Genomic DNA, 124,036 nt, shown 5'->3' with positions numbered 1-124,036 from the left:
TGATCTCCTTTAGAATGGACTGGTTGGATCTCCTTGCAGTATAAGGGACTCTCAAGAGTCTTCTCCAACACCACAGTTCAAAAGCATCGATTCTTCGGCGATCAGCTTTCTTCACAGTCCAACTCTCACATCCATACATGACCACGGGAAAAACCATTGCCTTGACTAGACGGACCTTGGTTGGCAAAGTAATGTCTCTGCTTTTTAATATACTATCAAGGTTGGTTATAACTTTCCTTCCAAGGAGCAAGCGTCTTTTAATTTCATGGCTGCAATCAGCATCTGCAGTGATTTTGGAGCCCCAAAAAATAAAGTCTGACACTGTTTCCACTGTTTTCCCATCTATTTCCCATGAAGTGATGGGACCAGGTGCCATGATCTTTGTTTTCTGAATGTTGAGCTTCAAGCCAACCTTTTCACTCTCCTCTTTCACTTTCATCAAGAGGCTTTTGAGTTCCTCTTCATTAGTGTGGGTGAAAGCAGACAGTATTTTCTGGTTGTAAATGATGAGGTAGTTTTTACATTACATAAATTAAATATCTGAAATTGGAATTTTTACCTCTGCACTTGAATTCTTTGGCCTACACAGTCAAGATTGATACAGACTATAGTTTTTGGGTTTTGAGGTGTGGTGAGGTATTTTGGTTTTTGTTTTGGTTACAAGATTTTTTACTGGTTGAATTTTAATGGGTTTGAAAATAATTTTAATCTGTAAGAAACATAACTGCTATGATTCACTTATCTTTAAAGTATCCCTTCTAGTGTTTTCCCTTTTTAAAACTTCCCTCTGATTTCTACTCACTTAGCCCAAGGTTGGTCCTTTTGTAGTTACTTCATGCTTCTTCCTGCAGTGTCTATCATAGTGTTTTATATTGACTTCAGGCTCCATCATAGTATCTGGAACACAGTGAGCACTCAGTAAGTATCTGATGAAGGAATTAATTTACAGAATGTGTGTGCATACAAAATATCTATTACTGTAATTGAGTACAGTGAATGAGAAAAGGGAGAGAAAAGTCCTTAGTATGTTTGTAACCATTATCTAGTCACTCTTTCATGTTTTTATGTTAGATTTATTTCTGCAATAAGGAAAACCTTTGAAAGTCAAAAGATTGCACTAATTTATGCAATAGTTTGACATTTAGCACTGTGAGAAAAACATGAAGAAAACAAAGTTGGAAATAGCTAGGATCAAAACTTTAACATTGTCTGATAGTAAATGCCATAAAAAGTGATTTTTTTAAAAACTCTTAATTATATTTTCCCAACCGAGAAGATGACCTGGCAATTCAATCTTTTTAAGCGTGTCTTTTTTATTATTATAATTATTGTACTAAAAAACACATAACATGAAATCTACTCAATCTTTAAGGTGTTAAACACAGTATCATTAACTATGTGCACATTGCTGTGCAGTAGATCTCCAGAACTATTCATCTTGCATGACTGAAACGCTACACCTATTGAACAGCACTAATTTCCCTCTCCCACAAAAAGTGACTTTTATAAAACAAAAATAATCATCTGGTAAAACAAACACAAAATTTGTTTTCCCCCCAAGAAAGTTTTTTAAAGCATAAGACCCCCTGCAGAAGGGAATGACTACCCACTCTGATGTTCTTGCCTGGAGAATTCCATGGACAGAGGAGCCTGTGGGCTACAGTCTGTGAGATCACAAAGAGTTGAACACGACTGGGCTACTAACACACACATACACACAATCATTTTTGAGAGTGTACTCTGCCCCATGTACATTAACTCATTTAATCCTTACAAAACCGTGTAAGGTAGTTGCTATTTTTAAACCCTTTTTTACAGTAATTTCCTGATAATAGTTGAAAAGTGCCTGAATTTGGATTGGAACTCAGTCTGGTCCCCATGTTAGAACCACCATGTTAAGACCTTCCAGTGGTAGAGAATAATTTACAGCTAGTGTAATATGTGAAGTCCGGAGAAGGCAATGGCAAGCCACTCCAGTACTCTTGCCTAGAAAATCCCATGGATGGAGGAGCCTGGTAGGCTGCAGTCCGTGGGGTCGCTAAGGGTCGGACATGACTGAGCCACTTCACTTTCACTTTTCACTTTCACACATTGGAGAAGGAAATGGCAACCCACTCTAGTGTTCTTGCCTGGAGAATCCCAGGGAAGAGGGAGCCTGGTGGGCTTCCGTCTATGGGGTCGCACAGAGTCGGACACGACTGAAGTGACTTGGCAGCAATATGTGAAGTCGCTCAGTCGTGTCCGACTCTTTGCAACCCCATGGACTGTAGCTCGCAGCTCCTCTGTCCATGGGATTCTCCAGGCAAGAATACTGGAGTGGGTTGCCATTTACACTTTTTGCTTACATAGCCAGTTAGTCTTTTGTTACTTTAAGTGAATTATTGCTGCACAGTCCCTTGGACTGCAAGGAGATCCAACCAGTCCATTCTAAAGGAGATCGATCCTGGGTGTTCATTGGAAGGACTGATGCTAAAGCTGAAACTCCAATACTTTGGCCACCTCATGCGACCAGTTGACTCACTGGAAAAGACCCTGATGCTGGGAGGGATTGGGGGCAGGAGGAGATGGGGGACGACAGAGAATGAGATGGCTGGATGGCATCACCAGCTCGATGGACATGAGTTTGAGTGAACTCCGGGAGTTGGTGATGGACAGGGAGGCCTGGCGTGCTGTGACTCCTGGGGTCGCAAACAGTCGGACACAACTGAGCGACTGAACTGAACTGAATGTTCTATTATAATCTAAATGATATATAGTTGGTTTTTAAGTTGTGCAACAATTGTAAATACTGCTGAGTTTCTCTTCTTTTCTTTATAAAAAACCGCTCAAACTTCTGTGGAGCAATTAAAAGCCTTCAGCTGTTCACCCGTGGTCCTTCAACACGCGTCTGCGCGTATCCGCCAAGCCCCGCCCCCAGGACGTGCGGGCCGCGGGGCGGAGCCTCGGGCGCGGCGCTCCCCGGGACCTAGGCCGCCGGGAGCTAGTCGGCGGCGGAGTGAGAGGCTGCGGTCTGTGTTCTCTTTTTGATATACTTTCTCCCCTCTTGTCGTTCCTCTCATCCGCTCCCAGTCTTGTTGGCTTTTCTCTGGCAGCGTACTTTTCAGCTGCTGGTTCTGGCGGCGGTTTCCTCCCACTCTCCGGGCTGACTTCCTCATTTCTCCGTTTCTCTCTTAAATGCGTGGAGGAGGTGGCAAGTAGTCATGGGGTGAGGACGCAAACTGGAAAAATCTTACTGTAGAAAACTGAAGAAAAAATTTCGTGAACAGAGGGTTTGGAAATTGTGCTTACAAAATGTTTTATTGAGGAAACACATTTTCCATAACTTCCTTCTTTTATCCTTTGTGCAATTTTTTTTTTTAAATCCTCTCTAGACTCTTAATGCTCCGGGGTTCTGTCTCCATTCTCATCGTTCATTTGCTTTTTAAGATTTTCGCGTAGTAGAAGTATGAAAAGAATTGTTTTTTACTTTCTTTTTGTTACGACTAATTTGAAGATGAAGTTAAAATGTGAGAAACTGCATATTAATAAACATTCTTTTTAAGAAAATCTACACAGCCAACATTAAAATTGTATATTAGGGTGGTGTTCTGCTTGAATGAATGCATTCTTTCAATAATATTCCTAATATTCACTCTGACCTTTTAGAAATGTTCAGCGTGTGAAACGTGAGGGAGACAAGAGGTAGTCACAAAAACGTTTGAGAGATCCAGCCTTAAATTAGACTTTTTTTTTGGTATTTTAAGTTATTTTTGAATAGTAATGCATGTCTGTTTTAGTATAAAACTCAGGTATGTTAAAAAAAAGTGATACAGTGAAACTTCCATAGCTATCTCAGGCATATAATTCCCTCCAAAAAGGCAACTACTGATACACTGGTGTCTCATATATGCTTCCTGAGATAGTATATGCATTCACAAGCATGCATGCAATTACCCTCCCTTTTTATTACGTAAATGCGTACTTTTTTGGACCTTGCTTTTTTAAGCTAATATATCTTAGCTGGTATATATAGAGCTGCCTCACTTTTTTTAACTGTTGTGGGCTATTTCATTGTATGAGATAGCATAATTTATTTACCAGTCCTCTACCTGTGGGTGTTTAAGTTGCTTAACAATATTTCGTTAATCTGAACAATGTTACAGCAAATAACTTTATAGCGTGTCATGTTGAATGGGTACCGGTGTAATAACTCCAGAACTAGAGTTGTTGAGTCAAAGGTTATTGGCAGTTTTGCTTTGATAGTTACGGGAGCTGGTGATGGACAGGGAGGCCTGGCGTGCCGTGATTCGTGGGGTCGCAAAGAGTCGGACACGACTGAGCGACTGAACTGAACTGAGCGGTGCTCTTTGCTGGGTCTGAGCCAGTTATGCCTGAATAACATCTTGATTGTTTCTCAGAGTCCTCATTATCACGGCATTTTATCATACTTTCTGATTCTTGACTGTATAAGTGAAAAATAGTAATTTATCGTTTTGGTTTGCATTTCTACCATTAATGAGATAGACCATTTTGTATTTTCTGTGTGCTGGCTATTCATACTCTTACACCATTTTTTTTCTGCTGATACGATATTTTCATTATTGATTTCTAGAAGCTCTTTAAACAAATTATTTATCTCAACTATGAGTTGCAGGTATTTTTCCCAGACTGTCTTTGATTCTGTAATGGCAGGTTTTTATTTTTGTGGTGGAGGAAGATAGACTTTTGCTTTTATTTTTTAAGTGCTTGCATAGCCAAATGTATCAGTGTATCAGTTTTTTTCAAAATGTATTCTGGGTTTGGGGTTATATTTTAAAAGGCTTCTTTTCTACTGTAAGATTATATTATAAAAACAACCTCCCGATTTTTTCTTTCTTGTTTTTATGTGATTTGATTTATGTTTAGTTGTTTGGGTTGTTTTTTTTTTCCTGCTGTGCTTCTTGTCTTGTGGGATCTTAGTTCCCTGAGTGGGGATCAAACCCAGGCCCTGTAGTGAAAGCACAGTCCTAACCACTGGACCGCCAGGAAATGCCCTAGATCTTTGATTCATTTAAAATTTAGTTTGGTGTAGGGATCCAGTTTTATTAAATTGAACTGCAAAATGAACCAGTTGATAATGGATGAGTCCTGATTGATTAGCTACATGAGAACCATTGCCATCTCCCCATAGACTCCTTCTGTACACTATTTATCCAATACCTGCTATGGTGCCTGAAACAAAATGAGTAACCAATAAACCTTTGATAAACTAATTTGAAAGGAAGTTTCTAGATATGATATATTATCTTAGTTTTTTGCCATCATATTAATATATAGTGTTGAAAAAGAAAGAAACCCTAATACAGTTGATTTCTCCTGCATAAAATCTTAGAATCATGAAATCTTAGAATCCAGAGATTAGAGCAGTTATTCACTCCACAAATAAATTAGTAAGTTATTATTATTTACAGGCATTCTAGCTTATGGGGAGAAAATAAACAAGTTGGTCACGTAGTTTTAAGTGCTGTGAACCAGAACAGAGCAGTGTATGGACCATAGAGCATGACAGGGAGTGGAATGCTTCTCGGATGCCCACTAGCCCAGGTCGTGAAAGACACTGATAAATGAATCGGCTCTACTTCATATGAGCACATATGCAAACAAAGAAAATAGAAAGGTTGTGGGGGTTAAGCCACCACAAACCTAAGCATCCCTAGGGAGTTGAAAGGAAAATCAATTGTCTCTGTCTAGGTCCAGTATTTTCTTTAGATTATAAACTAGTGGGCAGGACTATACTTTTGAGTTGATTTTGTTGTATTATGTACACTTAGATTGATGTATTCTTTAAGCAGATTAACAAGTTTGTTGTTTTGATATGAAACTAATGTCATTTTATGCAATTTAAGTCAAAATTGTATTCTGAGTTCAGTCACTGAGTGCTGTCCGACTCTTTGCAACCCCATGGATTATGCAGCATGCCAGGCTTCCCTGTCCATCACCAACTCCCAGAGCTTGCTCAAACTCATGTCCATTGAGTCGGTGATGCCATCCAACCATGTCATCCTCTGTTGTCCCCTTCTCCTGCCTTCAATCTTGCCCAGCATCAGGGTCTTTTCAAATGAGTCAGTTCTTTGCATTAGGTGACCAAAGTATTGGAGTTTTAGCTTCAGTATCATTCCTTCCAATGACCATTCATGACTGATTTTCTTTCAGATGGACTGGTTTGATATCTTTGCAGTCCAAGGGACTCTCAAGAGTCTTCTCTTCACAGCTCAAAAGGATCAGTTCTTCGGCGCTCAGCTTTCTTTATAGTCCAACTCTCACATCCATACGTGACTACTGGAAAAACCATAGCTTTGACTAGATGGACCTTTGTCAGCAGAGTAATGTCTCTGCTTTTCAATATGCTGTTTAAGTTTGTCATAGCTTTTCTTCCAAGGAGCAAGCCTCTTTTAATTTCATGGCTGCAGTCACCATCTGCATTGATTTTGCAGCCCAAGGTAATAAAATCTGTTTCTGTTTCCATTGGTTCTACCCTTGGTCATAGCAGCCATGGCGCTCTTCCCTGCTAGTGGAAGTCTAGCTGATGTTTCTTGCAATAATTTACAAATAATATTCAAAGAAACCTTAGAAGAAAAGGAGGAAGGAACCAGTGGAAAGATTTAGATTATCACTGCCTTACAGTGTCGATGAGAGTAGCTCTGCTTTTATCATTTATCTTCCAGCTAAGATAACATTTTGCAATAATTTGAAGCCACAGTCTTAGCACGAACCAGCATATGTGCTTGGAAGTGACAGGCTATTTTTAGGAGCACATCACTGCATATGGGTTAATTCCATTTATAGATAGAGATGATGGCCTACAAGAACTGGGAGTTGCAAATTCCCTGGTGGAAACCCACTGATTAGGATAGGCATCCCTTTAATTGCATGGAGAATGAGTGAATCTACCAAAACTTCCTAGTCACTGAGCTATGTTTTGCCAGGATTGTCAAAAATTGTCAAGCCCTAAGTTAGGAGTATAGCGTGTTGGTGCCAGAATCAGATTTAGTGAGCATTTCTAACATCTTGATTTATTTCTTTCTCTATGCTGCAAGAAGTTACTAGTACCAAAATTGGGAGTAGAGAGTAATATATTTAATTTTGAAGAATGTGCCTTCATATTTCAACAGAAGAAAATAAATTTATTATTGAGGTATATTATCCCATGCAAATCAGGACTAAATTCCACATATATTAGTTTATACAGTCTTATCACTCATGAGCTTATTTCAATGATGAATATAAATTGCTCAACATATCCTCTTCTAAAGTGCTATTAGCTGCAAATGACTCACGATACCGTAACTATTTTTTAATATTAAAAGTTATTAAAATTTGTTAGCATATAGTGAAGATTGAGAAAACTACATACTTTACAAAAAGGTTTTTGAAGCTCTTGGATTCGTTATCTGACACACAGCTTATATATTTGGATCTCCCAATGCTGGGCGCATAGTAGGTACTTAATATATATTTGTTGGAATAAATTTATTCAAGTATAGTTTTTATGAAGCCATCACATTGTATACCTTAAATATATACATTTTACTTTTGTCAATTATACCTTAGTAAACCTGAAAAAAATGTCTTGAAGCAAGTTTATTCAAAATGTAGAACTTTATTATTTGCAATAAAAATAACAGGAAGCAAGGAAATGCATTCAAAGACTTCAGATAAGTCTAGAAATATCATCATTTACTAATCAAGATTATCTTTTGGGCAAGACATAAGGACCTAGTATAATTTGGGGGAATCTGTCACTCCTAAATAAGGTTTCCCTCTATTTGCAGATTTCTGAAATATCTTCTTCTGGGAAAGCATGACTGACATTGGTTCAGTTTCTTGATTTACTAGCTATTTGATCTCGGACATGTCTGTGTCTTCATTTGTAATATATATTAATAGTTTCTCTACAAGTTTTTGTGAAATTAAATTTTTATAAAGTGCTTGATCCATAGTGTTCAACAAAACATAATTTTATTAATTTAACACTGTGTCCTTCTGCTTAATGCTTAGAGTAACAATTTGAAATGAAAATACTGTTTGTGTCAGATGTACTTTGTTTGAAAGTTTAATGATTGCAGATTTTGTTACCATATTTCAGTTGGAGAGAAGGGATTAACCAAGCATGTGGTCATTTAACACTTGAAATATCAAAGATTGAAAAGGCTAAGAAAAACCTTACTCTGAGACTAAGGACGACAATGTTAAACTTTGCCAATCTTGAAATGCTTGAAGCCCCTCCCTCCATTTTCACTCCAAAAAGGAAAAGAATTTTAGCCGAAAGAACAGTGTTAACAACAATGCTTGTGTTCATTTATACAGATTTCAAAAAATCAAATTGAATTTTACTTAAAGATCTTAATTCTCAGGCAATCCAGTAATTCATCTGCACACTTTACAATAAGACAAAGAGTGGCAATATAAACTTATAGTGCTTATAGTTTTAAGTAAATGAACAGTTTGCAATGGATTAATTACAGTTGTTAAAAATTATCTTGATACACTCTTTACAAGGTAACTCGAGGCAGATCTAGTCTTAACAATTTCACATCCAGTCACCCATTATAATAGAATTCCATATCCATGATTTACCACAACATGAATGGCCTTTTGACTGTCAGAACCGTGTTCTTGTCACTCTGCTGCGTTCCTGCCTGCTATTTGGCTTGGAAATTTTCATTTCATTTCTTTCTAAAGGAAACATTTGTAAATTGTTAGTTTTTCTTCTTTTTTTTCCCCCTTAGAGTCTTTAGATGGATTTTAAAATTGAACACACTTGGGATGGTTTTCCAGTGAAGCATGAGCCAGTGTTTGTCAGGCTGAATCCAGGTGACAGAGGAGTGATGATGGAAGTCAGTGCTCCATTTTTCAATGATCCTCCAGCCCCACTAGGAGAACCAGGAAAACCTTTCAATCAATTGTGGGATTATGAAGGTAAGTAGAAGTGCTGTATTTTATTGCAAACATAAATCTTTTTATAATAACCTCTCATAGAACTATTATTTTATCTTGCTCTAAGGAAGTGAGTGCTTCTGAGCCCCTGACGTGCAGTTTTCTGATATTTCCTACCAATCTCTCTTTCTGACTTTTTCACCATTACCTCTGGACTTCAGCTATATAATGAGAACAGTGAAAAATGGCAATTACGAATCCAGATTTTTAAATTGCTGCTATATTTCCTTCCTTTACGTCCGTTACCTATTCTAAGAAGAGTTCAGCATCCCTGTTTTGTTTTTAAGTATCTTCAAATGGCTACTTTAACCTTATAAACCTTCTTTATGGAAGCTTTGGGGTATTTTACTTATTATAAAAACATCATCAACTTCAACATGAAGTATAGTTTTTATTTTGTACTGGCAAATCATGTTATACATCAAAGGAAGAAGGCTAAGAGACTTGCAGTGAAGTTGCAGTTTCAGGTTTGCTGTATGATCACCTTCTAATGAATCCTAATTAAGCTACCAAACTTATCTTTCTGAAATAATCTTTATGATGCCATTTCCTAGATTACAGATCTTTACTATCCCTAAGATAAGGTTCAAATCCTTCCCCTCAGCTTTCACGTACTCATGAATTGAGCTATCATATTAAACCAAAAGCTCTTAGCTTCCTAAAGGCTGATAGCCTAACCTTTCAGTCATATTCTCACTCATGTACCTTTTCTCGTTCTAGCCCCCACCCTTGATACATATTGTTCACAGTCTAATTCAGGTTCCATTTCTTCAAAGAAACCTTTGATGACTCTTCTAGTCCATGCTAACATCTGCTTTATCTATACCATTTGTATAGCATGCATTTTGTTGGTGTTAATTTATCACATCTTAAACATATATTGTTTTTTATTGATATAGAACTTGTATATACCAACTTCCTGATCATGTTAGTCACTCACACTAATGTGAGTTATATACTGGAGGTACTATAGACACTAAACTCAACAAATCCTAAACTCAACTAGTCCACTTCTCTTATAAACCTACTTCTTTCCCTAATTGCCCAATCTAAGTCAATGGCACCATAATACATCAAATCACCAAAATAGATATGTGATATCTTTTTAAGATATCCATCTCTGTCTCTATATTTGGATTAAGTCTTGTCAGTTTCACCTCCTAAGTGTTTCTCTGATTCAATATCTCTTCTTCATCCTATTATCCTTGCCATAGGTAAAAGACTTTAAAAGGAATAATAAGACTCACTGAATTGTTAATGGGACCATATCTTAGATATTTTATTATTATAAAAATAACACATGGAAAACTAGGAACAACCTAAATGTCTATCAATAAAGGATTGTGTTAATAAATCATAACATTCTATAGAAGAATACTATGCAGCAATTAAGTAGAATTAGTTATCTATATGCTGTGAACTAGCATGTGTGTGTATATGTGAAGAAAGCAAATTGTAAGCAGAAAATGATTCTATAGATACATTTTTTTTATTCTGTGCAAGTAAAATAGATTGTGGAAAGGCAGAAGTCTGACTGATTTTAGAGCAAAGTGGGAAGAAAAAGACTTTGACTTTTTACTTACATATATTGTTTGATAATAAGCATGTATCACTTTCATAATTCTCTTAATTTTTAAAATAAGCATGCTCAGGAAATTGTAAAGAAAAATCACCCCCCTGTATTCCACTTGTCAGAGATAAGCAGCCGGAATGTTTTTGTGCACGTTTTGCAGGCCTTCAAGCACAGGCATGTGTGCATATTTCTGTTTCATGTACACTAGCTTATTGCTCTGCAGCTTCCTTAGCAAGTATCATTCCTTGTATCTTTCCTACATCAAAAATACTTAACTGTATATTTTATTTCAATGACTGAATTATATTCTATTACATGGAGTACACAGATTTTATTATTTTTAACAGCTCTCCTATATAATGTGTGCTTAGTTGCTTAGTCATGTCTGAATATGTGACCCCATGGAATGCAGCGGGCCAGGCTTCTCTGTCCATGAGGATTCTCCAGGCAAGAATACTGGAGTGGGTTGCCATTCCCTTCTCCGGGGGATCTTCCCAACCCAGGGATCGAACCCAAGTCTCCCACTTTGCAGGCAGATTCTTTATCATCTGAGCCACCAGGGAAGCCTCTCCTATATAATAGGTTTATTTATGTATAACAGGAGGTAACCATTCAGACCCTTTCTTTTGAGTAATACTTTGATAAATAGCATGTTACTTCTTTTCTCAGTTGTGTGATTATTTCCTTAGGATAAATTCCTTGAAAAAGATAACTAGCTCAGAGTCTGTGTGATAATGCTCATTTCTTTTCAACCTCACCAGCTCTAGGCTTTATTAATATTTTTATTTAATGGCTATCTGATATGGTTTTTCCAGTAGTCATGTATGGATGTGAGAGTTGGGCTATAAAGAAACTTGAGTGCCAAAGAATTGATGCTTTTAAACTGTGGTGTTGGAGAAGACTCTTGAGAGTCCCTTGGACTGCAAGGAGATCCAACCAGTCCATCCAAAAGGAAATCAATCCTGACTATTCATTGGAAGGACTGATGCTGAAGCTAAAACTCCAATACTTTGGCCACCTGATGCAAAGAACTGACTCATTTGAAAAGACCCTGATGCTGGGAAAGATTGAAGGCGGAAGGAGAAGGGGACGACAGAGGATGAGGTGGTTGCTTGGCATCACCAACTCAATGGACATGAATTTGAGTAAACTCCAGGAGTTGGTGATGGACAGGGAGGCATGGCGTGCTGCAGTCCATGGGGTCACAAAGAGTTGGACACGACTGAGCAACTGAACTGACTGACTGATATGGGGAAAAAAGATGATTTATTTTTTATGTATTTTTCTTACAGGCAGTGTCTAGTTTTTATTTTCCTCTTTTCCTCATGGTGATATAGCTCTAATTAAAGATAATGTATTAATTCATTTATATTCTAGAGATATAAACAGATTATCTATTGTTGAAGCAAAATTAAATTTCTCTATATGTTCTATCTCTGTTTTCGAAAGTTGTGGAAGCGTTTTTCTTGAATGACATAACTGAACAGTATTTAGAAGTTGAACTTTGTCCGTAAGTATAAAATATTTTTTCTAACTCCTTACTATATATTTTGAACACATTATTTTCTAATTATAAATCATATAGATTAATAAAAGCTCAATAATTCTGTCTAACTAGTGGGAATGTTAGTCTGAATTTATCTGAATTATATATAATTCTTTGTTTTCAGGTAGATATGTAATGTAGAATATGTTTTAGAAAATATTACATTGATACTATTTTCAATTCACTGATGTAGTTGTTTTCTAATAAATTTGAAGGTTGTTTTGCAAAATGAAAAATTCTTATAAAACAAACTCATTATTTACACTGTAAATTTGCATTCAGTTCAGTTCAGTCGCTTAGTTGTGTCCAACTCTTTGTGACCCCATGAATCACAGCATGCCAGGCCTCCCTGTCCATCACCAACTCCCGGAGTTCACTCAAACTCATGTCCATCCAGTCGGTGATGCCATCCATCCATCTCATTCTCTGTCGTCCCCTTCTCCTTCCCCGAATTCCTCCCAGCATCAGAGTCTTTTCTAGTGAGTCAACTCGTCGCATGAGGTGGCCAAAGTATTGGAGTTTCAGCTTTAGCATCAGTCCTTCCAATGAATACACAGGACTGATCTCCTTTAGAATGGACCTTATTATATATTAACTATTTAGAAATAAAGAGGCATATAGATATAATGAATTGAACTGCTTTATGAAAATGATGATTACTTTATGAAAATGATGATTAATTTATGAAAATGACTTTTTAGGGGATTCTTTTAACAACTAGGTTAAATTTTAATCTTATATATTACGTAACTATGTGTTCATGTATTCCTCCCTTTATACATTATTCATTTACTGAGTATATACTATGTCACAGATTAAAACTAAATCACACATGGCTTTTCCTAGACTCAAGAAAAGTATTAACCATGGACACTCTCTGTACAAATTTAACTGGTCCTTGGCAACTGTCTACCTGGTTGTCAGTTTTCTTTCCTCTAGATGTCAAAAAGTAAATTTATGCCTCCTGTTATCTAAATTGTAAGAAAAGTTAATATTTATAAATGAAATATTTATTTATATACAATTACTATTTTAAAATGACATTTCAGTACTCCTCAGCATCGGTTATCTTGCAGTCTTTGTCCTTTTGTAGACCAAGCAGAGTCCCAAACAATTGATCTAAATGAGATTTTGGATACAATTTTCTTTTACTTTGATTTCTTGCCAATACTAGATTTCTTGCTAATGTAACTGTTTGCGATTATAGTTTTTCAGAAGTTACTATATATCTTTGTTACCCTTCAAATAGCATGTCCAATTTTTTTTTGAGAAATATGATTAACTATAAACTATAATGTGAAGTAAGTAAGTTTCTCAATCCTGGATGTTCATTGGAGGGACTGATGCTAAAGCTGAAACTCCAATACTTTGGCCACCTCATGCGATGAGTTGACTCACTGGAAAAGACTCTGATGCTGGGAAAGGTTGGGGGCGGGAGGAGAAGGGGACGACGGCGAATGAGATGGCTGGATGGCATCACCGACTCTGTGGACATGAGTTTGAGTGAACTCCGGGAGTTGGTGATGGACAGGGAGGCCTGGCGTGCTGTGATTCATGGGGTCGCGGAGAGTCGGACACGACTGAGCGACTGAACTGAACTGAACTGAAGTAAGTTTCTAATAGCATCAGAAAGCTAAGGCAAATAGGTTTATAACTTGCATGGAAGGTTAGTCAAGAACTTGGATCTGATAGAATTCTTAAGCTACATCCTTAGCTTAAATTTGTCAGATAGTATCAGTTTCGGAGAAGGCAATGGCAAGCCACTCCAGTACTCTTGCCTAGAAAATCGCATGGACAGAGGAGCCTGGTAGGTTGCAGTCCATGGGGTCGCTACTAGTCGGACACGACTGAGCGACTTCACTTTCACTTTTCACTTTCACACATTGGAGAAGGAAATGGCAACCCACTCCAGTGTTCTTGCCTGGAGAATCCCAGGGACGGCGGAGCCTGGTGGGCTGCCGTCTATGGGGTCGCACAGAGTCGGACACGACTGAAGCGACTTAGCAGTAGCAGCAGTATCAGTTTATTTTCATAAAGTGATGACTTAGCACAAAATACATTGAATAGAGTTACCTTTTGTTAGAAAATTATCCAATAACCATGTGTATGAAATTCTAAAAGTTCAATTTTAGATATATTAGGACAGTTAATAATCAATAATCTTGGTTTTGCTTCAGGCAAGCAACTATGACAGTTAACCTCTAGGAAAGCAATTTGAATATGTTTGACTTTGTAAGACCTTTCATTGCTCTTAACATATTCGTATGGTTGCATAATAACAATAAAAATAAGCAGAGAACTTTTAAATGGAAAAGAATACTTGTTTCTCTTAGACTCATTTCTTGAAGAAAATCCTTCCGGAAAACTCTCAATAGACCATCTGTGCCAAATGTTTAGATACAGTCTTTTACAAAGACAGTAAATTTGCTTCATGTAGCTATTTGAAATCCTTTGATTCTTACTGACAGGGATAATCCCAATTATGTTCTATTAGAATTTTCTTGTGGGGATATGTTGTGCTTCTTTTTTAAAATAGACATTAGTGTCAGAACTAATGGTAAAAAGCAGGAAAACCCAACAGGCAGATGGGATAAGGACAATTGTACTAGGAAATAGTTATAAATTAAAGTCTTCAGCCTGTTAAGTAGTTTTAGAAAACCTGTATTTTTATTTTCTATCTCCTTAATGAGCTTCAGGACAGTTTTCTTATAGAAATAACATTTAAAAAAGTTGTGAGATTTTGACCTGGAAATTGGCGCCAGCTTCTCTTAGGATACTTTAATTTTCAAACTAAGTTTTCTGATGAACTCCAAATATCCCACCCATTTTTCATACTCTATATCATCTAACCAATTGAAATATTTCATATTTCTTATTTAAATAATAGAAGGAAGAATCTGAACATGTGTAACTTTATGCATTTGATGGCACTTGCCTGGGAAATACGGAGAAGGCAATGGCACCCCTCTCCAGTACTCTTCCTGGACAGAGGAGCCTGGTGGGCTGCAGTCCATGGGGTCACTAAGAGTCAGACACGACTGAGAGACTTCCCTTTCACTTTTCACTTTCATGCACTGGAGAAGGAAATGGCAACCCACTCCAGTGTTCTTGCCTGGAGAATCCCAGGGAGGGGGGCCCTAGTGGGCTGCCATTTATGGGGTTGCACAGAGTCGGACACGACTGAAGCGACTTAGCAGCAGCAGCAGCCTGGGAAATAAGTCATTTCTAAGTAACTGAACATGCTGGCTCTCCCTGTAATTATCTAGTATGCATATTGCGTCCTTTAATTATTTGGAAATTTAGTCACAAGCATGCACATGGAGGAGGTCATGGCAACCGACTCCAGTATTCTTGCCTGGAGAATCCCACAGACAGAGGAGCCTGGCAGGCTACAGTCCATGGGTCACATAGAGTCGGACGTGACTGAAGCAACTTAGCATGTGCACACACACGTGGAGACGGGAAAGACAGTGAAGAAAATAATGATCGTTTCAAACACTCATGACGAATTTTAAATTTTACAGCCACGGACAGCATTTGGTGCTTTTACTCTCTGGAAGAAGAAATGTGTGGAAAGTAAGTAAATGAAAATATGAGACAAAATCCTTAAGTGTACAGGGTATTGCTTGTACATATTACTGTTGTTGTTCAGTTGCTCAGTTGTGTCTGACTCGTGTTCATGGGTTGTTCACGTGACCCCCGTGAACTACAACCCATCAGGCTTCTTTGTCTATGGGACTTCCCAGGCAAGAAAACTGAAGTGGGTTGCCATTTTCTTCTCCAGTTTAAAGTATAAATGTGAATATACCTTTTTGTGTTTCACATGTTGTTTCTGTAGCAAGGAATTGATCTGTCATTCAAAGTGTCCAGAGGAGAAACAAAATGGGAAGGCAGTGCTTCTATTCCTTGGAGTTATTTTCCACCAAATGTGACAAAATTCAATTCATTTGCAATTCATGGATCAAAAGATGAAAGAAGCTATGAAGCTCTTTACCCTGTACCTCAACATGAGCTGCAGCAAGGACAAAAACCTGATTTGTAAGTAGAAAATAAATGAAAATATGTCCCAACTGTAAGAGTTTTTTTTTTCAATTAATTCGTGGTAGGGTAGCAGTAACATTTTTTGATCAAAGAAGACACATATAAGCAGTCTTATACGTGTTTCTCCACTGCTGTCAGTAGAGCACTTAGATTTCCACAGTAGTGTGAGAAGAATCTTCTTAGTGAGTACTATAGCAATTAATATTGAAGTATAGTTGCAAATTTATTTATGATCCCCTTCAGAGGTATCTGTATTTCCTGGTGTGAGCGGTGGGTTAATAAATCTTTTCTTCTGCTGCTGGAGAATCTGACCTTTCTTTAACTCTCTAGTTCTCTTCTCCTGGTCACCTCATGAGGATACAAATGTCAGCTGTATTTCTAGGCAGGATAGATGGGGACAGCAGGGCTTAGGGATTTCCCTTTAACAGTACCGTCTAGTCAAGGCAATGGTTTTTCCCGTGGTCATGTATGGATGTGAGAGTTGGACTGTGAAGAAGGCTGACCGCCGAAGAATCGATGCTTTTGAACTGTGGTGTTGGAGAAGACTCTTGAGAGTCCCTTATACTGCAAGGAGATCCAACCAGTCCATTCTGGAGGAGATCAATCCTGGATGTTCATTGGAGGGACTGATGCTAAAGCTGAAACTGCAATACTTTGGCCACCTCATGCGACGAGTTGACTCACTGGAAAAGACTCTGATGCTGGGAAAGGTTGGGGGCGGGAGGAGAAGGGGACGACGGAGAATGAGATGGCTGGATGGCATCACCGACTCTGTGGACATGAGTTTGAGTGTACTCCGGGAGTTGGTGATGGACAGGGAGGCCTGGCGTGCTGTGATTCATGGGGTCGCGGAGAGTCGGACACGACTGAGCGACTGAACTGAACTGAACTGAACCCTGAGGGGACCCTGGAAGCTACTCCTAGAGAGTTACTACAAGGAATACTATCTCCTGTGGGGCAGCAGGCATACAAGCCAAGGAGTCACCTGCAAATTTTCCATTTCAGTCTGATCTCTTTGCACCTGAAGCTGTCACTTAAGGAGAATGTAGCCCCGGGCCAGTCTTATGAATGCTTCATGGACTGCTGCAAACACTACCCGCTGAGAGGGAGGAAAGCCAGACACTGTCCTGGGGCAACCTAAGAGTACTCAAGTGGCCCCTGAGAGTCCCGCTCTACTGAGTGTACTCAAGTGGCCAAGGTAGTCTGGTGAGTCTGCATGTTTAGAAAAGCCTGATAGAGACATCCTAGTGGGCTGTGCACCATGGGAGACTGATTTCCCTACCTTTTTACCCTTGGCAAGTGCTGCACTGTCTTTCCCTCTTGCTCTTCCTGTCATGCTCTTACTCTGCTCTGCTTGGATTTTTATCTCTTCATGCCTATTCCTTTATTCTGCCTGACATATTTTCTGCTTTCCCCCTTGCTTTTCTCCCAGGTCCTGACCTTTTCTAACCAACCTCTTTCTCCCTTCCTTTCTCTTATCCTTCGATGTTGTTTCCTTAGCTGCTTAATCTGGATTGACAGTTGTGACTAAAACTGGTTCAACTTGATCAGGTGGGCAGAGTGGGACAGGAATCTAGATGCCACTCATTCAGGGCTTTCTTATCAAGATGGCTTGTTTCTCTGGCTTCTCACAAGCTAATGCACTCCTGTATTTGGGCTTCTTGTTTATAGGTTATTGGATGCTTACTCTAGGTAAAAGTGTGATTATGCTGTCAGCTAGCGCAGAGGGATTTCCTTCAGAGCTGAGTTCCACTGCAGCCTGTGAGCTAACCCTCTCTCCTCTTTGCATGCTCAGTCGCTTCAGTCATGTCCGACTCTCTGTGACCCTGTGGACTGTAACCCACCAGGTTCCTCTGTCCGTGGGGATTCTCCAGGCAAGAATACTGGAGTGGGTTGCTATGCCCTCCTCCAAGGGATTTTCCTGATCCAGGGATCGAACCTCATCTCTTACATCTCCTGCATTGGCAGGTGGATTCTTTACCACCAGTGCCACCTGGGAAGCCCCTCTCTCCTCATTAGGCCACAGTAAAAAGCTAATAGTTAAATGATAGTAAATCCTAATAGTTAAATAATTTTCTTAGAGAAAAAAAGAATTAGATTTAACTCTTTTACATAAATCTGCCTTGCTTTGGCAAAGGAGTATATCCTTTAATCTGTTGAGCTGAAACTTTTTTAAAACAATTGTTTGTATAACTGATATAAATCCTATCAGAGCTTGAATATGAAAATATCTGTGAGAATATAACGTGATTTGTTTAAGACTAGATGAAATGAGTCAGGTTTTGACGGTTGATTTTTGTTTCTCCCTTCAGCTGTGAGGGAGCTATTTGCAGAATTGAAAGGAGAGTGCTTTGAGATATGGGTGAATATTTTCAGAGCTGAATGTTTGATGACTAGAGTAAAAAAACTATACATGTGAATACATCTTACCTTTGAGATTCTTAAAACAGAATGTTGTCTTATAATAGATATGACAAAATAAATAGCCTCTCAGGACAAATTTTTCACAAGTATATAATTCATTTAAATTCCGACTATCTTTTTCTTTGCATGTAGCCATCGTCTGGAATACTTCAAGCCTTTCAGTTTTAACACACTGCTTGGAGAAAAGTGGAACCAACCAGAATCAGACCTGTGGCTAATAGAGAAACCTGATGTGTAGGAGTATAGTCGATGACTGTATCAATCATTTCTTCTCTATACCCTTTAATGTAAACCAATAATAATCTCTTTCAAGATATCATGAACACATTTTAGTGAAAATAGAGTATTTCTGTGGTAGATTGTGTATGAATTAACAGGAAAGTAGAAAGTTCAGATATGATTTTAACTATAAAGTGAAAATGTTTCTTAGTCACTTTGTCCAGGAGCCATCATGTCAAGGTTCTACCATCTGCCTTGCATCACCATCACCCCCAAATATCCCTGACTCTGTCAGCCAAAATCATCATTTCTCTTCCCACTTCCCTAAATCTCAGCCAGCTTGTAACCGAACATCTTATTTGTACATTTTTGAACTCCATTGTAATATAAATTCTCGGACTTCCCTGGTGGTGTAATGGTTAAGAATTCGCTTGTCGTGGGTTCAGTCCCTGGTTGGGGAAGATCCCACATGCTGTGGGGCAGCTAAGCCTCTGCACCACAACTACTGAAGCCTGTGCCCCCTGGAACCAGTGCTCCACAACCAGAGAAGCCACCACAGTGAAAAGCACTCACCACTAGAGGAAACCTGTGTCAGCACCGAAGACCCAGCACAGCTCAAAGTAAACCCATAAATTTTTTAAAATTGGCATTTCCTTCTGAAAAATATTTATATAATAATTCTTTACTCAGACTCCTCTGTTCATACTTGAATAGAAAACAATGGTATATTTCATTTGAACAGGAGGTACACATCTGTTAAGGCATTATTAAAATACATGTGCTATTTAATCAGTGGTTTTTTCCTGTCTTATGGTTACTTTTCTTTTGTAGAAGAAAATAGAATGAAGTTGTCTTGAATTCCGGCAACAGATTCTGCTTTTATTTGCAAATAAATGACATTTTCTTCATGCTGTTAAACAAGATGTCAAAATGTCTTCATTTTATTTTGTAAACATCAAACAATTCTGGTCCATAATTTTCAAATTTTGTTACAGTTCATTGCTTGAAGCCATCTAGTAGATTATCTATGAATTTCTCCACCAAATCTGGTCCTTCACCATTGTTGTTAACACGAGATTAGCAGTCTTACAGGGGAACTTTATTGCTTGTACAGACATCTATTTGCCTACCCAACAAATACTTTTACTTCTTCTCCTTTCAGTTTAGTTCAGTTCAGTTCAGTCGCTCAGTCGTGTCCGACTCTTTGCAACCCCATGAATCACAGTACGCCAGGCCTCCCTGTCCATCACCAACTCCTGGAGTTCACTCAAACTCATGTCCATCGAGTCGGTGATGCCATCCAGCCATCTCATTCTCTGTCGTCCCCTTCTCCTCCCGCCCCCAATCCTTCCCAGCATCAGAGTCTTTTCCAGTGAGTCAACTCGTCGCATGAGGTGGCCAAAGTATTGGAGTTTCAGCTTTAGCATCAGTCCTTCCAGTGAACACCCAGGATTGATCTTTAGAATGGACTGGTTGGATCTCCTTGCAGTACAAGGGACTCTCAAGAGTCTTCTCCAGCACCACAGTTCAAAAGCATCAATTCTTTGGCACTCAGATTTCTTCACAGTCCAACTCTCACATCCATACATGACCACTGGAAAAACCATAGCTTTGACTAGACGGACCTTTGTTCTCCTTTACTAACTCTTTTATATAGCTTCAATTGTTATTTTTTATTTCTGTTTATAAGCTTCAATTTTTAGAGGGTTGTCTCAAAAGCTACATTTTCCCATATTCCTTTGCAGATAGAAAGGACATTATATAACAGTTCAATGAGATTAAGTATACAGTGTTAGAAGGGGCTTCAAGAAAAGATGCCTTACAGATGAAAGACTCAGCTGCCATGTATCTTTTGTCCTTTGCATTCTCTCTTCCTTTTTCCTGAATTGCAGAATTGATACATGAGGTAACACACTAGCTCCTTGTTTTAATTAGGAGACAACCTACAGATAGGTCAGTAGCAAGACAAAAGAAACCTGGGTTGCAAACAGCACAATAAGGTAACATATCAGAACTGCTACCTACAGACTTCTTTATAAAAAAAAAATTAGCTGCCCAATTTGTTTCCACAAGTTGATCGATAGGTTCAGTGAACTCCCATTAAAAAACCCAGAAGGCTTTTTTTGGTAGAAATTGACACAGTGATTCAAATTTTACGTAGAAATATAAAGGGCCTGAAATAACCAAAAAAAATTTTGAGGTAGTACAAAGTTGGAGGACTTATCTACCAAATAAGTCAAAGTTCTAGACTTATTAAGCTTCAGTATTGAAGAAACTTTGACCTTGGCATAGATTTAGATAGATATATCAATGGAACAGAGTAGAGAAACCAGAAAAAAACTCCATATAGTCGATTTTTGACAAAGGGAAAGGATCATCTTTTCAACAAATAGTTTTCCAGTTGGGATTACTGAAAAAACGTGAAAAAGAAAAATCAGTTTACCTAACAACCTACAGAAAAAATGTGAATGGTGAAATAAAAAAAGTTCTAGAAAAAAATTCTTCATATCCTGGGGTAGAAAAAGATTTTTTTCAAACAGGACATACAAAGCATTAACTGAAAAGGAAAAATAATGAGAAATTGAACTTCATCAAAACTTAAAATTTCTGTTCATCCAAAGTTTCCATTAAAGAGGCAGTCCAGCAAGTCCACTCCTGAGTATATATCTGGAAAAAAAAAATGGAGGCGCTAATTCAAAAGGGTACATGCACCTCAAAGTTCATAGCATTTTTTACAGTTGCTGAGATCAGAGGCACCCTAAGTGTCCATCCATGAATGGATAAAGAAGACATGTATAAATGAGTACTACTCAGCTTTTAGAAAGGAAGGAAATGTTGCCATTTACAACAACATGAATGGACTTACAAGGCATTATGCTTAGTGAAATAAGTCAGAGGAAAACATATACTGTGTGATATCACTTATATGTGGAATCTAAAAAATAAACTAATGAATATAACAAACATCTGGAGAACAAACTAGTGGTACCATTGAAGAGAGGGAAGGGGAAGGATCAAGATGGGGTAGGAGATTAAGGGGTAAAACTATTATGTATTAAATAAGGCAAAAGGACATATTATTCAACACAGAGAATGTAGCCTATATTTTAGAATAACAGTAATTGGAATATAATCTTAAAATTATGAATTACTATATTATACACTTAAAACTTATATAATATTGCACATCAACTATACCTTAATTTAAAAAAATAGAATTAGGAAAAATGAAGATGCAAGCCACTGATTGGGTTAAAGTATTTAACATAGGCATATCTGATAAAGGACTCTCCCCAGAATACATAAAGGACTCACAAATTGGTAATAAAAGGACAGGCTAATCAACAAAGTTCTGTCTATTCAAAAGCTATGGTTTTTCCAGTGGTCATGTATGGACGAGAGAGTTGGACTAGAAAGAAAGCTGAGCACCGAAGAATTGGTGCATTTGAACTGTGGTGTTGGAGAAGACTCTTGAGAGTCCCTTGGACTGGAAGGAAATCCAACCAGTCCATCCTAAAGGAAATCAGCCCTGAATATTCACTGAAAGGACTGATGCTGAAGCTGAAACTCCAATACTTTGGCCACCTGACGCAAAGAACTGACTCATTGGAAAAGACCCTGATGCTGGGAAAGGTTGAAGGTAGGCGAAGGGGATGACAGAGGATGAGACGGTTGGATGGCATCACTGATGCATGGACATGAGTTTGAGTAGGCTCCAGGAGTTGGTGATGGACAGGGAAGCCTGGCATGCTGCAGTCCATGGGGTTGCAAAGAGTCGGACATGACTGACTGACTGAACTGAACTGAATTAAAGAGCAAAACACTTGATCAAACACTTCACAGAGGAAAATATACTAAAGGCCGATAAGTAGATAGAAAGGCTTTCAACCTCACTTATCACTAAGGAAGACAAGGTAAAATCACAGCAAAGAAAGTGAAAGTGAAGTCGGTCAGTCGTGTCCGACTCTTTGCGACCCCGTGGACTGTAACCCACCAGGCTTCTCCGTTCATGGGATTCTCCAGGCAAGTATACTAGAGTGGGTTGCCATTTCCTTCTCCAGGGGGTCTTCGGACCCAGGGATCCCACCCAGGTCTCCCGCATTGCAGGGAGGCGCTTTAACCTCTGAGCCACCAGGGCAAGATACCACTAAATAATCAAAATTAAAAATTCACATGGTGGCTAAAGTTGGAAACAACTGATAATACCAAGTGCTAATGGGAATGTGGAGAACCTGGATCAACAGTTCAGATATTAACAAAAACTTTATTTATATGGTGGCAAAGCAAAGCACAGACATCCTAGATACAATCAAAATCTCATAAAATATTCAATTTGGATATTTCTAAACCTAAAACCTAAAATGTTTCTTCCTAAAACCTAATTTGCATCTTCCTTTGATCTGTTTAGATGTTTTCAAAACATCTCAACATTCTTTTATCTAGATGAGAAATAGTTTCCTTCTTCCAATACCAAGCAAGCAATAAAACATGTTACATAAACATTTTCTTTTGAAAGGAATATACAGTTCCACCACAAAATTTTGGAAAGTTTGGTATCATTAGTAAGATACCAGTGCACCTATAGAAACTTAGTATTTGAGAGTGGGTTAGGGCTTCCCTGGTGGCTCAGAGGTTAACGCGTCTGCCTCCAATGCAGGAGACCCAGGTTTGATCCCTAGGTCGGGAAGATCCCCTGGAGAAGGAAACGGTAACCCACTCCGGTATTCTTGCCTGGAGAATCCCATGGACGGAGAAGCCTGATAGGCTACAGTCCACGGGGTCTCAAAGAGTCGGACACGACTGAGCGATGGAACAGAACATGGTAAAAAAAAAATTGTTTTGCAACTTTAGGCCATGTAAGAATATTGCTTAGTTCAGTTCAGTCGCTCAGTCGTGTCTGACTCTTTGTGACCGCATGAACCGCAGCATGCCAGGCTTCCCTGTCCATCACCACCTCCTGGAATCCACCCAAACCCATGTCCATCGAATCGGTGATGCCCTCCAACCATCTCATCCTCTGTCGTCCCCTTCTCCTCCTGCCCTCAATCTTTCCCAGCATCAGGGTCTTTTCCAATGAATCAGCTCTTCGCCTCAGGTGGCCAAAGTACTGGAGTTTCAGTTTCAACATCAGTCCTTCCAATGAACACCCAGGACTGATTTCCTTTAGGATGAACTGGTTGGATCTCATTGCATTCCAAGGGACTCTTAAGAGTCTTCTCTAAGACCACAGTTCAAAAGCATCATTTCTTCAGCACTCAGTTTTCTTTATAGTCCAACTCTCACATCCATACATGACCACGGGAAAATCCATAGCCTTGACTAGACAGACCTTTATTGGCAAAGTAATGTCTCTGCTTTTCAGTGTGCTGTCTAGGTTGGTCATAACTTTCCTTCCAAGGAGTAAGTGTCTTTTAATTTCAAGGCTGCAATCACCATCTGAAGTGATTTTGGAGCCCAGAAAAATAAAGTCAGCCACTGTTTCCCCATCTATTTGCCATGAAATGATGGGACCAGATGCCATGATCTTAGTTTTCTAAATGTTGAGCTTTAAGCCAACTTTTTCACTCTCGTCTTTCACTTTTTTTTTTAATTGGAGGCTAATTACTTTACATTATTGTATTGGTTTTACCATACATTGACATGAATCTGCCCCAGGTGTACATGTGTTTCCCATCTTGAGCCCCCCTCCCACCTCCCTCCCCATCCCATCCCTCTAGTTCATCCCAGTACACCAGCCCCAAACATCCTGTCTCATGCATTGAACCTGGACTGGCAATTCATTTCACATATGATAATATATATGTTTCAGTGCCATTCTCCCAAATCATCACACCCTTGCCCTCTCCCACAGAGTCCAAAAAAGACTGTTCTATACATCTGTGTCTCTTTTGCTGTCTTGTATACAGGGTTATCATTATCATCTTTCTAAATTCCATATATATGCATTCAGTTCAGTTCAGTTCAGGTGCTCAGTTGTGTCCAACTCCTTGCGACCCCATGAATCACAGCATGCCAGGCCTCCCTGTCCATCACCAACTCCCGGAGTTCACTCAAACTCATGTCCATCGAGTCGGTGATGCCATCCAGCCATCTCATTCTCTGTCGTCCCCTTCTCCTCCCGCCCCCAATCCTTCCCAGCATCAGAGTCTTTTCCAGTGAGTCAACTTGTCGCGTGAGGTGGCCAAAGTATAGTGTATTGGTGTTTTTCTTTCTGGTTTACTTCACCCTGTATAATAGGCTTCAGTTTCATCCACCTCATTAGAACTGATTCAAATGTATTCTTTTTAATTGCTAAGTAATACTCCATTGTGTATATGTACCACAGCTTTCTTATACAGTCGTCTGCAGATGGACATCTAGGTTGCTTCCATGTCCTGGCTATTATAAACTGTGATGAACACTGGAGTTCATCTTTCACTTTCATCAAGAGGCTCTTTAGTTCTTCACTTTCTGCCATAAGGGTGATATCATCTGCATGTCTCAGGCTACTGATATTTCTCCCAGCAATCTTGATTCCAGCTTGTGCTTCCTCCAACCCAGCGTTTCTCATGATGTACTCTGCATAGAAGTTAAATAAACAGGGTGACAATATACAGCCTTGACGTAATCCTTTTCCTATTTGGAACCAATCTGTTGTTCCATGTCCAGTTCTAACTGTTGCTTCCTGACCTGCATATAGGTTTCTCAAGAGGCAGGTCAGGTGGTCTGGTCTTCCCATCTCTTTCAGAATTTTCCACAGTTTATTGTGATCCACACAGTCGAAGGCTTTGGCATAGTCAATGAAGCAGAAATAGATGTTTTTCTGGAACTCTCTTGCTTTTTTGATGATCCAGCGGATGTTGGCAATTTGATCCCTGGTTCCTCTGCCTTTTCTAAAATCAGCTTGAACACATGGAAGTTCATGGTTCACATATTGCTAAGCCTGGCTTGGAGAATTTTAAGCATTACTTTACTTGCCTCTGATATGTGTGCAATTGTGCGATAGTCTGCGCATTCTTTGGCATTGCCTTTCTTTGGGATTGGAATGAAACTGACCTTTTCCAGTCCTGTGGCCACTGCTGAGTTTTCCAAATTTGCTGGCATATTGAGTGCAGCACTTTCACAGCATCGTCTTTCTGGATTTGAAATAGCTCAACTGGAATTCCATTACCTCCATTTGCTTTGTTCACAGTGATTCTTCCCAAGGCCCACTTGACTTCACATTCCAGGATGTCTGGCTCTAGGTGAGTAGCGCGGCTGAGAGGAGCTACCCTGCACCCAGGTCGGGGCGGCGACTGAGAGGAAATACCCTGTGCCCGAGGTCAGGAGCGGCGGCCCAGAGGAGCTACCCCATGTCCAAGGAAAGGAGCGGCAGCTGTGCTTTGCTAGAGCAACTATGAAGAGATACCCCATGTCCAAGGTAAGAGAAACCCAAGTAAGGCGGTAGGCACTGAGAGAGGGGATCAGAGGGAAGACAGACTGAAACCACAATCACAGACAACAGGCCAATCTCATCACATGGACCACAGCCCTGTCTAACTCAGTGAAACTAAGCCATGCCATGTGGGGCCACCCAAGATGGATGGGTCATGGTGGAGAGTTCTGACAGAATGTGGTCCACTGGAGAAGGGAATGGCAAACCAGTTCAGTATTCTTGCCTTGAGAACCCCATGAACAGTATGAAAAGGCAAAAAGATAGGACACTGAAAGATGAACTCCCCAGGTCGGTAGGTGCCAAATATGCTACTGGAGATCAGTGGAGAAATAACTCCAGAAAGAATGAAGGGATGAAGCCAAAGCAAAAACAACACCCAGTTGTGAATGGGACTGGTGATAAAAGCAAGGTTCGATGCTGTAAAGAGCAATATTGCATAGGAACTGGGAATGTTAGGTCCATGAATCAAGGCAAATTGGAAGTGGTCAAACAGGAGATGACAAGAGTGAACATAGACATCCTAGGAATCAGTGAACTAAGATGGACTGGAATGGGTGAATTTAACTCAGATGACCGTTATATCTACTACTGTGGGCAGGAATCCCTTAGAAGAAATGGAGTAGCCATCATGGTCAACAAAAGAGTCCGAAATGCAGTACTTGGATGCAATCTCAAAAACGACAGAATGATCTCTGTTCCTTTCCAAGGCAAACCATTCAATATCACGGTAATCCAAGTCTATGCCCCGACCAATAATGCTGAAGAAGCTGAACAGTTCTATGAAGACCTACAAGACCTTCTAGAACTAACACCCCAAAAAGATGTCCTTTTCATTATGGGGGACTGGAATGCAAAAGTAGGAAGTCAAGAAACACCTGGAGTAACAGGCAAATTGGCCTTGGAGTACAGAATGAAGCAGGGCAAAGGCTAATAGGATTTTGCCAAGAGAACGCACTGATCATAGCAAACACCCTCTTCCCACAACACAAGAGAAGACTCTACACATGGACATCACCAGATGGTCAACACCGAAATCAGATTGATTATATTCTTTGCAGCCAAAGACGGAGAAGCTTTATACCGTCAACAAAAACAAGACTGGAAGCTGACTGTGGCTCAGATCATGAACTCCTTATTGCGAAGTTCAGACTGAAATTGAAGAAAGTGGAGAAAACTACTAGACCTTTCAGGTATGACCTAAATCAAATCCCTTATGACTATACAGTGGAAGTGAGAAATAGATTTAAGGGACTAGATTTGATCGATAGAGTGCCTGATGAACTCTGGACGGAGGTTCGTGACATTGTACAGGAGACAGGGACCAAGACCATCCCCAAGAAAAAGAAATGCAAAAAAGCAAAATGGCTGTGTGAGAAGGCCTTACAAATAGCTGTGAAAAGAAGAGAAGGAAAAAGCAAAGGAGAAAAGGAAAGATATAAGCATCTGAATGCAGAGTTCCAAAGAATAGCAAGGAGAGATAAGAAAGCCTTCTTCAGTGATCAATGCAAAGAAATAGAGGAAAGCAACAGAATAGGAAAGACAAGAGATCTCTTCAAGAAAATTACGGATACCAAGGGCACATTTCATGCAAGGATGGGCTCAATAAAGGACAGAAATAGTAGGGACCTAATATAAGCAGAAGATATTAAGAAGAGATGGCAAGAATACACAGAACTGTACAAAAAAATCTTCACGACCCAGATAATCATGATGGTGTGATCACTCACCTAGAGCAGACATCCTGGAATGTGAAGTCAAATGGGCCTTAGGAAGCATCACTATGAACAAAGCTGGTGGAAGTGATCGAATTCCAGTTGAGCTATTTCAAATCCTGAAGAATGTTGCTTAAGATATGTGTAAATGCATTTCCTTGCTGTGTTGTGAATTGTTCAGTACAGTACCACTCAGATTCTCTCTTCTTGCCACTTAAATAGATTACACAATGCATGTATTTATTCAGGTGCTTTCTCATGCTTTTGCTGAGCTCCAGCAAAGTGTAAGTCACACTCCACAGGGAAATATGCTTTTTATTTTTAGCCCCTAATTACTTTCTTTTTACATTAAATTATTATTATTATTATTATTTTTGCTACAGAAAAAAATACTTAAGTGTTTCACCTCATTTCTTCCTTCTTTTAAAAATAATAGGCTTTGGGGGCAGAAGATGGTGAGTATAATTAATTAATCTGATATTTGTAGAGAAAAAGGGTGCAAGTGGTGAAGCAATTACAGTAAACCCTCAACACTTCTCTTTATGTCTCAAAGCCCATGTAGCATCTCTACTTTCCATTTAAGTTTCCGTAATATATTAACATTGCTGTATTGTGGCACTTTCCAATTTAAGTTTTCATAGTATATTAATGTTGCTATATTATAGCACTTACCCACTGTGCATTAGGAAACTTTCCACACTTATCTCCCATCTTGTCAGTCTAACATTTTCCTCCAGCAACCAGTTGGACTCAGCACACTGACAACATCGTGCATCATGGTTTCGCTGCTGCCCTAGCTCATGCAAACACCTGCAGGAACCAACTTAGCCAATTTCATGCATAGACTACTCCAGATGTGAGAGAGAGCTCACACCCTATGGGACACCTCTTGACCAAGAAGGATGGGAGTAGGTGGATAAATCCCTCAGATTGACAGTTCTGAGGTCCCTTCCACATCACTCTGTAGAAGACGCCTATAGGGATTGAACTCCAGTTGCTCACAGCAGTGACCAAATAAAAGCACAAATTGCCTCATTTCCTATTTTGCTCTCCCTTGTTCCTTGGTCCAGTTTGAGATTACTTTACCAAAATCAACCCACTTGCAAGCTCTTGTCCGAGATCTGTTTTAAGGGGAAGGCAGGCTAAATCAGTTGTTACCTGAAGACCCTCAAAAATGGTCCGTCGGGATGGGAATCAGGAACTATTATCATTCATGGGGCATACAATGATAGGGACCCCATTGGTATTAGTGATGACACCAGAGTAACATCACAGTTACTAAGACTTTTTTTTTTTCTGGTGGTAGACTGGCTTGAGGAGCAGGTGAAGGTCAGTGTAAGTGATAGCACTTGGCATAGAAGTAGTGGTAATAGTACTTTTTGTTTTGTTTTTTAAAATTTGGACATTGAAATAACTTTATTTGCTATTTCTCCATTAATAAAAAGTAACAATTTGGAGGAGATTCTAAGAAGATGGTGGAGTAGGAAGAACCAGGAATCTGTCTCCCCACCTAGACAACAATAGCACCAGCAGAATTGTGTGGTATAATGGTTTTGAAACTCTGGAGTCTATAACAGGTGAAGTTGACTGCTGTCTGATAAAGGCTTTCAGTTCAGTTCAGTTCAGTTGCTCAGTTGTGTCTGACTCTTTGCGACCATGGACTGCAGCACGCCAGGCTTCCCTGTCCATCACCAACTCCCAGAGCTTGCTCAAACTCATATCCATCGAGTTGGTGATGCCATCCAACCATCATCCTCTGTCGTCCCCTTCTCCTCCTGTCTTCAATCTTTCCCAGCATCAGGGTCTTTTCCAATGAGTCAGCTCGTCCCATCAGGTGGCCAAAGTATTGGAGCTTCAACTTCAGCATCAGTCCTTCCAATGAATATTTAGGACTGATTTCCTTTACGATTGACTGTTTTGATCTCTTTGCAGTCCAAGGGACTCTCAAGTCTTCTCCAACACCACAGTTCGAAAACATCAATTCTTCGACACTCAACTTTCTTTATAGTCCAACTCTCAGATCCATATGTGACTACTGGAAAAACCATAGCTTTGACTATATGGACCTTTGTCGGCAAAGTAATGTCTCTGCTTTTTAATATGCTGTCTGGATTTGTCATAACTTTTCTTCCAAGGAGCAAGCATCTTTTAATTTCAGTCACCATCTGCAGTGATTCTGGAGCCCAGGAAAATAAAGTCTGTCACTGTTTCCATTGTTTCCCCATCTATTTGCCATGAAGTGATGGGACCAGATGCCATGATCTTGGTTTTTTGAATGTTGAGTTTCAAGCCAGCCTTTTCACTATCCTCTTCCACTCTCATCAAGAGGCTCTTTAGTTCCTCTTCACTTTCTGCCATAAGCGTGGTGTCATTCTGCATATCTGAAGTTACTGATATTTCTCCCGGCAATCTTGTTTCCAGCTTGTGCTTCAACCAGCCTGGCATTTCACGTGATGTACTCTGCATATAAGTTAAATAAACAGGGTGACAATATATAGCCATTACATACTCCTTTCCCAGTTTGGAACAAGTCCACTGTTCCATGTCCAGTTCTAACTGTTGCTTCTTGACCTGCATACAGATTTCTTTGGAGGCAGGTAAAATAGTCTGGTATTCCCATCTCTTTAAGAATTTTCTACAGTTTGTTGTGATTCACACAGTGAAAGGCTTTGGTGTAGATAAAGGCTTTAGAAGCCTTGAAAGTAGAAAATAGCCAACTACAAATTCAAGGCACACCGTGAGCATCAGAAAAATGCACATCAACATTTGAATAAGCCCTGTTTCCAACAACTGAAAATAATGTAGAAAGTCAAGTTCCAGATTTAGTGGTAAGGGTAGCTTATACTGCAAAGGAGACTGAATTCTCAGCTTTGACAGATTAGCTGTGTCAAAACCAGGGGCCTCATAAGTAAAGTGTGTGACCCTGAAACCTAGAATGAGGATATTTGTGTGGATAAGCCAGTTCTGTCGTATCTTGAACCCCAGGTTTTCCTTCACCCTTTGGGCTGGCAGAAGCAGATCCTTTACCCTCATTAGAGGGAATCATTCTCAAGTTGCCTAGACATCCCCCGTAAAACCTCACCTGAGGTAGATGCCTCGGAAGCAATACTTGCCAAAATATACCATCTCCTCACCAGACTGAGAATAAGGGTCAGATTGCAGCACAGCTGAAGGGCCAACAGGATAATAAGTACATGTCATGGGAAGAATTACTGTGCATACCGAAAAGTTACAGGACTTGGAACCAGGGAAGCAAATGTTGGACTGGATCTAATTATTTTATTAGAGAAGGCAATATATAAGGACAAGATTTATTGGCATGGGATGTTAAACTTGGGGCTTAACATCTTGACAAGACTAGTTTGGGGAAATTATAAGGTAAATCTAGAACATCATTCTAGGGCCAGAAAGTAAAGAAGCACTAAATAGGAAAAGGAATTGGTGAGCTCTACCCATTTCACTTCTTGTCCTAATTTTTATCTATAAGAAAAAAATTATAAAATTGACTATTATACCCATTTATTATCACCAGCTGTTGTTTTTCATGTAAGGAATAGTGAGAAGATTATCACTAGATCTAAAGTGATATGTGTGAGGAATATAAGAAACTAGAAGTTATTAACCTATAAACACGAGGAATATACAAATTTCACCTTATGATTTCATGATAAGTGGTACATAAAATATTATTTTCCATACAGTGTAATCCATAGGTAAATTTTATGCCTGATATTTATGACATATGTAATTTAAAGGAGAAATAGTAGAAAATATTGTCAAATGGTATTTCAATTTACCATTTGTATGAATTGCAATAATATATAATCACACCATTTGCTGTTGAGCGAGCTTTAGTGTTTTTCTGTTCATTTTTTACTTTATTCTAAAAAACAGGGACTGCAGAGTTAATTTTCTTGTGACAGCTATCACTGAAATATCTGTTAAATAGTGTATCTAATTCAGTAGTACACTGAAAACCCATGTTTCTAATAATGCCCTAAGGCACTGGAGTGCCTAAAGTATATCTTTTGAAGAGATAGCTTTGCAGATATAGGAAACCAAACTATAAATGGAACAGTTCTGAGTGGAAAAAAAAGAAAGTACAAATTCAAATATATGTTTTTGAACGCTCTTTGAAAAAATATCCTGAAGAAAAAAAGATAATACCACAAGTAGTAACCTTTAGTATATATTGTAGAAACCCAAGTGTCCTATATTCTTAAAATAGTCCTGGTTTTTCTCCTAACTGCCTGACTTTGTGCTAGTCTTTTCATTAAAATTTCTAATGTTTATTTTTCAGGAACCACATATTTAGTTTTGACAGCAGTCTCAAAGAGAGTCATATTTTTAAAGTTAAGAAAACTGAGAGCTTCAGAGATTAAACATCTTGCCCAAGATCATATAGCTAAGGAACAGTGGATTTGAACTCAGAAAGTTTGATTCTGGAAACCAAGCACTTGTCAACTATTCTACAGCCTCCGTAGTCTTACCTACACATCTATAATGTAAGGCTATAGAACTAATTTCCTCCCTGATTCTATAAATAAAAATAACACAGGAGGGAGAAAGATGTTCATAAGCCCTTCGCTTTTTTGTGGTACACTCACAGAGAAGATGGGTATTCAAGTTACTCTTTTTTAATAAGCCCCTTGCTAAGAGAAACACATTTTTCACCCTGGGTTCCCCTAGGGTAACATTTATTGTAACATTGGAGTGTCACAGCAGGTATACTTTGGTGGCTCATCTGAATGCAAATCTCTTAAGATTTATCCCAAATAAATAGGGGATGCCTCAAAGGGTAGTAGAATATCAGAGAGGAGGAAAACCCAGGCCGCATGTATACTAAATGCTTTTACTAACTTGGTTTTTGTCAAAGATCAAAAGACAAACTTCAGAACATATAAAAACCTTGGCAATAAAACCACACCCTCGAGTAACATGCAGTAACCATAATAGTCTTTTATCTTTATGTATCAGAAACTGAAGAAATTTAGCAGTAATTCATTCTATCAACAAATGATCTTATAGTCTACTTGTGCAGAAAACCTAAAAGTTGTGAGTATCTGCTTTCCTGTCCTTAATATTTTACTGTTTGATGATGCATCTGTTTTCCTTTCTGAGGAGATGATTATCTTGTCAATAATTTTGAAGTAAATTAATTTATATCAATGATTTTTCAAATTGCCAGTTGCAAACCCTTCAGGAGTACATTGTGTGTGCGTGTGTGTTCGCACGTGCACACACACACGCTTAGTCATGTCTGACTCTTTGCAACCCCAAGGACTGTAGCCTGCCAGGCTCCTCTATCCATGGGATTTCCCAGGCAAGAATACTGGAGCAGGTTGCAATTTCCTATTCCAGGCTATCTTCCTGACCCAGAGATCAAACCCACATCTCTTGTGCCTCCTGCATTGGCAGGTGGATTCTTTACCACTGCGCTACTGGGGAAGCCCTTTTTTGGAATCTATATAGTGAGTTGTAACCCATAAATAATTAAATATAATTTAAAATAGAAGAATAAATCATATTTATCAAGTACATATATTGTTTCAAGAGTTTTGTTCTTATTTTGGATCTAGTCACAAAAGTTCAAAATTCATCAGTTTAGAGCATTTGTATAACATAGGCTTTTCTTTCCACTATGGTTTATGAAAGAACTTTTTAATTTATTTTTAATTGGAGGATGATTATAATATTTTTATGGTTTTTGCCATGTATTGTCATGAATCGGCCATAGGTATAGGTATATCCCTTCCCTCTTGAACCACCCCCCACCTCCCTCCCCACCCCATTCCTGTAGATTATCACAGAGCACTGGCTTTGGGTTCCCTGTGTCATACATCAGACTCCCACTAGCTATCTGTTTTATATATGGTAATGTGCATGTTTCAGTGCTATTTTCTCAAATCATCCCACCCTCTCCTTTTCCCACTGTATCCAAAAGTCTGTTCTTCATGTCTGTGTCTCCTTTGCTGCCCTGCACGTGGGATCATCAGTACCATCTTTCTAGATCCCATATATATGTGTTAATATATGATATTTGTCTTTATCTTTCTGACTTCCTTCACTCTGTATAATAGGCTCTAGGTTCATCCACCTCATTAGAACTGATGCAAATGCATTCCTTTTATGTCTGAGTAATACTCCCTTGTGTATATGTACCACAACTTCCTTATCCATTTATCTGTCGATGGACATCTAGATTTCTTCCATGGCCTGGCTGTTGTAAATAGTGCTGCAGTGAACATTGGGGTACATGTGTCTTTTTCAAAAATGGTTTCCTCAGGGTATATGCCCAGTAGTGGGATTGCTGGGTCATATGGCGGTTTTATTTTTAGTTTTTTAAGGAATTTCCATACCATCTTCCATAGTGGCTGTATCAAGTTACATTTCCACCAATGGTGTAAGAGCATTCCCTTTTCTCCATACCCTCTCCAGTATTTATTGTTTACAGACTTTCATGATGGCCATTCTGACCAGTGTGAGGTGATGTCTCATTGTAGTTTTGATTTGCATTTCTCTAATAATGAACGATGTTGAGTATCTCTTCATATGTTTATTAGCCATCTGTATGTCTTCTTTGGAGAAATTCCTGTTTAAGTCTTCTGCCCACTTTTTGATTGGCTTGTTTTTCTGGTTTTGAGCTGCATGAGTTACTATATATTTTGGAGATTAATTCTTTGTCAGTTATTTCATTTGCTATTATTTTCTCCCATTCTGAGGGTTGTCTTTTTACCTTGGTTATTGTTTCTTTTGTTGTGCAAAAATTTTTAAGTTTAATTAGGCCCCATTTGTTTATTTTTGTTTTTATTTCCATTACTCTAGGAGGTGAGCTGTACAAGATCTTGCTGTGATTTATGTCAGAGAGTAGAACTTATATTTTAATATTATCACAATATTACCCTCGGGATAACTAGTAAATATCTAAAAGATGTTCAGTGATTAGTGACTGAAGAAGATACAGAGAAGAAACTCAAACTCAGATGTGTCTCTAATGCAACTTAAAAACTAAGGAAAGGACTATGACCTACTTTACTCTTCAATTCTATTTATAAATTTAAAAAGATGGCTAGGACTTGCAGAGATATAGAGCCTCATATATTAAGTATATTCGTTAAAAGTGATCCTTTCCACAGTATGTAGCTCTTTTTCTAATCTCTAAATTAAGATGCTTTGGATTGTAAGTAAAAGTAAGCTCAACCCAGGTACCTTGAATATAAAAGAGGACATGGCAGACTTCTACAGTTTTGATGTAGAAGCTGACAATCTCATGGTGTCATCAGGTTTTCTAGGTCTGTTTGTATGTGGTTTTCTTGCTCTGCCATTTTTTAGGTTATTTTCACTCAGAGACCATCTTTCCGTTTTGTATATGAAATGACTGTGGGTTTTATAAGTCTCACAATGACAAACCACAAAATCCAACACATGAGAAAATACCCAATGATTTATGACACTGTTCTAGATATTTTCATCACTTTATGACCATTATAGAGGTTTTTTTTTTTAATTAATTATTTTTTACTGGAGGCAAATTATTTTACAATATTATATTGGTTGCCATACATTGACATGAATTCGCCCCAGGTGTACATAAGTTCCCCCTCCTGAGCCCCCCTCCCACCTCCCTCCTCCCTTTATCCTCCCTCTGGGTGATCCCCGCACTCCAGCTCCGAGCATCCTATAACATGCATCGACCTTGAACTGGTGATTCGTTTCACATATGACAACATACATGTTTCAATGCCATTCTCCCAAATCATCTCACCCTCACCCTCTCCCACAGAGTCCCAAAGACTGTTCTATACATCTGTGTCTCTTTTGCTGTCTCGTATACAGGGTTATCATTTGCATCTTTCTAAATTCCATATATATGCGTTAGTATACTGTATTGGTGTTTTTCTTTCTGGCTTACTTCACTCTGTATAATAGGCTCCAGTTTCATCCACCTCATTAGAACTGATTCAAATGCATTCTTTTTAATGGCTGAATAATACTCCATTGTGTATATGTACCAAAGCTTTCTTATCCATTCGTCTGCAGATGGACATCTAGGTTGCTTCCATGTCCTGGCTATTATAAACAGTGCTGCAATGAACATTGGAGTACATGTTTGAATTTTGATAATTGCATTCCCATGCTTGCATCTAAATCCCGTATTATCTGTGAGTTACATCTAGAAGCTTGATTATGTCCAGGTTCAATTTTTGATAAGAAGATTTCATAGACAGTATTACAATATTCTTCTATCAGCAGATGCATAATGTCTGGTTGTCTCCATTTTGAGGAGTTAGAAGCCATGGATGAACATTGTTTAAATCCATGAATGATAATCCAGTTTTGCCATTACTTACTTATTTTAATAGCTTTTGAATTGTCTCAGTTCAGCTATCTGGATATTAAGAACCACTGTTTTCACAAGATAAATGGTTGCTTTTCTTTGATTTAGCTGTTTTCTGAATACTTGGTCCTCTAGCAATACTAAAGATGACCAATGAGATTTTTAAAAGTATCTTTCTGAACTCATGGATTAAAAATTCATTATACATGTTCATTCACTGCAGTTTTCTCATTGATGTTCAATGTGTTTCATCTTTGGTCAGTGGAGTCTCTTCAAGTCTCTAAGTCTTTGTCATCAATAGCTTGTCTGCTTTCTGGTGTGACAAGATGGTCTAGGTTCATCTTAGACATTGCCTGCTATAGACATAGAGCTAGCCATTTCTCCAGTAAGTCTTGGTTCCTGTTAGTGGCAAATAATATTTAGAGACCACTATTTGGAAACTAGGAGTGCTCATTGCTGATGAGTTGGGTACGTTTTTCTAGTCCTTTTAGAAAATACATCATGGTTTCGTATTGATACTTCCTACTTGATCTCATACATTTTATATCTGTTTTCCTTCTGCTGCTGCTGCTAAGTCGCGTCAGTCGTGTTCAACTCTGCGACCCCATAGATGGCAGCCTGTCTTTCTAACATGACCCAAATTTGTTTTCAGTGATTTCAACATAATTTCTCATTAGTTTTTTCCCACAATAACAGACTCTGAATAAATTAACACTATCAACAACAATATGATTACTAGAAAGAGTTTAAAGAGCATTTTTGTTTTTACTCTTCTTTTTGACCTTAGAGTATATCCCCAAAGGATATACAGCCAAATTCCTGTGTTTAAAACCAGTTGAAAGTAGTTTCTATTTTATGTTTTATGCCCCCAAATTCAATCCAATTGAGTTCATTGGTTTCATTCCCCTTTCACTTTGAGGGTTTTTTTTTTTAATTTAAAATACTTCTGAGATTTTAGCTTCAAATTTATGGATCAAGATATACTCAGAGAAGTCTGGCCTCTATTCTGGTTCCCTCCAACTCATCACCTCTGTCCCCTTAGAGCTATATAGTTCACACTTCCATTTTTTATATAAGCAAGAAAGAAAACACCAAGATAACTACACATGACAAGTCAAATTTCTCTTTCATTTGCCTGAGCAAATAGACTTGTAACTATGGGGTCTTACCCAGTTTTACTAGTAAATAAGAGATTCTTATCCAGACTTACTAATGATTTCAAGGATATAAAGCCAAAAGGCTCAGGCAAATGAAAGGGAAATTTGATTTGTCATGTGTGGCTATCTTGGTGCTTCCTTTCTGCATTGGATACATTCTCTGGCTAGTATTAGATGAGGTCTTTAAATGAGATTTGTGTCTGACCTCACAGAGCAAGAAAGGAATTCTTTGATGAAGCCTACCTATTTTGTATTTAGATTGGTAAAGGGCTTATATGACATTTTCTCTGCCTTATAATTCTATAGATTTCCAGGGATAATCTTGCTAAGAGAATTTCACAGATAAGGGCACTCCTACTAATAGATACCTTTAGCCTGAAGATATTTAGGCTATGTTTACCAAAAATTAGACTAGGACACCTGTGTTTTTTTCTTTCCTAGAGAATGTCCCTTGGTAATCAGAAACAGATCATGGGCCAGCAGCTTTAACAAGGAGCAAGAATTCCCTCTATGGAATACTTTAACAATGACCGCACTGCTTCATAGTTCTTTAAAATTTCTTTTAGCAATTCAATTACTCCTTTTCCTTCTTTATTCACAGTTATTTGAACCTTTTTTTCAATGTGTTGATGGAAACATTTAACTTGAGTGTATAATTTTTCTAAGGTCAAATTCACTGCCTTCTCTGGCCAGTTAGTTTCCATAGGTGTTAGATCTATTGAGAGACTTAATTCACCTTCCTCTAAATATCTTTTCATCGTGGAAATCATTGTTTACATAAATCTTGACTTTTTAATTTAATGATATAAACTTAAAAATTCTCTGTTACACCATATAGCTGTAGAAGAGAGATTAATATTTGATATACCGTGTATTATTTAATATTATAGGATAATTCTATTCCTCCTCAATAGAAATGGCTTCCCCTCATCCACATTCCACATCATACAAATGGCAACTAGAGTATACTGTTAAATAAATTCTGGATCGCATTTGGTTTGTTCCATATATTATGGTACAGGTTTTTACAGATGTCATCATGTAACATTTATTCATGCTAGGGAAAACCAGCAAATTTGGAAAACTCAGCAATGGCCACAGGACTGGAAAAGGTCAGTCTTCATTCCAATCCCAAAGAAAGGGAATGCCAAAGAATGCTCAAACTACCGCACAATTGCACTCATCTCACACGCTAGTAAAGTCATGCTCAAAATTCTCCAAGCTAGGCTTCAGCAATATGTGACTCGTGAACTTCCAGATGTTCAAGCAGGTTTTAGAAAAGGCAGAGGCACCAGAGATCAAATTGCCAACATCCGCTGGATCATGGAGAAAGCAAGAGAGTTCCAGAGAAACATCTATTTCTGCTTCATTGACTATGCCAAGGCCTTTGACTGTGTGGATCACAATAATCTGTGGAACATTCTGACCTGCCTCTTGAGAAACCTGTAGTCAGGTCAGGAAGCAACAGTTAGAACTGGACATGGAACAACAGACTGGTTCCAAATAGGAAAAGGAGTATGTCAAGGTTGTATATTGTCACCTTGCTTATTTAACTTATATGCAGAGTACATCATGAGGAACGCTGGGCTGGAAGAAGCACAAGCTGGAATCAAGATTGCTGGGAGAAATATCAATAACCTCAGATATGCAGATGACACCACCCTTATGGCAGAAAGTGAAGAGGAACTCAAAAGCCTCTTGATGAAAGTGAAAGAGGAGAGTGAAAAAGTTGGCTTGAAGCTCAACATTCAGAAAACGAAGATCATGGCATCTGGTCCCATCACTTTATGGGAAATAGATGGGGAAACAGTGGAAACCATGTCAGACTTTATTTTTTTGGGCTCCAAAATCACTGCAGATGCAGCCATGAAATTAAAAGATGCTTACTCCTTGGAAGGAAAGTTATGACCAGCCTAGATAGCATATTAAAAAGCAGAGACATTAGTTTGCCAACCAAGGTCCGTCTAGTCAAGGCTATGGTTTTTCCCGTGGTCATGTATGGATGTGAGAGTTGGACTGTGAAGAAAGCTGATCGCTGAAGAATCAATGCTTTTGAACTGTGGTGCTGGAGAAGACTCTTGAGAGTCCCTTGGACTGCAAGGAGATCCAACCAGTCCATTCTAAAGGAGATCAATCCTGGGTGTTCATTGGAAGGACTGATGCTAAAGCTGAAACTGCAATACTTTGGCCACCTCATGCGACGAGTTGACTCACTGGAAAAGACTCTGATGCTGGGAGCGATTGGGGGTAGGAGGAGACGGGGACGGCAGAGAATGAGGTGGCTGGATGGCATCACCGACTCAATGGACATGAGTTTGAGTGAACTCCGGGGGTTGGTGATGGACAGGGAGGCCTTTCGTGTTGTGGTTCATGGGTCGCTAAGAGTCGGACATGACTGAGCAACTGAACTGAACTGAACTGAGGGAAAACACAGATTGCTTCTATATCTAAACCTCCATTCTTGTTGGTTTTAAGAACCCAGGTAGCTAAACCAGGAATCCGATGAAGGCATATACCTTAGCATTCCAGTCTCTTTCTAGAGATGGACAATGAATTTTTTTGTTGAATATCCACATGACACACTTTGTTGTTGTTCAGTCACTAAGTCAGGCCCGACTGTTTGCAACTTCGTTGTCTATGGCATGCCAGATATGTCTTCCACTATCTCCTGGAGTTTGCTCCAATTCATGTCCATTGACTCTGTGATGGTACTTAACCATCTCATCTTCTCTCTCCCCCTTCTCCTTTTGCCTTCAATCTTTCCCAGCATCAGGGTCTTTTCCAGTGAGTCAGCTTTTTGCATCAGGTGGCCAAAGTAGTAGAGCTTTAGCTTCAACAACAGTTATTCCAGTAAGTATTCCAAGGTTGATTTCCTTTAGTTTGACTGGTTTGATCTCCTTGCTGTCCAACGGACTCTCAAGAGTCTTCTCTAGCACTGCAGTTTGAAAGCATCAATTCTGTGGTGCTTAGCCTTCTTTATGGTCCAACTCTTGTATCAGTATGACTACTGGAAAAACCATACCTTTGATTCTACAGACATCTGTCAGCAAAGTGATGTCTCTGCTTTTGAATACACTGTTAAGGTTTGTCAGAGCTTTCCTTCCAAGAAGCAAGTGTCTTTTAATTTCATGACTGCAGTCATCATCTACAGTGATTTTGGAGCCCAAGAATAGAAAATCTGTCACTGCTTCCACTTTTTCCCCTTCTGTTTGCCATGAAGTGATGGGACTGGATGCCATGATCTTAGTTTTTTGAATATTGTTTCACACCAGCTTTCTCACTCTCACCAAGAGGCTTTTAGTTCCTCTTCACTTTCTGCCATTAGAGTGGTGTCACATGCATATCTGAGGTTGTTGATATTTCTCCCAGCAATCTTTGTGTGTGTGTGTGTGTTTGTTTCTTTTGCTTTTTTTTTACAATAGTAAAAGATGTTTATCAGTTTTCACAATAATAGCCAGACAGAAAATAAAAGATAATTACAATTGCAAGCCATAATGGGAACATGATTAACTTAATGATATAAAATAATTACATACAATTTGAGGGGTCAAGCAGAATGATGTGGTAAGTGGAAGTGCATCCATGCACATGTTTTCATCTGCTCAGCCAGTCTGTGTCTTTTGATTGGTTCATTTAATCCATTTACATTTAAGGTAATTTTCAATATGTATGCTCCTGTTCAGTTCAGTTCAGTCACTCAGTCGTGTCCGACTCTCCGCGACCCCATGAATCACAGCACGCCAGGTCTCCCTGTCCATCACCAACTCCTGGAGTTCACTCAAACTCATGTCCACAGAGTCGGTGATGCCATCCAGCCATCTCATTCTCTGTCATCCTCTTCTCCTCCTGCCCCCAATCCTTCCCAGCATCAGAGTCTTTTCCAGTGAGTCAACTCGTCGCATGAGGTGGCCAAAGTATTGGAGCTTCCCAGGTCTAATTCCTTGAATCTATTTGTCACCTCCACTGTATAATCTTCAGGGATTTTATTTAAGACATACCTAAATGGCCTAGTGGTTTTCCATACCTTCTTCTATTTAAGACTGAATTTTGCAAAATTTTGTGGCTCATGATCTGAGCCACAGTCAGCTCCAGGTCTTTTTTTTACTGACTGTGTGGAACTTCTCCATCTTTGGCTGCAAAGGACATAGTCAGCCTGATTTTGGTGTTAACCATCTAGTGATGTCCATATGTAGAGCCATCTCTTGTGTTGTTGGAAAAGGGTATTTGCTATGACCAGCGTGTTCTCTTGACAAAACTGTTAGCCTTTAACCTGCTTCATTTTGTAGTCCAAGGTCAAATTTGCCTGTTATTCCAGGCATCTCTTGACTTCCTACTTTTGAATTCCAGTCTCCTATGATGAAAATGACATCTTTTTTTAAATGTTAATTCCAAAAGATCTTGTAGGTCTTCATAACTGGTCAATTTCAGCTTCTTGACATCACTGGTTGGAGCTTAGACTTGGATTACTGTGATACTGAATGGTTTGCCTTGAGAACAAACCAAGATCATTCTGTCATTTTTGAGGTTGCTTCCAAGTACTGCATTTTGGATTATTTTTTTGACTATGAGAGCTACTCCATTTCTTCTAAGGGATTCTTGCCCACAGTAGTAAATATAGTGGTCATCTGAATTAAATTCACCCATTCCTGTCCAATTTAGTTTGTGAATTCCTAAGATGTTGGTGTTCAATCTTGCCATCTCCTTGACTTGACTATGTCTAATTTACCTTGATTCATGGACCTAATATTCCAGCTTCCTATACAGTATTGTTTTTACAGCATCAAACTTTACTTTCACCATCAGACATATCCACGGCTGAGCATCATGCTTGCTTTGGCCCAGCCATTTCATTCTTATTGGTGTGCTTTGTGCTCAGTTGTGTCAGACTCTGTGACACTATGGAGTGTAGACTGCCATGGTTATTCTGTCCATGGAATATTCCAAGCAAAAATACTGGAGCAGGTTGCCATTTCCTGTTCCAGGTGATCTTCCCAACCTAGGGATTGAACCCAAATCTTTTGCATTGCCAGGCAGATTCTTTACCAGTGATCCACCTGGGAAAGTAATTGCCCTCTGCTCTTCTCTAGTAGTATATTTGACACCTTATGACCGGGAGGGCTTATCTTCTGGCATCATATATTTTGTCTTTTCATACTGTCCATGGGGTTCTCTAGGCAAGAATACCAAAGTGGATTGCTGTTTCCTTCTCCAGCTCTCGTTTTGTCAGAGCTCTTCACTATGACCTGTCTTGGATTGCCTTGCATGGAGTGGCCCATAGCTTCATTGAGTTATAGAAGCCCTTTTGCCACGACAAGGTTTTGAACCATGAAGGGGTTCATGGACTGTAGCTCACCAAACTCTCCTGTCCACGGAATTTCCCAGGCATGAATACTGGAATGAGTTGCTATTTCCTTCTCCAGGAGATCTTCTTGACCCAGCGACTGAACCCATGTCTTCTGCATTGTCAGGCAGATTCTTTACTACTGAGCCAGCAGGAAAGCCTGTGACCCACTTTAATTCTTCCTAGTTCCCACAGAGCTTTCCTTGAGTGCCACATAAGGATTTTTTCTGTTGTCTAATGATCTAGGACCCATTTGCAGTTGTCTACAACCCAGAGTCTGCAAATATATAAATGATCCTCTGAGATTAGGAGCCTAATTCCTCTCCCAACTGCTAACCTAACATCTCTCAACTCTGCCAAATAATCAGATTTGCCTTTCCTTCTTCCCTCAAGGTTTTTCCTATCAGCAAGGCAGATGGCTGCCAATTTCGGAACAGCAACATGGCCCTCAAGGCAGGAACTCCCATTAGAGAACCAGGCAGCTGCTTGTCTTGACTAGGGAGAGAATCATAGGGCTTGGGCCACTGAGCAGTATAGGGAAGGGAGATCCTCAGAGGGCTTTCTCATTGACTGTATGAGCAATTTTCTCTCATATTCAGTGCACTCACCCAGAACTTCCCACCTACTACCCTCTTCCATGTAGCATTGCCTGCTGGTCTGCTTTGCTGTGATGCCTTTTCTCTATTCAATATCTCTCTGGCATCATCCAAGGCAGGATTGATATCTAGCCTCAGAATTATTTGATGTCCTTCTTTGATGGAGAGCAGTTTGACCAAAACCAAGTAACAAGACAGCAGCTCTATTTCAGGTGGGTTTTAATGAGGAGCTGCCTCTTAGTTTTCAAATACAAATCCAAGAGGTCTTTGCTGAGTAGCCCTATTTGATTTCTCCCGAAGACTTCACATCTATATATATTCTGGGAGGCGAATATTCTTATATAATCTGAGCAGTCGCATTATGAGGTGTTAGTTGGGCTCCCCACACCATTATCTTCTGCAAATCTTTTTTTTTTTTTTCCTTAGGACCCAGCTTAAAGTAAGATTTATTTTCGATGACTTTGTGATAGGGGCTAGCAATAGTCTTACAGGAGCAGTGTGATTTTACCAAAACTCAAATAACCCTCCTAGCTGTGAGTTTCTTGCTTGCTAGAGATAATAACTTGTTTCTCACAGTTTAAAGAATGCATTCGGTTGCTCCTGGAATTTCTGATTGGGCTCGATTTAAATTTTAGCTGGATTTATCAGCTATTCTCTTTGTCATAAAAGTGACTGTGGTTCTTAACTCCTCTTGACCTTTTTCCTCTGAGGAGTCAATTAACATAATAGCATCTATGTAGTACATTAACTTGTTCTTAATGGTGGTTTAGTACACATCCTGACTCACTAAATTTTGGCAATATGCCAGGAAATGTAATTTGCAGTACAGTAAATTTACCCTGGTTTCCATTCCATGAAAATGCAAACTATGTCTGGTTGGATTCTGAATTTGGAATTGATAAAAAGACATTGTGTTAGATGTTAAATTATATCTAATTTAATAGATAAATGGCATAATATGCTGCCTTGACTTGTCACACTTCTTATATAGTTTTTACATATTAGATGTAACTGAAGCAACCAGAGGAACCACCTTGTTTGATCCTTGATGATCTGTTATTTACCTTCAGGAACCTTCTGCTTGTATAGTAGCTGCTGCTGCTGCTGCTGCTAAGTCACTTCAGTCATGTCTGACTGTGCGACCCCAGAGACGGCAGCCCACCAGGCTCCCCCCTCCCTGGGATTCTCCAGGCAAGAACACTGGAGTGGGTTGCCATTTCCTTCTCCAATGCATGAAAGTGAAAAGTGAAAGTGAAGTCACTCAGTCGTGTCCCACTCTTTGAGACCCCATGGACTGCAGCCCACCAGGCTCCTCTGCCCATGGGATTCTCCAGGCAAGAGTACTGGAGTGGGGTGACATTGCCTTCTCCGAAAAGGGGGTTCAGTTCAGTTCAGTTCAGTCACTCAGTCGTGTCTGACTCTCTGCGAAAAGGGGGTTAGTGGGAATCAAAACTCCTTAATCAAAACACCTTAACCCTTTCCTTAATTGGAACAATGGTCTATTGTTGCCCTCCTAGAATTCTGTACTGCTAGTGTTAGTACAATTCTAAAGGTTCTCATTTAGCATGACTAATTAAAACTGGGTGAGACGTGAATTTAGGCAACATTCCCTGTAAAAGAACAAAGGCAACAGGCTCCATGTTTTCAGCTACAGGAAAGGGGGGCTATATTTTAGTCAATAAACATCTTTCTTTTATATTCAGATTATTACCTTGATAATGTGACATTTTCCAAGGACCCTTATCCCACAAATCCAAATCTATGATATTTCATCGTAAGCGGTCTTGAACTAACCAAATACATCCTGCTAAAAGCATTCTGCTGACAAGGAAATTCCTGCTAGCAAGTATAATTTTACCAGATTTTTTGTGATTTGATTTATAAGGAGATTTGACTGTTGTGGCTCAGATGGTAAAGAATCTATCTGAGTTCGATCCCTGGGTCAAGAAGATCCCCTGGAGAAAGGCATTACAACCCACTCCAGTATTCTTGCCTGGAGAATCCCATGGACAGAGGAGCCTGGCAGGCTGCTGTCCAGGGGTTACACAGAGTTGGACATGACTGAAGCAACCTAGCACACACGCACTTTCTTTTTACTTAGGACATCTTTCACCATATAAAAGAAGAAAGTGGATTGCTGTTTTGCTACTTAACTATTTATTTCATAAAGACTTTTGAATTTTTGCCAGTATATTTTTGAATATGATCCTAAGAATAGTATTTTATGAATCAAAGGGCAAATACATATACACTTTTGCTGGAAAATACAAAATTATGTGCCATAGGGAAATTTGCATTTCTACCGTTAAAGTATGATAGTTCCTGTCATCCCACAGCTTCTCCAGCAGAGTATGCTATGCTTTGAAGATTTTGCTATTCTGATAGGTGAGAAATGGTATCTCAGATAATTTGCTCTTATGTTATTATAATCTTTTTGGACATCATCTTGCTTGTGTCAGAATTTGACAGTGTTGATTGTTCCCTCTTAGATGTCTCTCACTTGTCTTGGAGATATCACTTTCTCAGTTCTTCTAATTCTTCTTGGCTAGTTCCTTCCCTTTGCAAACTTTAAAAATGGACTTTGCCAAGCATCAATCTTTAGACCTCTTCTTTCTATCTATTTTCTCCCTTGGTCACCTCAATCAGTATTGTGGTTTAAAATATGTATATTTACTAATGATTCCCAAGTGTATGTTTTCCTCCTTCTAATGTGTGCATGAACACATACATCTCTTTATATTGCCACTAAGTTATCTAAATAAGCATCTCATATTTGCATGTCCAAAACTAACTCTTTTTAGCCACCATACCTGATGCTCCCTGAGTTATCTTAAATGGCAAGTCTTCCTGTAGTTCAGAACAAAATCTCTTTCTTATTTGACCAAAATCCAATTCATTGACAGATCTCATCATCTCCACTTTTGAAATATGTCCAGACTCTCACTACATCTTAACACTTCATTACTACCACCGTAGCCCAAACCACTATCATCTAGCCTGGATTATTATAACCTTGAGTTATTACTGTAGTCTTTGAATTGGTTTCCCTGCTTCTCCCCTTGCACGACTCCCCTGCATCTGCACCACCAAGCTTGTTTTTTAAAAAGAAGCCAGAGTCTTACTTTTTAAGAGCAACATTATTCAGGTAAGATTTACATAAAACGAAATGTACTCATTTTAAATGTACAATTTGATTCCTTTAAAATATACCCTGTGCCTATCTGTGATCAATCCCTGCTCCCATACTCAAGCAGCAACTACTCTATTTTCTGTTCCTACTGTTTTGCCTTTTCTAGAAATTTCATTTGATTAATTACTATGACTTCAGTCTTTTGGGTCTATGGTCTGTCACTGGCATCATGTTTTTGAAACTTATTCATGTTGTTGCCCTCATATATAGTTTGTTCCTTTTTATTGTTCAGAAGTATTCCATTATATGGATAGACTACAATTTATTGATTTAGCTGTTGATGGACATTTGGGTTGCTTCCAGTTTCTACCTATTTTGATTAAAGGTGGTATGAACATTTGCATACACATATTTTTGCAACCATAAGCTGTTAATTCTTTTCAGTAAATATCTAAGAGTAAAATTATTGGATCACATGGTAACTGTAATGTTTAGCTTTTAAGAATATGATAAATTATTTGCAAAGTGGCTTTACCATTTTATACTAACAAAGAGTTCAAGTTGTTCCACATTTTCACCAATCTTGATATTGTCAGTTTTTTAAATTTTAGACTTTCAAGTGTGGGTGTGCAGGTTACTCAGTGTGGATGACCAGTGACTATGAGTATCTTTTCATGTGCCTCTTGGCCATTCATATATTTTTTTAATGAAGTGTCTGTTTAAATAGTTTGCCTATTTTTGTTTGTCTTTTTATAATTGAACTGTTTTAAAAATATATTCTGGATACAAATCCTTAGACAAATATATGTATTGCAAATACTTCCTCCTAGTCTTTGACTTGACTTTTTAATTTTCTTAAATGTGTCTTTCAAAGATTGAATTCACAATATGCTACTAGAATACATTATTTTATTCTTCTACCCACAGTATGTTGATTTTATTTTTTATTCTTTTAATCAGTTATATTAAAAACACTTTTAAATAGAAAAAAGTATTTGTTTCATATCTCAAAAGTATTTGTTTTATATCTCCCCCCATATTTATCATTTCTAGCACTTTCATTCTTTTGAAATCAAAGATTTGGTTTTTCATTCTGGCGTTATTTTCTTCTGCCTCAAGAACTTCCTTTAGTATTTTCTAGAGTTTAAATATGCTGGGAGAAATTATCTACAAATTTTCTTGTCATAAAAATCTTTAATTTTTGAAAGATAGTTTCATTGAGCATGGAGCTCTAGGCTGACTTTGTCTTTCAGTATGATAAAGACATAATTTCATTGCCTTCTGTTTTGCATAGTTGCTGATGACATATGATGTATTCTTATTTTTTTCTCTTTGTTTAATCACATGTCTTTATTTGGTCACTCACTTTTGTGATTTTCCTTTTATCACTGAGTTTTGACAGCTTGTTTATAGTGTGCCATAGGATAGATTTCTTGACAGTTATCTTAACTGGGGTTTTGTTGAACTTCTTGGGTCTCTGAATTTGGAGTTTTAATAAAAATTGGGAAGACTTTAGTCATTAAGTTTTTTAAGTTATAGAATTTATTTTTTAATTTAAATTTATTTATATCTAATTGGAGGATAATCACTTTAGAATATTGTGTTGGTTCCTGCCATGTATCAACATGAATCAGCTGTAGTTATACATATGTCCCCTCCCTGATTTATTTGTAATTGGAAGATAATTGCTTTACAGTTTAGTGTTGGTTTCTGCTGTACACCAATGTGAATCAGCTATAAGTATACATATATTCTATCCCTCTAGAGCCTCCCTCCCACCACCACCCTATTCAGCCCTCTAGGTCATCACAGAGTACCGAACTGAACAGTTATAGAGCTGTTTCCTGCCAGCTGTTTTACATGTGGCAGTGTATATGTCAGTGCTACTCTCTCAATTTGTCCCACTCTCTCCTTCCTCCACTGTCTCCACAAGTCCATTCTCTACATTTGTGTCTCTTTCCCAGCCCTGCAAATAGGTTCATCAGTACCATTTTTTTCTAGATTCCACATATATATATTAGTATACAACACTTGTGTCCTTCTTTCTGACTTAGTTCCCTCTGTATAACAGGCTCTAAATTCATCCATCTTACTACAGCTGACTCAAATTCATTCCTTTCTATGGCTGAGTAATATTAGTTGTATATAGGTACCACAATTTCTCTACCTATTCATCTGTTGATGGACATTTAGGTTGCTTCCATGGCCTGGCTATTATAAATAGTGCTACTATGAACTTACCTAGAGCCTGGAATGTGAAGTTAAGTGGGTCTTAGGAAGAATCACTATGAACAAAGCTAGTGGAGGTGATGGAGTTCCAGTTGAGCTATTTCAAATCCTGAAAGTTGATGCTGTGAAAGTGCTGCAATCAATATGCCAGCAAATTTGGAAAACTCAGCAGTGGCCACAGGACTGGAAAAGGTCAGTTTCATTCCAATCCCAAACAAAGGCAATGCCAAAGAATGCTCAAACTACCACACAATTGCACTCATCTCACATGCTAGTAAAGTCATGCTCAAAATTCTCCAAGCCAGGCTTCAGCAATATGTGAACTGTGAACTTCCAGACGTTCAAGCTGGTTTTAGAAAAGGCAGAGGCACCAGAGGTCAAATTGCCAACATCTGCTGGATCATTGAAAAAGCAAAAGAGTTCCAGAAAAAGATCTATTTCTTCTTTATTGACTATGCCAAATCCTTTGACTGTGTGGATCACAATAAACTGTGGAACATTCTGAAAGAGATGGGAATACCAGACCACCTGCCCTGCCTCTTGAGAAACCTATATGCAGGTCAGGAAGCAACAGTTAGTACTGGACATGGGACAAAAGACTGGTTCCAAACGGGAAAAGGAGTACGTCAAGGCTGTATATTGTCACCCTGCTTATTTAACTTATATGCAGATTACATCATGAGGAACGCTGGGCTGGAAGAAGCACAAGCTGGAATCAAGATTGTGGGAGAAATATCAATAACCTCAGATATGCAGATGACACCACCCTTATGGCAGAAAGTGAAGAGGAACTCAAAAGCCTCTTGATGAAAGTGAAAGAGGAGAGTGAAAAAGTTGGCTTAAAGTTCAACATTCAGAAAACGAAGATCATGGCATCTAGTCCCATCACTTCATGGGAAATAGATGGGGAAACAGTGGAAACAGTGTCAGACTTTATTTTTTGGGTCTTCAAAATCACTGCAGATGCTGTCTGCAGCCATGAAATTAAAAGACGCTTACTCCTTGGAAGGAAAGTTATGGCCAACCTAGATAGCATATTAAAAAGCAGAGACATTACTTTGCCAACAAAGGTCCATCTAGTCAAGGCTATGGTTTTTCCAGTGGTCATGTGAGAGTTGGACTGTGAAGCAAGCTGAGCGCTGAAGAATTGATGCTTATGAACTGTGGTGCAGGAGAAGACTCTTGAGAGTCCCTTGGATTGCAAGGAGATACAACCAGTCCATCCTAAAGGAGATCAGTCCTGGGTATTCTTTGGAAGGACTGATACTGAGGCTGACACTACAATACTTTGGCCACCTCATGCAAAAAGTTGACTCACTGGAAAAGACTTTGATGCTGTGAGGGATTGGGGACAGGAGGAGAAGGGGATGACAGAGGATGAGATGGCTGGATGGCATCACTGACTTGATGCGCGTGAGTTTGAGTGAACTCCGGGAGTTGGTGATGGACAGGGAGGCCTGGCGTGCTGTGATTCATGGGGTCGCAAAGAGTCGGACACAACTGAGCGACTGAACTGAACTGAGCTATGAGCATTGGGGTTCATATGTCTTTCTCAGGGTATATGCCTCGTGTAGGATTGCTGGGTCATATGATAATTTTATTCCTAGTTTATTTTTAAAGGAATCTCCATACTGTTTTTCATAGTGGTTGTATAAATTTACCTTCCTACCAACAGTGAAAGAGTGTTCCATTTTCCTCACTTCCTCTCCAGCATTTATTGTTTGTAGATTTTTTGATGATGGTCATTCTAACCGGTGTGAGGTGTTACTGTAGGACAGTTTTGATTTGCATTTCTCTAATAAAGAGCTATGCTGATAGCCATTAATTTTAAAAAATACCTTTTTTTAGTATTCCTTTCTCTCCTCAATGAAGCCTGCTTGATTTAGTTATGAGTGCTTGAAATTCTTTTCATTTCTTTTCCTCTCTATTCTTTGTTTTAGAGAGTTATTATGGCTATGTCTTCACATTCATTAACCCTTTCTTTGCAGTGTCTAAGCTGCTCTCAGTTCCACTAGGTTTAATTTTCATTCCAGATATTGTAATAATTACCCATCAGTCCATCTAAAAATTACTCCCCCAAATTAGCATCTTAAAATAACATTTATTATCTCACAATTCCTATGGGTTAGGAATTTGAGAATGGCTTAACTGGGTGCTTCTGATTCAAGGTCTGTCACGAGATTGTAGTCAGGCAGTTAATAGGGGCTGCAGTCTCATCAGAAGCCTTGACCAGAGGATGATCTGCTTCCAGCCTCACTCAACTGGCTGCTGACACTCATTTCCAGACCACATGTGCCTCTCCACAGAGCTGTCTCATGACGTGGCTGCTGACTTCCCTGAGAGCAAGCTGTCTAGGATCATAAGGGAGAATTGTGTACACAAGACAGAAGCTGAAGTCCTTTTATAACCTATTATAGGAAGTGACATCCCGTTTCTCTACCATATCGATCCTTTTGAAACTTTTAAAACCTCTCCCTGTGCTGAGTTCTGTAAATGCTTCTGGGCCAACACCCAGAGTAATTATGGGCTCAATTTGTTTCCCTTTTCTTATACTGGTTGTTGTCTATTTTCTGACAGTGGTGGTTTCATATAATTTATTCAGTTTTTCTACTTGTTCATGGCAGGACCCATAGCAAATCCCACATACAAGTCCCATAGCAATTACCTCTTCATAGATAGAAGCAGAACTACCATCAGAGACTGTTTCATAACGTGAGGTCGTGCCATCCCTCTGCTCAGCAACAGCAGCAGTTTGCCATTTCAGTTATTGGTCTCTATCATTTATCTCTCAGATCTCCTATGTGACTAGTGTTCTCATATTCTCCATTTAAGCTTCATTAGTTCCACTGTTCCCCAAATATAGTTAGCACTGTCTTGATGTACAGACTTTGTTTTTGTTGTTAACACTGTCTAGAACACACATTCTGTAGATATATGTGGGACTGATTTCCTCATTTGAATTTAAATCTTTGCTTAAATGTTACTTGGGCTTACACATAGGCTTTTTCTTATTATGTCATATAATGTAGCAAGTCCCCTCTTGTTTATTCTTTGTTTTACTTACTCTGATGTATTTTTGGTATTGCCTTTCTTTGGGATTTCAATGAAGGCTGACCTCTTCCAGTCCTGTAGCCACTGCTGAGTTTTCCAAATCTGCTGGCATATTGAGTGCAGCACTTTCACAGCATCATCTTTCAAGACTTGAAATAGCTCAACTGGAATTCCATCACCACCACTAGCTTTGTTAGTAGTGATGCTTTCTAAGGCCCACTTGACTTCACATTCCAAGATGTCTGGCTCTAGGTCAGTGATCACGTTATCGTGACTATCTTGGTCGTGAAGATCTTTTCTGTACAGTTCTTCTGTGTATTCTTGCCACCTCTTCTTAATATCTTCTGCTTCTGTTAAGTCCATACCATTTCTGTCCTTTATTGAGCCCATCTTTGCATTAGGTGTTCCCTTGGTATCTCTGATTTTCTTGAAGAGATCTCTAGTCTTTCCCATTCTATTGTTTTCCTCTGTATGCGTTGATCACTGAGGAAGGCTTTCTTATCTCTCCTTGCTATTCTTTGAACTCTGCATTCAGATGGGTTTATCTTTCCTTTTCTCCTTTGCCTTTAGCTTCTCTTCTTTTCTCAGCTATTTGAAAGCCTCCTCAGACAACCATTTTGCCTTTTTTCATTTGTTTTTCTTGGGGATGGTCTTGATCCCTGCCTCCTGTACAATGTCATGAACCTCCATCCATAGTTCTTCAGGTAGTTTGTCTATCAGATCTAATCCCTTGAATCTATTTGTCACTTCCACTGTGTAATCTAAGCGATTTGATTTAGGTCATACCTGAATGGTCTAGTGGTTTTCCCTACTTTCTTCAATTTCAGTCTGAATTTGGCAATAAGGAGTTCATGATCTGAGCCACAGTCAGCTCGCGATCTTGTTTTTGCTGACTGTATAGAGCTTCTCCATCTTTGGCTGGGAAGAATATAATCAATCTGATTTCAGTATTGACCATTTGGTGATGTCCATGTGTAGACTCTTCTCCTGTATTGTATTGTTTGCTACGACCAGTGCATTTTCTTGGCAAAACTCTGTTAGCCTTTGCCCATATTTAAAAGCAGAGACATTACTTTGCTGACAAAGGTCTGTCTAGTCAAAGTAATAGTTTTTCTAGTAGTCATGTATGGATGTGAGAGTTGGACTATAAAGAAAGCTGAGCACTAAAGAATTGATGTTTTTGAACTATGGTGTTGGAGAAGATTCTTGAGAGTCTCTTGGAGGGGAGATCAAACCAGTCAATCCTAAATGAAATCAGTCCTGAATATTCATTGGAACGACTGATGCTGAAACTGAAAGTCCAATACTTTGGCCTCCTGATGTGAAGAACTGACTCACTGGAAAAGACCCTAATGCTGGGTAAGATTGAAGGCAGGAGGAGAAGGGGATGACAGAGGATGAGATGGTTGAATGGCATCACTGACTCAATGGACATGAGTTTGAGCAAGCTCTGGGAGTTGGTGATGGGCAGGTATGCCTGGCGTGCCTCAGTCCATGGGGTCACAAAGAGTTGGACATGACTGAGCAACTGAACTGAACTGATCCTTGCATGGCATATTAAATATTTTTTATTGTATATTTATCCTCCTTATGCTAATATAAGCTCCAAGTGAGATGTTCCCCAGAATCACGCCTGATACAGTAGAAACTAGACACATTTTTGTTATTTGAATATGTAGCAGATAGGAATTTTGCTTTTACAATATGGGTAAAGAAGTGTTGCATTTCTTTATTCAGTTAAAACAAATATCTATTCCCAGACCATACCTACCTGGCTGACAGAATATTATCATGTTTCAATGGTTTTCTCGTCTTTCCTAGGTGTTTCAAGAGTTCTAGGAGTCTTGCTTAGTGTAAAATATTTATGGAAGTTTCTTCTATTCTTTCATCTACATAGGCTACCATTAGTATTTTGATAGTACAAACCACAGTGTTCCCTTAAACTCATGACTCAGCTGCTTCCTATCCAAGCTTGGACACAGAAGTCTTTTTTTTCTCTGTGGTCAGCCTCCTCAAGTTCTGTCCCACCCAGTCAAAGGCTCTGTCACATCCCAGGAGCTCTGCAAAGTAGTGGCATGGGTTTCCACCTCCATAGAAGATCCTCCAATTTCTAAACCTTTGTCTATAGTTCTCATTCAGAAAACTTTCTGATCACTCCCTCTTTCCACAAATAGGCCACTTAAGTGTTTCAGAGCCTAGTCTTATCTATCTTTACACATGCTCACACACGTATGCACACACCACAATGCAAGTGGTTCTTGGGAACTTCTACTTTAGGCCCTACAATGCAAGAATAAATAAGTTCAGAACTATACCACATAGCCTGGCTATATTCTGGTTGATGAGGAAGGAAACTACCACATTAAAAAAAATTTTCTCTCACAGAGTGGACAAATCTAAATTAATACACCAATAGAGTAATTGTCCCAGACATGAGTGAAGGAATGATTGAAAGAGTTCCTCTTAGAACATGCCCACATCCATCCAACTTTCATTGTTCTGTGGCTAGTAAACGCCTTTCCAAAATTTTACAAAACTTTGTTTCTGCATGCCTTTCTTATTGCACTTTGTCATTTTTGCATTTTGTGTTACATGTGCAAATATATATATATGTCTTATATATGTCAGTTGTTGTGCTTAGTCGCTCAGTCTTGTCCAACTCTTTGCCACCCCATGAACTGTAGCCTGCCAGGCTCCTCTGTCCATGGGAATTCTCCAGGCAAAAATAACTGGAGTGGGTTGCCATGTCCCAACCGAGGGATCTTCCCAAGCCGGGGATTGAACCCAGGTCTCCCATATTGCAGTCGGATTCTTTACCGCCTGAGCCATCAGGGAAGCCCATATATTCAGTTACCTGCCAACAAAACTGTGAGCTTCTTTGGGACATAATTTACGCTTAATTTGCATTTTCCTCACTACGGCATAAATATTTTGTTTCAGTAGGCCCTAGAAGTAATTTTGAATAAATGAAAATAATTTAATTAATGAAAATATAGTCCCAGTTTTAGTGCAGGAGATATAGTAAAGGTCATATTAAGGCTTAAGTATGATTGTAAATTAATTGTTGCTGAAAATGCTTCCTTTAAACTTATGCAAATATTGAAAAGATGAACAGGGTTTCCTTTTCTTTCCAGTAACAACATTCTCATAATATTTCAAAAGAGTACACCACCTTAAAAAAGTGAGCGTTGTTTGTATTGACTATATGCGGCCCTCTCCAAGTTAGGCTATATGATATTGGTCTTGTCACCTTGTTCTGACCATATATTTGCTGCACTGATCTGTCCCCAATAAACAAACACAACCAAGGACAGTAAACATTACTCATAAATTTTCTAGTAAATAATGAAACTTAATGCCTGAACCTTGATAAGATATATTAACTTATAAATAATCAAAATATATTTCTCTTTTAAAGTTTTTAAAAGTGAAGTTCATCCTGTTCCTAACTTTTATTGTAGCCTGCTGTGGAGGCCCTGCATGCTGCCTTTTACCAAAGGTGTTTGACTCCTTTTTTTCACTTTCTAATCCTGCAGGGATGTGACTCTTCGATGTGTGTGTTCTCAGTGACTCTGTCATCTCCGACTCTTTGAGGCCCCTTAGGCTAGAGCCCGCTAGGCTCCTCTGTCCTTGGAATTTTCCAGGCAAGAATACTGGAGAAGGTTGCCATTTCCTTCTTGAGGGCATCTTCCTGACCCAGGGATTGAACCCGTGTTGCTTTCATCTCCTACATTGGCAGTTGGATTCTTTACCATTAGTGCCATCTGGCTATTTGTTAGGGAGGGTCATAGTTCTTGCTGTCCAATGAAAACTTTGCTTGAGTAGTTTTTTTTTTTCTTTTTTCTTGCTGTGTGTTTATAATAAAAATCAGTGCAGTAAAATTTCAAATAGATTTTACAGAGAAATGGAATCTATTGGTTATACTGGTAAATATTTCTAATGATTAAAGTTTGAAATAAAGTTTTATTGTGAAAGGATTACATTTAAATGGTTGCGAGACCCGGGTTCGATCCCTGGGTCGGGAAGATCCCCTGGAGAAAGAAATGGTAACCCACTCCAGTATCCTTGCCTGGAGAATCCCATGGACAGAGAAGCCTGGTAGGCTACAGTCCACGGGGTCGCAAAGAGTCGGACACGACTGAGCGACGGAACGGAAGCTAAGATAAATTTTTTTCAGGAGCTCCTGTAGGAAATTCTAAAAGAATTTTATTTCAAAAAATAAGAAAGAAAGCTGGATGCCAGAGATCCTTTTGTTAGTGAATAGTTGTCACAACAATTTAGAACTGTTAAAGAATGTTCAACATCAGACCTTGTGTACGTGATACATAGAGATTTATATGGGTAAATCAGAGAGATTTGATGTTCTGTTAAAAAAAAACAAACTACATTAAAGTCCAGTAATTTGGGACTTCCCTGGTGGCATAGTGGATAAGAATCTGCCTGCCAGTGCAGGGGACACAGGTTTGATCCCTGGTTCAGGAGGATTCTACATGCTGCACACAGAGCAACTAAGCCCATGCGCCACATCTACTGGGCCTGCGCTCTAGGGCCCAAGAACTGCAACTGCTGAGCCCACATGCTGCAGCTGTTGAAGCCTGCATGCCTAGAGCCTGTGTTCTGCAACAAGAGAAGCCCACCTCAATGAAGCCCTCCTCATACATGGCAACAAAGAGCAGCTCCCGTCCACTGCAACTAGAGAAAGCCCACACAAAGCAACGAAGACCCAATGCAGCCAAAAAAAAAAAAAAAGAAAAAGTCCAGTAGTTTGAGTCAAAACTGGAGCATATCTATTAATTTTGATTTTATTTAAGACCAAGTGTAGACTCAGAAAGAAAAAGCAAGTATATGACAGGCAAAAAAAGAACTTTCACCTAAAAGCCTGAAGTATTTTAGTTATCTCATATTTTTGTTGTGATCTTGGAGTCTTTCAGAAATATTTTACATGTTAAAGGTAATTACAGGTTGGCTTCAGAAGAGTAAATAAGAGTGAATGGACATCATTTGCATTTGCATGCAAATTATGACAATTCCATCTTTTTTCTTCCTTCTTAATTACAAAGAATCAAGTTTCAGTCTTGAATAGGCATTCAGTATTGAGTGTATTCTGTCCAAATATGAAAACATGTCTCTGTTCTCTAAATATATTTTCATAAAAATTTTTTTGCCATATCACAGCCTCACTCCAACTCATATTCACATAGGACAGAAAATTTAATGGGGTGCTTTGGAGTGATTTTTTTTCATTCTCTGGGCTCCTGGCTTTATATAAACATAGGATGCAAGACTTCTAGAAATTCATGAGTTTCTATTATTCAAAGATTAAAAGTTTTTAAATGATCATTTTATCTTCTACTTTTTTTTCTGTAACAGATTTTTTAAATTATTCATCTGCCTTTTCTTTGTTTAAAGTTTTGTGTTTTTAAATTTCCTTGCATTAATCTCAAGCTTTTCTTCTAAGATTTTCTAAGCAACATCAGAATGTAAGACACAAATATTGACATAATTTTAATTGTAATTGTTTATTGGCTACCCAAAGACTTGGAGACAGCCTTGAAAATTGTTTAAAAAAATCCCCATGCCTATTTACAAAGATGAGGTATGATAAGGAACCTTGGAGAAAGAAATGGCAACCCACTTCAGTATTCTTGCCTGGAGCATCCCATGGACAGAGGAGGCTGGCAGGCTTCAGTCAATGGGGTCACAAAGAGTCGGACACGACTGAGCAACTAACACATGAGATAAGGAAATATTTGCACCAAAGGGAGCACTGTCAATTTTATTTTACAAATACATATAAATAGTGTTAGATGCTTTATCTGTTATTGGATAATGTACAAAAATTCTTAGTATATGTTAAGCATCCTGTAAGTAATAATCTATTCATATCTATTGAATAACTACTATTTGCCAAGTACTTTATAAGTGTGCTCTTACTTAGTTCCTCATAAAAATCTTATCAGAGGGATATTATCATTATCCCTATTTTGTGGATGAGGAAACTGAAGCTCAAAGAAGTTATATAATTTGAGCAAGGTCAAATAACTGATTGACAAACATATTAAATAAAATATTAATGCCAGTGACTATGTATATAGTTTTCTGAAATTCACTTCTCAAAAGCTGAACTTGTTCATTGTGAATGAAAATTTTAAATACCAAGGTCTCTAGTTTTAGCTGAACTATATTATAACACCATCAGAGAGACTGACACATTTCAATTGCTTATAATGTGGGAGCTCATGATTATGAAGTAAATGAATTGACAAGTACCAGACTAGGTTCCACCACCAGTGCCAGCAGTCCTGCTGGGCCACTGAATTCCATCCCCATACTGTGTCACCAGATAGCAACGCTGTTTGTATTAATTTAATTATTGGGGGTGAGGCTTTGTGTCTTGTGGCTTTGACGATATCTAAACAATGGCAATGGCTCCAGTAATCTGCCAGTTAATTGGCACCCTTTCCTTGGTCCAGTCCAGAGAGACTGGTCACAGGAATTTTGGGGAAATGGGAACCATCTTCTGCCTTGTTTGCCCACATGACTTTCACTATGATCCCATCTTCTTTACTTTACCCTGTCTGTTACGTCATTGCTCTATTTCTCCTTCTTCTCTCCCATATGTAGCAGAACAGAAAACCTTAACCTGCTTTCCTTTGAGCAGGGAGGATGGCTAGGGAGAGGAGAAAAAACCAACAGCCAATCCTTCTATACTAAAATTTGCTTTAGGGGTTGAGAGGGTTATGGCAGGGTTTTTCAGTTCTTGAAAATTAGGAAACAAAAAGTCTTCTTTTAATACAAAATACTGAATTTCAGGTTATCATGGCATTCACTAATACATTTATTTTCCTTTATGTAGTTTTAATATATTTTCAGCTTAATATATTGACAACCCTTAATTTATATTACTATTAAACATTGCTAACTGACTCACTTGAACAAGGGAATGGGAGAAACTTGCTGTCTTGGAGAACGTTTTATCCATTTCTGCATAACCCACATTTAACTTCTAATACATCTAGAACATTAATTACATTTGCAGTGAGGCAAACAGAAAGTGGTAGAAGGGCAGGCAAACCTCATATATTAGGTATTAGCTGGTGGCCTTTGAGAGTGCAGAGAGTACACAATTATGCTGTACATTGCATGTTACTTTTTCATTATTGCCTTTGAATGCTAATGAAGAGCAGCTGATTGTAACTCCTTTAAACTTTACCTCTTTTCCTCCTTCAGTTTGACCTCATACCTCAAGTCATAATGTATTTCACTGACTGTTATTGCAAAAGTATTTTAACTGGTAATTCCAATGGGATAGGTCACTTTCAGTGGCTCTCAATTATACCGCTTGAAACTAATAGTAATAGCACAGTATCACTATGCCAATAGCTGAGGAAATAATGGAATTCTAAATAGTTATCCAACAGGTTGGTCTAGACATAAAACTGTTTATCCAAAATCAAATCCATTCCAATTTAATGCAGGGTGATATCTACTTTTATATATGTATCAGAAGTCTTTGTTAAAATTTGCAAATACACTTATAAACTTACATAACTTTGGCAGTTATCTGAGCTGAACCCTACCAATTTGCTAGAATTATTTTAAAATAATTATTGTATACTCATAACTTAAGCCTTGGATGTTGGACTCTCACCATCAGGTAATTCCTGAAACAGCATTTAGAACCATTTTATCACAGTGTTTTCTAGAACATTGTTTCTTACTGCTTTTTACCACTAGATGGAAGAAGCAGGTTAACAAAATGATATTTTTGGTGTTTTATTCAACTCTACCCAGAAACAACCACAACACTGTGTTTAAAATAATGACAGTCTTAGCACTCTTTTTTATTTTTACTGAAGCATTTCTTTTCATGTACATACGAGATCTAAAAACTGTATTTCTTTTGTATTTTTATAGAGATTAATTTTCTTTTTATTATTTTAAAGGACTGAAATTTTCAAAAGCAACCAAGAAGGAAAGTAACTGCTACTGGAAGAGGAGAGGTAAGAATTATATAAAGATATTGGTATATAAAAAATAGATATGTGGCAAAGTAATTCTTCATGTGCATTACTGTCCAATAAATAACAACCCTCGTTCATATAAGTATTCTTTTGTGCCACAAATGCTTACTGAGCAGTTGGCACATTGAAGACACTAAACAAAGTGCTGAGAAACACACAAGGGATGACTTAAGTTCAGCAACTGCTTATAAAATTTTCACATTCTACAGGGGAGTTGAGCAAGATTCATTTATGCATCATTTAAAATAAGGTAAAAATGGATAAATACTAGAAATACAGGTGCAATATTTTGGACATAGAGGGAGTGTAGGTTTGGAGTGTCACTTTAATCTGAGGAGAACAGGAATAATCACTTCAAGAAGAAGCTGGAATTAAGAGGGACAGTTGACGTGGGAGGGGCAGAGAATGGCTTTCCTATGATAGAGGCGGAAGGAGCAAAGGCACAGAGCAGGAAACAGTTTAAAAGCACGTATAATGTATAATGATGAAAGGACAGTGCATTTTAAAAAGCAACTTAAATGTTTATACAGATAAGACATTGTAAAATGTAGTTTTGGAGCAAATGATAGATACAGGAAGGTGCTAAAGCACTGTGTAGCAGAGTAGGCATTCCAGGAAAGTGAAGCTTCAGCCCAGAAATATTGCTCAAGATGAAGTAGCCTGGTAATGAGAACACTAGCATCCATCTGATGCCCATGTTTTATCAAATGTAGGGTTACTGTGCATGTGGGTCTGTAAATTGGTAGGAAGACTCCATAAGAGAAGGATGAATTCTGACGTATGAGGGCAACTTCCTGCAGCTGATATTGTTCTTCACCACTCTACACATGTTAGAAAGGAGACCAAGGTGGTAAACAGTGTCATTTGACTCCAAAAAATAGTATTTAATTTTGGAATAAATCATAGTAGTCCCTACCTTTATACCTAGTGTCTACCAATGTGAATGATCAAAGATTTCTATTCCAGCGGTTGAAGGCAATGAGCTTGAACCCTGATGTTATGAGTGGCTATAAAATTATCTAGCTTTTAAATCCAACCACAGAATTTGATTTTATGACCTCCTGTGGAACTATAGCCATAGGTTAACTAAAGGTTATGAAGTAATATTTCCTTTTTATGGTTTTGAATTCACTGCCTTGTAATTTCAGAGATCACCTTGTTCTACTGTAGGACAAGCTTCATAGTGTTATAATTTTGTACAGCTCAATGAGGATCTTGTAACTGTTTTCTTTTCCAAATTCAGATTCTATATTATTCTTATAATATTTGTATCTACTTCATCATTATTTTAATTGCTAGAAATGTAAGTAGGAGACCTTAATATAGTTTTTAGCTTATAGTTCCTATTTTTTCTATTTCTTATTTATAAGTAAGGTATAATTAAAACTTAAAATTAAATACTGTTTTTTATCTTGATGGGAGTAAAAATGCTATGCATTAAGTCTTATTTAAATTTGGTAAGTATGTGATAGTACACAGGATTACTAAATTACCTGGTATGTAATATACATATATACTTTTATACATTTATATTTCAGATGAATAAATTCAGATTATAAACAGCCTCACCATTTTATTCTACAAAGCAACATTTTGGTAATAGCTAAATATTCATATTTCCCCAAATTAAAAATAGTAGCCTTGGTTATTTTAGCACACATATAAAATATTAGCTTTGTTTATATCTTATTAAATAAAGCTGATAATTTTATTTTATTGATACTTAATGTGCTTTATAAAATATAAACTGATTCCTCTGCAAAGAGAATGATGTCAGTTTGATTTTTTGACTTTTTTGCCCTTCTACAATTAAATCTTAAAAAGATGATAACTCAGTAGTAGTATTGGATCTGAATAAATAGAACTTCAAAAGTACTTATCAGAGGGATAGAAAATGGCTGTAGAAGCCTACATAAATTATTGGCTTTCTTTTAGGACTGTGTCTACATAGGCAAGATAGAGAATAGAGGTACTTATCTGAAAAGAGCTGGGCAAAAATTTTAAGCCCTATAATTGAAGCAATGATACAGTAAGGAGTTTGCAGCCTGCTTATCCAGACTGTGTATTTATATTGATTCCATTGGCTCAGCATAATTGCATTTAATTCTCTATAACTCTTTACCCTTATAGATATCAGTAGAAAATATAAAAATAAAATTTTCTAATTTGATACAGCCTCACCCTACCTTTAATGTAGCTTGGTTTCCTATTACTTGTCACATGAAAATCATTGGTGATTTTCCTATAGAGACTTTTCTTTTTTAAAATCTGACAAGAGAAGTTTATATGGCTCAATAAAACACGCCTGTTAAAAGTGTTATTTGCTCTTTATTAACTTTTAGAAGTTTATTTCTTCCAGTTTAGAATGATGTAGTTGTGCCTTTCAGGAGTCATAGCATTTTTGGCCAAATTACATCTCCTTGTTACTTCAGGTAATATAATATTCCTTTGTGGAAATCTGATTAAAACAAAACTCATCAGTCCAAATTCTGTTCTTTGTAGTGCTGGCATCAAATGGGAATTTCATAAATTCAATAGAAAGAAGACTTTAAACAGTTGAGAATTTGGTAAACATCAAGCTATTTTAGGAAGGGAGTTACATCATAATTACATCAGCAGTTGAGCATAAGGGTACCTCAAACTGTAGTATATGGTGTTGTGTTGTTGTTTTCGCATTTAAGTTTTTCTGTATATACAAAGTGGGTTTAACAAAATAGATATCTCACTTCAAAAGTTTCATACTGGAGAATATTTGAATCCTAGAATAAAAAATATGTGCTTCTTGTTCACAAAAATATTCATTTTATTTTGTTCCATAAATTTTCTTGTTGGCATTTGATATTTGTAAACCATGTAACAAAACAACTAAAATTTCCTAAAAAATTATGATTATTTTGAAATTTTGAATTTTTACTAAAGATGTATTTTACTGAAATTTCCAAGTTGCCAGAATGCCTTTGACCATTTTGGGATATTACAAAGAACATTGTTTATAAGAAAAGAAAAAAAGAAACTTCAACATAGTACATTTAAATTTTTTTTCTCTTTTTTTTTAAGCAAAAGTAGCACAGAGATAGACATAGCTTGAGAGTATTTAGGAGCAGAAGAACAATACTATCACTGAATATATGGAGTTTTAAACTTTTGTGCAGTTAAATTCCTTTTTCTTTTATGACGGGATAGTTTTCTAAATGGTTATTTAAACCTATAGCATTCAATGCTTACATTAATTTATGCCTGGCTCAAAATTTTGCTTTCTTTCCTTCCATCAGAATCACTGTGGCTAATTTTCTTTACATAATGAGGACTGAATAATTGAGAAGGCGTGAGGACATGAGTTTGCGTGAACTCCAGGAGTTGGTGATGGACAGGGAGGCCTGGCGTGCTGTGATTCATGGGGTCGAAGAGAGTTGGACAGGACTGAGCGACTGAACTGAACTGAACTGAACTGAGTGTATCTAACACTAGGAGATTCAGGAAGTATTATGTTGTGGAGAGGGAATAAAGAGTCCCGTTACTGAATTGAGTTCAATTCTATTCTTTAAGATCCTTTTCTCTTACAGACATTTCACAAAATCATTTGAAATAAAGACTGTAACTTTGAAAACAGACTTACCAGTGTAGTTAGGGGAAACTGGAATAGAAAAATGAATTCTGAATAAGGCTTCAGATTTCTTAAAAGTATTTTTGTTCTTCTATATATTCTTCAGAGTGATTCTTCTAAAACAAAAACCTTGTCAGTAAATTCTCTGCTTAGAACGTACCACTGGTTTCTGATGGCTTCAGCATAAGCTCTAATGTTAGCCCCCAGGACCTGCACCCACTTCTATCAGCATCATTTCTCTCCCTGTATCCCCCTACCACCCACCATGCACCTTACATTCCTCTCACATCTCATCTCTCATCTCCTTTCAGCTTTCACACTGCTCTGTGCTCTCATTCAGGCAGTTTTCTCCATTCATAATCACCCTTGTAGCCTCTCCTTTTCTGCTCCTACATGTCTTTCAATTGTATTGATAATGTCTGTGAACTTTGCTGGCACTCTCAACTCTTTCAGTTCCCACTGTCAGAACTCGAGGCTCCCTACTCTGTGCTCCTATGTTTCTGTTATAGCACTTTCACAGTTTTCTTGCATGCTGTTCACAGTTCTCTTTCCCACTAGATAGTGAGTTACCTGTGGGCAAGGAAAGTGTCTAATTTTTGTAGTTCTAAAATCAGCACAGAAAAGCAAATGGTGGTTACACAAGAAATGTTTGTATTATTAATTGATTAATACTTAATAAACATTTAATGTATACCCAGGTAAGAGGAACACTCTAAGATATTTTGGAGGGGATACATATATTATTGGAGAAGGAAATGACAACTCACTCCAGAATTCTTGCTTGAAGAATCCCATAGACAGAGGAGCCTGGCAGGCTACAGTCCATAGGGTTGCAAGAGTCAGATATGACTTAGTGACTAAACCACCACCACATATATTATACATATAGTATACATTTATTATAGTATAATAAATGTTGACTAATTAATGTGATTATTTTCTGTTCTCAAAAATCTTGAAATTAAAGTAGACAAAACAAACATCCAGAATAAACTATCCAAGGTAGTTATATTCAACATATATATTTTCCTTTCTTGTGCAGCTCAAGTCTTAGGAGGCATTTTCTGACTACTACAACCTATATTTGTCTCCGTGTTTCTATTACTTTTCTCTTATCCAGTCAGGTTCTAAATGTATGCTTCATTGAACTGTTCATTGGGTTGCAGATGTGCATTTTGTCTTTCTTTGTGATTATAAAGATTATATGTTCTTTTAGGTCAGGGGTTACATCTACTACTTTGAAATTAGAATCTAGTGAGAAGCTACACACACAATATGTTCTCAAAAATAATTTTTGGAATGTGTAGGGGTTCAGAATGAGTCTCCTCAGAAGGTGTCACTTTTGTTTGGAGATTGTTTTGAGCTGGTGGCAGTTGAGTCTCTGTAGGTTCAAGAGAAACTACTGCCTTTCCTTTAACTACCTATAAGAATTTGAATTAGGAATTTTTCCTAGAAAAGAGTTTTTGCCAGAGGTAAATTTTATCTAAGTGGCTTTAACTATATGGAAGGGCAAAGATCTAATTATCAGACTTCTGCTTATCCTCTTATTGTCTTGTAAATAACCCTCCTATCCTTGGAAGCCCCAAGCTCCTATCCCAGTCCTTAGGTGAGGATGGCATCTGTACCTCATTTTACCTTTCAGTCTTTACCCTCTCATGTATGGGGGGTTCCCATATGTACAAAATTAAATTTGTTTTTCTCCTATTAATCTGTCTCATGGCAATTTAATTCTTAGACCAATAAGAAGAACCTAGAAGGGTAAAGGAAAGTTTTCTTCTTCCCCAACAAATGAATAAAGGCAAATTCACATGTTTAAACACTGTAAATGCTACATAAATAAAGGTACCTGTGTGTTGAGTCACAAAAAGCAATTCCTCAAAGTATTTTTTGTATAAATTTTGCTGTGGGTGAATACCACACAAAAATATTTTACTACAATTGGTATAATTCCTTAAAATGTGATGGGCGTGTTGATTGCCTTGAGGTTATTAGTAAAAATAATGTTATTTCAGTTTAATTTGATAAAGACCAAGGAGGCTAGAAAGACATTGCTTTACTTATATCACGGGATTTGGTCTTCTGTCTTGTTTTGACAGTTGGAATATGGAATTACCACAAAGCGGCACAGTTTACCCAGTGCTGCAAGTTTACCTGTGACTCTCAAGTTTAAGTCCAAGACTTACTGAGGGACCTGAATGTTCCTGTCTTTGATGATTCCCCCCAGCACCACCAGGTGAAGCTGGACAACATTTTGATGGACTCTGGGAATCTGAAGGTGAAAATTTTTCTATTTTGAGTGCCAAAGCTGAGAGAAATAGAGAGCACGTGCTGTGGTGTATGGCAGTGCTCTCTTACAGTATATGTTCATCCTCTCAGAGTTTCCGAAGACCTGATGCTATTCATCCTGAGTATCTGAAAATTCAGTGACATGGAAAGCTGGAGTCAAAAATTGTGTGACCTAGAATTGAAATTTTTTGAATAAACAGTCTGTATCTGTTAGGCGCTTAAAAGTATTTCTGAAACAGTACTAACAATTCACGTGAAAATATTAGTTTAAGAAGTAAATATAGATAATTGATTTGTTTAGCTGTTGACTGGCATTTGTAAAGCGTGCATCCTTAAATTTAGTTGACAGTGTTTAAGTTTTGTTGTTGCTGGTGTTGTTTAGTTGCTAAGTTGTGTCCCACTCTTTGCAACCCTATGGATTGTAACCTGCCAGGCTCCTCTGGCCAGGGGATTATCCTGGCAAGAATGCTGGAGTGGGTTGCCATTTCACCCTCCAGAGGATCTTCCCGACCCAGGGATTGATCCCGTGTCCCCTGCTTGGCAGGCTAATTATTTACCACTGAGCCACCTGGGAATCTTTAAGTTCTAAGAACTATGAAATTATACCTTTAAAAATTTTGGTAGTATTGTTACTCTTATTTCTAAAAAACATAGCTGTATATTTTGAGAAAGATTTTTCATCCAGATATTTTATGTTTTTTTAATTTATAAATTTCATTGAATAAGTTATGGAAAACAAAGTGATTTTTCATTGAATCATAGTGTATTGGAACTCTGCCTGTAGGAGTCTAAAAGTCTGACTACCCTTGAATATATCTGTGTCTACATCCAAGGTCTCTTGACTCCAAGTCTGGAACCTTCTGAGATATGCTATTGTCCTGTTTAAAAAATTCATTTCTTCAACTATTTAGAATTTAAAAGAGTAGAAATTCTTTCTCTGAAATCTGTCTTGAAATCATATTTACAACTTTGTTGTGAACATGGAAACCTGTCCTTTCTTTACCCCAGACTTCCCATGCCTAAATCTGAACTTGTCCAGATTTGATCATCCTCCTACACAATCACTTTTATTTCTGACTTTCCAGTTTGTGTTACTCTCCAAGTTACCAGCCTTGAGATCCTGATGTTATCATTGACCTCTTCATTTTTTCACCCCACAAACAGTTATCAAATCCTATAATCATTTTTTGGGGGTGTCCCTAGAATATGTTCCTTCATTCCTGTCCTCAGCATGACTTCTTGAGGACTGTCTGCTTTCCGTGGTGTTTCTGCTCCCAGGGTCTCTCTGATCCTGCTTACCCCACATACAATGACCCGGCTGGTGATCCTAAAACACCACTTTGATTATGTTACTCTATTTTTCTTTTTTTCAAAAAAGATTAGTAGCTCCATTTTGCTTGCAAAGTTAAGCCCAAAATTGTTAGACTGCTGCTCAAGGCCTTTGATTGGCTATTCCGCAAACTGTTCAGTTACTATTCTTCCAGAAACCTATGCCTCAACCAAGCAGGTCTGCTCATTTTAACTTAAATGAGTTGAACCTTTGACAACATAGGATTTTCCTTTCTTTCTGCTTACCTAAATCTTTCCTTTTCAACCCTACTAAAATATCACCTCCTCTGTGAAGCCTTCTAAGATAATCCCGTTCATGGTGATTACTCTACCTTTTGAACTCCCATAATGTATTTTGCTGTGCCATTCATTTAGAAATTTATTATATACTGCTTCGTGGCATTTACATAACCCCAAAATGAATTTTAAATTTTCTCTGTTTTTTACTGCTGTTTAAATTCTTAGATAATGTCTTGTTTCCCTTGTCATATTTAAAACAAATAAAATTTAAAACAAACAAATAAAAAAATATAAAGGCAAGAACGTGCATTTTCTGTTCCCTGAGTGGATTTACTATACAGCTAATGAAATTTTAGCACCTTACTTGCATGGATCTCTTCTAAGATTCCATGTCTAATTTTGTTTTCATAATTTTGAATTTTTTTCAGACAGGGTCCTGTCAAATTGTATAAATTTCTAGCTCCATAAACCTTGGATCTAACTCTGAATGGGAATGATGTTGTTGTTGTTCAGTTGCTAAGTCATATCTGACTCTTTGCGACCCCATGGACTGCAGCATGCCAGGCTCCTCTGTCCTCTACTCTCTTCCAGAGTTTGCTCAAATTCATGTCCATTGAGTTAGTGATGCCATCCAACCATCTCATCCTCTGTCTCCTTCTTCTCCTTTTGCCTTCAATCTCCAGCATCAGGGTCTTTTCTAATGAGTCAGCTCTGCGCATTAGGTTTCCAATCAGAATGGCAGCTAACAGTTAATATTCATTTTGGGCTCCCCTGGTGACTTAGTTGGTGAAGAACCTACCAGCCAATGCAAGAGACATGAGTTCGATCCTTGGGTAGGTAAGGTCCCCTGAGAAGGGCATGGCAACCTACTCTAGTATTCTTGCCTGGAGAATCCCATAAACAGAGGAGCCTGGCAGGCTCCAGTTCATGGGGTCACAAAAGAGTCAGACATGACTTAGCCAGTAACCAAAAATCAACAAACAATATTCATTTTGTGCTAACGTTGAGGCACTGTTTTGCTATCATATTTCTATTTAGCTACAAATAGAAAGAACTCCCCTCCTCTGTTCCATTCAAACTGCATTATAATAAATTATGTTAATTTCCAAATTTGTAAGAACAAAGAATAGAGAAATTCAGCAGAAGCAAGTGCACACAAAGTAGGAGATGATACAGATCTCTCCAAGCAATTTCCTTTGGCCCCTGAAGTCTTGGCAGTGACACAGTCCCAGCAAGGGGTAAGTCATGAAGGCCCTGAGAAGATGCATGAATTTCTTATGCTGTGGCCTTTTATGATTAGGATTTCTGTTAGCCCTCAAGAGCTGATACTAGCAATGTCACTCAGTCATGTTGTGACCCTATGGACTATAGCCCCCCCAGGCTCCTCTGTTCATGGGATTCTCCAGTCAAGAGTACTAGAGTGGGTTGCCATTCCCTTCTCCAGGGGATCTTCCTGACCCAGGGATTGAATCCTTGTCTCTTGTGTTGCAGGAAGATTCTTTACTGTCTGAGCCACAAGGGAAGCATATACTAGCAATGATGTGTCTTTAACTAGAAATATTTGGAGACATCTGAATTCTCCTGCTTCTCAAGTCTTATGTGGCATCAGAAGTTTGCAGCATTATTGGGGTGGCAGTGGAAGATTGGAGATGCTCCAGTGTACAGGATGCCCTGAGCAGAATTTCTTTCCCCCGCTTGACAGCATTCTGGCAAGCACTTTGCAAGTATCGATCCATTTAATCCTCACTGCAGTCCTGTGAGACAGCTATGATTACTATCACTATCTTACAAGTGAGGAAAGTAGAGGCTAAGAGAAGTTCATTATCTTGCCTGTGATCACTCTGGGCATAAGTAATGGATCTGGTACTCAAAAGGCCAGGTCATCTGATTTTAGAACTAGACATTTTAGCATTCCTTACTAGATTGATTATAGTAGATGAATTAGTTTGTATTTATAAAAATTCTTTTTGAAATTCTTTTTTATTTACTTATATCCCTCAAGTCTGTTCACTGATATTAATTTTGAAAAATAACTGAGGGGCAAAAAAAGGTTCCAGTGAGATAAGTTTGAAAAACACTGCAAACTCTATTGGTCCCTTGGAGAGTCACTATGAATATTAGCATTTTAGTAATTCCCAAATCCTTCAGAAGATGAATCTGTTTCATATTATTAACCTGACATACTCAAACATATTTTCTACTCATATATATATAGATATATGTATATACATAAATATATATGACATATATATACTAATAACAACAATGGCAACTACTATTTATTGAGTACCTTCTATGTCCCCGACACTATTCTAGAAACTTCACGTATTAGTCCTCTGACATAAACACCGTCTTTACCTTTGCTTGACAAATTAGGAAACTGAAGCATAAGGCATTTGACAGATTTGTCCAAGGTTGCAAAAGTGGTTTAGGTGCAATTTGAAGTCAAATACTGTTCCGAACTTGTGCTTAGTCACTCAGTCGTGTCCAACTCTTTGCAACCCTGTAGACTGTAGTCCATCAAGCTCCTCTGTCCGTGGGGTTTTTCAGGCAGGAATGCTGAAGTGGGTTGCCATTTATAGCTCTAGGGGATCTTCCTCACCCAGGGATCAAACCCACATCTCCTGTGTATCCTGCATTGCAGGCAGGTTCTTTACCTGCTGAGCCATCCAGAGCCCACATGTAATACCTACCATCTGAGGTCGCAAAGAGTTGGACACAACTGAGTGACTAATACTTTCACTTTCATCTGTAGAAATGCTATGGAATGAGTTTTTCAGTGAAATCACCTTGGGAAACAATTGAAACAGAATATTTTGTATGGACAAAAGGTAAATTGCTTTAGCATTTATGTTCACAGGTCTTGAGAATGTTACATTGAATTTTCTAAAATAGTTTACAGTAATGTTGAATATAAACTTTAATTTTATAAGGTACTAGATGTCCATTCTTCAGGATGTGATTCTTTATAAATGTTTACTTTCTTGACTCTTTCTGAATTAAATTTCTCACTATGATGATTGTTTTTTATTTGCAGTTGTTGAATTGTTTTTTTGAACAGCAAAGTTAAACAGTACCTAGAGGTGGAACTCTGCCTATAAGTTCTCTTTTAATACACACAGGCTGATTGCTGCTTTAGGTTAGCTTTCCAAATAGTTTTAAAAAATCATTAACGTCTCAAACATTCTATTTGGTTTGCAAACTGTGTATGAGTCCCAGCCATATTTATTATTGTAGACACCATACCAACTTAGAAGCACTAAAGTAGATAGACTAAGCACTTTGTGAAACTAGTCTCACAGGTCTCAAAATTTATAGAGAGCTTCTGGTATACTTATGATACCCAATTTTTTAGGGTATTTATGACCCTATTTCAACTCTGCTAAGTAAGTTCTGTATACACACACACCCCTTACACTTTATAGACTTCATCTTTAAGTTAACAAGCAAAAGTTTAGAAGATAATTTCCTAGTGAGATGAGTTCTGAATTCCAAAGTATTTGTTTTAAACTTTTAAAATTTAAAGCCATCTATTTAACTCCATCCAGGGCATTACCATTTCTACACAAAGTCTATACAAAAGTATAGAAATTCTTCTGGCCCTTACTATACTGGACAAACAATGTTGATATCTGTAAAGATGCTCAGTCAAGCAGTATGGTTTAAGAGATGCATTACATGGAGGTAACTTTAAAGAAAGAAAGAATTCTTTAGATAATCATTTTGGATTGTAAAATATAATTTTACTACACTTAAAAAACACTTAACCACAGTCAGTCTATTTGAATAACTTCACATTCTGCCTGGTAAAAAGGCTATACTGGACTTTTCTTTATGACAGCCAGTCATCTAAGGATGTACTTCACCTCTTCAGAGTAACCTCATCCACAGATTTTTCTCTCTTGGTAAAAGTTGTTCCTTAAAGTGCTTATTCATTTCTGTCCTCTTATATGAAGTCTTGTTTTTATGATTTTCTTAGTTGTAACAAGTTAGCAAATTCAGTTAGGGTTGACTGAGTCACTGAACCTGTAATTTTTTTTTTTTTAAATCACATTTTGTGTGTCTTTCTCGTTTGATAATAAAAAGAAATCATATACATTGTAAAACACTTAGGAAATAATATAAAGCACATATACAAATAAAAATCAACTGTAATACTGCTACCCAGATGAAGTCGCTGTTCACCTTTGGATATATATAACCAGATATATAAGTAGCTGAATATTACCAGCAGGTTTGTTTTTTTGTTTGTTTTTGCTTTGTTTGGAGGATTTTTGCTTATAGTGTGTTTTTGCAATTTTAAATTTAACTGTTTATATTCAGAATGCTTCTCATAGTTACAGTGTATGCCTGGCCTTCTAAATATTTGAGCATGATTTCTCTAAAGTCATAGTGCAGAATTTTTTTGAGCATATTATCATATTGTCATAGAAAATCAGCAGAAGCAATCAGCATTAGGTTCTTTCTGTCTCAAGTCCCGTACTCCCAGTCAGGTAATTTGCTCTCCATTGCTTTCTTTTCCTTAGAAGAAAATGGGCGAGCTGTAGAGGGAACCTCCTCTACTAGAGGGAACCCGCCACACTACTCTTGGCTTTAGCATCACTAACAGTGCTAAAATGCTTCATCAGTTTGGATGTGTGCACCTTAACTTTTGTGCATCTGACGGGCAGTTCTGATCCTTATTTTTTTCATTGAAGCAAAGTGTGAGATGGTGAAATAAGCCAATCAATGAGGCATTTTAAAGCACTGTATTGTTGTTTCCAAGTCATGCTGGTGAAACCTAAGATCTGTCAATTGCCACATCAGTTGTTATAGACAATAATAGTAACAATATAGACAATAATAGTCACAATAATAGTCACAATAATAGTAATAATAGTACAATAGTGACAATAACAAAACTATAATGCTTAACTTGTGTCAGATGCTATCCTGAGCACTTTTCACATGCTAAATCCTTTAGCCATACCATAATCCATTTTACAGGTGAGGAAAGTGAAAGTGAAAGTCGCTCAGTCATGTCCAACTCTTTGTGACCCCATGGACTATGCAGTCCGTGGAATTCTCCAGGCCAGAATACTGGCGTGGTTAGCCTTTCCTTCCCCAGAGGATCTTCCCAACCCAGGGATCGAACCCAGGTCTCCCGCATTTCAGGCGGATTCTTTACCAACTGAGCCACAAAGGAAGCCATGTATCTATTGAATAACTCACAGCTAGTAAGTAACAGAGGCTAAACTTGAATCTGAGTAGTCTGGTTTTAAAGTCCATGCTCTTTAATCCCGATGCTGCTTCTGTTGATAACTTAAAAATTATATTAACTTGAGTTGCTAAGATAATTTCTTCAAAATGAATCACTTATTTTCTTCACTTATTGTGTGGATATTTGCATCTTAGTGAGAATAGTTTCAATGAGTAAAACCGATATGTTTTGCAGTTTTAATCATATAAATGCATAAAACATTAAAAACAGTAAACAAAAAAATTATGCCCAAGGTTGAAAATCTTGAGTATTTATAAGACTTTATATATTTTGATTCATAATTTATACTGTGCCTGTAGATACTCTATGACTAAGTAAATTGAAAGTCTCCTGTTCAGCAAAATTCTTTTATGTATAAGTGAAAGAAATACAACTCAAGGAAATTTGAGCAGAAAGAAAGAATTGTTGACTCAGATACTTCAGAAGATCAGAGATGAACTAGCTGGCCTGCTTCAGTTTGCCTCAATCCAAAGATTAGAGTGATGTCAAGGAGTATTTCTCTCTTGCTGTTTTCTCTTCTTACACCTTCATGTCCTAGCCACCACCATCCCTTTCCATTCATGTCTAAATCCCTTCCACATCTATGTGTATCTGTCTCACTCTTTCATCCTGTAGAGAGGGGCTTCCTTTATGAGATGGTGGTGAGGGAGGTGACTTAGGTAGTTGAAAATTTGCAGCAGTCCTAACTTGGCCAACTTAAAGGAAATAGATTTCTTCCTCTCGCTAAGGAGGCTGTGATACTGTCATTGCCAGCCCTGCCGGAACCACATAATTCAAGGTGTAAGGAATAGTTCTTCAAAAGCAAAAAACGTTCTGGGGGAAATGGAGAAGGAAAATCTGGCAGAGTTGATTGATGACCATTTTATCTACATATCTCCAGCACAATCATTATACAGTCCTCAAATATAAATCCTTAAGGGTTATTCAAATTATTCATGTTTTCTTTTTTTTTTTCCTCACCTGAAATACTACATTTTGGCAAGTTTTCTGGAGTGCTGAATGGAGAAACAAATATACATAAGCTATTTTGCCATATATCATGAACTACTAAAGTATGTTGTTGGGAGATAAGATTGAAATTATTAGCATTTTCTTCTGTTGAAAGAATATGTCTTATGTAGTCCCAAGATTAATTTAAAAAAAATCAAGAATCACTTTGGATTTTCAAGTTTTTATGTGTTAAGACTTCTCTGAACTTTTTTAACAGGTATGCTTCATTAACTTACCACACTTATTGCCACTTTAAAGATTTTATTATTCAGATTATATAAAGGTAGACATTTTACTCTAAGTAGTTATTGCCTGTGTTGTCTTTGTAGGGCGGCATCTTGGAAGGAGCTAGATTGCCTTGAGATACTAGAAGTCCTGCTTCATTTAATCTTAATAAAGCATTTGTTCACGTAGTTTATAATTCTTGAAGTGAAAGTCTATAATAAAGAAAATGAATTTTTTTACTATAAAGTCTGCCTTTATTGCTGAGTAATTTAAAATACACTTTTTTCTTAATACCTACTGTGTTTCAGGCATTGTTTTCAGGCATCCTAGATACCGTAGTGAAAAAATAGGCAAATCTTTCCTCATAGAATGTTTATTCAGTGAATTATAGTACATAGGTTATAATATGAATGGTTGTATTATTGACATCATTTTATAGGTACTGGGGAGAAGGTAATGGCAACTCACTCCAGTACTCTTGCCTGGAAAATCCCATGAGCGGAGGAGCCCTGTGGGCTGCAGTCCATGGGGTTGCTAAGAGTTGGACACGACTGAGCGACTTCATTTTCATGCATTAGAGAAGGAAACGGCAATCCACTCCAGTGTTCTTGCCTGGAGAATCCCAGAGACGGGGAGCCTGGTGGGCTGCCGTCTCTATGGGGTTGCACAGAGTCAGACACAACTGAAGCGACTTAGCAGCAGCAGCATAGGTACTGTGAACAGTAGCCACAGGACTGGAAAAAGTCAGTTTTCATTCCAGTCTCAAATATGGGCAATGCCAAAGAAGGTTCAAACTACCATACAATTGAACTCATTTCACATGCTAGTAAGGTTAACTCAAAATCTTTCAAGATAGGCTTTAGCAATACATGATCCAAGAACTTCCAGATGTACAAGCTGGGTTTCAAAGAGGCACAGGAATCAAAGATCAAATTGCAAGCATTCTTTAGATCATGGAGAAAGCAAGAGAGTTCCAGAAAAACACCTGCTTCATTGACTATGCTAAAGCCTTTGACTATGTGGATCACAACAAACTGTGGAAGATTCTTAAAGAGATGGGAGTACCAGACCACCTTACGTGTCTCTTGAGAAACCGGTATGTGGGTCAAGAAGCAACAGTTATAAATGGACATGGAACAACTCACTGGTTTAAAATAGGGTAAGGCGTATGACAAAGCTGTATATTGTTACCCTGCTTATTTAACTTCTATGCAGAGAACATCATGGGAAATGCTAGACTGAATGAATCAGAAGCTGGAATCAAGATTGCCAGCAGAAGTATCAATAACTTCAGATATGCAGATGATACCAGTCTAATGGCAGAAAGCGAAGAGGAACTAAAGAACTCTTGATGAGGGTGAAAGAAGAGACTGAAAAGCTGTCTTGAAAGCGAACATTCAAAAAACTAAGATCATGGCATCTGGTCCCATCACTTCATGACAAATAGAAGGGGGAAAGTGGAAGCAGTGACAGATTTTCTTTTCCTGAGCTCCAAAATCACTGCAGATGGTGACTGCAACCATGAAATTAAGAGACACTTGCTCCTTGGAAGAAAAGCTATGACAAACTTAGATAGCATATTAAAAAGCAGAGACATCATTTTGCTAACCAAGTTCCATATAGTCAAAGCTATGTTTTTTTCCAGTAGTCATGTATAGATATGAGAGTTGGACCATAAAGAAGGCTGAGGGCCAAAGAATTGATGCTTTCAAACTGTGGTGCTGGAGAAGACTCTTGAGAGTCCTTTGGACTGCAAGGAGTTCAAACCAGTCAATCTTAAAGGAAATAAATTTCAAATATTCATTGGAAGGACTGATGCTGAAGCTGAAGCTCTAATACTTTGGCCATCTGATGAAAAGAGCTGACTCATTGGAAAAAACCCTGATGCTGGGAAAGACTGAAGACAAAAGGAGAATGGGGTGGCAGAGGATGAAATGGTTACACAGCATCACCAACTCGATGGACATGAATTTGAGCAATCTTCAGGAGGCAGTGGAGGACAAAGGAGCCTGGCATGCTGCAGTCCATGGGGTCTCAAAGAGTCAGACACAACTTAGTGACTGAACAACAATAAATTTGATCAACTTATAAATTACATTTGTTGAGAACTTCTCATATGCTAGGCTTTGTTGATCATGTACATATTACCTTATTGTCTTCACCTGGGCAGGAAGTATTATTATCAACGAGAACTGACTCATTGGAAAAGACCCTGATGCTGGGAAAGATTGAAGGCAGGAGGATAAATGGGTGACAGAGGATGAGATCATTGGGTGGCATCACGAACTAGATGGACATGAATTTGAGCAAGCTCTGGGAGTTGGTGATGGACAGGGAAGCATGGTGTGCTGCAGTCCATGGGGTCGCAAAGAGTTGGACACGACTGAGCAACTGAACTGATGCGAAACTTGGTATTGCATAAAAATGATAACTAAAGGAAATATTTTCTAGTTACTCAGATGGATTTCCCAGTAATCTTCATTGGTTCTGAAAGTTGCCTTTTTCTTACCTCTTCCTTTTCTTTTCCTCATTCTCTCTGACCATTTTGTCCTGCCTCCTTCTTTCTCTTCCATGTCCCAACTTTTCTTTTCCTGTCTTGCATAGAATTGTAGAATATTAGGGCTGGAAGAAACTTTGAGGGACATCTATTTAAAAGTTTTATTCAAGACGGCGGAGAAATAGGACGGCGAGACCACTTTCTCCCCAACAAATTCATCGAAAGTTTTATTCAGTTTTGAAATCTCTTTCACCTTGTTGTTGGAGCAAAGATTTTTGTCTAGGCTTTGATAGAAAAGATATAGTATTGGAAGGACAGTAGCCTCTAAAGACTGCCATAGTTAGAAAGTAATTTTCCATATTTAATTGAAACTCATTCTATACACTTGCTAGATGCTGTTCCCATTTTTGCCTTTTAGATGAACAAAAGCAAGTTTTATTTCTCATCTATGTGATAAGTTGGGCAAAAATCTAATCACAGGGCCACATCTAACTGCAAAGGAGGCTGGAAAATGTCACCTCTAGCCAGGCAGTCACAGGCCAGCTAAACTCTATTGTATCTATTTTTAAAATATAGCAAGAGAGAATGGATATTGATGGATAATTAGCAGTCATGCTGCATGTATGAAACAGACATCATGTTCTGTGTTCTTTGATGTGATGGTCATTAGATATGGCCACTAGAGGAGACCCAGGAGAAGTTCAGAAAAATAAAGTTTCTTATACTCATTGGTCCTAGAAACAGAAGACATGGCATACCATGAAGAGCAACATGGGAAAACACTGGCATGGGTCAGTAGCCAGAAGGGGTGGGGGTGGGTGGGTGTTGTAGATTGGGATTTCCTGGGAAAAAGTCAAGGCAGGGTAGTGCAAACAGGTCAGGTTTGGCTTGTTTGAAAAACTTTTGCAGGCTGTAAGCTATAAGGGTGGTCCCTAATTACCTGATACCTGGTCCTTGGATGATTAAAGCAGAGGAATACTGCCTCCTGGGTGGTGTGGCTAGACAGAGAGAGCTAAGTCTCTGGATTGATTACGTTACATATCAAAGGCAAGCTGGGAGCAAAATGAGGTATTATTACCTCATACCTGTTAGAATGGCTGTTATCAAAAAGAATAGAAATAACAAGTGTTGGCAAGGATGTGGAGAAAAAGGAACCCTTGTGTACTTGTGGTGAGAATGTAAATTGGTACAGCTACTTTAAAAAACAGTATGGAAATTTCTCAAAAAGTTAAAAATAGAACTACTATATGACTTAACAATTCCACTTCCACTTCTGGGTATTTATCTGAAGGAAATGAAAAAAAAACTGATTTGAAAAAATTATGCACATGGATGTATGTGTATGTCCCCATGTTCATTGCCACATTATGATAGCCAAGACATGGGAGCAATCTAAATGTCCATTGATGGATGAAAGAAGATGTGGTATATATCTACAATGAAATATTATCTAGTCATAAAAAGAATGAAATCTTACCATTTGTGAAAAGATGAATGAATCTTGAGGACATTATACTAAGTGTAATAAGTCAGGCAGTGAAAGGCAAACACCTGATGATAAAATATTGACCTATCTATCTATCTAGATAGAAAGATGGAGAGAGAGATAGATAATCTAAGCTCACAGATACAGAAAACAGATTGGTGGTCTCCAGAGATGGAGAGTAGGTGAGATAGAAGAAATGAATGAACTGTTTTTTAGTTTTTGCTTTTAGTTTAAATAAATTGAATGGTTTTTTAATGAAGAAAAATAACAAAATTATATTAAGATGCACTTTTGTATTTATTTTCTAAAAAGTGTGAATTCATATGCCTTAGATTATTTGTAGAGTGTCAGTGAAGTGGTGGAGAAATGTATAAAGCATATACAGTTTTAAACAAAACGTTATTTTTACCAGTCATTATAAATGATTTCTGCTGGGCTTCCGGAGAAGGTGATGGCACCCCACTCCAGTAATCCTGCCTCGAATTCACTTTCACGTTTCACTTTCATGCATTGGAGAAGGAAATGGTAACCCCCTCCAGTATTCTTGTCTGGAGAATCCCATGGATGGGGGAGCCTGGTGGGCTGCTGTCTATGGGGTCGCACAGAGTTGGACACGACTGAAGTGACTTAGCAGCAGCAGCAGCAGCAGCAGCAACAGCAGCAGCAGCAGTTGGGCTTCCAGGTAGCTCAGTGGTAAAGAATCTACCTTCAATGCAGGAGACGTGTGTTTGATCTCTGGGTTAGGAAGATCCCCTGGAGAAAGCAGCTCACTCCAGTATTCCTGTCTGGGAAATCCCATGGACAGAGAAGCCTGGCAAACTACAGTCAATGGGGTAGCAAAAGAATCAGACATTACTTAGCAACTAAGCAGCAACAACAAATAAATGATTTCTTAAAAATATAAATAGTGCACATCACTATAAGAACTTAAACATGTAGGCCAAATAGTGCTAAATTGAGTGTCTTTCCTTTTTGTCCATTATTACAAGTGAGCAAGTATGATAAATAATAAAATTTAAAGAAATTAAGTATTAAAATTCTTCAATTTAATTTATGTTACACCGTTGAATACAAATAATCTAGTTTTAGTTTCTATTTGTAAAGACATCATTATCAGGAATCTGAATTCTTAAGACATATTTCTAAGATATTCATTCCTTAACATTGTTGATGAGGCAGTCTCTCTTTTGACCTTGTAAATATGACATTTGGCAAGTATGTACTTAATTCATACTTTGGTTGAACTGCACATACCTCTTGTATGAAAGGCAGTAACAGGCCAAACTGATCCTGATACTTTGCCGTATCTGACTGTTTTGTGAGCAGAACACTTTAGCATATTTTGAACAGTGTATTAAACATTATTAACATGAACCTATAGTCAAGGTTATGGTTTTTCCAGTGGTCATGTATGGATGTGAAAGTTGGACTGTGAAGGAGGCTGATCGCCGAAGAATTGATGCTTTTGAACTGTGGTGCTGGAGAAGACTCTTGAGAGTCCCTTGGACTGCAGGGAGATCCAACCAGTCCATTCTGGGGGAAATCAATCCTGGGTGTTCATTGGAAGGACTGATGCTAAAGCTGAAACTGCAATACTTTGGTCACCTCATGCGACGAGTTGACTCCCTGGAAAAGACTCTGATGCTGGGAAGGATTGGGGGCGGGAGGAGAAGGGGACGACAGAGAATGAGATGTCTGGATAGCATCACCGACTCGATGGACATGAGTTTGAGTGAACTGTGGGAGTTGGTGATGGACAGGGAGGCCTGGCTTGCTGTGATTCATGGGGTCGCAAAGAGTTGGACACGACTGAGCGACTGAACTGATACAGTGTTAGTCGGTCAGTCATGTCCGACTCTGCGACCCCACTGACTGTAGCCCATCAGGCTCCCATATCTGTGGAATTCTCCAGGCAAGAATACTGGAGTGGGTAGTCATTCCCTTCTCCAAGGGATCTTCCTGATTCAGTGATCAAACCTGGGTCTCTTGCATTGCAGGCAGATTCTTTACCATCTGAGCCACCAGGGAAGCCCTGAATCTATATAACTGGTCCTGAAATTAATATTCTTTTATCTGACCATTTCTCAATTAATAGAAACAGTTGAAAATTTAGGTGAAGTTTAGAGTTATGGGCAATATTTAGCATACTTTTAATAGTAGGTTGAAGAAATTTATAAAGCCTCCACAAATGGAGAAAGACAAACCTCTTTAAATTGTGTGAATGTTAAGAGTTCTGGTTCCCACTGTCACTCATTTTTAACTTTAGTCTATTAAGTAGCCTGCAGTTTTCTGAGAATGAGATACTGGAAAATAACAAATAAGATGAGAAAAAAATTAAAATTGGATGACATTTTAATTTCAAAATGCCTGAACTATCAGCCTAATTTCAACTCTATCATTGTGATTCTCTTTTTGTTTGCTTAGGCAAAGACAGCACCTGGTCCTACTGCTCTCCAAAGAGGATGCATTTGCAGTGAGTACTACAAATCTTTGCTCAATCAAATCAGCCTTTGTTTTTACAGTGACTATATTTTAAAATGTAGGATTAAATGAATTTGGAGATTAGAATATTTATATATTTCATGTTTAACTTTTATTTTCTTCTCAAAGTTAGGAGAAGAGGAAGCAAATAAGAGAGTTCAAAGGTTTGAGTAGGGCTGAAGTGTATGAGGCTAATGTTTGTATCTGTATATATGTGTATATATGTATATGTGTGTGTATGTATATGTATGTATATATTATGTCATATCACTGGTGTGGCTGGTTTATGGGTGGATAATTAATATAGAAAGTGCTGCACTCAATATGCCAGCAGATTTGGAAAACTCAGCAGTGGCCACAGGACTGGAAGAGGTCAGTCTTCATTCCAATCCCAAAGAAAGGCAATGCCAAAGAATGCTCAAACTACCGGACAATTGCCCTCATCTCACACGCTAGCAAAGTCATGCTCAAAATTCTCCAAGCCAGGCTTCAGCAGTATGTAAACCGTGAACTCCCAGATGTTCAAGCAGGTTTTAGAAAAGGCAGAGGGACCAGAGATCAAATTGCCAACATCCGCTGGATCATGGAGAAAGCAAGAGAGTTTCAGAAAAACATCTATTTCTGCTTCATTGACTATGCCAAAGCCTTTGACTGTGTGGATCACAATAAACTGTGGAACATTCTGAAAGAGATGGGAATCCCAGACCACCTGACCTGCCTCTTGAGAAACCTGTATGCAGGTCAGGAAGCAACAGTTAGAACTGGACATGGAACAACAGACTGGTTCCAAATAGGAAAAGGTGTACGTCAAGGTTGTATATTGTCACCTTGCTTATTTAACTTATATGCAGAGTACATCATGAGGAATGCTGGGCTGGAAGAAGCACAAGCTGGAATCAAGATTGCTGGGAGAAATATCAATAACCTCAGATATGCAGATGACACTACCCTTATGGCAGAAAGTGAAGAGGAACTCAAAAGCCTCTTGATGAAGGTGAAAGAGGAGAGTGAAAAAGTTGGTTTGAAGCTCAACATTCAGAAAACAAAGATCATGGCATCTGGTCCCATCACTTCATGGGAAATAGATGGAAAAACAGTGGAAACAGTGTCAGACTTTGTTTTTTTGGGCTCCAAAATCACTGCAGATGCTGATTGCAGCCATGAAATTAAAAGACGCTTGCTCCTTGGAAGGAAAGTTATGACCAACCTTGATAGTATATTAAAAAGCAGAGACATTACTTTGCCAACCAAGGTCCGTCTAGTCAAGGCTATGGTTTTTCCCGTGGTCATGTATGGATGTGAGAGTTGGACTGTGAAGAAGGCTGATCGCCGAAGAATCGATGCTTTTGAACTGTGGTGTTGGAGAAGACTCTTGAGAGTCCCTTATACTGCAAGGAGATCCAACCAGTCCATTCTAAAGGAGATCAATCCTGGATGTTCATTGGAGGGACTGATGCTAAAGCTGAAACTGCAATACTTTGGCCACCTCATGCGACGAGTTGACTCACTGGAAAAGACTCTGATGCTGGGAAAGGTTGGGGGCGGGAGGAGAAGGGGACGACGGAGAATGAGATGGCTGGATGGCATCACCGACTCTGTGGACATGAGTTTGAGTGTACTCCGGGAGTTGGTGATGGACAGGGAGGCCTGGCGTGCTGTGATTCATGGGGTCGCGGAGAGTCGGACACGACTGAGCGACTGAACTGAACTGAACTGAATTAATATAGATCAGTAATTGTTGTTTTACGTGTGCTCTTGTATATTGGATTTAATAATGATCACTACTCTTCTAGGATTAAAGTTTCTACTCAGTTCTCCAAAAAGGAGCAGCAGAGAATACTGTGTATTTAATTAGAAAATTTTCTGTAAACTGAGGACACGTTCGAATGAAGAAGGAGAAATTTTTTTAAGTGAATAAATTTCAAAATAACTGAAAACTACAGAAAATGATAACATCTGCCACTGAGATTTAACATTTCCCACGTAGATTTGACACATATTAAAAATAAATCCTTATGGACACAGCTGATATCCATCTCTTATCCCTTACCCTTCTTTCCCTCCTTCTTCCCATCTTTTTCAGTTTTTTTGACTTTCACTATTCTAAAGTTGGTCTATGTAATTTCCATAGCATTTTCTTGCCTTTTTAAAAGTCTGAATCCATAGGAAATCTTTTAAAAATATTTTTAAAAGTTTAAAAAATGGTATATTCTTCTTACTAAATTGTGAAGAGGTGCTAATATGTTTTTGTAAATACAGTCTAGGGCAAAAGTCAAATATTTTCCAAATTCATATATTTTGCAATTTTTCACAGTTTTCTTCTAATAGATAAAATCAGTATGTTCCTCAATTGATGGACAATCAAGTGGTTTCTCTTCATTTTTTAAAAGCAATTATGTCAATAAAATAATTATTTGTAAAATGCACATGATTTAAAAATCTACTGAAAGGCTTATAGGACTGAAGACAATATACTTTTGACCCATTATTTCTCACTTCAGTCTTATTCCATTGGCAACTGCTTTCGGGAATTTTAGCTCCTTTTCTTGTTTTCATATTTAAAATACTTGGTGTGTGTTTTGGTAATTTTTTTGAATCATTAAGAAAAGACACGATAGATGATGTATCTCTTTTTTTTTCTAATAGAAATACATTCAGACATAAGTTTTGTTGTCAAAAATATCTCAGTCCAAGAGTGTGTGTTAAAAAGACCAGAATTAGAGGTTTGATGTGTATGTTGGCCAGTTATCCTGTGTGGTCCATGACTATAGATTACAACCCTAATTCTTGTAAGCTTTTCACCTGTGTATTCTATCAGTTTGAAACTTCAGAAAATGGGGAGGCAAGGGAAAAACCAGAAGTCTGTTGTAAAATTGCTAACGGGGTAGAAATATGGGACTTAGGAGCTGAGATAATGACCCATCTATAACAAGTATAACACGCTGCTGACGAATTCTTTTCCAACTCTAGAAACAAAATTATTAGCAAAGGACTGAATCAATCCACTGTAGAGACAGTGGTCTTATCACTGGATTTTAGAAAAAATTGCTTACTCTATTGGGTTTTCCTGGTGACTCAGATGGTAAAGAATCTTCCTGCAATGCAGGAGACCCTGGTTCGATCCCTGGATCAGGAAGATCCCCTGGAGAAGGGAATGGCTACCCACTCCAGTTTCTTACCTGGAGAATCCCATGGACAAGGAGTCTGGTGGGCTGCAGACCATGGGGTCACAAAAAGTCAGACAGAACCAAATGACTAACACTATTGGGAAGGCTTGTTTTACTTTGTTATTTATATTTTGGAGCAAGTGGAAATAAAAAATGATTCAAGATCTATAGTTTAAGAAAAAGTCATTGGAGACTTTTTGAATTAGAGGACATTTGCATTATTGATCTTACATTGTAAAATATTTCCAAGATTGTTATTTAAAACTGGTAGTGAGTAGCAAAATTTATAAAGACTAATGGTTAGCAATTTTTAAAAAGAGTTAAGAAGGAAGTAATAATCTTTTTTTAATGGTAAAAGAATAATTTATTATCTGTCATTTGTCATTTGTTTCCCTCAGAACCATGCCCATATATAGCTCTACGTTATTTAAGCAATCATTTTTTTCCCCCGTGGTAAGACAAAGAACATAGGGTCTACTCTCTTAAATTTTTAAGTGTATAATATGTTATTGTTGACTGTAGGTACGGTGTGGTACAGCAGACCCCTGGAGCTTATTCATCTTGCTAAACTGAAACCTTATGCTTATTGCTTAGTAGTTCCCCATTTCTAAATCCCCCAGCACCTGGGTTTTACTCTTTGATCCTATGAAGTTGACTATGTTAGATACCTCACGTAAATGGAACCATATCACATTTATCTTTCTGTGACTGACTTAGCATTATTTCACTTAGCATAATGTCCTCAAGATTCATCCATGTTGTCACATATAGCAGACTTTCCTTCTTTTTAAAAGTCTGAGTATTATTTTCCTGTATGTGTATATACCACATTTTCTTTATTCATTCATGGAGGAGAATTATCTTAAGAGAAACAGCAAGACATACAAAAGATTGACTTACCTTTTGAATCTTCTTAGATCACCTCTGTCCAGTAGAAATTTATGTGATGTTGGAAAATGTTCTGCATATGCTCTGCTCTAAATGGTAGCTACTAGCCACATGACATGTGCCTAGTGCAACTGAGAAACTAAAGTTTAACTTTAATTTTAATTAATTCAGATTTAAGGTTAAATTGCTAGGTATGGCTGATCTCTACCATAATGAACAGTAAAGTTCTAGGAAAAGTATCACATAGATAGAAGTATGGCATATTCTCTTTTCTTTTAAATGTAATTGTGCTTTATGATCTTTAATGTGCCTGGAAAGATATGAATATCGCTAGCATTCCAGTTGTAAAAGTGGAAAGGAGAGATAAGTTCTAAATGAAGTGTTTTAAAAAAATAATCCATGTGTTGTTTGAGAAATACTTAATACAAAATATGCTGCTGGTTTAATACCCTTAAATTACATATACATGTGCATATAAATGTACAATATGGTAAAAAAATTGAAATTTTGTATTCATACTGTTAAATAATATAAAGATATACTAACTTAATACCATTAAATTGTGTATATCTATACTCATAGGCACATGATGTGTATTATACCTGATAAAGAAAATAAAAACTAAAATCTAAAAGATGAGGGTATCATTAATGAAAATTAAGGAGTAATTTGAAATTTTGGTGATCTTATGTACATTTATATTCTCTATCAATAAAGAAGAATTCAGAGTAATTAGGGTAGAGGTAAAAACAAGGAGGAGTGACAGAGGGAAAGACCCATGAAACAATTTGGGTTTTCAAAACAGGATGCTGGTTGATAAAGTGTGAAGAAAGGATAAAAGGAACAAAACAATTTTGAAATCTATCCTTTTGAGTATTCTGAGTTAGGATGAACCAGGATTGACAGAGGCTTGTTTCACTAATGAGAACTTAATTTTTTTTTTTTTGCTGTGTTCCAAAAATGAAAATGCATTAATTGACCATTGATATTTTTATAAAGACCTGAAGGATTGAGGTGGAATTTTCTACAAGGTAAATGATGAACATTGGAGTCAAATGGACAAGGGTACGAACTCCAGTCAACTCTGTTGCTTTCTTGCTGTGTGACTTTAGATTAGTGACCTAACCTTTCTGACACTCAGTTTCCTAATCTGTGGATTGGAGAGAATAAAACAATCACTTCAAAGGCTTTTAGAGATGATGAAGTGAAACAGTGAATGTCAGGCACTACATTAGATGTTTACTAATGTAAGCCTTCAAATGGTATTAACTACTGATGAAAATATTAAAAGGAATATAAATTAGAAGAAACAGCCTTGCATGTTCCATGTGTTGCATTTCAAGTATGGTGATGAAAATGTGACTTAGAAAATACTTACGGAAAAGAGATACTATCCAAATACAGATGAATGGAGGTATGGGAAACTCCTGAAGGAAAAGTGTGAAATTTATGAAATTCAAAGTAAGGAGGTTATTAAAGAAAATGTGAAATTTTTATTATAATTTAAAATCTCAGGAGAAAAGTTACTGAAATGGAGAAAATGATGCTTTAAAAAAAAGAAGATTTATGGAGTGGGAAGGAAGCCTGAGTTGATGGGAAGTAGAAATGGAGAAAATTTTTGGTTGTAGAATGCCCAAATGCTTTTAGGCTTTCTGGGAACAAGGCAAAGATAAAATAATCCATCATGATCACTGAAGTCCTACTACATAAGGGATTAACTCCATAAAAGACCTGTTTGAAGGGTTTTTTCATACACTATAGTATCCCAGTGATAAAAGAAGAATTTTTTAAGAAGTGGCAGGAAATAAAAAATTCATAAGACACATATATGCTTTATTATCTACTGTATAAAGAACTTTTTCCTAATTCTCTCCATAATGTGTGGAGAGAGCTCCTTTTTCTTAAATGTGTTTCTCAGCATCTTGTATTTTGGTTTTTATCTGTTGAAGCTATCTTGGTCAACAGATTTAATGGAATTTTCTCATTCTTCCTGATTTCCGTGCAGCATGTGACACTAATGATCCTTTCTTTCTTCTTGAGATTCATTTCAGAGTTCTTCTAGTTCTTGGATTAGTCCTTTGTGATCTCATTGTTTTCTTTTTTCCTGGTCCTCCAAGTATGTCATTACTTTGTTTCTGCTGTTAGATCTCTTGTTTTACATTCCCCACTATGGCCATCTGATCCTCTTCCATGCCTTCAACCTTAATTTCTATTCATATTTCTCTAATATATGTCTATTTGTGCCTAACTTTTCTCCAGAGCGCTAGCCCTACATTCCTAGTAAAGTTCACTGTGTATCTGCATGTGGATATCCTGACAGCATCTCAAACTTAACTTTCCTGAAACTGACTTATCAATTTCCAGGTTTTGGTTGAGCATCTCTATCTAAAGTTGCCCCATTATCTTCTAAATCAAGCAGACAGGAAACTTCTGCCGTCTTTGTTGCATCTCTCTTGCTTATTATGTACCATTAGTTGCCACGTCTTGTAACCTTGCAGAGTTTTGCTATTTAGCAACTGTTAAGTAGTGAGAATGACCACTGAATGGAATTGCTATATACTGAACCAAACAGCAAATAGTGACTAGAAGGTCCATTAGAAACCTAAGCATTCCCTAATAGTAGGTCAGTCATGTGAGGGGATGAGTATTGGAAATAAAACTTGGCTGGACCATTAAAGTAGAAAGTTATGGAAGACAGAGAGAGGACAGGGCCATGGTCCAGGAAACTAGGCATCTACATAACCTCCAGCTTCTAGACGACTGCAATGCTTGATCATGCCTCTCAGAATAGGATACTTTGTGTAGCTTTGTTAGAGTTCTGTCGATAGCAGTGTCTCTGTAAACATTTTTGAATAACTTAACAGACTCTCAGTGCTATTTGGCTATGAATAGGATAAGAGGAAAAAATTCAATTAAAAAGTTACAGATATGATTTCTTTAATTTTATCCACCCCCACTATAAAACATTTGAAGAGAAGTGATTTAAAGAGCAAGCTGGGCCTCATGAGTGGCCCAAATAACATATCAGTTCAGTTCAGTCACTCAGTCGTGTCCAACTCTTTGTGACCCCATGAACCTCAGCACTCCAGGCCTCACTGTCCATCACCAACTCCCGGAGTCTACCCAAACCCATGTCCATTGAGTCAGTGATGCCATCCAACCATCTGATCCTCTATTGTTCCCTTCTCCTCCTGCCCTCAATCTTTCCAAGCATCAGCGTCTTTTCAAATGAGTCAACTCGTCGCATGAGGTGGCCAAAGTATTGGAGTTTCAGCTTCAACATCAGTCCTTCCAATGAACACCCAGGACTGATCTTTAGGATGGACTGGTTGGATCTCCTTTAGGATGGACTGGTTGGATCTCCTTGCAGTCCAAGGGACTCTCAAGAGTCTTCTCCAGCACCACAGTTCAAAAGCATCATTTCTTCAGCACTCAGTTTTCTTTATAGTTCAACTCTCATATCCATACATGACCACGGGAAAAACCATAGCCTTGACTAGACAGACCTTGGTTGGCAAGTAATGTCTCTGCTTTTTAATATGCTGTCTAGGCTGGTCATAACTTTCCTTCCAAGGAGTAAGCGTCTTTTAATTTCATGGCTGCAATCACCATCTGCAGCAATCTTGGAGCCCAGAAAAATAAAGTCAGCCACTGAATCCACTGTTTCCCCATCTATTTGCCATGAAGTGATGGGACCGGATGCCATGATCTTAGTTTTCTGAATGTTGAGCTTTAAGCCAACGTTTTCACTCTTCTCTTTCACTTTCATCAAGAGGCTCTTTAGTTCTTCATTTTCTGCCGTAACGGTGGTGTCATCTCCATATCTGAGGTTATTGATATTTCTACCAGCAATCTTGATTCCAATTTGTGCTTCCCCCAGCCCAGCATTTCTCATGATGTACTCTGCATATAAGTTAAATAAGCAGGGTGACAATATGCAGCCTTGACGTACTCCTTTTCCTATTTGGAACCAGTCTGTTGTTCCATGTCCAGTTCTAACTGTTGCTTCCTGACCTGCATACAGGTTTCTCAAGAGGCAGGTCAGGTGGTCTGGTATTCCCATCTCTTTCAGAATGTTCCACAGTTTATTGTGATCCTCACAGTCAGTTCTGGAACTCTCTTGTTTTTTTGATGATCCAGCAGATGTTGGCAACTTGATCTCTGGTTCCTCTGCCTTTTCTAAAACCAGCTTGAACAACTGGAAGTTCACGGTTCACGTATTGCTGAAGACTGGCTTGGAGAATTTTAAGCATGATTTTGCTAGCGTGTGAGAGGAGTGCAATTGTGTGGTAGTTTGAGCATTCTTTGGCATTGTCTTTCTTTGGGATTGGAATGAAAACGGACCTTTTCCAGTCCTGTGGCCACTGCTGAGTTTTCCAAATTTTCTGGCATATTGAGTGTAGCACCTTCACAGCATCATCTTTCAGGATTTGAAAAGGCTCAACTGGAATCCCATCACCTCCACTCGCTTTGTTCGTAGTGATGCTTCCTAAGGCCCACTTGACTTCACATTCCAGGATGTCTGGCTCTAGGTGAGTGATTACACCATCGTGATTATCTTGGTCGTGAAGATCTTTTTTGCACAGTTCTTCTGTGTATTCTTGCCACCTCTTCTTAACATCTTCTGCTTCTGTTAGGCCCCTACCATTTCTGTCCTTTATCGAGCCCATCTTTGCATGACATTTTCCCTTGGAATCTCTAATTTTCTTGAAGAGATCTCTAGTCTTTCCCATTCTATTGTTTTCCTCTATTTCTTTGTATTGATTACTGAGGAAGGCTTTCTTATCTCTCCTTGCTACTGTTTGGAACTCTGCATTCAAATGGGTATATCTTTCCTTTTCTCCTTTGTTTTTCGCTTCCCTTCTTTTCACAGCTGTTTGTAAGGCCTCCTCAGAGAGCCATTTTGCTTTTTTGCATTTCTTTCTCTTGGGGATGATCTTGATTCCTGTCTCCTGTACAGTGTAATGTACCTCCATCCATAGTTCATCAGGCACTCTGTCTATCAGATCTAGTCCCTTAAATCTATTTCTCACTTTCACTGTTTTGTCACCTCCTTACTTTTTATAACTAGTGACTGTATTTTGTCAGCTGTTTTCCTAAACCATACTTCCTGGCATCTCAAGGTTACATTTTGGTCATTTGTTTTTTTGAACTGCCTGTCCTTCCCCAGTGGATTGATAACAATATAGAAAGGCCCATTTGTTGAGTGTCTTTTTTTTTTTAAGTAAAGCAAATGAATTTTTTCATGTTGCCTTACTGACAAGTTTGCAAATTGCCAATCTTTGCTCTTTTTTCTCCCTCCCAATTTTTCATGGTAGTAATTAAGGACTGTAAATTTCACTTTATCACTTGTGTTGGGAATAGTAGCATAAATCACAGTAATAGCACCGTTTATTTCAGTAATGCCAGTCTGCCTGCAAATCACTTGTAAATTGGTCCATGGATGTACCTCTATCAAATTAATCAAAAACCACCTACTTGCATTTCCTGAGCTTATTTCAAAGGCCTAATAACAGTGAAGGAGAAAGACCATTGCTGACCTTTCCATTTTTATTTGTTTGTGAATTCTGAATGGCTCGTGCATGTGTTTTCATTTTGAATCTTGGCGAACATCTAGCTGAGCTTTTTATATAGTGCTGTTTTTTTTTTTTCTTAAATCGCAGGTTAGGATTTGTGCTCCAAGTAATTTACTTGCCAGATGGTCCTACTGTGGTTTATACATAGTCATAATAATGTTTGATTGGACATAAAATTGTTAACCATTTAAGAATTTGTGCAAAGTAATAGTTTTCTGTTGGAAAAAGATTTTTCAATTGAGCATAATTGTTTTCAACTTTGGGAGGCTAGGCAGCAGTCACTTATTTTTGTCCCCTAGTACTAAAGAAAGTGGTATCAGTGTGTTATTCTGAATTTGGAGGGAAAAAAAGAATCTTTCCTTATGTGTTTTCCTTATATTCCTGCTTATGCTTTTTGGACAATAGCTAAGACAAGTCCAGTTCGCATGAGGCTGCCTCCAGTGTACTATTTACATAACATGCTGAGTTCTATCCTGGATATAGTGTCTTCTTTGGGAACTTCCTGATGTACATTATTCAAGTCCAGCTTACTTCTTATTTATTGATCCTGCCCTAAGAGGAGAAAGGGAAGTTTAAATTTAGTAATAGCTTATTCTTATCCTAAGTGAAACATTCTTAGTGAAAAAAATACAGGTTATTTATTTTAATTTTACATTTGGAATTACAAGGATGAGAAAAAATCAAGTTCTAGGGCTCAGATAATAAAAATATAATAATAAACATGATATATAACTTTATATTTATATGCATACTTTCCTTCTATTTCTGTTTCTGATATATAACTTGGTTTTGAGAAACTATTATCTGTATGTAGATTCAATATTTCAGTGAGTTTTTTAATTGTAGAGTCTTTAAGGTTAGCATAAGAAATCAAAAATAAGTATAGGGATCTTAACTTTCATAAACAGTTTGCTTTTACATCTAATTTAAAAGATAATGACAAATTTCCTATAAATTCTTATAGTTTTAGTATCTAGTTTTAATCTCTGTATATTTTCCACTCTAGTTTTTACTGTTAAATAGTCTATATTGATGATTTCACACTTGGGAAGTTGGAATAATCTTTAAAGCAAATCCACTTGCTATTTTTTTCTCTTCTTGGATGAACATGTAATTGGCAATACTTTACTTCAAAGAATTTCTTTTATTAGAAAAAGAAGAGAGAGATGCAACAGAAGGCCTTGAATCTTGCTATTCTCTAAAAGAAATTAAATAAATAAAGAAATAAATATTTTATTTCTATGTTGCAAAACCAGAAAGCCCAGAGTGAGTTTGATACATTTTGAAATACTGTTAAATAATTCTCTCAGTAACTATTTTATCATTTAGTCCTATGTATGTACATATGCAGTAATTCTCATGGAGAAAAAAATCTTTGCAGAGCAGTGGATTAAAATATCAGAATATTAAGTAGAGATTTTAAAGAGTGACAATTATAATTATTATGATTCTTTCATGTGTGTGGAAGAAGCTAGTATTGAAAGCATCTGAAAGCATACCCACGAAATAAATATTTGCTATCTGTAGATCTATATATTAAAACTATATTTGTACATTTATTTATAAATATATAGATTAAAGCATATTTTCATTGTCTAGTGTTTCAGTAACCCCCTTTGTCATATAAGTGTGAGAGAGAATAAATTAAAATAATTTAGCCACAGGAAATTTTTTTAGCCTGTTGGATTTACTTTATTTATGTGACTTTAAGATATTTCAGTGTTGCTTCTTAAAGATAAACCCAATAAAATTAAATCTTGAAAACCATCACATTTAACAAAAAACCAGTGATTAACTGATAAGTTCTCAAAGATGGTGAAATAATGACCTTTCCTTCTATTCCTTTCACCTCTATTCTCTTCTAAAATAAATCATTTCCAGACTGTCAACAAACATGAGAAATTTCTAACTAAAGACCTTTCTCTCTCGAAGACACTGAAAAGAGAGGCTTAAAGTGAGAAGTGCCATAACTACAATAGTAAGTGCATTCTACCAAGAATAAATAAAAATCGCAAAGCTTGACAGTGAAGAGAATAGAGAGGAATGCAAGTGACTAAACCTCAAATAAAGGATTATCTTTGTTTGTGAGAAATCTGTTCCAGTAAGAAATCGATCTAGAAACCTCTGCATACAAAAGGAGTTGGGCAGTTTTCTGAGCTGTAGGGAAACTGCCACTGAGACCAGTCATCCTAACTGGACAGTGATCTGCCCACAAGTCTTCAGGTCTCAGCAATAGACATCTGCCTTGGCCTTGACAGTTATTAGGCCTTAGGTCTATTTATTTAGACAACAGCTGTCCTAAATCAATGACACTCACACAGTGATTAAAATAAATTTGGTACTATATTTTTACAGCTCTATTAACTTTACCATTTGACTTTCTGTTTTGTAAAAGGGGGAAAATGAAAATTGAGAACTGTGCGTATACTGTTTAAGTGCATGCCAACCAGATTAAAATCCCATCAGCAGATGTAGAGATAACTGAACCAAAGTGACAGATTTAACACTGCTGTCTGTTTATGTGTCAGATAGAGTTAAATGTTTTGCTGAATTCTTAAAATGGTTTGGCTCTGTGGTATCTAGCATAATCAACACTGAAAACTGGAGCACGATTTTGTCTTACTATGTGGAAAAGGCTATGTGCACTTGAGGATCAAGAAAATTGCTATTGAAAGTGGTATGTTAAAAAAATGGGTTTGAGTAATGAAAACAAAGTTAGCTATTTGAATATATTTGTTAGGTGGAAATGAAATCATTCATTCATTTATTTACCAGACTTTCGCTGAGTACTTTTTATGGGTCAGATTCTGTTGGGGGCAGAGAGACACAAAGTCAGATGTAGTCTCTGCTCTTTTGGAGCTTTTGCTACAGTGACATGTATCCACTTTTTCATAATGTTTTGTTAATTTAGTTAATATTGATTGGATTTCTTAAAAACAAGTTTTCTCTGAATTTTTTTTTTTTGTGGTATATGTTTTCTTTATATTTACTTTAAATATCTCTTCTGTTTTGGAATAAAAAATAAAAATAGAGTGACACAACAGAACAGAAAATAAAACGACAAACAACACCAAGCCATGCTACTACACTGAGAGTCTACAAAGGAAAGAATCCCGCTAGCTCCGAAAGGAAGAAAAACTTTTTTCTTCTATATTAAAGACTGTACCTTTTCTTTGAGGATAGTTCTTTATGTTAGAAGTTCATTGATAAATGAGTGTCACCTGCAAAATCTGCTATATTGTTTAATGTGTTTCACATTTAGCTGTATGTGTATACAGTTTTTACAGGCTTCCCAGGTACTCAGTGGTAAAGTGTCTACCTACCAATGCAGGAGATGTGGGTTTGATCCTTGAGTTGGAGAAGATCTCCTGGAGGAAGAAATGGCAACCCACTTCAGTATCCATGCCTGGGAAATCCCATGGATAGAGGTGCCCGGCAGTCTACAGTTCAGAGGAGTGAGATATGACTCAGTGTTTAAACAACAACAATACAGTTTTGTAGGACACTATTATGCAGGTGAGAGTTGGACTGTGAAGAAAGCTGATCGCCGAAGAATCGATGCTTTTGAACTGTGGTGTTGGAGAAGACTCTTGAGAGTCCCTTATACTGCAAGGAGATCCAACCAGTCCATTCTAAAGGAGATCAATCCTGGGTGTTCATTGGAGGGACTGATGCTAAAGCTGAAACTGCAATACTATGGCCACCTCATGCGACGAGTTGACTCACTGGAAAAGACTCTGATGCTGGGAAAGGTTGGGGGCGGGAGGAGAAGGGGACGACGGAGAATGAGATGGCTGGATGGCATCACCGACTCTGTGGACATGAGTTTGAGTGTACTCCGGGAGTTGGTGATGGACAGGGAGGCCTGGCGTGCTGTGATTCATGGTGTCGCGGAGAGTCGGACACGACTGAGCGACTGAACTGAACTGAACTGAACTGAACTGAAACAAGAAGAATTTGATGTCTTTATGAGTGCCATTACAATTCTTCCCAAATTATAAACTACTTTTTGAGGAAAGAAAATAGGCTATCAAACTGCACTGAAGACATCAATGTCAACTTTCACTTTGCTGGCTTGGGTTTACCTGTATTTAGGATTATGAGTTCTACTCTGATTGAACACCCCTGACATCATATATGGAGTTTGACAAATATGAGGATTCACAGGCTAATTCAGTTATTCAACAAATATTTTGTGAGTATTTACCATGTACAGGGTGTTATATGTGTCAACAGGAGTCTAAGCTCTTTTCTTCAATGAGCTCATATTCCAGGGAAAGTCCTGACTAGCAAAGAGTTCAGGTGGAGAAATTCCTAATGATTCTGTCCCACAGAATGAGTTATCTGTCTTCAGGAAATAAAACACTTCAGTGTAGGACTTAGTAGCTCATGCATTTACTCTTTTAACTTATACTTAGGGTGCACCTACTGTGTCCAGGGCTATATTCTAGGCATTGGATCCTCTCTTAATATTCAGATTTAGGAGATCTTGAATGTCTCCTATGAACTTGTATTTCTATAATTACCTTACAATCATAGTTTTTTTAATGACCACTTTAATCAGTTCATTTTGAATGTAAATAATCTTAGCTAGGATTGTAGTAAGAGCTATGTGGCAGAAAATTCTTAGTGGGAAGCAACAGCTAGTACACTATGATGATGCCTTCTATTATATGTTGCTAACTGATAAAAAAAAAAAAACTGTTGTATGTATGTTTCTTTTTTAACCATGCCACTTGACTTGCAGGATCTTAGTTCCCCAACCAGGGATTGAACCCTGGGCTCCTGGCAGTAGAAGCATGGAGTCCAAACCACTGGGCTGCCAGGGAATTCCTTGTTGTTCTTAATCAAGCAAAGTTGATGGCCAAGATGGTGTTTCAGGGGGAATACGGGAGATCTTTACTGATTTTCTTGCTGAAATGGTGATTTCCTCCTTAGAAAGAAACTGCAGGAATGCCTCAGTTTGCATCTCTGGTTCTACTCAGATGCTTAAACAAGGACTTCCTTGAAATTGTAGAAACAGTCACCATAAACCCTGAAGAGATTGGCCTGAACTAGTTTTGAGGACCAGATTTTAATGTGGTTTCTGAATCAAGTTTAAATTTTTACAATTAAAAAAAAATCAAATCATGAGCAGTTCAGTAGGAAAAACTAGGGTTTGAAAGGGTAGGTGGCACTCTGATGATGTTGAGGTTTTGGATATCAAAGGAATGCCTTTGTGATAGCATATGAATATTACATCGGTTCCCTCTTCCAGCTAGTACATGGAATCTTTTGCTTCACCACTCAGAGAAAAATTTAAAGAATTTAGCAGCAGAATATCTAAATATTGGGAGGTAGCACAAGGGACAAGGGGGGAAGAGCACAGAAATGCAACCTCAATCTATAAGTGTCTTCACAATTTTTCTTAGAATCTTGCCTTCTGCCTAATATAACAGGAACTTTGAAAGAGTCATTTTGGGAAACAAGAAAGATGATACTGTGAACAATTAAGGATGTTAAATCAACCACAGTCATGTGATTTTCCCTGTGAATAGATGCTTCAGTTCAGTTGCTCAGTCATGTCCAACTTTTTGCGACCCCATGGACTGCAGTGTGCCAGTCTTCTTCCCTGTCCACCACTAACTCCTGGAGACTGCTCAAACTCATGCCCATCGAGTTGGTGATGCCATCCAACCATCTCATCCTCTGTTGTTCCCTTCTCTTCCTGCCTTCAATCTTTCCCAGCATCAGGGTTTTTTTCCAATGAGTCAGTTCTTCACATCAGGTGGCCAAAGTATTAGAGCTTCAGCTTTAGCATCAGTCCTTCCAATGAATATTCAGGACTGATATTTGCATGAAATCTTTCCCAGCATCAGGGTCTTTTCCAATGAGCTACTTCATTGCATCAGGTGGCCAAAGTATTGGAATTTCAGCTTCAGTATCAGTCCTTCCAATGAACACCCAGGATTGATCTCCTTTAGAATGGACTGGTTGGATCTCCTTGCAGTCCAAGGGACTCTCAAGAGTCTTCTCCAACACCACAGTTCAAAAGCATCAATTCTTTGGTACTCAGCTTTATGGTCCAACTCTCACTTCCATACATGACTACTGGAAAAACCATAGTTTTGACTAGATGGACCTTTGTTGGCAAAGTAATGTTTCTGCTTTTAGTATGCTGTCTAGGTTGGTCATAACTTTTCTTCCAAGGAGCAAGCATCTTTCAATTTCATGGCTGCAGTCACCATCTGCAGTGATTTTGGAGCTCAAAAACATGAAGTCTCTCAGTGTTTCCATTGTTTCCCCATCTATTTGCCATGAAGTGATGGGACCAGATCCCATGATCTTAGTTTTCTGAATGTTGACTTTTAAGCCAGTTTTTTTCTCTCTGTTCTCTCACGTTCATCAAGAGGCTCTTTAGTTCTTCTCTTTTGCCATAAGGGTGGTGTTATTTGCATACCTGAGGTTATTGATATTTCTCCCAGGAATCTTAATTCTAGCTTGTGCTTCATCCAGCCTGGCATTTTGCATGATGTACTCTGCACAGAAGTTAAATAAGCAGGGTGACAACATACAGCCTTGACATACTCCTTTCCCGATTTGGAGCCATGTTATTCTAAATGATGTTTGGAACAACATTGTTCCAAACAATGTTCTGTTGTTCCATGTCCAGTTCTAACTGTTGCTTCTTGATCTGCATACAGATTTCTCAGAAGGCAGGTAAGGTGGGCTGATATTCCCATCTCCTGAAGAATTTTCCACACTTGTTGTGATCCATACAGTCAAAGACTTTGGTGTAGTCAATAAAGCAGAAGTGGATTTTTTTCAGGAAAATCTCTTGCTTTTTTGATGATCCAGTAGATGTTGGCAATTTGACCTCTGGTTCCTCTGCCTTTTCTAAATCTAGCTTGAACATCTGGAAGTTCACAGTTCACATACCATTGAAGCCTGGCTTGGAGAATTTTGAGCATTACTTTGCTAGTGTGTAAGATGAGTGCAATTGTGCGGTACTTTGAACATTCTCTGGCATTGCTTTTCTTTGGAATTGGAATGAAAACTGACCTTTTCCAGTCCTGTGGCCTGTGCTGAGTTTTCCAAATTCGCTGGCATATTGAGTGTAGCACTCTAAGAGCATCATCTTTTAGGATTTGAGATAGCTCGACTGGAATTCCATTACCTCCACTAGCTTTGTTTGTAGTGATGGTATGATCTTAGGCACAGTCAGCTCCCAGTCATGTTTTTGCTGACTGTATAGTGCTTCTCCATCTTCAACTGCCAAGAATATAATCAGTCTGATTTCAGTATTGACCATCTGATGATGTCCATTTGTAAAGTCGTCTCTTGTGTTGTTGGAAGACGGTGTTTGCTATGACCAGTGTGTTCTATTGGCTAAACTCTGTTAGCCTTTGCCCTGATTCATTTTGTATTACAAGGCCAATCTTGCCTGTTATTCCAGGTATCTCTTGACTTCCTGCTTTTGCATTCCAGTCCTCTATGATGAAAAGGACATCTTTTTTTGGTGCTAGTTCTAGAAGGTTTGGTAGGTCATCATAGAACCGTTCAATTTCAGCTCCTGGCATTTGTGGTTAGGCCATAGGCTTGAATTACTGTGGTATTGAATGGTTTCCCTTGGAAATGAATGGAAATCTTTCTGTTGTTTTTGAGATTGTACCCAAGTACTGCATTTTGGATTCTTTCGTTGACTATGAGAGCTACTCCATTTCTTCTAAGGGATTCTTGCCCACATTAATAGATATAATGGTCATCTGAATTAAATTCACCCATTCCAGCCCATTTTAGTTCACCAATTCCTAAAATGTCGATGTTCACTGTTGCCAGTCTCTTGTTTGACCACTTCAGCTTCTAAGATACTTCAGTATATTCATTTATTATTTGGCCTAATGCTCATTAGTCATTCTGCAAGTGTTAAGTATTGTTAAGTGTTAAATGTGCTAGACAATGGAACATGCTGGTGTACAGGGTAGACTTCCTCTTTGACCTCTTAGAATTATATTTTTCTCATACAGAAGGGAATAACAGATGATAAATAAAAAGTTGACTCAGCTGAACACTGGTTTACTGGTGTAGTCTGAGTTCAAAACATTAATTTTTTTTCTGTAATACTTTCAGAAAATAAAAAATGGCATCCTGTTCTTCTCTTAGTAAAGAGTCTCTTCTATGAATGTAGCTAAAATGTCAGCTCTATGAGGGCAGGGACTTTGTTTTGTTGACACCATATGCCCAGTTCCTTGAAAAGATCTGTTGCATGGCAGGCACTTATTAAATACCCACTGTATGACAATCGGGAGCTTGATAAAGTCAGGAATTAATTTAAGCTTCTTGATACCGAAGCAGGTGGAATGAGAAGAATAATGGTATTCTACTTAGATCCTAGGGGTTCCCCAGTGTCTCAGTGATAAAAATCCACTGGCAGTGCAAGAGATGTGGGTTTGATCCTTGGGTCAGGAAAATATCCTGGAGAAGGAAATGGCCACCCATTCCAGCCTTCTTGCCTCGGAAATCCTATGGACAGATGAGCCTAGCAGTCTACAGTCCCTGGAGTTGCAGAGTCAGTCAAAACTGAATAACGCAACGACAGTTTAGATTCTGACATTTGTTGGTGTTCGGTGGGCTCAGATCTTTATAAAAAATATATATTTTTAGATGACTTTTGGAAAAATGACATCCCAAACAGGTAATGCTTGGTTTTTATGGTATACTTCTCATCTTCAAATGAATCAAGAAATTACAGTCATAAAGGAGAACTTACAGTAATTTCTGTTTTGAAAGGAAGTCAGACAAGTTACTTGAGATTGTCCTAGCAGAATAGTATATTGAATTCCAATAATTTCACAGTGGACCCTTTATCTTAAACATTCTCCTTAAAAAAAATTCTGAAAGGGAAACAACTATTGGCAGCTCTATGGAGTTACAATAGAGCCAATTCCAGAGGGGTAAAACTCCTCACATACTTTCTTCCCTAGATGCAAAATAGACTGTCAAGGGAAATCACTACGACCAGCGGATTGTGTTTATCAGATACCGTAGATGTTGGTTTATGGATCTCTTCATAGACATTGTCAGTTGTCCTGTGGACAACATTCTTACAGCAGTTTCCTGAAGAGTTTTTTTTTTTAATTGAATTGTCTTGATCTCTGAGGGAATGGAGTTGGAAAGCAGAGAAGATAATTTGGCTCTCGACTATCACTGTTTTCCAAATGGGTAATTTTTAAAATAGGATTGTCAGTGATTCTGGCTGACTTGAGTTAATATTAGATTCTTCATTAGGGTTAACAAGAACTGTCTGGGAACAAAGGAAGGAAGTCTACGGAGAGATAATCTGTGTTAAAAAGGAATCCAATATTCTCTATGTGGGGCATGGATTGTTTCCAAAGCCTATCTCTGTTTTGCCTTATCCCTGTTAAAAGATAACATTAATATGCATTAATGAGAGGAACCATTTAAAAAGGTAAAAATTGATGTCAGTAGAAAATTACTAAAAATCACAAAACTGATAAAATAGTTGTTGATGAATGCGTGAATATAGCAAATATAATAAATATAATCAGTTTCTGAAATGGTGACAAAGAATGAAATGACTAACTCAGACAGGTAGGGGCATATAAAATCCATTAGAGGTTATCTCTGTGATTCAGGTCAGGTTCATTTGGGTATGGTGACTGCTACAGATCTCCAGATCTCTAGGTTTGCCTGTCAGGGATCTGCATAGATATTAGCAACTAATGTAAAGATGGGGCTAATGAGCAAACAAAGTAGTTTCCCTTACTTTTCCTTAGAACTCCAAGCAGGAAGTACCAATACCTAGGTCTTCAGTATCATCCTGGGTGTTCATTGGAGGGACTGATGCTAAAGCTGAAACTGCAATACTTTGGCCACCTCATGCGAAGAGTTGACTCACTGGAAAAGACTCTGATGCTGGGAAAGGTTGGGGGCGGGAGGAGAAGGGGACGATGGAGAATGAGATGGCTGGATGGCATCACCGACTCTGTGGACATGAGTTTGAGTGTACTCCGGGAGTTGGTGATGGACAGGGAGGCCTGGCGTGCTGTGATTCATGGGGTCGCGGAGAGTCGGACACGACTGAGCGACTGAACTGAACTGAACTGAACTGAACGATATGATCTGACATTTTATATATTAGTGAAAGTGAAAGTGTTAGTTGCTCAGTGGTTCCCTGACTCTTCGTGACCCCATGGACTATAGCCCACCAGGCTCCTCTGTCCATGGAATTTTCCAGGCATGAATATTGGAGTGGGTTGCCATTCCCTTTGCCAGAAGATTTTCCCAACCCAGGGATCAAACCCGGGTCTCCTACACTGCAGGCAGATTCTTTATCATTTGAGTCACCAGGGAAGCCAATAAAAGACAATAAATATTTTCAACTTTTTATAAATAATGAAACTATGAATGGGGTGAATACTCAATGGCATTACTAATGGGTTTTCAACCTAGGAGCCATGAGTTACAAGCCTGCCTTATAAAAAGCATGTCATTTTTGTCTAACTTAAACTTAGTTTCTATTAGTTTAATACATTAAATCTGCCAATTGAAAATTATTGCTTTTTTGATTATTAACTCCAAACTATGAAAAAAAGAGCTGAGCTTACAATTTAAAATCAGCACTACCTGGAAGCAGTGGAATGGGATTCTATTTCTTCCTTGGGAATATTTTCCACCTGGTATGGATAAAATGAATTCATATGCAATTCATGGGACATGGATTAGAAGATTCAATACCACATGAAGAAATTGAGGATGGACAAGGCCTAACTTGTGAGTATGCAAATAATTTGATTATATATTTACTTTCAGATTTCATCTTTAATTAATTGTGAGAGGGAGATACGAACTTTAACTACAACTCCTTAAGTTTTTTTTAATATGTCAGGATTTTCATTGCATTTCTGGTGATTAAAATAAGTAGCTCTATTCACATATACTGAGATTTTTTCAAAATTTATTTAAAAACATTTTCTGATTTACACTATGAGAGCTAATTGGAACTAACAATGCCAAGGAACAATTATAAATTATTTAAGCTTTCTAAATTATAGAATTAAATCTAACAAGTAACCTTTATGTTTTATATTATTTTATGTTTTATAATATATTTATAAACATATTTTATATAATATGTTTATATTATTTTCTCAACCCTCCACAAGGGAAACCCAACCCTCCATAACTCCAACCCAATTCCAAATATGGTTTACTTTTTGCAAATATTCCCTGTGTATTATATTTTATAGATATTTGAAATTTTTGGTTTGATACCTGCCCATTTCAGATGCTACACATTTTAGGGGAAAGATACTTTAAACATTCATAATTTTTTCACAGTTCCTAAAATTTAAAAACTATACATACATGTAAAATTATAAATATTCAAGTATGTGTAATATAATATATATATATATCTTTTTGTATTCTTTATGGCTGGATGGCATCACCGACTCTGTGGACATGAGTTTGAGTGAACTCCGGGAGTTGGTGATGGACAGGGAGGCCTGGCGTGCTGTGATTCATGGGGTCGCGGAGAGTCGGACACGACTGAGCGACTGAACTGAACTGAACTGGATATATAACACAGGTGAATATTTTTAACATTTTTGCTTAACCTGCTTGCTTTTTATACTCTTTAACAATTCCATCATTTGCTTCAACTCCCACCTAATTGGAAATGAATCTACACAGCAGTCAACTTGAATCAACTTCCTTCAGGCACTCTACAGGACTATATGATTTTGTTTGCTTTTATGAATGATAACAGTAACATTGCCACTGGCATTAAAAGCTTGCATACTTTGATAATACATAGGTAAAGCTCATTCTATAGGAGTGTTGTATGAATGAAAGTATTGGATTGGCCAAAAATCCATTCGGGTTTCCATACACTATAAAAAACCTGAACAAAGTTTTTGGCAAATCCAATGCTTAATTATTATACAGTATGTCTGTGTGAGTTGAGTGAATGTGTTTTGTAGTAATCAAGGATTCACAGAAACTGCCAATAAAACATGAGAGGATACCTTTGTTGTTGCATGGTAAACCTCAAATTCAGACCATCCTGACATATCTTAAAATGTGAATTCAACAAACTGATCATATAAAATTTTTTAGGTGAGATTTGAATTTTAAAAAAAGTATGTATATAATCCTTAATTAACATAGAAATAATGATTTCTTAATCCTCAATGAATACTGTAGCAAGTTCTGTACATGTATACGTGAGAAAAATATTAAAAAATATCTAATTCATTATTATATCATTTAAAAATTATATAACCAATATGTTAATGAACAATTTTTAAATTAATTTATTTATTTTAATTGGAGGCTAATTACAATATTTTAGTTGTTTTTGCCATACACTGACATGAATCAGCCATGGGTGCACATGTGTCCCCCATCCTGAACCCCTCCCACTTCCCTCTCCATCCCATCCCTCAGGGTTGTCCCAGTGTACCGACTTTGAGTGCCCTGTTTCATGAATTGAAATTGGACCGGTGGTCTTGTGTACATTTTTCTTTAAATTTTATTTAATGAATAATAAAACATGGTGGTGTCTTTAATACTTAAAATTTGACTTTTTCTTTTCTATGTGATCTGAAGCCATCACCTTGAGTATTTTAAAACTTTCAACCTGAAGTGGATTACGGGAGATGACTGGGGAGCAGCCAGACTTGGAGCTGTGGAAAGAGCTTTTCTGTGATCCTTTACCTTCTGACAACACAGGTTATAACTCATGAAGAAAGACACTTAACACTCCATGTACCACCACCTTTTGGCCTCAGCTGGACAGCTGAAGTAAAATCATTCTCTGCTACCACTGTAAATGTTCCAACAACATGCCAGAAATAAATCATTTAATTGAACATGGCTTTTATGCTTTATCTTTTACTAATAATGATTTTTTAAAAAATAAATGATAAGAAAATTGTTTGGATGTTTCTTTCCCATCAACCCATCCTTCCTGGCAAGTTTTCTGTTCCCTGAAATAGAGCTTTTGAAAATCAAGACAGATTATGATATGTTTCTGTTAAAATGCCAGTCATACATTTCATAGTGCTGAGACCTAAAGTAGAAAAATGAACTGCTGCAAATTTTGCCCTTAAGGAAAATAGTGCTTTACTCAGTGCTTTGAAAATACTTCTCAGTGTTACACTTTAAAATATTATTTATTTTCTAAATATGGCAATTTTCTTATAGGAATGGCATTGCAGGTCATCTGTCAGAATAAATGCTAATCTAGCCTAAAATACTCTGAGAAATATTGGTTTAGTGGACTAGAGTAAGTCTACTAGTCATTACATTATTAAATTATTGGGCACTTGTTGGATTCAGAAATGTTTTGTATGTTAAAAGTATATCTAATCTTTCTCCAGCCTCCAGCACTTTCACTGAGTCTCTGAGGAATCAGTTTATTTATGGTGGCAACAATAGTTGATTTTGAGACCTTAAGCTTAAAGATAAACTATTTCTTTTCTGCATCAGCCTTGGAATATGGGTGTCATGGAAAAGTAGAACAAGATAATTGTACCATGCAGTTGCCCATGTAACTAGTGGGCAGAGATTCTTTGTTGCCTTGGAGAGAAGTGGAATCTGATCCTAAGAAATTTGCGTATTCTCTCGTTTGCATCCCTAAAAACAGTTTAGAGTTATTTATAAATTAAATCCTTGTTTAGTTAAAACTTGGTCTAAATAATGCAGTGTAGTTCTAATCTTGTGGCAACTTCATAATCAGTTCTGGGGATTACAAAAGGGAATATTCTTAACAATATTTAGGACAATTCTTAACAAAAATGGGGACAATAACAAACAAAAAAACTTGAGGAAATTTAATGAATAACAACTTCACTTGGAAACTTAAATGTAGTAACTCACATCCTGAAAGAATGAATGAAAAAATAAACTGCATTATTTCTGAGCTCTTAATTATGGTAAACCTGTTCAGATTATAAATTCAAAATTCCCAGCACTTCATACTTAAGTTTGAAAATGTACTATAGTTTAAATATATGGTGCAGTGAAATTTAAGTGTGAATCCACCTCTCCAGAACTCCAGTCATAGCTGGAGGGAAAATAGCATATTCTCATGTCCCGATTCATCAAAGTCCAGTTTTCAGGTGTTTTGATGGTTAAATCTGTCTAGTGAGTGTCCATCAATTTTATACAAAGATTTCTCTGTAGGCTGCCTTGCTTCTGGAAATGGGAGTTTGCGAACTTTAAATGAAAGAGTGTATAAAGTTTTCTTTGCTGAGTGTTATTAACTGAGGGACTCTGGATTAATTTAGCAGCCAGGTCTGTTCTTTCAGCCATAAGCCATGCTGTCAGAGAAACTTAATTACACTTTAAGTGGGATGCAAATGAGTTGTGACACTACATCATTTCACATGAAAGGTTCATTACTTACATTAACCTGCACAATGCCTGCTCCTAAACCTAGACTCATTACAATATTCCTGGGATTATTTTTTTAACATAGCTAAATACAAATAGGGTTTTAATTTTTAATAGCTTATTTCTTTTTTAATATTTAAGACTACAAGTGTTCACTTTATTAAATGATAATGAATTGAACTTCTAGATACATAAATATATTAAGGCTGGCAGAAAAAAAATGTTCTATCACTTTGCTGCTCAATAGCACATTCTCAGGACCCGATTATTCTTTAAAGTAACTTTATATCAGTAACTTCTTTAGCACTGATATCCATGACTTGAAACAGGAAATTTAGAAAGCTTTAAAATCAGAAGTCTGAGGATTTTTATCCTTAGGGCTTAAGAGGTTTTTCTGAGTTGGGTGATTTGGGGTGAGGAAACATAAACATAAACTTAACCCAAAAATATGTTTTATATTGATAATTGAAAGCTTGAGTAGTGGGGTTAAATCAGTCATGACTATCTGAAAATGTATTAGGACAAGTAAAACAATATATTTGATCCTATTCTAAAGAAATGGTTCTGGAATTCTAAGGGGAGAGAGAGTTCATTTTAGATTCATACCTCTGTTCTTTGATGTGGTAATAAGAGTTTTAGAGAAAATTAGTTGTTTTCTTCCTAACATAATCAGTTACTATAATCAATCTTTGGTGCTTGACAAATTTGTTCTCAAGGATGGATAGTAGGAAAAAAAAGTAGCAAATTTTTGTCACTTACACTCTTGGCAAAGTCCTAAGCACTTTACTTGTATTAGCTCATTTAATACACACCCATAAAAGCCCTGTGAGGCAGGTACTCTGTCCCCATTTTACAAATGACAAAACAGAAAAAGAGAGGGATTAAGCAAGTTGCCCAGAGTCTCACAGGTGTGAGTCAGGGCTCAAACCTACTCATTCTATTTGTAAAGCTCCTGCTTTTAACCACTATGGCATACCACCTATGTTGTACAAGGGATTTTTATATTTATTAAATATAATAAAAATATTTTAAAATAAGTAGATGATAAAGTCCACAGAAATCATAGAGGATAACATATCTTCATTCTGTTAAGTGAAGAATGTGATTTTTTAAAAAATTGAAGTACAGTTGATTTACAGTGTCGTAGAGGAACATGATATAATTCATACTGTGTCTATTTATTCAAGTAAATCCCTAGGGTTTACAGTCAAAGTTTTATTATAGTTTTTTAAGATTTTTTTTATGTAAACCATTTTTAAAGTCTTTATTGAATTTGTTACAATGTTGTTTCTGTTTTAAGTTTTGATTTTTTAGCTGCAAGGCATGTGGGGTCTTAGCTCCCCGATCAGGGATCAAACTTGTACCTCATGCATGGGAAGGCAGTCTTAACTACTGGACTTCCAGAGAAGTCACCAAATTTTATTATAATCTAATATACCAACCATTAGATGCTGCTTAATTTTAAGGCACAAGTCTGTCTTTTTACTAATGAATACCTCATGGTATTTATTACAAATAGACTTTGATATCAAACTGGAACAGATATGGAAAGGTGAATTATATTCTTCATTGCAAATTTATAGAATAAAGTAAAACCATGTAATGCACTGAGCTGCTTCCCTATAATTTAATATACTGAAATTGTAATTAGTTTACTAGTAGTTTGGTGTTTGAGGGAATTATACAATTTTTAAATCCAAATTTACCTTCTTATGACTATTCCATCTTTTAAGTGATAGGAAACATGCTCCTAAATTGAGGATAATATGTATGCATTGAAATTTATATTCCTTATTGTGCTAGTCATCACTTTACTGCCTCTCAGCTTCAAATTCATCCTGTATTGCCTGCTCTGCAGTAAAGAAACTGGATCCTGTAATCATTTCTCACTTTCAACAGGCGCAGCCGTTCAGCTGTGACAATAGAGGGCAGTGGAGAGACACTGTAAGAGAAAGGAGTTTCTGTTCCTCTTTCTGGTGCTGTCTGTCTTTTTATTTGCTTTCTCCTGCATGGCTTTCAACAACGCATGAAGGGAGTAAGCATCCAGGTGTAACCATCACACCTCCTCTCCCCCCACTAGCTACAGTCCTCGAGCACCACTGTTTCTTGGGGAAAGTGCATTCCTGGTTCTCATCAGGTGACTGGCTCACTGCCAGTATGAACACTATGCCCATTGACCAAAATGTTCATGAAAACCCATCTGAAGTTGGAGAAGAATATGAGCATTTAGAAGTAGGAGAAACCTTAGAAATAATCTAGTCTAACCCTTCCTTTTTGTAGGAATCCAGAGAGGTTTATTCCATGTGTTGTCACACCTTTTATGTAGCTTGTAACACTTTTAAGTCTTCCCCTTCAGGATTTATATTTTAAATAATGACACTACTTATAATTATTTAAAACATTCAATTTGAATTGCAAAGGAGATTTTATCTTGAATTTCAATGAGTATTTATCGACTTCCTACAGATTCTCCAAGTGTTTTATGGACTACAAGAATAAAAAAGAGACACTTATTTTCTAAGCTAAAACAAAATATAAAAAACCCCAATGAATCAGTATACCAAGGTAGAATATGGTAAAACCCACAAGAGTTATCCTCCAATTAAAAATTACTTTACAAAACCTCAAGAGTTACACAGAAAGAGACTGGAAATCATATTTGGGGCAATAAAGGAGTACTTTCATGAAGACTGCTGCTCCTGCTGCTGCTGCTGCAGACTATAGACATATAAACAGGATGGGTAGTGTCTAAGAGTTAGACTTGAGGAGTTGGGAATAAGAGTATATGGATAATTTAAAGCATAAACAAAGTTTCAGAGGCAGAAAAATATTTCACATTGGGATGTGAAATGCCCTCTAGCTTGTTTTATTGTGGGCATAGGCTAGTTACAGGAGAATAATGGAAAAACTTGGCAAAATTAAAAATTTTTGAATTTTCGTAGATCATGACAGATGGTATTTCAATAAAAATCAAGAAAATGTAAGATGAGATGAATAAATGAGTTAATCATAATTATATTCATATAAATTCAAATTGCATGAATTAAACAATAGAACTTTGAAAGAAACCAAATTCTTCATCTTTGACCTCTGAAAAAAACCTTAAAAAGAGTTAAGAAAGAGCTGAATTGTTTGAATGACAATATAAAGATTTTTCACTGAATTATATATGAAAAATTTGGTTTCATTTTTAACAGTCCTAAAATTATCTTCTCCATCATTGAATGTTAAACATGATATCCGGTATTGACTTACATGAAAGAAAGTTAAAGGGCTTCATTTTCTGGATGGGGGTGATTACATAACCTAAACAGCTTTCAGTTATTGTAAATCTAGAAGATTTTTTGGAGAAGGAAATGGCAGCCCACTATAGTATTCTTGTTTAGAGAATCCCATGGACAGAAGAGCCTGGAGGGCTACAGTCCACGGCGTCACAAAGAGTCAGACATGACTGAGCTACTAACACACAGATTTTTAATACATATAATAGAACATAAAAACTGTTCATTTAAATGCCCAAAAGGTAACTTGAAAAATTCCAAAGGAGATAAATGATGAGGAAACAAAGCCCCAGAACAAAAACTAACGTGGAAGCTGCCTTGGGAGGTGGGGATGGGGTTTGGGGCTTGTTCCATTTCTCAATTCTCAGGAGCTGGAATTTAATGGCCCTGCGAGAACAGAAAATGACACTGTGGATACATGAATCAGGGAGTTGAAAATGAAATAGAAAATAAAATGAAAAACTATTGAAGATTTGCAACACCAGTGAAAAAGTCAGGGGTGAACTTGAAAAATATCTACTCACTGGTACAGACTGTCAGATAAGCAACTTACCAGTTTCAGCCTGAGCTGGGAGTTGCGGTAGCAGAATTTTCCTGAGTTTACAGATGCAGGCCTACCTTCACATTCATTAAAATTGAGTTACAGTCAAATAATGTAGATAATCTCAAAAGTATAACTTTGCATATATACATACAGAGCATAATTATAGTATACTGATGCTGCTGTTTAGTTGCTCAGTCATGTCTGACTCTTTGCAACTGTATGGACTGTAGCCTAGCAGGCTCCCCTGTCCATGGGATTCTCCAGGCAAGAATACTGGAGTAGGTTGCCATTTCCTTCTATAGGGGATCTTCCCAACCCAGGGACTGAACCTGGGTCTCCTGCATTGCAGGTGGATTTTCTACCGACTGAGCCACCAGGGAAGCCCATGGTATACTACTATTTTATAAAGAATAGACATATGCAAGATGGTACTTATTGTATACACATATAGAGTTTATAGGTAAAATTATAAGACCATGATTAGAAGTAATAAACATCAAACATGGGAGAGAAAGGGAGATTAATAAATTTTTCCTAAACTGAGTGTATTAAAAAATACTTTAAGGAGCAATTTAGGTGCTAGAAACAAAATTTCTTAACACTTGAGGAAGCAAACAGTCTCTATTCAGAGAACTGCAAAATGGGGTGGAAGGCAGGAAGTTGTGATAGGATAAAAAATAAAAGACAAGGAAGCGAAAAATAGAAAATATCTAACTGGCTATGGCCACATAGTCAACCTTGTTTGAGATGAGAAGGGAAAGGAAAATAACTATAGATCCCAGAGCTGGCTTCATTTTGGGGATTGGCTGACTGACAATCCTGCTTTTCTAGTCAAGCGGAACATTTATAGGAACAGGAAAGTTCACCTTAGTTTCAGTTTGCTGACTTGGTACCCCAGGCAGGAGTACTCCGTCTTTGGCCTAGAAAGTTATACAATAGGTGGTAGATATTTATTATATCTGTACTTTAAAATATAGCTGAAATATTTATAATGTTAATTAAAACAACTGATGGAATTTTTTAAATTTATATTTTTATTGAAGGATAATTGCTTTACAGAATTTTGTTGTGTTCTGTCAAACCTCAAAATGAATCAGGTATACATATATGCCCTCTCTTTTGAACCTCCCTCCCATCTCCCACCCCTCTAGATTGATACAGAGCCCCTGTTTGAGTTTCCTGAGCCATACAGCAAATTCCCGTTGGCTATCTATTTTACATATGGTAATATAAGTTTCCATGTTACTTTTTCCATATATCTCACCCTCTCCTCTCCTCTCCCCATGTCCATAAGCCTTTTTGCTATGTCTATTTCTCCATTGCTGTCCTGTAAATAAATTCTTCAGTACCATTTTTCTAGATTCCATATGTATACATTAAAATATGATATTTATCTTTCTCTTTCTCACTTCACTCTGTATAATAGGTTCCAGTTCATCCACCTCATCAGAACTGACTAAAATGTGTTCCTTTTTTATGGCTGAGTAATATTCCATTCTGTATACATACCGCAACTTCTTTATCCATTCATCTGTCAATGGACATCTAGGTTGCTTTCATGTTCTAGCTATTGTAAATAGTGCTGCAATGAACAATGGGATACATGTGTCTTTTTCAATTTTGGTTTCCTCAGGGTATAGGCCTAGGAGTGGGATTGCTGGGTCATATGGTGGTTTTATTCCTAGCTCTTTAAGGAATCTCCATACCGTCTTCCATAGTGGCTGTATCAATTTACATTCCCACCAACAGTGCAAGAGCATTCCCTTTTCTCCACTTCCTCTCCAGCATTTATTGTTTGTAGACTTTTTGATAGCGGCCATTCTGACCTGTGTGAGGTGATATCTCATTGTAATTTTGATTTGCATTTCTCTAAAATGAGCGATGTTAAGCATCTTTTCATGTGTTTGTTAGCCATCTGTATGTCTTTTTTGGAGACATGTCTATTTAAGTCTATTTCTCACTTTTTGATTGGGTTGTTTGCTTTTCTGGCATTGAGTTGTATGAGCTGCTTGTATATTTTGGAAATTAATCCTTTGTCAGTTGCTTCATTTGTTATCATTTTCTCCCATTCTGAGGATTGTCTTTTCACCTTCCTTATAGTTTCCTTTGCTGTTCCAAAGCTTTTAAGTTTAACCAGGTCCCACTTGTTTACTTTTGTTTTTATTTCCATTACTCGAGGGGGTGGGTCATAGAGGATCTTGCTTTGATTTATGTCATCAAGTGTTCTGCCTATGTTTTCCTCTATGAGGTTTATAGTTTCTGGTCTTACATTTAGGTATTTAATCCATGTTGAATTTATCTTTGTGTATGGTGTTAGGAACTGTTCTAATTTCATTCTTTTACACATAGCTGTCCAGTTTTCCCAGCACCATTTATTGAAAAGGCTGTTTTTGTCCTATTGTATATTCTTCCCTCCTTTGTGAAAAACAAGGTACCCATAGGTGCATGGGTTTATTTTGAGGCTTTCATCTTGTTCCATTGGTCTATATTTCTGTTTTTGTACCAATACCATACTGTCTTGATGACTGTAGCTTTGTAGTATAATCTGAAGTTAGGAAGGTTGATTCCTCCAGCTCCATTCTTCCTCCTCAGGACTGCTGTGGCTATCTTGAGTCTTTTGTGTTTCCATTTGAATTGTGAAATTTTTTGTTCTAGTTCTGTGAAAAATGTCATTGATTATTTGACAGGGATTGTATTGAATCTGTAGATTGTGTTAGGTAGTATAGTCATTTTCACAGTATTGATTCTTCCTACCCAGCAACATGGAATATCTCTCCATCTATTTATGTCATCTTTGATTTCTTTCATTAGTATCTTATAATTTTCCACGTACTGTTCTTTTGTCTCCTTAGGTAAGTTTATTTCTAGATATTTAATTCTTTTTGTTGCAATGGTGAATGGGATTGATTCCTTAATTTCTCTTTCTGACTTTTCATTGTTATTATAAAAAAATGCAAGTGATTTCTGTGTATTGATTTTGTATCCTGAAACTTTGCTAAATTCACTGATTAACTCTAGTAATTTTCTGATACTATCTTTAGGGTTTTCTATGTACAGTATCATGTCATCTGCAAACAGAGAGCTTTACCTCCTCTTTTCCAATCTGGATTCCTTTTTTTTTTTGAATGGAAAGACATTCTTTAATCATGGCCTGGAAGACTTAGTATTGTTGAGATGTTAGTATTACATAAAATGATACATAGATTCAATGTAATTTCCACTAAAACCCCAATGACATTTTTTGCAGAAATAAAAAACCCATTGCAAAATTCATATGGAATGTTAATGGGCCCCAAATAGCTTAAATAATTTTTAAAAGACAAAGGTGCTAGAGCCATTGAGTGGTAGAAAGGACTCTTTTCAATACAAACAGTCCTGGAAAAAGTGGACGTCTACATGCAAAAGAATGAAATTGGTCCTTTTTCTTATACCACATTTAAAAATTAATGCAGAATGAATCAAAAACCTATATGTAAACTATAAAATTACTGAGGAAAAGCATACGGCAATACTTTTTTGTATATGACAGAGAAAGCATAGGCAACAAAAGAAACAAACATATCAATTGGACATTACCAAAATTTAAGCTTTTGTGTAAAATTCAAAACTGTCAAGAGAGTGAAAAGGCAGTCCGCAGAATGGGATAAAGTATTTGCAAATCCTTTAAGAGATTAATATCCAGAATACACAAAGAACTCCTAAAACTCAGCAACCACCACTGCAACTATACCGGACACAGCCAATGAGACCCATTTACTTATCTTATCCAGAGTACTGGGTCATAAGCTACATCACTGTAGAGGCTGGGGAAGTAGCAGATAAGACTCCTGGATAGTATTGCTGCTGCTGCTGCTGCTAAGTCACTTCAGTCGTGTCCGACTCTGTGTGACCCCATAGACGGCAGCGGGTTGCCATTTCCTTCTCCACCTGGATAGTATTAAAGAGACACAAATCCTAACCACATCGGGACTGCATCAAAAAGCCCACCCATGTGTCACTGGTGATACCTTGCCCACTGATCCCCCCAACTCCAGCACTCTGCTTGCTTTACTCATATACTACCATGCCCTGTGTCTGGCTCCTGGTGCACACTCCTGATGGTGACTGGAGTGAGCTCTGGCAGAGGACTAGTGGGGACTCACAGAAAATCAGACTGACTCTGCAGGTCAAGGAGAGACCAGAAACTTTGTCTTTTTTTTAAGTTTTAAGTCTGTCCTTGGTTAAGCGAAAAGGTGGCTGTCAGCACCTGTGTGTATATTGAAGCAATGAGAGAAGGCATATGAGTTTAAGAATTCAGCCAAAACAGGGAGCAGGAAGCTTGGGACAGATGTAGCCAAAGAATCTGATAAACCCTGAGAATTCCTAGCAGGATGATGGAAGGTATTCCTCTCCAAAAAGTGAAAGTGAAAGTCTCTCAGTCGAGTCTGACTCTTTGTGACCCCATGGACTATACAGTCCACGAAATTCTTTTTTTAAAAATTAATTAATTAATTTTAACTGGGGGCTAATTACTTTACAATATTGTGGTGTTTTTGGCCATACATAGACATGAATCAGCCATGGGTATATATGTGTCCCCCATCCTGAACCCCGCTCTCACCTCCCTCCCTATCGCATCTCTCAGGGTGGTCCTGTTTTTGGCTTCAAGAGCCCTGTTTCATGCATCGAACTTGGACTGGTGGTGTATTTCACATACGGTAATATACATGTTTCAATGCTATTCTCTCAAATCATCCCACCCTTGCCTTCTCCCACGGAGTCCAAAAGTCCATTTTTTGCATCTGTGTCTCTTTTGCTGTCTCGCATATAGGGTCATCATTACCATCTTTCTAAATTCCATATATACGCCTTAATATACTGTATTGGTGTTTTTCTTTCTGACTTACTTCACTCTGTATAATAGGCTCCAGTTTCATTCAACTCATTAGAACTGATTCAAATGCATTCTTTTTAATAGCTGAGTAAAATTCCATTGTGTATATGAACCATATATACAATTTTCTTAAATTTCTTAAATATTTCAATTTTCTTAAATTTACTGAGGTTTGATTTGTGACCCAAGATATAGTCTATCCTGGAGAATGTTCTATGTGCACTTGAGAAGAAGGTGTGTCCTTCTGCATTTGGATGGAATGTCCTGAAGATATCAATGAGATCCATTTCATCTAATGTATCATTTAAGGTTGTGTTTCCTTATTAATTTTCTGTTTTGATGATCTGTCCATTGGTGTGAGTGGGGTGTTAAAGTCTCCTACTGTTATTGTGTTACTGTCAGTTTCTCCTTTTATGTTTGTTAGTGTTTGTCTTATGTATTGAGCTGCTATGCAAAGAGCCGTCTCATTGGAAAAGACCTTGATGCTGGGAAAGACTGAGGGCAGGAGGAGAAGTTTGGATGGCATCACTGACTCAATGGACATGAGTTTGAACAGACTCCGGGAGATAGTAAAGGATAGGAAAGCCTGGCGTGCTGCAGTCCTTGGGGTTGCAAAGAGTCGGTCGGACACAACTTAGTGACTGAACAACAACAATTCAGTACACAGCAGTATTTGATCAAGAACGAAGTAGATACGAGGCTCGCCTGGTAGTTCAGTGGTTGAAAATCCACCTGCCAGTGCAGGGGTCAGGGGTTTGATCCCTGACCTGGGAAGATCATACATGCTCTGGAGCAGTTAAACCTGCAGGCCACAACTACTGAGCCTGAGCCTCCTAGAGCCTGTGCTCCGCACTGAGAGAAGCCACTGCAGGGAGAAGCCCACGCGCAGCACTGAAGACCTGCTGCTGCTGCCGCTAAGTCGCTTCAGTCGTGTCCAACTCTGTGCGATCCCATAGACGGCAGCCCACCAGGCTCCGCTATCCCTGGGATTCTCCAGGCAAGAACACTGGAGTGGGTTGCCGTTGCCTTCTCCTAGTGCAGCCAAAAATAATTAAGCTAAAAGAGTTTAGTAGATTAGATTAACAAAGCATCCTTTGCCCTCTGAACTTGCTATCTAAATGCTTCAATTCCAAACTAAGAAATTAAATAGGTTCAAGAGAGATAATTGTCAATAATAAGCATCTTAGCAGATGTTCACTGTCATTAGTGATCGAATAAATGAAATTTAAAAAATAATAAGATACTATTTTTCCTAGGTGAGATGGTAAAAAGAATGTAAATAGTGTGTTGACGTAAAATGAGAATGCAAATATGTGAATATGACATTTGAAAGGCAGTTTGACAGTATCAATGTGATTTTAGATATTCATCTTAAGAAAGTAATTAAAGGGGAATTTCCCTGTTGGTCCAGTGGTTAAGACTCTGAGCTTCCACTGTAGGAGGCATGGGTTCATCCCTGCTTGGAGGAGCTCCACATGTTGTGGGGTGCAGAGGAGGTAGTAATTAAAAAATATTCCTTATCAGTTGTTTATTGTAGCATATAATTTGAAAATGCACAAATGTTGAATAATATGGAATTAATTATGTGATGGTAGCTCCATGGTACTAGACAGCCTAAAAAAATTTAATGGCATGGAAAGAAGTTCATGATATAAAACTGTTAGAATATTCTATTTATTAAGCAAAAATCTGTTGTATTATCAAAATAATATATTTCTATTTAAGTAGGTTTATTTATATGTCTGGAAAAAGATTAGGCAAAATATACACCAATAAGACTAATAATAGTAGTGACTACTCTGGCTATGTGGGTCAAGAAGCCATAGTTAGAACAAGACATGAAACAACTGACTGGTTCAGAATTGGGAAAGGGTACATCAAGACTGTCACCCTGCTTGTTTAACTTCTATGCATACTACATCATGCAAGATGATAGGCTGGATGAAATTACAAGCTGGGATCAAGATTGCTGAGAGAAATATCAGCAACCTCAGATGTGCAGATGATACCACTCTAATGCCTGAAAACAAAGAGGAACTAAAAAACCTCTTGATAAGAGTGAAGAGGAGAGTGGAAAAGCTGGCTTAAAGCTCAACATTCAAAAATCTAAGGGACTTCCCTGGTGGTCAGTGGCTAAAACTCCCTGCTCCCAACGCATGGGACCTGGGTTCAATCCCTGGTCAGGGAACTAGGTCCCACCTGCCATAGCCGAAGATCAAAGATCCTGCATGCCACAACTAAGACCCAGCACAGCCAAAAAAAAAAGTCTGAGATCATGTCATCCAGTCCCATCACTTCATGTTAAGTAGAAGGAGAAAAAGTGGAAGCAGTGACAGATTTTATTTTTTGGGGTTACAAAATCACCAAGGACTGTGACTATAGCCATGAAATTAAAAGATGCTTGCTACTGGAAGGAAAGCTATGACAAACCTAGACAGTGTATTAAAAAGCAGACACGTCACTTTGCTGACAAAGATCCACATAGTCAAAGTTAGGGATTTTCCATTAGTCATGTATGGATATAAGAGTTGGACTGTAAAGAAGACTGAGCGCCAAAAAATTGATGCTTCCGAACTGTGCTGAAGAAGACTCTTGGGCTGCGAGGAGATCAGACCTCAAGAAAAATCAAAGGACTTCAACCCTGAATATTCATTGGAAGGACTGTTGCTGAAGCTACAGTTCCAGTATTTTGGTCACCTGATGTGAAGAGCTGACTCACTGGAAAAGACTGTAAAGCTGGAAAAGATTGAAGGCAAAAGGAGAAGGGAGGAGCAGAGGATGAGATAGTTGGATAGCATCATCGACCTAATGGACATGAATTTGAGCAAACTCTGGGAGATCATGGAGGACAGAGGAGCCTGGTGTGCTGCAGTCCGTGGGGTGGCAAAGAGTTGGACACAACTCAGGGACTGAACAACAACTCTGGTTAGTAGAATATAGATGAGTTTTAAAAAGTCTGTTAGCTATCTTTTTTCAAACTTTTCTACAATAAATGTTTATTGTAACTGGAATGGAAAAAATATGCAGTTCCTATAAAGTGACAAAGTTCTAAATTTCATGGAACAATCAGAAAAAATAATGTTTAGTAAAGAGCTAATTTTATGTTCCTAACAGTAAATCCCCGCTTTGTAGCTTACTCGGTAAAGAATCTGCCTGCAGTGCAGGAGACCCGGGTTCAATCCCTGGGTTGGGAAGATCCCCTGGAGAAGGAAATGGCAACCCATTCCAGTATCCTTGCCTGGAGAATCTCATGGACAGAGGAGCCTGGTGGGCTGCAGTTCATGGGGTCACAAAGAGTCGGTCATGACTGAGTAACTAACATTAACACATTATGTTGGGTGCATAGATATTTACAATTGTTATGGTTTCCTCTTGGATTGATCCCTTGATCATTATGTAGTGTCCTTCCTTATCTCTTGTAACCTTCTTTATTTTAAGATCTATTTTGTCTGATATGAGGATTGCTACTCTAGGTTTCTTTTGCTTCCCATTTGCATAGAATATATTTTTCCATCCTCTCACTGTCAGTCTATATGTGTCTTTAGGTCTGAAGTGGGTTTCTGGTAAACAGTGTATATATGGGTCATGTTTTTGTATCCATTCAGCAATCTGTGTCTTACATTTGGAGCATTTAATCCATTTACATTTAAGGTAATTATTGATATATACATTCCTATTGCCATTTTCTTAATTGTTTGGGGTTGATTCTGTAGATCTTTTTTCTTCTCTTGTATTTATTGACTGTATAAATCCCTTTAACATTTGTTGTAAAGTTGGTTTGGCGGTACTGAATTCACCTAACTTCTCCTTGTCTGAAAAGCTTTTTATTTCTCCATCAATTTTGAATGAGATCCTTGCCGGGTACAGTAATCTTGGTTGTAGATTTTTCCCTTTCAGTACTTTAAATATATCCTGCCATTCCCCTCTGGCCTGCAGAGTTTCTGCTGAAAGATCAGCTGTTGAGTGTATGGAGTTTCCCTTGTATGTTACTTGTTGCTTTTCCCTTGCTGCTTTTAATATTCTTCCTTTGTGTTTAGTCTTTGTTAGCTGGATTGGTATGTGTCTTGGTGTGTTTCTCCTTGGGTTTATCCTGTATGGGACTCTTTGTGCCTCTTGGACTGTATTGACTATTTTCTTTCCCATGTTGGGGAAATTTTCAACTCTAATCTCTTTAAAAAATTTCTCATACCCTTTCTTTATCTCTTCTTCTAGGTCCCCTATAATTCAAATATTGGTGTGTTTGATATTGTCCCAGAGGTCTCTGAGACTATCCTTAGTTCTTTTCATTCTTTTACTTTATTCTGCTCTTCAGAAGTTATTTCCACCATTTTATCTTCCAGATCACTGATTTGTTCTTCTGCTTCAGGTATTCTGCTATAGATTCCTTCTAGAGTATTTTTAATTTCAGTAATTGTGTTGTTTGTCTCTGTATGTTTATTCTTTAATTCTTCTAGGTATTTGTTAATTGATTTGTGCGTTTTCTGCATTCTGTTTTCAAGGTTTTTGATCATCTTTACTATCATTATTTTGAATTTTTTTTCAGGTAGTTTGCCTATTTCCTCTTCATTTATTTGCCCTTTGGTGTTTCTAGTTTGTTTCTTCACTTGTGTAGTATTTCTCTGCCTTTTCATTATCTTTTTTTAAACTTAATGTGTTTGAGGTCTCCTTTTCCCAGGCTTCAAGGTTGAATTCTTTCTTCCTTTTGGTTTCTTCTCTCCTAAGGTTGGTCCAGTGGTTTGTGTGAGGTTTGTATAGGGTGGTATTTGTGCTGAGTTTTTGTTTGTTTGTTTTTCCTCTGATGGGCAAGGCTGAGTGAGGTGGTAATCCTGTCTGCTGTTGATTGGGTTTGTATTTTTGTTTTGTTTGTTGTTTAGATGAGACATCCTGCACAGGGTGCTATCATGGTTGGGTGATGCTGGGTCTTGTATTCAAGTGGTTATCTTTATGTAAGTTCTCACTATTTGATACTCGCTGAACTCCAGAAGTTGGTGATAGACAGGGAGGCCTGGCGTGCTGTGATTCATGGGGTCGCAGAGAGTTGGACACGACTGAGCAACTGAACTGAACTGAACTGAACTGAAGGGTTAGTTCTCTGGTAGTCTTGGGTCTTGGAGTCAGTGCTTCTGCACCAAAGGCTGAGGGCTTGATCTGTGGTCAGGAACAAAGATTCCACAAGTGGTTTATTATGGCATTGCTGCTGTTGATGCTGCTAAATCGCTTCAGTCTTGTCCGACTCTGTGCGACCCCATAGACGGCAGCCCACCAGGCTCCCCTGTCCCTGGGATTCTCCAGGCAAGAACACTGGAGTGGGTTGCCATTTCCTTCTCCATTATTATGGCATCAAGTGAAATTAAAACAAGTTTCCAAAAATGGGAAGCCAAAGATGAACCCCAGAGCAATGGCAGTTATAAAATCAGGCAAATAATAATTAAAATGATAGAATATACACATATACACCCATGAGCAAAGGGAAAACAGTCCAACAAAAATAAAGTACAGTAGATTGACCCAGTGAACAAAGTAAATAAAAAACTATATTTACTAGTTAAGAACAAAACTAACTAAAGCACAAACTGGAAAGCAAAAGTAGAGCAAGGTGCCAGTTGGGGAATAATGAAATGAAAATAAAACTAACAAATATATTGAGAGAAAAGGAAAGGAAGAAAATAAAGAATAGATATGCAAAGTTAAATAGACGTAGATGAAGAAGATTTATATCCATTAAAGATTAACTGCACAGGGAAAAGAACAGTAGGAAAAACAAACAAAGGAATAAATATAGAAAAAATAATAACAGGTTTAAAAAATTGAAATTAAAAAAAGAGAAAAAATAAAAGGAAAGCTCCACAGAACTACAAAAGCCCAACGTAGTGACAGAGGTTTATAATAGCAATAAAAAATGTGACTGAGGAAAAAAAACCCTCAAAAGCTTAAATAGATTTCGTAGTGCCAATAAAATCAACAACTACAACAGAGGGGGGAAAAATGGGGAAAAAAAGAAAAAAACTCCAAAAGAATCTACAGAGCAAGTCAAAACATAAGAATAATAAATGTTTTTCTTTAGTCACTGCGTTCAGATTCCTTTTCCTCTGTGGGAGTCATAGTCCAGCTCACCTCCCTAGGTTGCCCTCTAACACTGTGCTGATCTCTGGACCTTCTGTAGGGGCAGCTCAGATTCTAATCTGGTTCTACCCCATGTGTTCTTGCCTCCAATGTCCACAGCTATCAGAATTAGTCTGTTTTCTTTTGTGGGAGCTCTCAATGATCTTTTATATATTCCTTAGACACAAAGTCTGCCTAGTTGATCATGTGGACTTAATCAACAACTTGTACAGCTGGTGGGAAGGTTTTGGGTCTTCTTCCTTAGCCACACTGCCCCTGTGTTTCAATTGTGGTTTGACTTCCACCTCTGCATGTGGGTTGTCCAATGGGGTTGGCTCCTGAGGCTGCTCTTGAGGACTTGGGTTTGCCCCTGTGAGGGCCAGATGTGGAAGTGGTACAGCTGCTTGGGTCACAGGGGTTCTGGCAGCACCAGGTACTCAGGGGAGCTGGCGGCTAGGGAAACAGGAAATATAGTGTTCTAGAAGGGTATGGCAAACAGTGTTGGCCAATACGCTCCAGTATTCTTGCCTGGAGAATACCCATACCCCTCCCTGACAGAGAAGCCTGGCAGGCCACAGTCTATAGGGTCGCAAAGAGTCAGACACGATCTAAGCGACCCTTCGGGCACATATGCAAGACATTCTTTGCTGTGGTAGCTCTGTCCCAGTGAGAGTTGAGTGTGAAGGTGGCGCAACTGCTTGGCTTGTGGGGACCCTGGCGGCACCAAGTGTGCAGGGACACGGACTGCCTCAGCTGCAGGAGTCATGACCCTATCAGAGTGTGTTTTTCAAGCCTCTTGTAGATGGCAATGAGAAGGCCTCTTTGGCTAGTCTTTCTCTGTAGCTCTGCCCCTTTCAGGCACTTAGAGGGCTCCCTTGCCTAGGGTCCTTCTCTGTTGTTCGGTGCGTCAAGTACCTAGAGAGGCACCCCTGGCTGGGGTCCTACTCTGTATATTGTTGTGTCATGCACTTCAAGGGGCATCCTGGGTGGGGTCCTGCTCTGTAGTTCCGTGTATCAGGCATTTGATGGGCCAACCTCTCTGTTGTTCAGCTGCCAATGCTGGCATGTTGGGGGAGAGAGGCTATGGTGATGGCTCCACCCCCTACACATGACTCAGGAGTATCGCCTTGCTTCCGTGGCTGCCCAGCTTTCCTCCACAGCCATTTCCCACCATGATCTCCTCCCACACATCCCCTCGATCCATCTCTCCACAGTCAACAGCTGCCCTCGCTCTGGGATCGCTCCACATTTCCCAAACTCCAGCTCCCAGCCTCTGTGCCTTCCAGGGCGCCCTTGTCCCTGTCTGGGATATGTATGGCTGTGGCAGGGACTGTCTCATTCTCATTCCATTTAGGCTGCCACAAATCAGCTGTTTCACTCTCAGCCTTAAATGTTTCTTCTCTGACTCAGACAATTGCCCTGATGTGGGGATGGGACCCCTGCTTCAGTTCCCCCACCCACTGAGAGCAGGTCCAGTCCTACTCACACTCCTGTTTTACCCCCTAGTTCCTTCATCCCACAGAGTTTTGCATGGTTCTATGTATTCTTTTCCTCTGCTCAGGTACTCCTGTCCTCTCTCACCTGGTGTTCTGCATGCGCTTCTGTGTCTGAAGGTGTATTCCTAATGTATCCGTGGACAGAGATGTAGTCCACGTCCACGTGCTCCTCCACCATCTTGTTCTTCTTAAAATGGAAAAATTTTTAATGTTTTTTATACTTTTTAATTGAAGTATTGTTGATTTACAATGTTGTACTAATTTCTATTGTATAGCAAAATGACTCATTTATACATATATAGATAAATTCTTTTTAATATTCTTTTCCATTATGGTTTATCCCAGGAGACTGAATATAGTTCCCTGTGCTATACAGTAGGGCCTTCTTGTTTATCCATTCTAAATGTAATAGTTTGCATTTACCAACCCCAAACCCCCAGTACATCTCTCTCCTTCTCCCTCCTCCCCCTTGGCAACCATTAGTCTGTTCTCTATGTCTGTGAATCTGCTTCTGTTTTGTAGATGGGTTCATTTGTGTCACTTTTTTAGAGTCCACATATAAGTGATATCATATGACATTTGTCTTTCTCTTTCTGACTTCACTTAGTATGATACTTACTAGTTGCATCCATGTTGCTGCAAATGGTGTTATTTCATTCTTTTTTATGACTGAGTAGCATTCCATTTTTTATATGCACTACATCTATTTTATCCATTCGTCAGGGGACATTTAGCATGCTTCCATGTCTTTTTTTTTTTTTTTTACACATCAGTCAGTTCAGTTCAGTCGCTCAGTCGTGTCCGACTCTTAGCGACCCCATGAACCACAGCACACCAGGCCTCCCTGTCCATCACCAACTCCCGGAGTTCACTCAAACTCATGTCCATCGAGTCGGTGATGCCATCCAGCCACCTCATTCTCTGTCGTCCCCGTCTCCTCCTACCCCCAATCCTTTTAAAATATTCTTTTCTATTATGGCTTGTCTCAGGAGATTGGATATAATTCCTTGTGCTGTAAGGTAGGACCTTGTTGTTTATACATTCTAAATGCAATAGTTTGTATCTACTAACCCCAGATTCCCAGCATCTTAATTAACGTTATAATTTTAATATCAAATAAAAAGATTTCATATTGCTCTGCACACAATAGATTTTCCCAATATCCCTTATGGATGTGATGTAAAACTATGTAAATCAAAAGATTAGCAATAAAAGTAAGCAAGAAATTATAAAGATATAGGGAAAATATTTATTTTCTTTTTGCAGCTTGAGGCAGTTGTAAAATAACTTAATGTAGCTTTTTACAACTGTGTATTCGAACTGACTGATTCTATAGTATTTTTTTATTTGGTGAAATTTTAACTGTTAATGTTTTTGGCATTGTGCTTTGCATCATTTATTAAATAAAAATTTTTTTAAAAAAGAAAATATTTAAATATTCTAAATAAATAATATCTTAGATTAATATCCTATGAGAATGATGTTTTGAAAATAAAAGCACTTTTGGAGTTAGAAGGGTTTTAGAGTTAATGTCTCTCTCTCTTTTTTTTTTTCACTTTATTTTTTGACAGGTGATAAAGTCCTAGATGCACAAAGATGAAGTAGTTTACTCAAACCACTTAGTAAAGTAGTCAGAATCCAATTCTTTTGTTCCCTAATCTAAGGTTAGATATCAATACTTTAGACTCCTTCTTGCTAGATTTTATGTTCAAAAGTAAAATGCAACCTGAAACTATACTGATTGTTATCCTTAATAACACATTCTTCCTTTTATTTTTTTTCCCTGTTTCATGCATGCACAGTTCTAAGTTTTAGTATGTAACAAAATTGCAAAGGGCAATCAATAATGGACAGTGCACTAGAGTGGCAGTCTTTCAGAACTTTCATTTTGTACATCTCCAGAACACAGATAAGGATGGCTCATTAACCAGGAAATCTGGGCAATCTGTCATAAAGATATCAGTGTTGCAAAGCACCATTTGACTCAGCATTCTAGTCCTCCCAACCAACTCCCTACCTGAGAACTGAATAGTAATTTGTGACTCTTAAGCAGTGATCTGGAGTAGGGGTCCTTCTCTCCACTGGAGAAGAACATTAGGAGGAAACGTTCTGAAATGCTTTGTTCTTATTTCAGAACTTCAGGAAAACTGCTTGTCTGTTGGTTTTTGAACAACTACTGTCAATCTCACCTCCCTGAGGGCAAGGAAAATGCACAGCAGGATTTCTTGCCTGAAAAATTGCACATACATAATCATCACATCCTACTATTGGGCTTTAGTCTGCTCCCTACATCCTTAAATGTCTGGAATCCTATTTTAAAGTAACTTTCTCTTTTAGCAAGAGTATCTGGTTCCTCATAAAATGATTTTTTCCTAAAATAAGATTTTAGAAAGCAGATTTTAGGAGAAATGTTAGAATTTTCCAAGTCTTTTGATTACTTTTAGACAACCAAAAAAATTTGCCTAAATAAAGCTGTTTGGGCATGCAATGAGGCAAACCTCCATTTGTGGTATAGCACTAGCAAAATGAGTATCTTTAGAATGGAGAATGTTAGTGTTTTTTGTTTTTTTTTAATAATCGTTCAAATGTTTATAGCCCTGTACATGCACTAAGATGAAAAATCAGTGCAATTGGAGAAAAAAAACAATGGTTTAAACAGTTTGGAAGAAAAGAAAGTATCCCAATAAATCACTTGTCATTGTGGATAATAGAATACTGCATCATCTTCTATCAGCTAGAATAAAGGTTAAAACACTGTGCTTGCTCTCTAAACTCTGTGATCTCACTGGCATATTCAATAGTGGGTTCCATCATTATTGCCTTTTTGGTAATGGAAACACTTTTCTTTCCTATACTTGTTTATAATCCCTGAAAACTCTTAAGGAATGCATCTGCTTTATAAGTAATAAATTCTCTGCTGAAAGTGTTGAGAGATAGCAATAATAGGAAGAAAGAAGAAAATTTCTTTTCTCAGCAAGCATAAAATGTTGACAGAATGCTTCACAAATTATTTAAAGCATTTGCATTTAAAAAAAGGAGCTTCAAGAAGAAAAACATCTTGCTCTGAAAAATGATGGGTTTAAAATGCAAGGGTATAGCATTGAAATCTTAATTTGAAAACCTTGAGCTATTCCATCTAGACCATGATCAGCAGCAATCTATCACTCAATCCAACCATTAGTCCTTTTGAAGTTCATCTCCTGACTGATCACTTCTTAATCTCTTTTGCATCACTCCCATCCTCTATGAAAAATTTTGAAGTTCTTATTTAAGTAAAAATTGTGTGTGCACGTCATTTATGGAGTTGAAATATGCTGCCAGGTTAGCTACAAAAATACCAATCTCCAACTATGCCTCTCTCTGTTCCCTCCACCCTAGAGGAAACTGTTACACCCCTTTAACTTTTTAACCCCTTTTATATTTATGCCATCGTTGATTAGATGTTTAGTGAATTAGATGTTTAATGATTACAACTAGGTAAATGCTGTTCAAAGAGCCAAGTTAATTAATAAACTGTGTTTACCTTAATTTTCCTGTATAATTTATGGGTTTCCTGGGGAA

At 37.9% G+C, this 124,036-nt stretch overlaps 1 protein-coding gene and 1 long non-coding RNA gene across 7 annotated transcripts; both read left to right on the top strand.

Moving 5' to 3' along the window:
- Window positions 1–2,913: 2,913 nt before the first annotated feature.
- Window positions 2,914–19,679, top strand: C19H4orf33 (chromosome 19 C4orf33 homolog). 6 transcript variants are annotated; one of them, XR_008683107.2, is made up of 8 exons: window positions 2,934–3,008; window positions 6,172–6,458; window positions 8,748–8,937; window positions 11,978–12,038; window positions 15,599–15,650; window positions 15,913–16,112; window positions 17,121–17,321; window positions 18,672–19,679. XR_008683107.2 is itself a non-coding variant. In XM_088828025.1 (6 exons), the coding sequence occupies exons 2-6, from the start codon at window positions 8,757–8,759 to the stop codon at window positions 18,775–18,777; spliced, it is 600 nt and encodes a 199-aa protein (XP_088684151.1). In that variant the 5' UTR covers window positions 2,914–3,008; window positions 8,748–8,756; the 3' UTR covers window positions 18,778–19,679. The 6 variants fall into 6 exon arrangements, 1 of the variants encoding a protein (XP_088684151.1); XR_008683105.2 differs by lacking the exon at window positions 2,934–3,008 and adding an exon at window positions 3,213–3,506; XR_008683106.2 differs by lacking the exon at window positions 6,172–6,458 and having other exon boundaries at window positions 2,914–3,008.
- Window positions 19,680–26,027: 6,348 nt separating this feature from the next.
- Window positions 26,028–63,369, top strand: LOC148774846 (uncharacterized). The gene is made up of 3 exons (XR_016035274.1): window positions 26,028–26,157; window positions 59,673–59,729; window positions 63,023–63,369. It is a non-coding gene; the product is annotated as an uncharacterized LOC148774846 (long non-coding RNA).
- Window positions 63,370–124,036: the final 60,667 nt, after the last annotated feature.

This window comes from Moschus berezovskii, chromosome 19 (genome assembly GCF_049115385.1).
Source record: "Moschus berezovskii isolate FMDL1 chromosome 19, NW_MosBer_1.0, whole genome shotgun sequence".
NCBI classification, from domain to species: Eukaryota; Metazoa; Chordata; class Mammalia; order Artiodactyla; family Moschidae; genus Moschus; species Moschus berezovskii.
The sequence above is the reverse complement of the archived record's forward strand: the minus strand, read 5'-3'. Positions and strand labels throughout refer to the sequence as shown.

Excerpts from the sequence above, each read along its gene's own strand:
- C19H4orf33 (XM_088828025.1), top strand. The coding sequence starts at position 8,757 with ATGGATTTTAAAATTGAACACACTTGGGATGGTTTTCCAGTGAAGCAT. Across the intron at positions 12,039-15,598 it reads TTAGAAGTTGAACTTTGTCC|CCACGGACAGCATTTGGTGC; the intron begins GTAAGTATAAAA and ends TAAATTTTACAG. Across the intron at positions 16,113-18,671 it reads CAAGGACAAAAACCTGATTT|CCATCGTCTGGAATACTTCA; the intron begins GTAAGTAGAAAA and ends CTTTGCATGTAG.